Source organism: Glandiceps talaboti, chromosome 7 (assembly GCF_964340395.1).
Source record: "Glandiceps talaboti chromosome 7, keGlaTala1.1, whole genome shotgun sequence".
In the NCBI taxonomy this organism is placed as follows: Eukaryota; Metazoa; Hemichordata; class Enteropneusta; family Spengelidae; genus Glandiceps; species Glandiceps talaboti.
Window position 1 is genome coordinate 10,771,677 of NC_135555.1, and position 113,212 is coordinate 10,884,888.

General features: G+C 36.2%; 10 protein-coding genes and 1 long non-coding RNA gene across 11 annotated transcripts; 7 read left to right on the plus strand and 4 right to left on the minus strand.

Annotated features, from left to right (window-relative positions):
* Positions 1-335: 335 nt before the first annotated feature.
* Positions 336-8,093, minus strand: LOC144437564 (uncharacterized). Its single transcript, XM_078126526.1, has 5 exons — positions 7,480-8,093; positions 6,381-6,505; positions 4,781-4,946; positions 3,618-4,200; positions 336-1,909 (listed from the first exon to the last, which is right to left on the minus strand). The coding sequence occupies exons 1-5, from the start codon at positions 7,682-7,684 to the stop codon at positions 1,576-1,578; spliced, it is 1,413 nt and encodes a 470-aa protein (XP_077982652.1). The 5' UTR covers positions 7,685-8,093; the 3' UTR covers positions 336-1,575.
* Positions 8,094-8,371: 278 nt separating this feature from the next.
* LOC144437627 (NADH dehydrogenase [ubiquinone] flavoprotein 2, mitochondrial-like) lies at positions 8,372-13,347 on the plus strand. The gene is made up of 7 exons (XM_078126610.1): positions 8,372-8,467; positions 9,192-9,251; positions 9,921-9,983; positions 10,717-10,907; positions 11,678-11,775; positions 12,079-12,268; positions 12,925-13,347. Exons 1-7 carry the CDS (start codon positions 8,429-8,431, stop codon positions 13,016-13,018), a joined length of 735 nt encoding a protein of 244 aa, XP_077982736.1. The 5' UTR covers positions 8,372-8,428; the 3' UTR covers positions 13,019-13,347.
* A 639-nt stretch (positions 13,348-13,986) lies between these two features.
* LOC144437910 (beta-alanyl-dopamine/carcinine hydrolase-like) lies at positions 13,987-18,366 on the minus strand. Its single transcript, XM_078126942.1, has 8 exons — positions 18,229-18,366; positions 17,454-17,651; positions 16,845-16,973; positions 16,038-16,257; positions 15,706-15,805; positions 15,270-15,422; positions 14,535-14,722; positions 13,987-14,108 (listed from the first exon to the last, which is right to left on the minus strand). The coding sequence occupies exons 1-8, from the start codon at positions 18,364-18,366 to the stop codon at positions 13,987-13,989; spliced, it is 1,248 nt and encodes a 415-aa protein (XP_077983068.1).
* A 2,280-nt stretch (positions 18,367-20,646) lies between these two features.
* Positions 20,647-26,791, plus strand: LOC144437911 (tudor domain-containing protein 5-like). The gene is made up of 6 exons (XM_078126943.1): positions 20,647-21,343; positions 22,620-22,822; positions 23,366-23,422; positions 25,282-25,438; positions 26,103-26,242; positions 26,780-26,791. The coding sequence occupies exons 1-6, from the start codon at positions 20,647-20,649 to the stop codon at positions 26,789-26,791; spliced, it is 1,266 nt and encodes a 421-aa protein (XP_077983069.1).
* Positions 26,792-26,846: 55 nt separating this feature from the next.
* Positions 26,847-38,645, plus strand: LOC144437624 (uncharacterized). Its single transcript, XM_078126604.1, has 15 exons — positions 26,847-26,947; positions 27,647-27,723; positions 28,362-28,561; positions 29,135-29,282; positions 29,484-29,545; positions 30,377-30,446; positions 30,821-30,901; positions 31,488-31,616; positions 31,993-32,330; positions 32,497-32,611; positions 33,116-33,198; positions 34,078-34,146; positions 34,870-34,972; positions 35,674-35,810; positions 36,292-38,645. Exons 1-15 carry the CDS (start codon positions 26,854-26,856, stop codon positions 37,241-37,243), a joined length of 2,658 nt encoding a protein of 885 aa, XP_077982730.1. The 5' UTR covers positions 26,847-26,853; the 3' UTR covers positions 37,244-38,645.
* A 1,102-nt stretch (positions 38,646-39,747) lies between these two features.
* LOC144437621 (secretagogin-like) lies at positions 39,748-71,923 on the minus strand. Its single transcript, XM_078126602.1, has 11 exons — positions 71,685-71,923; positions 56,320-56,393; positions 45,531-45,620; positions 44,621-44,707; positions 44,211-44,267; positions 43,204-43,281; positions 42,597-42,652; positions 42,194-42,251; positions 41,436-41,495; positions 40,937-41,005; positions 39,748-40,820 (listed from the first exon to the last, which is right to left on the minus strand). Exons 1-11 carry the CDS (start codon positions 71,809-71,811, stop codon positions 40,686-40,688), a joined length of 891 nt encoding a protein of 296 aa, XP_077982728.1. The 5' UTR covers positions 71,812-71,923; the 3' UTR covers positions 39,748-40,685.
* A 13,479-nt stretch (positions 71,924-85,402) lies between these two features.
* LOC144437510 (uncharacterized) lies at positions 85,403-91,040 on the minus strand. Its single transcript, XR_013481017.1, has 3 exons — positions 90,390-91,040; positions 87,961-88,022; positions 85,403-85,777 (listed from the first exon to the last, which is right to left on the minus strand). It is a non-coding gene; the product is annotated as an uncharacterized LOC144437510 (long non-coding RNA).
* Positions 91,041-96,822: 5,782 nt separating this feature from the next.
* On the plus strand, positions 96,823-97,644 carry LOC144437913 (uncharacterized). Its single transcript, XM_078126945.1, has one exon. The coding sequence runs from the start codon at positions 96,823-96,825 to the stop codon at positions 97,642-97,644; it is 822 nt and encodes a 273-aa protein (XP_077983071.1).
* A 3,961-nt stretch (positions 97,645-101,605) lies between these two features.
* Positions 101,606-102,445, plus strand: LOC144437914 (uncharacterized). Its single transcript, XM_078126946.1, has one exon. It carries the CDS (start codon positions 101,606-101,608, stop codon positions 102,443-102,445), a length of 840 nt encoding a protein of 279 aa, XP_077983072.1.
* Positions 102,446-105,251: 2,806 nt separating this feature from the next.
* On the plus strand, positions 105,252-106,091 carry LOC144437915 (uncharacterized). Its single transcript, XM_078126947.1, has one exon. It carries the CDS (start codon positions 105,252-105,254, stop codon positions 106,089-106,091), a length of 840 nt encoding a protein of 279 aa, XP_077983073.1.
* A 3,347-nt stretch (positions 106,092-109,438) lies between these two features.
* Positions 109,439-110,254, plus strand: LOC144437916 (uncharacterized). The gene has a single exon (XM_078126949.1). The coding sequence runs from the start codon at positions 109,439-109,441 to the stop codon at positions 110,252-110,254; it is 816 nt and encodes a 271-aa protein (XP_077983075.1).
* Positions 110,255-113,212: the final 2,958 nt, after the last annotated feature.

Sequence of the window (113,212 nt, forward strand, 5' to 3'; positions counted from 1 at the left end):
AAATTAGACAAAATATATTCACATGAATTTGATCAAGACATACATTTCTGTAAATAGCTGTTCAGTAAAGCATGTGTCATTTAAGACCCAAAATAACTGAGAATAGAGTAAAGTGGGACTCCTTCACTGTCAACTCTTTCACCATCATTTATGAACACCTCCTTCAATCAATTCTAAAATTGACCAATTAATACTATACATGTACATATAGTAAATTTGGGATATAAGCCCCCTCCCCCTTCACACACAAACACACACACACACAGATAATGTTCACAATTTTCTTGTAGTTTATTTAAAAACCGTCATTTCATTGAAACTGTATAAATTGTATGTACAGTGTACTGACAAAATCTAATCAATTATATACATACTACAGTGAAAAAAAGGTCCTATACACTATGGAATACTAAATTTTCACAGATTTAGGTCTCATTCAAAAGTCTACACCATAGCTTTAATAATTTTGACCCTCAAAAATGTCTATCTTTCATTAAGAGATAAACTGGTGGCAATAAAGTAATATGTACAAATGACTTGCTGTCATGTATGAAAACATTTCAGAAATTTCAGAAAATATGAACACAGAATGCCATGGACTGATTTATTTTACAATTTGTAACTTTTACATACTATTTATAATACACAAAAAATTGGACGGAAAGTAACCAGAATGGTTCAGCAGAAAGTATGGTTGAAATAACTTCTATCGATTACTTCTGTAATACAATTTATTTAAAAAATTCATTTCCCTGAAATGCTTTTCTTGGCAATTCAAATTTTTTTCACTCAAACTGAACACAGATATTTGGCTAGATATTAAATAAATCGCCATGCCAAATCTCATCTTTCAAATCGTGATGTATATCAATTTGGTTTGGCATTGTGTGTTTTTGTGCTGTTTGCCAAAATAAAATGAAATGATTTCAAGTTGATAAAAAAAAAAAAATATGCCAAGTACTCTGCTGGAAAATCTAAAAATACATTACTGGTAGATGTATGAAAATTGGTTTCTTACAACCACTCAAAGTTGAACATTTAAACTATAAAGAACTACCGTGTATGCATATGTAGAGAGGAACAATTCTGTGAAGGCCTTGTAAAGTATCTCTGTAAGCCGTAGCTGTACCTGAAATTACTTCAACTCATCTTTGACTATAATTGTCATCAGTGTGGCACATAAGTTTTAATTTTTGGTCATGTATGTGCTTTTGTGATAGCTTTGTCAAATGGTAGATATCAACTTTTCTGCAATCATGGTATAATAAAATATTTCAAAACTTGTCGAGTTGTTGTAATAATTACTGCTAAAAAGTTATCAATATTTAAATGGTAAAATCAAACATTACAGTAACAATCCTGTAATGCTCTGAACATCATTTGGAAAGCCACGACTGCAAAACTATTAGACTGAAATATTTGACGTTGTTTCTGCTTTCTGTAACTACTCATAACCTCCAAAGTGGGTGTAGAAAGTGGTTACATACACGGAAAGAACACAAATCAGTCTACAAATCCACCAGCTTCGAATAGATCAAAACAGTAACTACCACAAAGAAATGATAAAATACTAAGTTATGTCACTGGAACAGTGTTAAATATGTCCATTTCTTTGCGCAACCGCAGGAGATCAAATGTTTTGTCATCTGGACTAGCAGGTCCTGGAGAGCGCCCTCTATGGACACCAAACTGAGGTCTACTTGGATGTGCTTTGCCTTGCTTCTGATCTTTCAACCATGAATCATATGACTTCTCTCTTTCAACCACAGCTCGTTTCTCATCAGCTGCCTTTATTTTTTTCATCTGTTGTTGTTCTCTCCTCTGATCTCTGATCTTCTTTTCCTTTGCCTGTTTTTGGGCCAACCAGGCATCGTAAGATTTCTTCTTCTTTTCTGCCTCAGTAAGTTGTCTGAAATAAGATAATGTTAGTCAACACATTAAATATAATATATTTGTGAGAAATGTTGATCTTGGTTTGAATAATGAAATATGTCATCAATGAAAAGAGAATTTATCTTCAGACAGATGACATGTGAATTGTTAAGTGTATTGGTACAAATTGAAAAGGCATGAAATTTCACAATAACTTTGACAAAAAACCCCCAAAAGTATGAAGTTTTCCTCTTTCCCCAGTCCCTAAATCCACAGTCTATGCTCTCCTTACACCCTTACACAAACACTAATAGTTCCCTAGCTTGAATACACTAAGTATTATACCATACACAAGCCAACTTATTGTCCTTAAACAGAAAATATGGATTGTATACCCTGGTTGTTCTACGTCATGACAACCCATGTTAAAATGTTCAACTTCTCATTTTCCCCCATAAATTATGATTGATGAGGGATAATTATATTATTCCCCAATATCTTTCTTCATTCAGTCAAAAAATACTCGTAACTAAAGACTTTGTCACTACTCATCATCCCACCTGACGCCCCTGCCCCCTTCATTCACTTGTATTTTCCTTGGCTGAACTAAAACATATTGGGGAATAATATGTGTTACCTAGAGTCAGTCCACTGTCTACTCCTCTTGCCAAGATTTCATTATCCTACTACATAATACACTGTAGTGTACCTATGATATATGGAGGCTATCACTCATCTAATCCTTGTCTTTCTCTAACACACAGAAACAGCCCTTTTGTAATTGATACTTCACTTTCCTGAACTTGATAAATGTTTCTTGTATATAAGTCTACATTGTTACACTCTAACATAGAATATCAGCCTTTCAAGGGTTAAACAATAATGTGCATATGTAAACAACTCTTTATGGTCTGGTTGCATACTACACATCAATCTTCTGCTAGAACCAGGTGGTCTAATACAAAGAGGCCTCCTAACTACACGCAAGTTAATGTCTAATAAGTAAAGACAGTCTATACATGGATGTCTCCCCTAATACATCAATGGTTTATATTACACCTGGTGATACAAAATAAGATTCATCCTGCAATGCCCCATGCTGTAAAGGTTTTGATTTTGGTGCATGAAAAATTTGTTGGAATGGCAATTTCGGATATGTCGGGCATACTTAATTTGGAAGACAGTGCAAATTGTGGAAAGTAGACACTAGTACTTGTAAATAACTTATCTAGTCAACTTTTTTCAATGCAACTGTTGTTCAGAGTCTGAGCCCTTTGACAACAGCTGAATACAGTAATATGACAATTTGTTAGTGGGACTTATTCATGCAGATAAATCTTTTTGCATGTATTCAGCTAAAATCAAGAGCCAAAATACATAAAGTAGAGTATCAAAACACCTAGTGTAAAAGTACCATGCACAGACAGGGTTTATCTTGTAAGCCTCATAGAGTAGACAATAAATGTACTCATTTGAATGTGAAAAGACAATGTAAACAATGATGATACTAAAACAACAATAGTTAGTACAAGGAGAGAGCAGGAACAGTGGCCATTCATAACTAACAATACAGATAAATTCTATGTTAGGGGGTCTAACCTAATCCCTAAACTAACTTTAACTCCCTAGCTGTGATACAATTGTATGTCTTTTGTACAGTCAGTCAGATCAGTCCATTCTTGCTGGAAAAAAATGAGATTTATCACAGACATTAGTAAATCTTTGGAAACATGAACATCCCATACCTGGTTTGTCTTTTCCCATCTCCACCAGCACTCATATGAGATGTAGCACTACTTTCTCTACTCAGATAATAATCCTTTTCTGGTTTAACAATGCCTTCTTCCAACTGAAAAGTTAGCTCCCTTGAAATTTGTTTCTGATCTGTTTCTCCTTCCTCCTCCTCCAGTCCAGGCAGTGGTAAACCATTTTCTTCTGGTGCCGTCGGAGGTCTCTTAGGAGAGCTAAGATGAGTACCTGAGAACTCACCAGGTGGTAATATCTGAGCAGAGTACATTTGTCCTTTGTTTCCCTTGATGTAAGTGGGTGTAGCCGAATCAAAGATTTGATGGGCCATTCTTTTTCCATCATCCTCAATGGGTTTCTGTTTAGCTGCTCTCTGTTGCCATTGATACAGGAATATCTGTCTTTCACAAGATTTGTGTCCCCATTCTGCAGCTATTGTTAATGGTGTCTTACCATTCTCGTCAGGGTCATCAATCTTAGCTCCTCTGTTTAACAAGACTTCAACACAGTTGTTTTTACCCTGAGCAGCAGCAATATGTAATGATGTACGTCCATTTGGTGTTTTGGCTAGTACATCAGCACCTGTGTAGAGAAATTGAAAGTAAAACAAATATGTTCTACAGTACTTGTGAATGCTGGAACCTTATGCAGGGTTCTTCCTAGTCTCGTAGTAAGACCTCAGTTCTGCACTCGGAAGGTTGTTGATCAAAAGCGGAAGATGACAGTACTTTTTGGGCAAACCTTCAACAAAGCCTTTGGTGCTAAGTTACATGTGGTGATTTATGGACAAACCAAAGTCAAATATGAGTTGTAAGGAAACATTTAACCATGTATGAACACTGTTTTTAAAGGTGCACAGACAGATGGTACATATACACTTATGCTTTCAAATATGCATCATATATGTTGGAGAGAGTAAGAGACATTTGCCAAGCCTCCAGCCTGGATCCATGGATTGTTTGAAAACAAACTTGAAGACTTATTTGTTATTAAACCAAAGCCTACAGTGTGCATTACACATTCAGTGCTACTGAACAGAACATTGCTCTGGAAATCAATGCTATAGCAATTTGACTGATTGATTGACTGATCTCTCATCAACATCTATGGAATTATGCTGGATGACTTTGAATATTACAACTGAAGTTATTTGTACATGTACCTGCATCAATTAGCCTTGACACTAGGTGGGTATTTCCTCTATGTGCAGCTATACACAAAGCAACGAATGCCCTCTCTTTAATCCAAGCAACTCTTTGTCTTTGGTGCATTCTCTCTGAATTGGGTGTGGTGTACTTTGTGTCTTGGGTAACTCCTAATGAAAACACCTAGAAGACGTAACATACAGTAAGAGAATGTTAAGAGTGATAAACACATAATATAATTTTTTTAAATATAAATTTAAGTGTGAATCTCTGTGTAAGATTGGGGTAACCCCAAATGAAAATACCCAGAAGACATAACACATAACAAGAGAATAAAAGTAATAAACATAAAAAATTCCTTCAACCCTTCAAATATTAGTCCAAGCCTACATCTGTGTAAGATTGGGGTAACTCCTGATGACGATACCCAGAAGACATAACAACTAACAATAGACCGATAAGAGCAATAAACACCTACAATTCCTTCAAATACTAATCCAAGACTTAATTTCTCTGTGTACGATTAGGTAATCCTTTATCATGGATAATCAAGCATTGTTGAATCACAAGCAACCAACTGTTGTTCGAGTCTATTTGTTTCAAGGGAATTCTGTAGGTGACAATGCAACACATTACCTTACAACTGGTTTACAAGATGTATCATAAATTAAAAAGAAACTCAAACCTTTTGACGTTTGTACCATGGTGTATACAACAACTTTGAGGTTGCCCCTCCCCCAGCCCACTCATGCAAAACAAAGCAAGGATTAACCATACCCCCTAGTGCCAATTGTGAAAATCTCAATTACTTGATACTTCAATAACGGATAGACCCTAGGGCCTGCGTGACACTGACTACATTTACTTTGTTGATGAGCCAAGAAGAGGGATTGGTACATTGAGCTCCAGGGGTAAAGAACATAGTTTACAACACAGTCTTTGTGTTTCTAGTATTGTTTACATCACATGTTTTCTGAAAATTATGACTCAGAGCCTGTAAGGCTTTCCTGGTGGTTAAACTCTTTAAAAGAATGTTAGCCAATTCATTTGACAACAAGTTTTGATATAAGAAATGGCTACCAAAGCCAGGGTGTGTAAGTGCTTCCAGGGCCGGCTAAAAGTTAATTTGTTTTGTCTATGATCAAAAATTGCTTTCCATCCTTTATTTGCAGAAAAATAGTGTTAAGATGACTACCATGTTTAATGTTTACAGGGAATAAAAGCAAAGCTGGTTTTTCCCTAGCCATATTTCAAAATCAAAAGCTCAGTCAAACTTTGACCAAACCACATCCATGCAGATTACGAGCTATAGATACTCTAATAATTTAACCATCCCACGACTTGAATTTTACTTTGACACTTGCATGCCAGTAAGATTTTAAGCCAAGTGATCTATTTCAGCTATAATTTTCTGTGATTTCAATTGGTCTAACAGACTTTCACCTTATAGATTTGGTAGTCCAGATAAACATACAATGTTTAGTAGTCTGTGCCCTGAGCTGCTGCTAAGTTTGAGCCCTGCATTAACCAGACAATTTGCGGAAATGCCAGTGAATCACTCATGTCTGACAGCATCAACTCAAACCCTGCCTTCAAAGTTTGTCTGTGACTACATACCTTTTCCACATCTCCCTCTGCTACAGCTTCTACCAAAGTCTTCCACATGTTCCAGACATGAAGATTTATCGTAGCACCTGGTACAATGTCATGATATTTGATATCTGTGTCATCTATCATATCAGCTGTTGATGAAAGCAAATAGCAGAAAATTAAAAAACTCAGTCTGGTTTTTACTCTTTTAAATGCCTACTATTCTCCTGTAATTTCATTAGTTAAATCATAGACCCTCCATGAGGGTCTATGGTTAAATTGTATTTTTACTGGTTGATTTTTCAAACTTTTGTGGGAATTAAAAAACATTCTATAGTATTGGATAAGTGTAATGTACATTATGTATCCATTACTCAATTTAAATACCAGTATTCAAGCACTGTAGTGTATTCAAAATGCCAAGTCATTGATTTTTTTGAAAGCTTTCTGCTGTTCTTGAAATATTCAGGAGGAATTTCCTGATGAAAAATACATTAACTTTATACTTTGTGTATTGGAATTTTAAATGTCATTTTAATTAGAATTTGGGGTCAGAAAACACAGTTGTCTCACAGAACTATAAAAACTGTTTGTCCCAAACGAATAAATGATCTCACCTAATGCTTCCACTGATAAGATGGCACTAATACAAGCACTTGGCATTAACACATGGGTCTTTAACAGGACAATAAATGAATGTATATGTGTGTGCTTGAACCTCAGACCACTATTGAAAATGTCAATAGTGTCTGAGCTTGAACTGAGTCTGAAGTATGTCTAATGATTGTAGTTTTTCAACAGTTACACAATGTAATAACTTTTATGAGTTAAAATTTTAAACCCTGTCTTAAACATTTCATTGCTTCTTTTAATAAATTATGTACATGTAGTTGCATAAATGTTTCATGTGAGTCGTCCATTAAACTTTCCACAACTTCTTACTTTATACAGATATTTGGTACCTACAAAAGTAAAGGCCTGCCACTATTACTGAATAATTCACAAGTTTACTGAATTGCACGTGACTACAACATAACCTAACATCATTTGTATTTCAATGGCTGGGACAATGCGGATATTACTTTTCAAAAAACACAAATAAATATATATTTTTTTTAAATCCTACCTTCATCTAGATATGTTATTCTTTGTAAGTGACTTGGTAGTCCACCAACGAATTCGACCAGAGCCTTTAGTTCTCCAATTTTCATATCATTGTAGATGTTTGCTAAAGGAAAGTTTTCGTTTGTGAATGTCCTGACTGTTAAATTAAACTTGCGTTCTTTGGCAGCTTGTTGGTTCTTCCCCTTTCGTCCTGTTTTGCTCGCCATGTTGGTCTCGGTGTAAATTTGGCGGTTTGACACAACCCCCTACTTGAAAGAAATACTGAGGGTTGATACTTGAGATAGAATCGTACCAAAGTACAACGGTTCTCACAGAAAGGCCATTCCAGCTTTCTTTCACTTGTCACACATAATGGATCACGTAATCGTAACAGGATACACTTGTAGTATCGTAAGATGGGAGTGCATGTACTGTATTCAACGCGTCGACTTCACTATGGAAACAGTGGCCTTTAGATTGTTTAGGTAATTCCTCTTGACCTTATTCTAAAGCCCTCGATTTTGGATCGGCGAAGACGAAGCTCATAGGACTGCCACTTCTAACACGTTTCCGACGAAGTACAGTACGAACGTCTACCTCCGTTGCCTTCTCAAGACTGAACTGACTGTCTTCTGTTTACAGCAGCGCAGCAACAAAAAATTGGTCGGAGTCTGCGCAGTTGAGTTTATTGTAACCAATATTATTGTCATTGAAAAAAAATCTGTCATTTATGTATAGTTCTTTGAAAATGTGAGTGACTTGATTATGGACAATAATAAGCACTGTATGGGGACGTGATCTGGTCACTCTTTCCCCAAAATTTGGAAAGAATATTGTGACTTTGTGTTAGGTCACGCTCGGCCAATCAAATTTTTTGTAACTTTTTGCAGGCGACCTAGGGTAGCTCGGGTCAACGCGTTCCCGGATGTTACATAAACCTTCTGCTTTAGCACTGAAATATCAACGACAAAATGCTTTCGTGTGCATTCAGATCTGCACGAAATGTAGTCGTAAGTATCACTTTCTCACTCTGTAATACTTATGCATCATATTTAAGATGTACTTTTTTCGACTGTGTAGAAATCATGTTTCTAAAGACCCAGGAATTGTGCACGTACTAGGTGAACTTCATGAAGTCCATCAGTGGCATCACCTCGATCGAGCCAACAAACATATGTATATTGCACGTATTTAGTAGTGAACAGTATTACATCCATACACCGTGTATGACGTGTTCATTTTAGTTCTGACACTTTTGTCACAAGAACTTCGTAATCAGATCTATGTTTTGATCTGAACAGGTTATGAATTTTGGTACTCAGATTCGTTTAGTTTCCCCAGTACAAATGTACTCATTTTGGTTAGCAGAGGTTGACATTTTCTGAATTTTAGATTTGATAGATGTCAGCATGAAAGTTTTCATTTTAATAACAATTGGATATATTGAGTAGATATTAATGCAAATGTATTACAGTAATTTGGATAAATAGGTAGTGCATTTGTTCAGTATTGTCAATTATTTTGATCATAATTAGTCAATAATGTATCACTAGCAGAGTCACTCACGTACATTTACCCATGAAAGTGTACTTTGCCTCTATTCAGTTGAGGTAAAACATACACTGTAGTTTGTATGGCAAAGCATACTCCTAGAAGATGGTTAGGTAAATTCTAGTTTTGCACATTAAGTGAAAACAAACAATCACCTAATTCTCTTGTATTTTTTTTTGACAGAGAAGCCATGTTAGGGCTTTCCATAGGACATCCCCAGCATGCTCTGGTCAGCTTTTTGTGGTAAGTTTTCACTTGTTCTGACATGGCTGGCCATCTTAGGCTTCTATGATTAAAGTGATACAAACTGAATACAAATCTTTCTCCTTTAGTATATTTCCTATTACACCAGACCAAAGATGACACTAGCTTCCCATTGGTTCTGCAGCAGCGCACTACCTCCAAAATAGGTGAAAAAAAGAACCATACCAAATATGTATTTTGATATTGTTACCAAATTTCAGATCCACCTTTGGTTGTTAAAGTGCAAGCATATAATATCACAGTGACTATGTAATATGAAAGTGTTTCCATGGTAACCAGTCTAGATACACACAGGGAGGATTCATTCATATTCTACTAGTCATATGACAAGTCTACTTCATTGAACTGTATACATCAACAACAACAACAACAACAACAACAACAACAACAACAACAACAGCAGCAGCAGTAGCTGAAGAAGGCCAAGTGAATTACCTGAAGCATACTACTTGCTAGATAAATTATTATCCAATGTGTCATGAATCATCCATCATGCATGCAATGAGAAAAAGAATTCCAGTTGCATTGAGTGCATCATTTTCACATGCAATAATAAATGAACTTTGTGACACAAGGTACAAGTTTTATGTGTGTTTTGGTTTAGTTGATGTAGTGTTATAAACAATGTGTCTCATTTACATCTTTCAGCATAGAGACACACCAGACAATAACCCAGACACACCTTTTGAATTTACAGCAGATAACATGAAGGTAAGTTGTAATTATTAGATAGAGGTACAAGGTGTAGACTGTAAGATATATCATGGCATTCTTCCCACGTTCGCTATTTGTGGCTGATAGGCCATGACATGTTGTATGATAATGTTATAGACTACACTAGCTTCCAGAAACATTTACAACTAGTGACTTATGACCTTCTCAGAATGGTAAACTAGAAACCTGAAACCATGGCAATGTAGATACTGAATTGTCTTGTCTCATTATTATGGTGTCATTATTATGGCAGTAGAGGGCACAGCTCCTCCACCATTTAATTGTCAGATTTCAGATTTGTACATATATATATACGTATATCACTGCAAGGAAAGACCTGGATGGTTACCATAATGTTACAATGTATGAAAAGAATGGTTATGAAGAAATGTTATGACAATATTGAAATATTTTGCAAATTGTTAACACAGTGTAGGCTTTGAATTTTATGCTGTTAAATGTAGTAGCTGGATAGATATAAGATTCTCAGCAGGCATTATGAATTTTAGTTTCAGCGTATAGCCATCACTGAGGTGTAACACTTTCTGTTTAAACTATTGTATAGTATGCCTTTCAATTTCACAATTCTTGGAATTGTGTTGGTATTTGAAGATATTAATTGAAGTGTAAACTTTGCCAGTGGTAATGATATTATCTGTTTTGTATTGCTTTATGATATTTACACTTATCTTTTTTTTAACATTCGTTTCTGGATTTGCTTTACTTGTAGAGAGTGAATGATATCATCAGTAACTATCCTGAGGGTCACACAGCAGCAGCTGTCATACCAGTCTTAGATCTTGCTCAAAGACAAAATGATAACTGGTTACCTATCTCAGCTATGCATAAAGTTGCTGACATTCTAGGAATGTCCAAAATGAGAGTTTATGAAGTAGCCACTTTCTATACTATGTTTAACAGGTAAGGAAGTATGCTAAGACACAATGTACTAACTAGGTTCTATGTATGGTTTCAAATCTCACTAGAAACAGGATTTTTGTGACTCAGGATGAGTGTTCTACAGACTTGATGGGTAGGCTGTATCACTTGGCCATGTCTCACTCACAAGACAAGTACGAATGGGGGGGGGGGGGGAGACTCCTGGAGTAATGACTTGAACAGTCAGAGATGATTACTGACACTGAGCCTGCAGTTGCTATTTTGCCAGGCCTGGGTGACTTTGGGATAGCCTGTGTACTGACTGGGTAAGCCTTGACAGTTCCACAGCAATGTGATATAGAGCATGCAACATAACCCTGTCCCAAGCCTGACTAGTTTTCTGTCAAAATGTGTGTGTTTATGTGTATATTTGTCTGCTCAAAAAGAAGATCCTTTAGAGCAATTCCCGGCACAAAATTATTTTTTTCTAAAATTAAAAAAAAAAAATTCCAGGCTTAGGTGTAGTTGTTATAAGTACTTCTCCAAACTGTGGTTGTGCTATGTCACAACTTAACACCACACATGCGTATACATAACCTGATTACATGGACATGAGAAAAACTTCAGGAGGTTTGATGGTCATGTAAAGGCTAAGGCATTCAGAAGCCCTTCTGAAACTAAAGATATTTAGGACACCAACTGGAAAGAGGTCTTCTCAAATCACCCTGGATAAGCTGTTATCCAAGTATCAAAGTAAGAAATGCAAGCTACATGTAGAGTTATGTATTTTCTGTACTGTGATTGTTTTACAGGAAACCAGTCGGAAAACATTTCATACAGATATGTACAACTACCCCCTGCATGCTACGTGACTCAGATTCTATTGTTGATGCCATCAAAAGAAAAACAGGTATGTATTATAAAAAGACTACCGACTTTGCATTCATTGTTACATGCCATATATAGATTGACAATGATATCCTTAATATTCTTTTCATCCAAAATTGAATCATACACTCTGTCACTGTGTGTGTCTGAGTGTGTGTGTGTGTGTGTGTGTGTGTGTGTGTGTGTGTGTGTGTGTGTGCATGCGTGCATGATGCATGCATGCATGTGAGTGTGTGTGTCAATATGTGTATAAGTTTTCAATGTAAGGCACACTTTAAACAAAGGAATGTCTTTCAGTTATTGAGAACTCATTAACTTTTTTCAGGCATCACAAAGATGGGTGAGACCAGCAAAGATGGTCTGTTTACTCTGATAGAGGTAGAATGTCTAGGTGCTTGTGTTAATGCTCCAATGGTTCAAATTAATGATGACTATTATGAAGATCTATCTGTCAACGACATGGAAGAAATTATTGATGATTTGAAAGCAGATAGGAAACCCAAAGCAGGACCAAGGTATGTTTTTATTATCCAATTGAAAGGAGGTAAAAATATAGTAGTAGTGCAGTTTAGTGTGAAGCACATGTACAACATTTCAAAACAAAATTGAAGGGAAATTATTGTGGGCTTTGAAAATCTTAATATGAAACTTGTGCTAAACAATTGTACATAGGAATGAAATTATGCGTAAAGAAAGTTTATAATATGAGAGGGAGGGAGGGAGGGACAGATGAGGAAGGGAGAGAGGGCTCATTGTTAGTCACCAGAATGATGCCAGTGTGTAAGGGTTGAGATGTCGATATTTGTACTCAACATCATACTTTGGAAAAGTTTTAAATGCATGCATAGATTTATTTTCACTAATACAATTTAAGTTTTATTTATTCCTCTGTAACCTAATATTGTACTTAGCAGTGTGCCCTCTAGTGATAGCCAAATTTTGTTGTTGTGAGTCTAAAATGATAAAAACTTGTGAGTCACCACAATTTTCGCTGCGTCACTAGAAATTGTGTGTGTTAGTGGCGCATCAAATTGGCTTAAAGGCATACTGGCACTCAGACTAAGTAAACGTATATATACATAAATTGTACTTAAATTGTGCTAACAAACGTTGTGTCATATTGCTATCATACGATAACTCTTACTATATTAAAAATGTTCTCTTCCAACAGAAGTGGCAGGTTTGCAGCAGAGCCACATGGTGGTCTTACATCACTAAGTACCCCTCCCACTGGACCAGGATTTGGTGTCAGAAGTGATTTGTGAACAACTTTATTTGATGTGCTTACTGTGTATGTAATTTTATTGGAATGACATCGCTTCCAGATACTGTAAAAAGAAAAGATTGATATCTGTTCGCTTTGTTCCAGTGATGGTAAAAGTACTTTTTTGTGTAATCAAATGGCACGGAATGAAGATGCTTGTAGACCACTGACTGGGTTTCAAGTTTGAAAACTTTTATTTAACGTTTTGTTTGACGTTGTAATATGGACGTAGAAAGCTGTTCACAAACCAAATTATGCTCCTTTGTAGATATCACCCGAAAGAAAGTTTTGATAAGATGTATTCATCGAGAGTAGACATTAAAAGTTTGAGAAAGAATATTTAGAATATTGTCATGTGTTTCCTTGTATGTATGTATGTATGTATGTATGTATGTATGTATGTATGTATGTATGTATGTATGAATGTATGTATGTATGTATGTATGTATGTATCTAAGTATGTAAATATGTATGTGTATGTATGTATGTATGTATGTATGTATGCATGTATGTATGTATGTATGTATGTATGTATCTATGTAAATATGTATCTGTGTATGTATGTATGTATGCATGTATGCATGTATGCATGTATGTATGTATGTAAGTAAGTATGTAAATATGTATCTGTATGTATGTATGTATGTATGTATGTATGTATGTATGTATGTATGTATCTATGTATCTATCTATCTATGTATCTGTGTATGTATTTATTTTATGTATGTATCTATGTATCTATGTAATGTGCAGAGATTTCAGAGAATGGTAACATGAACAAAGGAGTCAGTACAAAGTACACCTTAGTCTAATAATTAGAAAGATGAGAGATTGAACAGCTTGGCCACTAGGGGCGCTACTTAGATCCAGCTGGAATAGTTGAATACTGGAGTGTACTTTGATATTGTCTTTTCCCATCATTTTCATGCAAAAGTCCATAGCATTCTTTGGCATTTCAAACTGTTCAGATCAGCTTTCTCTACTGCTGTTCAGCTGTGGTTTTGGTAGATTCATAATCAAGACTGGTTTACGACTAGTCTTTGGGTTCTCATTGTATAAAGACCATGTCCTTTTAACTAAATCAAACACTCCTGCAAACAATCATAGTTGTTAGAATGAATGAACCAAATATACAGAAGGAGAAGTTGATAAATTGACAGATTACCATCCAAACCAACCATATTGGGTAGTAATATACAATGAGAGATATACAAAAGTTGATCCGACTTTGGTTTGGTTATGAACAGCATCTTGTCATTCTTAGTGTTATTCTAAAACCCAAACTTACAACATTTCACTTTGATAGTATGTTCATCTTGTCTTACAGACCAAACAATATAGATGATATCACTGAGAATGAGTAAAATGCTGAGGTGCAGCCATTATCAAGAAAAGTTCTTAGTATTTATATATTCTTGCATACCAAAGTATTTATCTCCTCCAATAGTTAAAAATTGGGGTTTTCACAATGATGAACAACGTATGATGCAAATCAGAATGGCCTATAGGCTGTTTACCTGTAACCACAGTAGCATCAGTGTCTTTGGTAGAACCAGTTCTATACAGTGGATAGTCTTTGTCTTTGGTGTCTCCAAGAATGTTTAATATTCCAGTCAGATTGGCAGGGACTGGTAGTTGATTGGCCCTGGTTTGGCGGTGATCAGAGCTTGGATCATCATACTGGGCAACTTGTGAATGTTTGTACCTACAAGAAATATTCAGTTAGGAACAAGAGACATTGCACAAGTTTCAAATCACATGTCACCAATTACATCTATGGCAGAGTACTGTAGACACAACACCACAATTAAATACTTCCCCCATTATTTTATGTTGTTCAGCCTAGAAAAAGTCAAGTGACTTAAGGGGTCTTGTTACTCTGAGTCAAAGTTTCTATTTGAAATCATCAGTTATTGCGGAAATTATACCATTTTGACTGGTATCTCAAGGACCACAGTACCATCTTGACACTCTGTATTTGTCAAGACAAATAGGATAGGGTAACTGATGTTATCACCAGTGGTTTTGACATTATATATAACTCTTGCAAAAAATCTCCCAATATGGCTGAATATATGTCAAGTGCAGTAAAACTTCTTTACAAGATTTCAAAGTTGAATAAGTTACCAAGGAGTTATTTTATCACAATAATTGTACTTAGTTCATAGCTGTATAAGGGCAGAAATAATCCTGATATGATGTGACGTCTGTTGACATCAACAGAATAAAAATTTTGTTTGACATTGACTTACATGTTGAAATGATAGTAATGTCCATCATTGCTATTGTTCATTACAGGTAGGGTGATGTTATTCCAGGAAGTTTTACCTTTCATATGATCTGGTGCCACCTCAATGTTCATTAAAGTAGGCTCTCCACTCTCTGATGTAAATCCTATATTTACACTGAAAATAAAACACTGAATTGAGTTTTGTTATTTTGTACAAAATCATAGAGAATGGCAAGCATTCATGTTGTGATTAATTTGAGATTTTAAACTTTTGTAAAATGCAAACCTTGCAAATGCCTGTGTACTATATTGTCTAGTTGTTTTCATTGAGATATTCCAGCATCATCTATTAATATTGATTTTATTTGATTCTGCTCTGTTCCATTCTGATCAAGGACTACTTGTTTTCTTGTAAACTTTTGTCAGAAAATGATGATTCAATTGTGTTTTGCTATCACCTGAAGCCGGTAGCTGCACCGTATTTATCATGAAGACAGACGGATAGTGCCTCATCAAGATTTTTGGCTGCAAACGCTGCCCTGCTCATGAAGAGAATTGCTGTTTATCAATGAAATACACACGTGTTAGTACAAGGGGGCTATTTACATTGGTATAAAACCAAAACGATGCATGTGACAACTTAAATTGGTTGAAGCATATGTATATCGGCCAGAATATTAATTTCTTTTAAGTGTGTAGTGGAAGTTGAATATCAGTTTGTAATATTAATAATACTAAAAAAAAAAAGAGCCACCCAGTTTGACTTTTCTATACAGAAAGTGTGTCTTACGTGTTTTATTCCTCTGGGTACCCTTGGGAAATAAACTGTTTGCTGAGAATGACAATCCATGAATGTTGAATCCCAAGAACACACCAAAGATTTGTCCAGCATAAGAAAGAACCGTAAAATTCTCCTTCTCTTCTCCACTGTCGTCAATAATCACTACATTCAGTATAAACACTTGGCCCTTGTTGATGGTGTCTGTGTCTTCGTTATGTGCATGAAGACTCTGAAAGTTCATAAAGTTGGCAAATAGAGATGACACATCGTAAAATGTAATACTTAATAATGGTATAAAATACTTGAACTTTATTCAGTTTTATCATACCATACCATACCAGGAAATATATGAGTCAGTATTAAATCATTCACTAATATCTCTTACTGTGAGAAAATTTACAGTGCTTTTAAAAATGATGATGGTGGTGGTGGATGTAATGAAATGATGTTAACAACGGCAATGCAGTAGCCGTTGTTGTTGTTGTTGTTGTTGTTGTTGTTGTTGTTGTTGTTGTTGTTGCTGCTGCTGCTGCCGCTGCTGTTGTTGATGGTGGTGGTGATGGTGGTGGTGGTGGTGGTGGTGGTGGTGGTGGTGGTGGTGGTGGTGGTGGTGATGGTGATGGTGATGGTGATGATGATGATGATGATGATGATGATGATGATGATGATGATGATGATGATGATGATGATGATGATGATGATGATGATGATAACGACGACGATGATGACGACAACGACAATAAAAGTCAAACTTTTATCGCACCATTTAAGTTTTCCGACACCAAATAGAATCCAGTGAGAAAATAAATTGCTTACGTATTGTTGACCTGACACCAAATCCTTGTAGTTGAGCATGACGTCACTGCATGATGACGTCATCTTAGATATTTTACCTTGTTCTTGTAGTAATAACTCGATTTCAGGCCTGATATGCATCAAGAATATCTGTCGATTTTAAAACAAAGATTTGTCTATGATCTATGTGGTTTTTTTTAATTTCTTACTACTAATTATATAAAACAATCATCACTTTTTTTCCAACACTTTCAAGTCACATCCTACAAAGCCAATATTACAATCTTAAAGTTTGTACATGAGATTTAAAGACATATGAGGGTCTTGCATTACGCATTGTTCTGCGCATGACGTCGTACCTAATAGATATCGTCAGACTTCTCAGGTCAGTTCTTTGGTTTGGCTAGTAATGATGTAGTTTGGATTATATTTCCTATAATTTAGTGAAGACCGTGCATCTTTCAGTTTCAGCCTTCAGAAATGGTGTGGATCTTGAAGCTTGAAATCAAGAGAGACGTGGAACATAATTGTTTGCTCTATTAAGCAGCAACTTAATTTTACATGTAAAAAGTGTTTTGAGACATTTAGTTGGAAGAATTTGGGTGAGAATACATTTGACTAAAATCTTACCCTATCGAACGGAATAAAGGCTCCCTCTGACAAACCGTATAACTCATCCAGATAGCCAGGATATGTTTCATTTACAATCACCAAATATTCAGTGAATACTTTATAACCTTCATCAGTATCAAAATATGGTAATAGTTCACCAAACAACACCTCAAAGTTGAAATAAAGGTTCTGTATTTCTTTCTTTAATTGTTGTCCCTGTGTTCACAGACAAAGACAGTTTATGCATGACGAGGAAGAACAGAGAGAGAGAGAGAGAGAGAGAGAGAGAGAGAGAGAGAGAGAGAGAGAGAGAGAGAGAGAGAGAGAGAGAGAGAGAGAGAGAGAGAGAGAGAGAGAGAGAGAGAGAGGAGAGAGAGAGAGAGAGAGAGAGAGAGAGAGAGAGAGAGAGAGAGATAGGGGTGAGAGGGAGAGGGGGTGAGAGAGAGAGAGAGAGAGAGAGAGAGAGAGAGAGAGAGAGAGAGAGAGAGAGAGAGAGAGAGAGAGAGAGAGAGAGAGAGAGAGAGAGAGAGAGAGAGAGAGAGAGAGAGTGGGGAGGGAGGGAGGATAATATTTAACACCTTCCATACTATGTCTTTAATTTTGCACGTGAGGATGAATCATGAATAGACAATACAAGCACACTGTTGTATTCGATTGCATCGATATCACCAACAACCCCCGTCGCGGTATACGAAGAAATCGGCACTACTGAGTTTGAGGGTATGGTGTGGATCAGTATAATTCAAAGTACTATAATACATGGGTAAACATCGACATATAAATAGACACGTACAATCTTGTATCCTACGTCATAATGTTGACCTTGTACTTTAAATACAGGTATCGAGTCATCGCTGCAGCAGCTCGAAGATATCACAAGAACCACCAAGATAATACCGATAAAGTTGATCGTTTTGTTGCCAGTCGTCATCCTTTGAGAGAAAATATACAATGTATACCAATAAATGGAACATAAGCTTATACATACATGATTTGATTTATTTAGTAAATCCATTCATACACAGTCTCTGTTTGAATGTAGCGTGGATAAATTAATTGATCTAGTTTAAGTAAATCATTTGTCTATTATTTACATTGTATTAGTTAATTCATAAACACTGTCTACAGCTTTGGTTAATTCATGGTAGGGAAAATAATGACATGCGTATGTGGTTTTTGAAAAAGCTGACTGGGCATTTGCGCTATTATCCCAGTCTTTACTTTAATATGTACTGAGATTAGTTACTTATACCATGGAGATAACCTCCTTGCTTTAATATACAAACTATGTATGAAAAACGATATATTAGTACACCGGACGGTCGGATTACATGAAACGGGTCCATATTGACCTTTGACCCAAGGTGAGTAATCTGTGGTCACTGCACTGTCACTCAGTTTTCCATATATCACTAGATATTTTTGCTAGGTAACTCCGGACAGATTTTACTATTTTTTAAGGCAATTCTTTGGAGTTGCACTTACATATTTGACTCCTCATATATAACCTCAATGACGATTCCATATCGCCAGGGGATATAGAATCCGGGGTCTATGGTCATGAGCAGTTAAATTCTACCAAATAATATATATATGGTTGTGATCGGTTAAATTTGCCGTCTAGGCTTAGAAAAACACCTGAGCTAGCTATGACGTCATTGGTATATGCTTACTATGTAGGTCAAACTATAGCAAAACATTGACTGGACGTCGACATTGGTAATATACAGATCTGGTGTAATGGGATGGCACAGTAATATTGCCGTGGTTGATCTCTAAGATTAGCAGATTAAAGTAAGTTTATTATAAAGATCTATAAACCGTCACATCTAAATCCGACTAATAATGCCGGGGAGATACTAGTACGTAAAGGTAAACAGTCTTACGTTTTATCCGTTGATTCCGTGTCACCCTTATGTAACTGAGGCCTAGATGGAAGCTATTGCGAGGTGAAGAGTCCAATGTTCACGACGGCGTCAATATGAACCAGTAAATGATCACTGAATATGTACGGGGTCAGGTGACCTCCAGGTCATATTCCCAAAATCGCAGGACGAATAATTTGATGATTAAATATCTGTATACATAGTCAATTTGATTGATAAAAAGAAGAGATTCAATAAATGTCTGAGTATAAACTAGTTATAGCCTGGTGTTATTACTTTTCAATATGCACAGTCTCATCTCCTAAGCGCGAGTCTTGGTTGCTTGCTCTTAGCCTCCTTTATACTTAAACAAAAGTTTTAGCATGGAATTTTGTAGCTGACGAATCAAATTTGTTTTCATTGCAAGGAGAGACGTCAAAATATAGAATAGTAAACAAAATAAAACGTAATTCATGTAAATTTTCAGCCGCCAAATTTTACATTTATATATACTTGGTTTTTGTGTTTATTTTACACATATGTGAATTGGGTAAATGTTGTTTTCAAGTTTTCAATAAACAAAGGGTAAATAAAAGGGTATTGTAAAGTTCCCTTTACAAATATCAGCTTTTCACCCAAGTAGAGTTTTCATCAGGGGTAAGCTAGTACAATAATCTTGAAGGTGAAATATATCAATAATGATAATATTAAAGTTTTTATCCAAGTTATTTAAGTCATGGACAAAGCATCTTTTAGTTCATTCCACGGTAAGAAGTTTGTTAACAGTTTTCCTTATTCAATTAACTCCTCCGTTCGATTCCTTCTTTCGAAATCTGTCACAGTGGCTAAATAAAAGTTACTTATTTCGGCATATATATTAATTTCCACGGATCACTTTAGTTTAGTTCCTGCGACCGTAAGCCGCCCTTATTCCGATTTTGCACTACATTATCTTCACAGATTACGTAATGTGTGAAGATATGTAGTGTAAAATCGGAATACGGTCGTCAGGAACTAGACTATGATCACTTGTATGGCTTGTTTTTTTTGTATCTATTTCAAGGAAAGGGTAAATCTTAGTGACGTCGGCCTTCTCACCTTGCTTCTCACTGGTGTGGTCAAATTGATTACACTGAGTATAAAGAGATATTGAGCGCCCTCCTCGTTGCTCTAAAATTACTAATAATTAACAGTAACCTAGAGGGTCGATAATCGCAATTTTTCCGAAGGGTGTTCGTGTTTGTGTTCGTATATTCGCCTCGGACGCACGTGTTTCGAAGTTAGTGTCTCCATTTTGTACTGATCTTAGTGTAATATATCGAGGTTGATATTGGTGATATGTGAAGATGTCGGACTTAGCCAAGCTTCGTGAGGAAGTGAAAAAGAATGTGCGAGCACTTTTGATATCTGCACCTACAGGTTTGACCCCAAACCAGCTTCAAAATGACTACCAGGGATTGTTAGGTCACCAACTGCCATACAGAGATCTTGGATACAATTCATCGCTTGATTTACTTAGAGCTTTGCCAGACTGTGTGCAGTTCACCTACGATCGTGGTCATATGATCTTGAAAGGGGTAGCTGATGACACAACTAAACACATCGCCAGCTTAGTTGCAAGGCAAAGAGTCAGCAAACGACGTGGGCGGGGTCGTGGGTCAGGTCGGAGTGGACGTGTGTCTTTCGTGCGCAGAATTCCACCCCCTCCACCACGAGGACCAGCAAAACCGGTGATCGCCCAGGAACCATCTGTACCTGCACATGTCAGAAATAAAATTAAAGAGCTGTTGACACTGTACCCGAACGGTTTGCTTGGATCAAGTTTCAATATTGCATTTGCGAGGCGTTTTGGCCACCATATTGACTTCAACGCGATGGGGTTCAAATCTTTAGGACCACTGTTAAATTCTTTGACTGGTTTAGTACGCGTTGAGCAGTTGAGTAGTGGGGGCTTCAAAATATTTGGTAAGGATATACAAGCCTGTGGTGAAACAAGGCCTGCAGTTAAACAATGTAAAGAAAGTAAAAGTCTCCATAGACGGGGTTAGTATTAATTGTTTTGTTTTGTTTTGTTTTGTTTTGTTTTGTTTTGTTTTGTTTTGTTTTGTGTTGTGTTGTGTTGTGTTGTGTTGTGTTGTGTTGTGTTGTGTTGTGTTGTGTTGTGTTGTGTTGTGTTGTGTTGTGTTGTGTTGTGTTGCGTTGTGTTGTGTTGTGTTGTGTGCCATTGTGTTGTGTTGTGTTGTGTTGTGTTGTGTTGTGTTGTGTTGTGTTGTGTTGTGTTGTGTTGTGTTGTGTTGTGTGCCATTGTGTTCTGTTGCGTTCTGTTGAGGTGTGTTGTTTTTCTTGGAAATGATGGGATGTTTTGTTTAAAAATATTTTATTTTATTGTAGTTAATTAACCAAGCATGCACCTAGATGCAATATTACACATTCTAAAAAAATAAATAAAGGCAAATTGACAATTCTTTTATTGTTTATGATGTCAGTACATTAACTTTAAATAGTTTTGGTGCAAACCAAACCAGAGATGTATCTACACATTATGAAATATATGTATGGGTGGGGGTGGGGGTGGAGGGTGGGGATTGTTGTTGTTATTACCTTGGTATATACCCGATGAACTGATATGACATACACATACTTCATATCCCACTAGCATAAAGTAAACCCTTCCTCATATCTCAACAGCACATAACAAAAATAACACACTCCTTTCCAACCAACACATATACATTTGACATCCCATTCCCGATAAAAGTATGAACTATTCACTCCCCTTTCCAAAATCATTTGATCTGTGTATAGCAACAGACACTTCAATAAGTATTCATCCAAGAAGAGCTTCACCAGCATGTTTCATTTGTTGGCGGGGGTGGGAGGAAGTAGTCTGCGAGCATTTTCTAAGAAATGACAGGTGGTTGATGAATAATGGAAACCTGCAGGTAGTATAGTATATGAGTAATTACTAAGTTCACTTTTTCCATATCTTCTCATCATCTTTTTATAGGGAGATGGAAATTTTGGTTAGTACTTTTGAAAAACAAAAATAATGGAAATTTTAAACTGTAAAAAATGTTTACACTATTAAACTCCTTCCACACAGGACCACAAAAAAGAGACCCATTTGACAACGTCCCTCACAATTAACATTCAAAGTCTGTTTAAAAAGTATAGTCATAAAAATGTCAATTTTCAGTTTAAAATGAATGAAGGCATATTAGTACAATGAAAATACAGTATTTTCTACACTAGCATTGCTTTACAAACTGAAATAAAGAAAATATTTCATCTTTGACCTAAAAATTGTTTACAATGACAGATGATGAATTTAGAAGTGATGGATACTTCAGGGAGAAGACTAAGAAAGAGGAAATCAGAAAGAAACCTGTCATTCAGCCATTGATGCAACTAAAGGTTGAAGAACCGTTAGATGAAGAAATACCAACGGAACCAACAAATTATGAGAGTGAAAACAGGACAGAAGAAACTATAGACCCAGAAATAAAGGAAGAAATTAGAGCGGTAAATGTAACTTGTTTTATTTTATAGGTTTTCAGAAAACCAGTAACCAGCAGATTTAAATTTGTGAAGCTTGCAGTTGTCCAAGTTTCATGACCCAATGCAGTGTTCTGTGTGAAATACAATGGAAACCATGAGAGTAGAGACAACATTGTCTGGCTCAACAAACTTTGTGCTAACATGGCTTCTTCTGATAAAAATATGACAATATTCAGGACAATATTGTTGAAATTTTTATGTGAGCTACCATTACCTCAGCAGATAGTTGGCCAAATCATATACAACGCATGCAAGAGTAAGTCAAAACTCCCCCCCCCCCCCCCCCAGCTCCTCTACTTCTTAGGTACTTTGTTTCTGTCAATGTACACATATGATATTACTAATAGTAATACCGTATGGTGAAAGAAGATTGGCCTGAAGGTATATAGGTAACAGGTGTAGTCTCCTTAGGGATATCACAGAAAAACTGAACAATGATAGTAAATAAACTGTGCTAAAGATCCTGAGTAACCATTTCTGTACATTCATGTTTTTTTATTTTGTTAGTTGCTTATCAAGAGACCAGCTGGTATGTGGGCTGCCAGACTGCCCCACGAATACAAGGTAAATTGTCAACTAATACATAGTAATTTATTTACAATACTCAGTCTCTTTGAACACATTATGTCATCATTACTCCAGAGTCTTGTCATCATCTTACTATCTCTTGCTTTCCAAAACACTAGAGAAAGGTAAGACTACAACAAGTCTGTGTGTCCCTAGTAAGATGATGTTGGGTATCTATGTGTCAGGATGTTTGTTTCACAGCTTTGCTGATATCAGTGATAGTGTGGGTTCAACACATCTATCTTTACTACAGACTCAGTCTCTTGGTATATGTAATCAACAGCGTTAGAATCATCACATAATGTGACATTCTCAATTAAAAAAGGATTCAGTTTTCACTGATAACAAATTTCATCTCTGGTGTATTTTACTGTGACTTAGAATACAAAAATTAGAAGTCTTGGCAAGGAAAATGGTTTCTAATGAGATGTAACAGAGGGAAAGAAAAAACCATGAAAGGGCAGTGAAAATGAAGCACATCCTCTTTTTGACTGACTAGAGTTGCTAAGTGTTGATGGAAGCCAAATTTAATCTGATTTAAGAAAGGCTTAGTTTTAATACCAAATGTTGTCAGATCATCAGCCATATACCTTGTATTGTTTATATTTGTATTGTTCTGTTATCTAGGCTTTAATTAGTATACTCTTTGCATTTCTCATGTAACCAGTGTACTTTATTTAAAGATAAGATAAAAAAGATAATATATACAGGCTGTTGACCACAGAAGTAGCGTTTTTTTAAGGGCTCAAAATTAGCACTAGTATACAATAGACACCCAGTGGAAAGATAAACAACAAGGCGGAGCCGCGTTGTTTATCTTTCCACTGGTGTCTATTGTTCTTATGCCTGACAACTTCACAGGATGGTAGGATTAGTCCATCTCACCCTTGCTAGACTAGATTAAGATAAAGTACACACTGTCTCACCCCTTGCCAGGCTAGATGATGATAATACTGAGATAAAAGTGTACACATTCGGATGGGGACACACACAAAATAAGCCATACAACATTCACAAGCCCTGATAGGGCTGAACAACGAGACGTGTCTTATATTATAGTGTAGCTCATATGAAGATATGTGTAAAATTCGTTTTTTAAATGTTACCGTTTCTTTTGAATGGTAATGTGCCCTTCATCCCCCTTACTGTGCAGTCACTACTCCATTCATGGTACAGTAGTATGACTTATTTTTAATACTACTCGCCACAACTATTTTTCTCCGTAATTAAGTTCTCCTCGTAATTTTGGCAAACTATTTTGGTCCGGGCCTTACATTTCATTCTTGAGACCATGGACGCTTCCCCTATACTTCCATGTGCAGGCATATGGTTTCTGACTTTGCTGGACTGGTTTTACTTGAACTACAAAGGTCAACCCAATTCACACCTTCTAAATCCCCCTTTGTCTTACACTCTCCAATACTGATAAGACTTCAGCAGCAACTCAGACAAGGAGCTGATTATAACCCCTACACAAACTTTAATATTAGCTCTGGTAGAGGACTGCTAATCCCGTACATGTCAAACAATGTGTCAACATTATGACAGATAAAGGGCATAAGTAGCAATATAGACTTTGTATCTAGACTACCAAATATATGGAGTGGTAATCTGATTGACTAATGGAAATCAGTGGAAATTTGAAGCTGAAATAGTTTACTTAGCTCAGAGACTTGGCTACATACTGGCGTGACAGTTCTGTCTCAACATACTGGCTTGACAGTTCTGGTAAACGGCATTTCCAATCCAGATAGCCAAGTCTCTGTGCTAGGGTTCACTTGTCTAAATCTGAATACCAAGTGTAGAAGGCAACTGCTTTTGAAAATAGTTTATGATGTTGTTCTTTGCCCTCACAGCGTTCAACAGACAAGGACCTACCTTTAAAACAGTTAGGGTTCTATAGTGTTATAGAACTTGTCTCCTTGATGCCAGATGTGGTGTCCATTGAAAGACCAACTCCTAAAGGTGATTGGCTATTGTACGACGCCAAGACACATCACAAGAAACCACCAGGTCAGGTTAAAATTATAAAGTATAGTCTGCCTAATTGTACATATTCAAACAGAAAATACTCAATTTATACCCTGGTTGTTCTATGTAACAACACATGTCTACATCATTGATTCTGCCGGGCTCAAAATTTCTATCAAAATTTTACAAATCACCGTTAGTTTTCATGATTTTTTTTCAATAAGTATGTTATATAAAGAAGTGGAATGCAGTGTCGGTAGTTTTGCCAAGATTTAGAACCCTGGTATGAGGGAAGGGTAAATCTGGTAAAACGTGCCTAGATTTACATATCTTATATGGTAATTTTGGTCCTACTGGGTACACGGGTACATGGTAAATAACCAGGTGAACTCAGGTAAATCAACAAAAATCCTCAGTAGGGAATCCTTGTAAATGACCAGGAGAACTCAGATGGATGTTTACCTGACACACCCCCTTTAACAAAAACACTGACTACTAACATTGAACAGAAAGATTTGTTCTCTCACACTTTTGACATGCTCTCAGCTATCCTCACTGTGTCCGAAACATGTTTATGTGTTCAGTTATCAATTTCATAGACTGTGTATTTAGTTTTGATAAAGTAAACATTTCATAATAGAATTGCAGAGCAAGTCAAGATTATCATTTCTATAACAAAACATTTTGTTGATGTTTTTCCTTGTAGCAGAGGAGACAAACACCATTGAAGTGTCGCCCAAACTGAGGGAAAAATTGACAGATGAGAGTTTACTCTATAATATTTGGTTTACTCTGTCTCGCCATCCAAATGGCGTTTTCCTACCCAACTTTCAAACTCTCTATTTGGTGAGTTTAAGAACCTGTTGATTTACCACCACATGAATTGTGTGTGTGTGTGTGGTGTGTGTGTGTGTGTGTGTGTGTGTGTGTGTGTGTGTGTGTGTGTGTGTGTGTGTGTGTGTGTGTGTGTGTGTGTGTGTGTGTGTGTGTGTGTGTGTGTGCGTGCGTGCGTGCGTGCGTGCGTGCGTGCGTGCGTGCATACGTGCGTGCGTGCGTGCGCGTGCGTGCGTGCGTGCATGCGTGCATTCATGCATGCATGTGTGTGTTGTAATGATCGGGTGTATGTATGTGCGGTGTGGGTGTGTCTCTGTGAGTATGTCTGTCTTGGGATGGGGATGTTCTATTTGCACTGAAAAACACAAGTGGAAACTGAAAATTGAGTACCGTTCACTTTCTGGAAGGTGAAATATCACCTTGTGACAATTTTTCAGCAGAGACTTGCCCACTATCTAGAGAAATGTTTGTAAATTTTACGTACATACATCTGAAGTGCATGTGAAGTTTTTTATTAAACTTTTTCCTTTCTGCTAAATGTATCATCAGCTGTTGAAATAGAGCACTTTTCAAAGAATTTGTCTAATTAATTTTATGTGCTTTCTTTGTAGGAATATACCAGGATGAAACTCTACCCCCAAGACTATGGGTTCAAGGATTTGGTGTCCTTCCTCAAGGCCATGCCAGATGTTGTCAAAGTAGAAGAACGACTGACTGGTAGGTTTGATGTCACAGTCACCTATCCTGGATGATTTAATATGCACTCAAAAGATTACTGCAGTTGACTTCATCATGATGTAACAGTGCCTCCCATTGGTCAATTGTGTTGCATCATTAATATGCAAATGACCATATTTGGGCGACATGAAGGTTTTAGAACCCATGTTCCAGAAAGGATGAAATTTAGTGAGGCTTCAAGACGTGTTGACATGTTTGAAGAAAATTGTTCACTGACATAGGTTTTATCCCTTGTGGAAGAAATGGCACACCATGTTTTAACAATGTTTGAAAAGAATGATTCATGCACAATGTTTTTTGCCATGGTTTTGAACTACTGTAGCAGAAAGGACAAAATTTGTTTTCATCGAGCCCTCCAGTAGCAGTGTTTTAGCAACTCAAATGAATGTTACTTACTGAGCTGAAATTATACAAAGTTTAGATAGATGTCACTTTGATATTAGCTTTTAACCTTCATTGGGTTGATCTTGACACAGTGGCCAGTCAACATGCACGTATGGAAAACAAATTCAATATTACACTTTGAAGTGTTGGCCAGAAAATGGAACCAAAATCTTACTGTATTTAAATCTACCCACTGAGTCAGATGACATCATAAGTAGTGTCTGTAAGCGATGAGAATATTTAATGATTCAGTGTTGGTACATTGATAATGAGGACACTATCTCTCCTTATTAGGTCATATAGTTCTCCATGCTCATCCTGACTACCAGCCTCCAAGTTCAATGTTTGAAGACCATGAGGAACCTGAGAAGGTAGGGCAAATAGAGATCCTAGTCCTTGTAACAAAATAACTAATAGTTTGACTGAGAAATTCTATTCTATTTGACAAAGAAATGAAGCTGTGCAGATTCGACTGTCAGAGTGGATGTAATTGTTGCTTGTGTCTGTCTTTCTGCAGAGGGTGATTTTTTATTTTTACATTGTAATACAACTTGTGCTTGTGTCTGTCTTTTGCTGTCAAGATCAACTCAACTCAAGCATAGTACATCCCCACACATAGTGAACAATCATGATATAGTGAATAATTTTATTTGTCTTTCAAAATTATTACAAGGATACACGGTGTCTTTCATGTTACCCTTGTTTATTACATCCTCTGCAAGAGATAGACACATGCATCAATATGTATCCATTCAGACTGTTGATTCTGCACAGCTTAGTTTCCTAGGCTGCAATATGTGTTGACATTGTGCTTGTTATAACAACTTGAATCATGCATTTGAAGAAACAAACTGCAGTCTTAGTTACAAAGCCCCTTTTGTACATTCTCTATCAGCTGTGTTGACCTGTAGTACTTCTAAATGAAGATCTAACTATGGACACTTCATACATTGACTTGAACCTAAAAATGGGGCTTATGTTCACATTGTGCCATTTGTTCTTCTTTCAGATTCCACTATCATGGAAGCGTTTTGGTGTTCCACCGGATGCTGTCGGTGGAGGCGTCTCGTACAGTAACCTGGTCGTACCTACAGACGTAGAAATGCTTGAAGTATACCTAGCCAGTGTTGTTAGTCCAAGTAACTTCTGTATTCAAATTAAGAGTGATGAAACGTCTGTTTATCTTGATATACTCATGGATGGTTTGGAGTAAGTATTTCTTTTCTTCTAATTTTTGGTGGGATTTTTCAAGTTTAATGTAAATTTTTCAGATTCTGAAAAGTCCAGTTTTGAAAGTTATCAGGTCCAAAGGTCAGGAATTCAATAATTCAATGCCAGGTTCTTGTCTCACATTAGCGTTATCTTATCAGTGGAGTCCTATGGATTCCATAAGATCATTCAATTGTTCTGTACCAACTTTTTCTACAGCTCTGCCAGACAACTGTTTTTCACACCTAGATATTAATCCTTATCCAAAGCAAGTCTGTGAAGGAGATATTTACAAAGCGTTGTGGCTGCAGCAAAGCCAGCATGCTCCCATTGCAGTTTAGACTCTGTACATGGTTTAATTAACATCTGTAAAATGGGAATTTTTACACAACTTATACTGAAATTTGGACTTGTGTATCCTCGAAGCCTCCTTAGTATACAATAAATATAAACAGATTTCATCAAGATCTGCTTTGAAAGGGTCACAGTGTTTTCATCAAATTGCCCTGATCTACAAAATATTTTTATTATCAATATTTTTATGCTGTGTGATTTTGGTTTGTACTTTGTTAGGAAAATTTACTGTTACCCTGAGGGAGACCAGTACATGATGCCAGACTCCATGTTGACTGTTGGACAAGTATGTGTGTCTCTCTACCAACATGATAATAACTGGCATAGGGCTGTTATCACTGGTATCAGGGATTCTGAATTTGTTGAGGTAGGGTATACAGCTTTCTGTGTCCAGTTGTACATGCTTTCTGCCCAGGCTTTCTGTATTACTTAGTTACACTTTTTACTAAAATCAAGAATATTTTTGGTTTAAACTATGATCATTACATTCTGATTGGTGAACATTGAAGAAAATTGTCAGTGTTCAGTGACCAGATTGATTTATTTTTCTAATATGTGTTGTTTGTAGATAATGTATGTAGATTATGGAAACACTGCAACTGTTCCTAAAAGTTGTCTCAGACTACTGAAGTAAGTAGATTTATATTTTTAGATGTACAATAGACTAAGGATAGCATTTACAACTTGTGATCATCGTTTGATTTTAGTTGTCCAGTCAGATCAATGTATTACTCCCCCCCCCCCACCCCTTGCTATTTTTCCAGCTTAGGCCTGGACTCTACCATTATGTAAAAGAGGGGTGGCTGACTACAGTTAGGGACACAATGAGAATCATTATCATTGAAGGTGGTAATTGCTGAAAACAATACATATTGTATTAACAGTACAACTTGTATAATATTATGTGACCTGTGATTGTTATTTTGTCCTTGGAGGTGTCAAGGTGTGGTTGGCCACCCCTTTCGATAATGGCACAGTCAGGTCCAAGCTTGAGGACAGCTCAATGCACTTGATTCATGTGTGGCATTTGTGTACTGCTGGGTAATATGTCAACAATGGCAATATCACAATTTGCTTGGTACTTTTGACTAAAATTTTGTTGACACCCAAGCTGAGACAAAATTTGTTTGCTCCGTAATGTATTCAGTGTACATATTTTTTTTAAAGTCGACAGTAAGTACAGTCATTGGATTGTGGATGGTGCTTCAATATCTCCTCTATGCATACACTAGATATCTAAGCACCGACCATCATTAGTGATATTTGTCAATTTTGTGCCAAATGTCCTTCAGTAATTACAATATGTCTGTTAATATACAGGGTAGTGCATTCTGATTCAAACTACCAAATTCTAGTAGAGTGTGATTAATAACATTCATATTTGTCATGTTCAAATTTATAGTAATATGAAGTGTGCCACCAAGTGGTAGTTGGTAAAATACCTTTGTTTTCACACTGCAGGTCCATTTTTCTTCACCTTCCTGCTCAGGCTGTCCAAGCTAGACTGGTCAATATTAAACCTGTCAAAGAGGTAAGTTGTACCAACAGTTTTATGTCGACAATGAAAAGTAACGAAGGTTGACACCATGTAAGAGAGATTGTTAATATTATAGCTTCATTTTTTGTGTGCTCAGTAGCTGGGATGTTGCCTAAGAATAATAATAATAATAATATATTAATATAACTTGATTGCCATGTACATAAAATGCATTGGATATTGGCTTTCCACGTGCACTCGTGAAAAGAAGAAGATAAACTAAGTGTTCCAGAAATACTAACATGCGCAGAGATTTTTACTCAACATTGCAAAGCATTTTGTAAGAGTGTTTTTTCTTTCATTTTTCTGATGGTATCTTATGATTGAAATTTTGTATACTGATAATGATGTGTTGTGTTGTGTTGTAGGTATGGACCAGAGCTACACGGGATCGTATACTGGAATTATGTAGAGACAAACCACTCATAGCCTGGGTGGTCAAAGTTGAGGTAGATATAACATAACAGGCCCCCTAAGTCAGCAATAGAATTACAAATGCAAGTTATGTCACTGTACCCGTCAATTAATTTTCTTTGTGGAATTTTCTCAGTTTAAAAAAATCACTAAAAGCAAAAATCCAGTCAGGCATATTTCTCAGAGTTTTTGTTGAGGGTGGTAAGAAGAGAAAAAATCTATCTGAGTTCCCTTGTATTTTACTGAGGTTTCCCACCTATATTCTGGGAAACTATGCTGTTTTACCAGATTTACCCATTTATGTTACCAGGGTTACCCACCCTTAGCAAAAACACTTTCTGCCTTTAGTACACTTGCATTGATTATTGCTGTCAACTTACATATGATTATAGGTGATAATATAATAGCACCATGATAACTTATTCAACTTTGCAATAATGTAAAGAAGCCCCACTGCACTTGACATGTGTTCTCCAATTTTGAGGATTTCCAGCAAAGGATTGTTGGAAAACTTGCAGGAAATGACATCATAGCTACAACAATCTCTGTCAAGACAAATATAGAAAAGTTTATAGCATAAATAACATATATGAAGTGTTTGTGTTCTGTTTTGATATACAGGACAATGAAATGTCACTGTGTTTGTGTGACACCAGCTCAGATGTGGATATTCATTTAAATGATCTGCTGGTAGCCGAGGGTCACGCTCTTTTTGTTCCAGAGAAACCAACTATAAGCAGTGAACCACAGGTTAGTTAGTTGTCAAACAGTGTTGAAGGGGAAGAAAGATGAATTTATCGTAGGCATTATGGGGAACAAACAACGTTAATTAGTGCCTTGCCTTGAGTGTACAGGAGACCTCTTCTCAGCCAGATTTGCCAGTTTTCCTAGTTCCCATTTTAGAGAGGTCATAATGGTGCAGAATTGGTGAAAATGACTCCACTATGTCTGTTTTTATTCAGAATTGCCCCTTCTAATGCAATCAGAAAGACATTTCCTGATCATATTAAATATTAATATGAGGAAATTTACTGCTGCACATCACTTGTGATAGTTTACTGAAATTGTTACTAGGAACTATCGATATGGATGTATGTGATAAAATGAGTTCTGTGTCTTCTAATAGTCAAGTACGAGTCCCACATCACCCAATCTGTCAAATGTACCACCCCAGTCATCATCACCACCCCAACCAGTACCACTACCACCTGAGGCAGGAGATGCTCCAGTAATACCAGCCCCTAAAGCAAAACAAGCTATCAGCAATTCTGAAGCACATGACAGGTCTGTGTGGAGTATGGGTGATGGTGATGATGATGTGTCCTACAAATTGAGTCCAGAAGATATGGAGTTGGTGGAACAAATGAATAGAGAGATAGAGAGTGGTCTACAACTGTTTGATGAAGGGGAAGTGAACGATGTCAGCGAGGAAGTCACTGAACTAAAACCAAGATATGTTAAAAGGTAAGTGTGTGGAGTCTTTGGTGATTGAACGGTTAGTGGCATTAGCTTGTAATCTGTACATTACTGGATCAATCGTTGTCGCAAGACTTTATATGCTGTTGTGCCGTGGTCAACCCAAGAATCAATTTTTTTTTTCCTAAACATTTTGTAATGTAATTTTTTTCAGGGTACAGTTAGGTGAAAGGGCTGTAGCTCACATCGTAAACCATGAAGGCAATCCATATCTATTGAGTGGAGAAGTGTCATTGTACTTGTGGGAAATTGATATGTTAAGAGCTATGGTAAGCTTACAAGTTTCCTTTGTAAGTCGTTTAGATACAAGTCTAACTTTTCCTAAAAAGATTTTATGATAATCTTTCAGACAAAAAACATTTCTGAAACTCCCCACTATTTGTGACATTTGTTGAGTCAGTCACATCCATTTTAGTGTTAGTTACTAAGTTAGGCCATTCTTGTGACGACCAGGATGGTCAAATAGTTACAGTGGAAAGCTCGTCGGTTTGACTGCCATTGTTTCCTGAATTGTCATCAACATAATGATGGCTGAGAGTGCACAAACAAGGTTGATAATCAAGACAAGGTATTTTTAGAATATTTTGGTAACTAGAATATTATGTCACTATGCCATTTTAGATCATTTCTTAATACCCAGTAAGAGTTCTACCAATAGGGAACTTGCAAGCCCACCATCTTCAATATCCTGAATGTTGCATCATGGGAAATGTGATGATAAATATGAATCAATCGGTATTGTAAACAATTGTGTTTATATTTCAATTTTATAGTTACGGAAAGCTAATGTCCAGAATGTGAAGAGGATTATCCTGGCACAGAAAGACCATCAGGAACTCTTTGAAGATGTCAAAAGGTGGGATTACAAAAAAGGATTATTTTATTCAGATTTGTTTGCTCAGTGTGCAGTTTTTGGTGTATGGAAAGTTGACATGTTTATAATGCATTGTTATTAGTATGATATAGACACAGCAAGAGAACCCATCAATCATCATGTACATGTACCCAATTTGATTTTAGTAAAACTGAAATTTTGAAAGCAAGATGTTTCTGTATGCGTAAAATTTAATGAATTGTTTTTCAAAGCATGCTGACATAGACGCAAGATAAAAATATACAGATATCCAATTTACTAAATTTTTACATTATTTCAAACTTTGATCCTTACTTGATTTTTTCCTTTGGCCTGTTATAGATAGAGCTGATCAAGGAACTATTAGCTGTTGACTACTTATACAGATTAGCAATGTTGACATTTATTGTGCATGTAAGGCTTGCTTAGCTGTATTAGCTGCAATTAGTTTTTTGAAACTGTTTTTGTTAGATATAATGGTATTGTACGCCGCGCCCTGCACAATATTGAAAAACTCGTGGGTAGATGTATTTGTGTAGCAGTATACACGATATGGGGGCAATAATCCAATCAAATTGATGTTTGGCTCTGCACCCAAATGCAATCACGATTTCAATCTGTTACTGTACTATTTATGGATACAACCAACATCTAGTTAACATGTACAATGTGTAATTATTGTTATTTTAACAATTTTCAGTGAATAAATTGATTGCCTGATTAACAAAATAATACTCCAGTTTACAGCTAGTGCAGCTTTAAATTTCATCCTGTTTTCAAACCATACCTGTTTTTGTACAGATCTAAGTTGTGTAGTTAGTTATATACTGTCTTTATCCCTTTGTCTTATTAACTTTATTTACTCTGTTATATTTGATACAGTCATAACATACCAGGTTGTATCCATGGTGATGATGTCAAACCATACCTTACCTTTTATCATCTCTCAAGGTAAGTCTGTCATTGTAGACTGAGGATAGACAGGCTCTATCAATATCTGAAGAGCTGATCTACATATTAATATATGTAGATAATACTACAATTAGTGTAGAATCTTATTACAACTCTGTAACATTTAAGTAACACATTTACATGATTTGCCACCATCGTTCATAATATCCATATAAAGTGTCAATGTATACTGTTTCAATTGGTTTAAAATCAGCCCAGTGTGTGGTGTCTCTCAAAGTAATCAATCTGTAAACAATGTTAGCAGTGCAAAGCAAGTGAAATTGTCAATGACTAGAGTGTATAAACATAGATGCCATAAAATATTGCCTAGATCTCATTGAGCATCTAAATGTAATCACACTATCATTTACTGTAATCAGTGTGCTGTTCAGTAACAGAAAACACTCCTTACAAATTGACTACTGTATGTTAGAAAGACCACATTCTAGGCTTATACTTAAGCAATTGAAAGAGTACATACTTTTACACTTGATATGAATGCTATAAATGAGTGTGACATATAGAGAAAGTGTTTTACTTCTGTGTTAAGGTTTGTATACGATGTAGCACCTAAGGTTGGATGTCTGTAGGAAAGATTTGTGTGTAAAAATGTACTCATGTGTTAGAGTTGTCTTCTGTCACTATGTTTTATGCTCCGGTGGCAAAAGTTTCAGTCTTCAGCTGCCATCATATATTGAAGTCATCTTGTCTCAATTTTGACAGCATTCCTGAAATTCTGAGGATTTTTGAGTGCAAGAAGGAAGAACTTGCCAACTATGTCCAAGAAGAATTGAATGCATTTAACAAAGAAGATGGATATTGGAAGGTATATACAGTTATAGTTATTACAATAAATGGTATTTTGTCAGGCAGGGTTGATCAGTGTTAATGCTTTGCTCATAGCTGCTTGTAAGTTCGGCTAAACCACTGCAATGAATTGTAATTGGTTCTAGAGGCCAAACACTACAGTGGGTTATGATGTGTTTTAGGGTCACTACAGCGGGTTATAACTCTCTTCAGTAGGCTATAATTATTCCCCAATGGGCACAGCGTGGAGAGGGCCATAGGACTAGGAGTGACCCATTTCCATTTGTCCATTCTTGGACAGCCATATAGCAGAAACCCAGAACTCAATTTCAACCAAACCTGGCACAAATGTCAGACACTATAGGGTACATATGCACATCACTTTAACTTTACAACCTGGACCTTTATTAATATTACGTAATGTTGGCCATGTTGTGCTAATTGCGCATTTTACCTCTTACCTTGAAAAATTCAACACAATTTGTACATCTACCGTCACATTATCAATGGTCGGCTTTTGAAAGAGGCCTTGACTAAAGACCTTGAACATCATCCTCAAAGTTAAGTACCCAAAACTTGCCTTTCTACTGTAACGCCAAGTTTTACCTTTCTACCATAATGCCAAGTTTGCCTTTCTAGTACAGTAATGGCAATAATTGTCACATGTGGCAATTTATCTAATGGATACATCTTGATGTCTGATTATTCATGATAAACCAGGGTGAAGATGATAAGATTAATGAAGCAGCAGATGAAGAAGAAGAAAAAGCATTGGTTGATGATGAGATAGATGTAACGGACTTTGAATATGATCTAGAAGATCTGAAATTATTGTTGCAAGCCATGCAGTTTAGAAGGTATGTTGTTAATAGCCACAGCATTTTAGTCCTGTTAGCAGTGGTAGCGTTCAACCCCATATATTCACATACAGATACACTCAATTTGAAATTAAAAATTGTACGAGGGATAGAAAAGATTATTTCTAAAGCACAGTCAAAGTGAAATCTTGTTCTTTCTGTGTTGAAACATACCTGTAATTGTGAAGTGGTAAGAAATATCATGAGAGGGAGGGAGGGAGATATGAAGGTGTTTGTGGGTAAGGTCACATGCTCTCAAGGTGTTTATAGGTACAGTCACATGTTCTTAAGATGTTTGTGGGTACAGTTCTCAATATTTCTCATTAGTGGGTCAGTCTGTTGATAAAGACGAGTGTGCAGTAAAAAAATTCAGGTAACAATTTTGAATTTTGTGAACAAAAGTTTCCTTTGATCAAGTAAGCTGTTTTTTTTGACATCATGGTCTTCTGTTTTTACTAACTTTAGCCGATTTTAATTTCAGAATGAGAACCCTTCAATCTATGATAAGTGATCCTGATACCTATCTCGTTGATGAACTCCAGTACATAGAGGTTCAAATGACAGACATCAGAAACAAGATCAAACAGCACGAACAAGGAATAGTCGGCGCTGAGTCTACCAAAGTGACCCACGACAAAGAAGAGCAAATTACGAAAGTGCCTTCCAAGAGTCCAACAGATAAGGCATCTGGTGACCATCCTAGTAGGAGTGAAAAGGTCAAAGATGAAGGGGCAAAGAGTAGTACAAAGAGGTCAAAGGTTAAAGGTAAAGAAATGGGTCAGAAGTCCCCAGTTCATGATGATGGGAAGGAAAAAGATCAGCAGGGAAATGTCGAGGATCTGCATGAGGGGAAGGGTCAAAGGTCATCTGGAGATGGAATAGGAAAGGGTCAGAGGTCGACTGGTAATGATTACGTTAAGAAAAGTGATGCTTCCCAGTCAGGATTGGAAAGGAGGGAAAAAATAACAAGTCCTAAAGCTAGGATTGAACCAATGCGTAAAAATAAAGCTGCCCTATCAGCAACTTCTTTATCTTTCACTCCCCAGTTTCAGTCAGTGCCAGAACGAGCTGAGAATAATGGCCGATCAAGTCAGAATTCACCACCTCTGTTTGGTTATCCATCGTCCTTCCAGCAACAAACTGTCCAAGTGCCAACCTCTGTCTTCGTCGTCCCACCCTCCACCATGGCAACACCCACATACATGCCGACGCAACTCATGCAAGGACCCTTTGTTGGGCAGTTTCAGTATGGGACAGGGTTATTTGGGCAGCCTCCAGTGTTTCCCCAGCACCAAATCCAAACATACAACCCAGTGCAAGGATACATGTACAACCAGGCTCCTGTACTAACAGGACAAGGTCGAGGAAAGGCTCACGTGTTAGGCTTTTCTTCCGGCAATACTGTAACTTCTGGACATCAAAACTACTTCTAAATCTTCAACTCACCCAAAGTCAGGCTCCGATCTCTGACAAAGTTTTGGTGAAGAAAATTTAGATGTTTAGGCAATGATTTAACTTTTCTTTTGTTTCTCAGGGAATTTCATAATTTAGTTTTATGTTAGAAGTGGATAGAGTAGGGATTAACATGCAAAGATGACAAAATTGTCAGAGTCAAATCACAAACTTTGAAATTACTACTACTGTGTGTTCATGTGATGTCACAAGATGCAGAAAAGGTTTGTCAAAGGTGAAATGTTGATAATGATTATGTATTGAAAATTGGAGATGAGAAGCCAGAAGGCATAAAGCATAGTTATAAGGATAAAGTTACTGTTGAGGCAAAATTGAATAACCAAGACATTGACCTCTGACATCAAGTATTGTAGTTGTGTGACATCGCAAACCTGACCTTTGACATTAGTCATGTGACAGCAAAATTGATGTGACATCTAATGTTTAGTCATGTGATGGCAAAGTTGACCTTTGACATAAAATGTTAGTCATATAGCAAAACCGACCTTTGACATCAAATATTTTAGTCACATGATATAAACTTGACCTTTGACATCAAATATTTTAGTCATTTCACAAAATAATTTAAGGTGTTGTTAAGTTTAAGAATTGTTTTAGTGCCAAGTGTTGGTTTTTTGAAGAAGTGAAAAAGATCTTTTCAGGAGAATGAGTTTGTTCTATTATAAATTTTCATTGAGTTTTACTGGTGTAGGAAAAAATGAGAAGAGACACTTAAACCAGCATGTCCTGTACATCATCTCCCTTTACTATGCCAACCTGTTAGTGCCAGTCACTCAGCCCATTCCCCCCCCCCCTTCTGTACATCTTGTATATCTCTCCCTCCTTTTTTTCATTTCCACCTTCCTTCCTCCCCATCTGCTCAATTCCAGTGTCTCTCTGTAGCTTCTCAATTCACATACTTAGTTGACAAGAATTCATATAACAGTCTTGCCGGTTGCTTAGTTGTAACACTGGCCAGTTAACAATAGTCCTATTTCTTGTTCAGCCAGTAAAACGGACATTCCATAGAAAGTACAACTCACTCCAACTTTCGTATAATCAAAGTCAGTGAGTGGTTGATATTACCAACCAAGCTAGGGAGTGATTGATATAACCAACTAAGCTAGGGAGTGATTGATATAACAAACAAAGCTAGGGAGTACTTGATAACCAACAAAGCTAGGGAGTGATTGATATAACCAACAATGTATATTGTGACATTAGTATAGATCTGTGTTTTAACGAGTTGATTAATTTCATTTCGTTTTCATAGTATATTACTGTAGTAGAAATTTAAATATTCATATTTTGTATATCTTTTTGTCAAAGTATTTATTTTTATATACACAAGTGATGTGTTACTTAGTAGTTGAACAAGTTAAATTACAGTGTTTTAAGATGCTATTTTGGAAAGATAGCATGTGTATTTTTCATTTCCCCAGAAAAATAAAACTTTATGTTGGTTTAATCTTCCTAGTTTGTTTTGTATTTTATTGTGAATAATACAACTCGCAAAATAATACCGGTGCATTTGCCTTCTCATGGTAATCAGGAATGAAACGAGGTGTACGTAAATTACTAAAGTATAAACACCATGGATCCCAGATTCCATGACCCTATTTCCTGAATAGAATGTACATGTTGTAACAATTGAGTGCAATGAGTACTGTTTAAAGTCATCAACTGAAAGTTTTATTTTAGAAAATGACTAGCTTCCGTAGATATAGTAAACTAAAAGCATCTGCGTCAACCTACATCTGAGGCGCACCTACTAGGCTACTGTTGTTTTTGTATCAGACGTATCTTGTTGTCTTTACGTACTTTATATTTGCTTGTTATCTTAGATCACTTCATTCAAGCAAATGCACAGGTATATTTTCACAAGTTATATTACCAGGCAGTGGGTTCATCCTTGTCAAGTACACAGTTCATACTTTTTGAAAAGCCGTAACTTTCCAATCTGTCTCGTAATTTTTGTTTATTTGAAAGTACACCAAAACTGTAGGATACTGGAAACTGTTCAATATACATATAAATGTATGGTAACTGTCTACCTGATGATGGTACAGTGTACACTTGATTGATGTCTGTGTGTAAACATGAATAGGCTGCCCAGACTATTAAGTTGTTTGTCAACAAATTCAAAATTGAGGGATCATTGCTGAAACTTTGGTTTGCTTGGCAGTCAAACATGCTCCATGAAGCACGTCAACATGATCAAGTCGTTTTGATTTCAGATACAACCGCTGAGGATGTGAAAGAGGGGTGTTGAAAAATGTGAAAAAATAAATTCACCATATGAGAGTGAGCGAGGGTAACGACCGCAAGGATGCGCCGCACAGGGAGAGTGACGTATATGCTTCTTTGTTGCATGAGGAGAAAAGTATCCGGATGTGGCTTCCGAGAAAGGAGCATAAAGGGGGAATTCAAATAAATGTAGTCCAGATGTAGGATTCAAATATCCAGTTTAATTTTGTAAAGCCAACAAAGATGAATCTGGTGGTACAAGACGATGAGTATCATTGGTGAAAATATTTTCACAAAAAAATATGAATGTCATGAAAAGTTAAAATCACAATATAACGTTTAGACAAAAGCTGACACGTTCATAATTAGTATGTGCTCTATGTTTATCATAAAATTCAAAATGTTTTGTAACTATTCTAAATAAGTACATTGCTTATTGGATGTGATATTCATAAATAGAAAAAAAAACTGTTGAAAAGACGTGCAGTGACAAAATTGTACACGAAGTTGTTGAAAGTTAATGAGATTACAAGGCCACTTGTAGAATGAAACAACAAAGTTCATCGCACTTTCAGTAGAACTTCCAGTGATTCTGTACTTCTCTAAACAACAAGCTGAATATAGAAGTATTTCGTGCAATTGTTTGCAGTCCAAACTTCAAACTTTCCAAATCCTCGTACATGTAAACTGAACATCAAACTTTTCTTTGGTTAACAACAAATAAATTTGTTTTGTTAAACCTTGCGCTGTATTATTTCGAGTTATTATTCTATGTACCGTGCTAAAATTTTAGTCTGACGTGACGTGAAGTAAGAACAAATCTAGACTGTGAGATACTAGTACAACGAGTCTGCCGTGTAATTTGCCACTACTCACGCGTGCGCGTCACGTAAAGAAAAGGCCAATGAAGGCGGGATGACACTACGTATCTTTCAGTCTAGAACCGTGACAACTCCGACGAGATATAAGATTAGTGGACACAACGCCCATTGTCTCAATCCAAACAAAGGAATTGGAATATATTTACTTTGAATTACAACCTTATTACAGAATGTTGTTCAGTTAATGTAGTCATGTACAAGAATCTCTGCTCATTGCAACCGATGAAATAGGGAAGAATCAGAACTTTCTCTTGTTACTGGTTGATGGCGCTGTGATATGTTTCATTCACACTTCTTACATGTCCATATCCAAGTACAAGCCAAGACACATACGGAGTTCATCTTTCTGAATCTTACCATCCTTATTCTTGTCACAGTTGGCGAGGATTCCTTTCTTGAATAGATCAATTTGGGTTGTACTTATGTCGTCCTGCGAAACAAAAACAGGCGAGATGTTTTCGTAAAAAAAGTTCTCAAGTCGTTGCAGAGGCGTGATAAAAACAAAAGTAGACCAACACATATGAAAAGAGGGCACTCGTTTCTTACCATGTCAGGTTCCATCAGGTCCTTCACAAAAGCATCAAGTTCATCACCTTCTATTGCACCAGTTTTACTCTGAAAATTAAATAATAGGTTGTGGGTTTATTTAATTCAGCGCAGGGGGTCAAGGAGTAGAACAGTAGATGAGACACTGCATAATTTGTGTATTGCAATAACGATACATTGCATTGTTCCCCAGCTTGAAGAGAAAGTATGTAATTCAAAATAGTTAACAGTGAATATTTTACTTGTACCCCACCTATAGGGACAACAAACTCGGTGCTTCCGAAAGTTGCCGAACAAAGCCGAACTGTGTAACAGTGTAGCCAAAGGGTCTATTAGCAACTAGACAAACAAAGAATTGAACAGAATGCTGTAAATACAGTGTACATTTAAGTGTACCAAGACCTGTTCAATTCTTCCAGTCCCTCGAGCTACAGTGCCACACAACTCGGCTCTGTTCGGTAATCTTCGGAAGCTACAGAAGAATGACGTCACACCCTACCTTGTCATAGTAATCAAACACTTTATGGAAATGTCTCTGTTTCTCCTTGTAGCTCATACTCTGTAGGAAGATCAAATTTACATGAACTTTAATTTCATGCAGTGCTGTTTTCAAGTTTTCACACAGACCAGGAATATTTGCCTTTGGGATGAAAACGAAAACAGGAAATTGCATTTATTGCATTCATTGTACTTTACACGAATGTAAGTTATTAATTCACATGGTGACCTTTCTGGGTGCTTTGTACTAGTACTACTACTAGTAGTTTTTGCACTATCGACGAGATGCTGTTCTATCATCTATCGTTACACGTACTGTCGACGAGATGCTGTTCTATCATCTATCGTTATATTCATACGTACTATCGACGAGATGCTGTTCTATCATCTATCGTTACACGTAGCGTTGTGAATATTTTTCACACTTGTGATTTTCAGACAAAGGCTACATTTAACAAATTCACTGTCTCATCAATCAGAAAATTGGTCTATACAATTTTAGTTTAGAACAGTATGAAATTGAAAAATCACGCGGTATGTACTAAAGCAACATTCTCACCTTACGTGGTTTTCACAGCATTGCCCCCAAAGTGCTTGTGTTGTGAGTGTTAATGCTCTCTGACAAGTCAGGCGAGTCATGATTTAGTGATAGATTGTCACCATCAAAGATATGCATATCAAAGTAAATGTATATTATGTAGAAGTAAAGTAGAATGGGGGCGAATTGACAAACACATTCCAACTGCGCATGTCTCTTACCTTGCTCTTGAGTTCAAACTGGGTCAGGAAATTATCTTGTGGTTGAATGGATAGAATTCTGGAAGGAAAGATTTTATGACGTATGCAATTAGACAATATATCGTTTATCCTGCGTTGTTTTGGATATCAGACTATTGTAATAGTCGACAGGAAGTTTTGTACTGGCTTCGTCTTTAGATCCCTGTATTTTGACGGCAGATGTTACAATAGGAGAATGTACTAATTGTACATAAGAACGTCAATATGAAATGTGCGTGTCTTTGTATCCCAATGGTCATCCACAGCCCCTTCTATGTTTCGTCATACTTTAGACAGTTAACATCATTTTATATAAAGTTAAACGTTGTTAATGTCCTTGTACTAAAATGCTACTTTCTATCGCAACACTCATTATGTTACTAACCTGGCCATTTCTTTGAGTCCAAACCTTCCATCGCCATTTTTGTCAAAGATTGTTAACTGTATTTTAAAAATGGAAGAAAAGGTTTATTTTAATAAAATCCCGAAGTCTTTGAGAATACTTACTCACATGTAAATTACGGCAATGTATTAGAGTTCGTTAACCTTGGTTTGTATCAGCGGTCAATGACCTTGATATGTGTCTGTAATCATCACATAGCGTTTCGTCAGTCAGAGAAATTGATGGTTATTCAGTCTCTTTCTTGACTTTCTTCCAGGAAAATCCAGCAAAATACCATTTGAAAATATCTTGGTTGCACGTGAAAGCTTGGACGAATATTGAACAATCAATCAATCAATCAATCAATCAATCAATCAATCAATCAATCAATCAATCAATCAATCAATCAATCAATCAATCAATCAATCAATCAATCAATCAATCAATCAATCAATCAATCAATCAATCAATCAATCAAATCAACGAACCAACCAACCAATCAACCAACCAGTCAATCAATCAGTGAATCGTTTGATCTATTGATTGATTGCTTGATCGATCAACAGGCTAACTAAATGGTTGACTGTCTTCAAGTCACACTATTACTCACCAAGCCCGCTGTGTACTCTTCCAATTTCTCATCATCTACTTCTTTGCCTTTCTTTTTAAGTAAATCACGAATAAAAAACTGAAATAAATCAACAGATAATAATGACATCGTTTATTACAATTATGAAGATAATAACTCTCTGGTATGTACAGTGCGTATACATTGATATCCAGTAGTTACAGGCCTTACTAAATTGCATATCAGCAATATTGTTGCCAGTAGTGACGCATGCGCGCAGTGGTTGCAGGCGGACAATTTTTGAAACTATTTTGTTAGATATAACGACTTGACTAAATTTGATTTTTGGGTCCGCACCTTAAAATCGACGCTCCAAACGCGATCAGAAGTTCAACCTGTTACAGCCTTACGAAAGGATGAAATCGGCCTCTAAATAAAATGTACTGTGGCTAATTATTGATATTTCACCAGTCTATATATGGTTGGCTGTCTGATTTAAAAAAAAAGGAATGCCCCAGTTAGATCTAGTGCAGGTTTCAAAAGAGATAGCAAAAACCCCAATGCCCCACGTCAACGAAGTGACTTACCACTTTATTGATTCATCCTTAAGGAAATTAAAAAATCTCACGTGTTTGAAATAATGTAATAAGGAAACCCTATCTTGTCGGTTATCCGCAAATCTCAAGGCAGGTGTAAAATTAATTTCCCGTGTGCTTATACCTAGAATCTGATTCAATACTGCAGTATTACATTTCTTTCGATTTTCTTTGTAAATTGTATTTGTCACAAATCTATAACAATCTATGCAATCCCAAAAGATCTGTATCGAATCATATTCCTTATTACATCAATTTGTATAAGTGTTTACTTATTACATCAATTTGTATCAGTGTTTACGAACATATTAATATATTACTAAGGTAGATAGATGTATTGAATGTGTCGGGATATCCGTTGTCAGTTGGCTTGATTTACATGAAAACGTACAACAATAAATGAATTTGTCAAATGAGAAACTGAATGGATTAAAGACGCCTACATGTACTCACCTTCAGTTCGTCAGAGTTGATGTAACCGCTCCTGTCTCTATCGTATTTGCGCCATAACTAAAGAAAAAGTATTCAATATATTTATTTACATATCTATATTGCAAAGAAGGTGCATAGTCTTGTCTTGAAGTAGCGATAAAGTCGAGGGATTTGCATTTTGCATCTTTAATTAATGAAACGAATTTACTTTGTTTCTCTAATTGAAAAAAAAACCCTATATAAAACAACATAGAACAAATCCGTGTTCAGAAGCAAATCCACTTGTGTAAAAGTTTTTTTTGTGGTGACGAACATCTATAAATATTATTCACAACAGTTATTACAATTCATGTTTATCAACAGAAGGCTGCATTGTTTCCCACAATGCACCATTCAAGATGGTGGACTTGTTTTTCCCATAACTTATTTACCTCCATCATATCGACACTGGATTCCAATTGTTCTTCTCGGCGAAAGAGAAGAATAAATGTCTCGTCTGTCGGCATAATATTGGACATCTGAAATCGAAAGTCAAAAAATAAATAAAAAGAGAGTGAGTTTAATATGCAGTAGAAGTCGTCAGTTTTGCTGACAAACTACTTCTAAACAAGCCTTCGATTGAACACATAGTCTCCAACTTGTATGTTTAATGGCAAACTACTGTGCATATCTGAATGGTGTCTGGAGATACAACAAATATGACCGCCATTCGGTCATATTTGATTCAGTCGTAAAACAAAATGGCGTGCATATGTCTCACTTAGTATGTTATCTTTGTGCCAGGTTTGATTGAAATCAGTTGGTGCATGCCAGGGATATGAGGGTGAACGCACGCACGCACGGACGGACGGATAGACCGAACCCAACGTATAAGTTCCCTCCGGTCTCAGCCCGTTGGGGACTAAGAACAGGACTAGTGTATATTCTGTCTGATTGTCACATTGATATTAATATGATTCATAGCCGAATGACAACAATCAGGAAGCGAAATGAAATTAGTTTGTCAACGTTGCAGGTGAGATCGATCATGTAATATTTGCAGATCACAACTAAAACATAATTAATAGGAAATTGAATGGCCTAAAGCATCATAATTTGTGCTACATGAAGTGAATTCAATTGAATTGTCGGTCCTATAACTGTTACATTAGATATGAAAGACTTTATTTGAGTTCATCGCTCCGTGATGGATACAGGTTATTTTCGGTCATTAAGAAATGATGCATTTATATAATCTCGTTATCACTTTCTTCTCTTGAGTTTTCAACCCCCAGCGACATAATTAAGCAAAAAGAAATCGAAAATGAAATAAAACAATAAAAGTATGCAGTCCCCGCCTACCTCAGTAATGGCAATCCTTCCGTCACCAGCATCGTCGTAGGCAGACATGAAACAATCCTTCATATCCTGGACTGTCTGCTCCGTTATGTTCTAATGACAAAAAAGGATGCATCAGTTTTACAACTAATGTAGCTCTTTTTACGGTTCTCTCTCTCTCTCTCTCTCTCTCTCTCTCTCTCTCTCTCTCTCTCTCTCTCTCTCTCTCTCTCTCTCTCTCTCTCTCTCTCTCTCTCTCTCTCTCTCTCTCTCTCTCTCTCTCTCTCTGACTTACAGTTTTCCATTAGAAAGGCCTTTGATGATGTCGACAAGACAAACTATAGTTCTAATATTTAATACCAAGCATTACGCTTACTCTGGTAGTGAGTGCCAACTGTAATGTAATTTCATGTCAGAAGGAATTTTTTTTCATCAACTGATAAGTTGCCAACATCAAAGAATATAGAGGCCATCCAGTGGTAAACTGTTGTCCAGGTGAATCAAGAGTTGCTATGGTTTCATCTTATTCTAGACTCATGCATATCAATTACTACACGTGCATTGTAATTTTAGGAAATCCATGCTATCATACACTGTTTAAAAATTCATATGTACATGGATATTATATAAATAAGTTAAATATACAACGTCAGTGACTTGTTAACGCTACTCAAAAGTATCATCTGGTGTATGGCTAAATTTGATGAAGTATTATTTTCATATTTGTAAAATGTATGCGACGCCGATTCTATGGTGACTTATCTCCAAACTAAAATTCTGGCGCCAATGGTCTGCAGGGATTAAAATATTTTGAAAAACATACGATTAGCTAAACAGCTTAGTGAACTTGAGGGGAGTTTAAAGCTTCAATGACCGGAAAGGGTTGGGGGGGGGGGGGGGGGGGTAGTTTGTGATATGCCCCAATCAGATCGCGATTTACATTATGATGTATGGGTGAATCCTCTAAATACTGAATTAATGATATGAAAACCGGTTCGTTTAGCTGTACACATTATACAACCGTCGGGAAAAGATAATTGTTAGAGTGGATCCAGTATCATTTTCATCAAGTTTATACCGTTATAATGATAATGTACACATACATTCACAAGTATACACTTTCACTTTGGCGAATCAATACATTTTCAGAATGTGGTAGAACACAGAACAAGTTAGTATATGTTACAAACTGTCACCAAAATAATCCAGTTTATGAGTAGCTTTAAACATCGATGCAGATTGGAAATTACGATCGTTCACGCGATCCATTAAGGGGGGGGGGGGTGTAGTATTTCATAGATTGTTGTTTCCCTTGTCTACGGGGTAAATATAACAACGTTTGACTTGAATATATTTCCCCTACATTTATGGAAAGAACGTTTCTATATAGATATAGAGAGCGTATATTGAAACATTTGCAGTAGCAGGATTCGTGTGATATTTTCCTTGGGAAAACAACAATCTAATCAATAATGTGTGTCCGTGTGCTCTAGCCATACTTTGTGAGTTCAGAAACGACAAAGCTTCGAGCAGGCAACCTTTAATCTGCTATCGTTCAAAATGACTAATGACTAATGCTTAAATATCCAATAACGAATGTATATGCATTTCAGCAATTTTCGCGAAAAGAGGATTTATAGACTCCCAACACCGCAGTGGTAATGTATTATTGAGAACCCGAGTGCTGTAAAGGTTAAAAGGTACTACATAAGGGTGATGAATTACGCCCCCTTGAGACCAATCGACAGGTAATGGTAAAGTATTCATAAATCATAGCTTGAGTCTAGTCTGTCCGCGGCATATAATAGACAAACGAAACATTCAATAAAAGGTCTGACTATATGAGTCAGGTCATGTGAATATTTCAGAAATGCTGACATTGTAGAAACATAGGATTAGAACTATGGTAGTCGAGTTCGTGACGACCGTATTCCGATTTTACACTACGTTATCTTCACACATTACTGTAATCTGTGAAGATAACGCCTACGGTACTGTAAAATCGGAACACGATCGTCAGGAACTAGACAAGACTAGACACACCGTTTCTTTGTCACTGGTTTGACTAAGCACTGAGCAAAGAGTAGTCAAAAAAGAATGTAATCACAAACAAGCTGTTTATCATTTCTATGAACGTACATAGACATTCGAGGAGAAACGAGCTACTGCGCATGCAGTACCAACACAAGGACAGATATATAGCGGTAACTATTCAAAGGTTAAAGGTTAGGGGTCATGATTGAGAAAGTATGACAGGAAAGCTTTTTATTAAGGCACTAACTGTTTACAAACACGTGAGCCATAATATAGGCTGTTAGGATTTACATTGACAGGTGATATAAAGACATGTACAAGGGCAACAACGAAGTGTTGTTTAACGGGTAAATGTTTAAAACTAGCTACTCTAGGAAAATGCTATGACGACAACGACGACGACGACGACAACAACAACAACAACAACAACAACAACAACAACAACAACAACAACAACAACAACAACAGCAACTACTACTACTACTACTACAGCTGTTACAACAACTGTTCTAAATGGTGGTAACTAAGCTACGAGATGCCAAACCCATCCAGAATTTTCTACAGCTAAAAAGTACGGTAGCACTGACATCATGCAGAGAAGCGCATAGAGCAAAAAGTTCTTTGAAAAGAGATATTACCTCAGGCTTTACAAAGATTGAACAAGAAAGACAAAAATTGAAGAAAGAGAAGAAGAAAAAAGAGATTTGAAAAAAGCACCGTGCTCTGCAATTGTGTTACTTCAAGCAGCGATATATATGCGTTCTGAAAAAAATGAGGCTGAAAACGTATAGTATCTTCATAATGAATTGCACTGTAAGACAAAAAAAAGCGATGCGGCGTATGATGTTCTAACGAGGACACCTTTCCTTTGGAGAATTTCAGCGTGCACACATATACACAGGAAGAAATTCACAGGAAGATCCTGGAAAGCACATGCGCATAAACGCACGTATTGGTGTGACATATTGGTGTCGGATGATCAACATTTACTCTCCCTTTTAATATTTTCGATGAATCGAAAGCAAAGACTATGTCATATCAAGGTTAAAGGTCAATAACGTTGGCCAGACAACCATCTCATAAACCCTTTAATTATGTTTCCTAAAAAAATTACAAAAAAATTCATCCTGCACCCTTCGGAAGTTCATAAGAGTCTAGCTCCCGATTCTGTTGCGAGGTGGCCGAAGGAAGTGTACACGCGATCGCTACCTCGTGACTGATAATATCGTAATGCCATTCACCATTAATGATAGTATTGACTAGATCAGCAATGCATTATTTAAGAGCATATAGATACAAAAGTACACTTTACAATGCAAGAAGAAAAAACACCAAGTATTTTGAATAAATTATCAGACATTATTGGCGTGGATTATTGATAGATTGATGTTAAGAGTGAGAACAGTGTGTCTAAACTTATGTGTTTTCTTGGACGATCCTAGACATTCATTTTTCACGGTGACAAGAAATTCAGAGAAATAATTCTGCTCTTAGATTTGAGTGCATCGTTGCTATGGATATGGTTAGTAGTCACATCCTAACACTTATTGAATTCCTGTCTTAAATGGATTTTGAAATCCGTTTAGTTTGTTCTACAATCGAGATCAAATAATTATCGACTATTCGGCAGTGTGAAATGAAAAGGTTCAACAAACTAGATCGGCTGTACTAATGTTAACTATGACCAGGCCACTTTGTACTGACCGAGGATGCTTTGTAACTGTCAATAGGGGTGTTTTAATTTAGATAAGAGGAGAAGAATGGACAAGGTGTCTTTATTTAGTCAGAATTATATACAGCTGAAAGAGAGAAAAGTAGCAGGGAGAGAAGTAATTCGGATTCTGATTCCGAATATTAATATCTAGAATTTCATTTCATTTGTTAATAAAACTATTTAATAAAAAGAATTAGAGGGTAAAGTCAATCAAATGATTAACTGCTTTGTGCATGTATGCTATGCTATGGGCAGGGTATCGTAGAGTGTGTGGTGGCGTTATTAATTTGACAGCACGACTACATGTAACACCATCTGTACATGATATTGACTTCCGAGTCAAAAAACCGATGTGTTTTATGATGCGAGAAAGGAGAATACATTTTATTCATGAAGTATAGTGGACGAGGAGAGTTCATTCATTAATATGGCGACTACATACTATAGACACAGTAGACGAATTGAATCTACAGATTTTTGTGTCATATGCTATGGGTTTCTGTTTCCTCGAGGGAGTTGTAATTTAGATAATGTAAATCCGAAAACAACACCCAAAAGGCAGCAAGTCGTCATCATTTTAAGATCTAGAGAAAGGAAGTCTCCAACGAAAGACTGTGTTAATCTACTTAATCACGGTGATTGTCTACCCAGGGTGTTATTAATTGATAAATATGTCATCCTAATTACACGTCTAGTGAACTCTATGACCAACGCTCTGCTGATTACAATCAATATTGCTGATTGCTGATTGGTATTGATTGAAGAGTGAACATTCATGCGGGGACCTACACATAATGATGTTCTAAACAGGTTTTTGTAGTTTATCATCAAAACCCTACATTTGCACATGACTGTCAGTCAGCGCCATCATTTTTATTAATGATTTCTATGGCCATTCCTTCACCATCATTAACAAACAATCAGACATGGAAGGCCATGGACAAAGATGGACACATGTTACGCAACATTTTCTCAGAGTTTTTCCGTGTCTGTCTGTCTGTCTGTCTATCTGTCTGTCTGTCTGTCTGTCTGTCTGTCTGTCTGTCTGTCTGTCTGTGTCTGTCTGTCTGTCTGTATGTCTGTCTGTCTGTCTGTCTGTCTGTCTGTCTGTCTGTCTGTCTGTCTGTCTGTCTGTCTGTCTGTCTGTCTGTCCGTCCGTCCGTCCGTCCGTCCGTCCGTCCGTCCGTCCGTCCGTCCGTCCGTCCGTCCGTCCGTCTGTCTGTCTGTCTGTCTGTCTGTCTGTCTGTCTGTCTGTCTGTCTGTCTGTCTGCCTGTCTGTCTGTCTGCCAGGCCTCATATAACCCACAATTGCTTATTCGAGTCTTTATTTGGGAATTATAAGCAGGTATAAAGTAAAACGTTTGTTAAATATTAATCAAGAAATCAAATTTACAGTCTGTACAGTATTTACAATGTTGACATGTTCCTGTTTCAGTGAGGGCAATACTACTCACCATAAAAAATATGTTCGTCTGAAGGTGTCTGTGCCGTACGCCCATGCATAGTATTTTATTGAAAATTATTCAGAATGTCCTTTTACCTAACGCTAATTAATTCGTCTAGCTTTTATGTAAATGAACTACATCTTATGTAAATGAGCTTACACAAGCAATACCACTAATAAGTCTAGGATTGTCTTGTGTATGATACCTAATCCCAAATCAGGAAATTATCTTCACTTCGCAATGCTTTTTCGATTTAACCCCAACAAAACTGACGTCAACAGCTGTAATGACCAAAAAAATTGATAGCAAGCACTGAAAACCAAAAACAGACTTGTTGCTATGGAAATACTGAATGCTGCCTTACAGAGGCTTATCCAATTAGTGACCCCGATGAGTACACCACTATTAAAATACAGGAGAATGGATCAGACTGTATGCTAGCTATTCATCCTCTAGAAAGTGTAGTAGTAATTAATAGCATTAATCAATAGAGTAAATGATGTAAACTAACGAAATGGAATCCAAGGCTTTAGATTGCAATATAAATTATAATAGAACTGTCTCCAGCAACTGTGGCAAACTTTCAGACATATGTATCTGGACAATGGAGCCTTTTTTTGCAACAAATCTCCATAAGGGAGCCTCATCAGTTATTACGAGTTGGAAGGCTGGGGGGGGGGGGGTCAAGCTCGGTCTGTGTCATACAATGTGACCCTTCCCTAGTCTGTTGTGCTAAAAAGTGACCCCCTCCTTGTCCTTTCCCTAAAATATTACCCTATACCTGTTCAAATATTTCAATGACAACAGCAACATTTTTCAACAACACCACCACATACATACATACATACATACATACATACATGTATGTATGTATGTATGTATGTATGTATGTATGTATGTATGTATGTATGTATGTATGTATGTATGTATGCATGCATGCATGCATGCATGCATATATATATATATATATATATATATATAAGAAATCTAATAAAAACTTGAAATCTCGCATAGTCGTGCGAAAGCTCACGTGATTACATAAATGCATGGTGTTTGTCTAAACATCTAATCCCGACATGGTGAGTTTGCAACTGTAGATAGATTACAAGTGGTGAAATGCCACCGGTAGCAATGCTAATTAAAGTGTTAACAATTTATCACTTTTATCACGAATGATGAATATCAGTCAGACTACATGATATGCAGTCTAGTCAGGATTTGGGTTAAGTAATCAGGCAATAATTTCCGGTCACGCGAGATTTCAGTCATCCTCCGCGTCGGTTTACTCTTTCTTCTTCAGTTACCCCTTGTTATGGAGTACGAGTCTGGCTATTCATGAAGTAAATTATCATATCTGTGACCTCTACCTATAGCGTCTACTCGAGAGGAATGAGATACATCATGTTTTGTAAAATTTATTCTCAAAATCAAAAGATACGCATTTCAGTGAAGGGCTTTCTATATATTTCATTATGATATTCAGGGCAGTACACGTGTTAATTACAAGGTAGATAATAATTACCAGTGGCTATTTTCTGCACGTCTACTAAAATGAAAATTATAGTCTGCATTTCCTCGCGTTATTTATCAAATTGTTTGAATTGCCCATAAATCTTGATGTGACGATTTCCATCTGTTTAAGTGTTCATTGATTTCATTAAGGATACACCATTACAAAGATTTGAGCCAATGTGATCGAAATTCAATGGCGAGATCAAATTCAATATAGATGATAAAATACTGAATTTAATCAGACGTGATATGGCTAATTCAATCAATAATCCCCCCTAGACTATTAATTCAATATTAATAATAGTGGAGTAGATAACAGAAATAAAATTGGCTGGAACGTTAAAATGGTGATACAAGTACAAATGGAACAAAAACATGGCGGCGATTTTCTAAAATGGCCGCCATAATCAATCGCGAAATTTCATATAACATGTAAGTCCAAATCTATCTATCTATATGTTGATTACACGTACACTTCCCAACGATTGAGGTCATAATATCACTAGTGTGCCGATTTCACGATAATGTACAAAACGTGTGGAAGGCGATGGAGAGCTCACAGCTGTATATATATTTATACATTGCTGCTCACAAAATGGTCACCATGGTTACAGATGTTGGTTAGACAGTCATAGAGCTATCAGCATAAAGGCCATATTGCCTTCCACGTTCCGTAAACTCGCTATGTATGTACATTGTAATTAAGTTTGGTAAGGGGTAAACATTTGATTTCGGGGGAGGGGGGGGGGGGGGGGGGCTGCACGATTTGGACCAAACAAGAGTTACTTTTCAGCCACCACAGCTGCAATTTTCTTCCAAGAGAAACTGGAATAAAAATTTCATGGTTTTGTAGATCTAGAGGTATAGTAATTAACAACTGTCCTTGAGTAAAGTCTCGTCGCATCGCGTCATGTACGATATTAATGACAACTCTAGTCAAGTGTCTATCCATCACCATTTTAAAAATTTCTTTGATGGTTGCAATACAAACATACAAACACACATGCATACATACATACATACATACATACATACATACATACATACATACATACATACATAAATGCGAGGGAGCCAGGTAGGGCTGGGTATTGGAGGGTACCTCAGAAATCAAATAATGTACCCCTAATGTCTGACGATTTCATTTAATTAAATTTCAATGGTATATTAGGCTGAAATGACATTCAAAGTAAAATATTTGCAAACCCACAGGTTTATATGCGTCAGACATTGATAGATGGAAAGCCATGTATTTGTATTACTAAAGTAGATCCACCATTGTGACTAGTGTAGGGCGTGGCCTTACTACTGTCTGCTTACTGTGTGAAAAAAATCATGGCTTAAAATTGTGAACGTATCAAGAGACTTTTGGCGAGAATGTGTGTGTGTGTGTGTGTGTGTGTGTGTGTGTGTGTGTGTGTGTGTGTGTGTGTGTCTGTCTGTCTGTCTGTCTGTCTGTCTGCCTGCCTGCCTGCCTGCCTGCCTGCCTGCCTGCCTGCCTGTCTGTCTGTCTGTCTGTCTGTCTGTCTGTCTGTCTGTCTGTCTGTCTGTCTGTCTGTCTGTCTGTCTGCAGCAGCTGCGCGTAAGTGTATATGTCTGAAACAGATACTGAATAACTGAATAAGTCAAAAGTCGCTCAGTTAAAACACCCGGAGGTGCCACAAAAGAGCAAGCTCGAAGGAACGCAGATAACAAACGCTGCGCATTTAAGAAATACCTCCAGTTAAACGCGGTGTTCCTTATTCAAATCAATGGTGATGAACATTGACATCAGATATATGAGATAACTAGAGAGACTTGTGTAAATATAGGCAGCATGCACGTCGTCTTACTCCGGCGTCTTAAATCACGTGCTAGCTGTTCATCCTGTATCAATTCGTTCTTTGTGTCATCATTTATATAGCTCGACTCTGTTCCGTTCCCTCAACTTTACGAAAGCTAACCCCTAACTACGACTTTAATTCACAATTGAAATCGGCAGACTGCATCCTTTCCGTAGTAATACACCTAAAAAACACGGTTTGTGCAGTCACTTAGCAACGCCTACACCATACAAGTTTTTTATTGAAAGTATATTACGTTATTACGTGTCTGTCTCTTCCGAAATTACTCGTAAAAACAGTCCTAAACAATATTCTTATGCTTGCTTTGGATCATTACCCGCTATGCATGGTAGACCCTGAATACACATTGTTGCTAAGTGTTTTCAAAGTAGGAAATAGAAAACGATATATGCAGTGCCACTTTGTTTAAAACGTGTCTCAGATCGATAGAAGGGAGAATAGTGTTTTCAAAGCCCTACGACACTTTCACGCGACATCGGCAACTGTAATTTACTACTGCTATTAAGGAAAAATCGAGGAAATACAACACTCTGGTAAACCTGAACATGAATACCAATTATTTGGTTCGACAATTTCCCTATTACGAGACACAGATTTTATTGGCAAGTGTTGCATTTTTTTATACGATAACGATGATGGTAAATAGCGAAATAGCGAGAGTAAAATACTATAAACATAAGACACCAGAGTGTCTAAATGCATGCCCACAGTCAACGTTTGTTATAACATTATGTATTATATGATTCATTGGTTTTCGCACAGCATTTATTACGTTCCTGCTGAATCAAAAATCGACTTCGCTTTGTGTGATAATTTCAGCTCTGCACGCCATCTGATGTTGACGCTGTCCACCTTATGAACCTCGCGTTTTATGGCTGACTGATTCTCTATGTTATCCATGGCAATATCTTGCTTCAATACTTCTAAAACGATCGATCATTTTGAGTTATTATTTTCTCTGTTGTGGTGGATACAAAGTGTGGCTTTTCCTGGCAACCATTGAATGCACTAAAGCTATTAAAGTTCACATGATGAGCGAACAATGTGAACGTGGGGGATCTGTTCTTATAAAACATATGATAGAATATATAAAAAAAACAGTATTATGCTTTTGATGCACTTGTTATAACAGCAAACCACATATGTATATGACGCCCCGCTAATTTTCCATTGGTGAAATAAATCATAGAGTGAAACGGAGGCAAGCGAAATAAAATGCAGAGAGCGAGATTTACAAGTATCGACGGGGAAAACTGTTATTTGCTGAAAATTGACAATTTATGCACGAATTGGAAGAATTCTCGTAAGTACCGATACTTGAAGGCACATGCGTCATCCTAAGTATATTTCAAGTTACAAAGCAAACATTCTCTCTCCCTCAATCACCATTAACGAAACGATGAAAGTAAGGAAAACACTGACTATGTTTGCTCGAGGAAAAAGTATAAAATACGATATGTTCTCGTCACGTCAAAACGTCTGATTTTGAACCAGTATTACAAACATTTAGTTAGTTGCTCAAATTTAGATAATGCAAATATGGTCATAATTAATATTAGGCCTAATAAAATTGCGTAGTTCCGATTACGCTCAACTTTAGAATAGGTGGGGTAGGTAGATTTTTTAAATTTAATTTAATTTTTTCTTTTCTTAGTGAGTGTCTAGTTCTTGGTTTCCATTGTTTTCCGTATGGTCTCTGTGTTATTGGTTTCTATTCTTCTCATCATATGTATAACCATTACAGATTAGAAAAACAGTTTTATATTGTCTTTTTTAAGTTGATGTCAGTTTAAGCATCCAATATTTCTTGCGAGACTTCACAATTTTTGCGAGTTTAGTATTTTCTTCTCAAATACGCAAAAAAGGGTCTAGGGTCGGCAGTGAAAAGCTATGAGGTCGGGTAATTACCAAACAATTATTTTTTTAGGCCTTACGCGAAATCTTCAAGTAGAGTGAAGGGTCTTATTACTTTCACTCAGATTAAACGAGAAAACAACTAATTTAATGTAATTTTGTTGTTGACTCGGTGCTTGCATTTAGCTAACATAAAAAATGGCCACTCTACAATGAAAATTTGAAGTGTATTCAGCACCAGAGAATATATTTCTAATCTTAGATGTCTTTTCTCACTAATAGTCTAAACCAAACCATAACACGTTTTGAACTGAGATAAATAATGACCAATACGATCACTTTTTTCAGGAAGGTTTGTGCACTTTCTATCATCAATTTATTACCTCTTCAAGGTCTGCAAAAGGACCTACCTTATCCCCTGTCATCGTCTGCAGTAGATCACGAAAGAATTCATCCAGGCCATCTTCGTCGATGTAACCACTGTCTGTTAAGAAACAAAAGAATAATACGAGTGGGTTAAACACGGATCAATGTTTAAACCGAAGGGAATTTTACAATTAAAGTAAAAGAAACTTGACAATTTCTATCAAGATGCCAATATATTCAAGATAGAAATATAATCTAAGTAAAAGTACACTAAGACTTATAAGAGACTCGAGGCGCAGTGCATTCGAACAACATACTAATGGTCTTCTTGGAGTGTTTTGTGAAGAATTGCACGTAGGCAAAATTGAGTTGTGTTTCCGAGGCTTTGTACTTTACATGCGTAACACCTAAAATATTTGTTAATGTACTGGAAACTGTACATTTGTTGTAATCACACTATCTCTAATACCTAGGTTCTTACTTCTGTTAACGACCCAAGTTACTAAATCAATGACTCCAATCGCGTGAAAGACATGAAATACTCGGCACTCGCTTTAATTAAAGATAGTACATGTAGTAATCCAAGTGGTATACGTTAAGCATACATACATTTCTTATCAATTTTATACCCTTATGGATTTAATTAGGTAGTTAAACAAATGAAACTGTATGATTCCATGCGAACGTCACAATGTCAATGCAGCAATTCATATTCAATGTTGACTTAAAATCGTACATCATAGAGTTTGGCCCTCGTAAAACAACAATGTTTACTTATTAGCTAGACAACACGGGAATTCAAAAGGTGTTGGGGGAAAGTTGGCAACGCGAAGTTAAGGAGTTAAGCAAGTATGTACCTTGTGAATCGTAAATAAACACATATGTTCATTTAAAAATCATACACCACACAGCTTGATTCAATTGTAAAACACCATTGGAGTAAACATTTAAAATTTACAAGACAACAAGGGAATTCAAAAGACGTACACAAAAGTTAGAAACACGAAGATCGATACGCAGGGAGTTAAGTAAGTATGTACCTTGTGAGTAGTACATGCACACATATCTTGATTTAAAAATCATACTCGTAAAACATTATTGCTGTAAACATTCTAGGTCTACTAGACAACAAGGGAATTGAAAAGGCATTGACAAAAGTTAGAAACGTGAAGATCGATGCGCAGGGAGCTAAGTATGTACCTAGTACACACACATATATATTGACTTAACATTCGTACAGCATAGAGCTTGATTCAATCGTAAAACAGCTTTGGAGTAAACATTCCAGGTTTACTAGACAACAAGGGAATTCAACTGTATAAAACTGGGTATATACTAATATATACTAATATATATATATATATATATATATATATATATATATATATATATATATATATATATATATATATATATATATATATATATATATATATATATATAATTTTCAGTCAATGTATTCTTGTTCGATATGTGTATTGTTTAAGAGTTGCAGCCAAGTATTAAAACCACTTAGATGTTCGGTCTACATAAGTGAACTCTAGAACATGTTTAGCCGGCCGAGCTCAACAACTTGGCAAACAGCCAAAAGGCGATAACCCGAGTATTTCACTCAAGAAGTAATTTTGCGTTAAAAACTGAAGAGGTTGTAAAATGGTAAGCATGAAATTGTAACTCGTGAAACGAACAGATTGGTTGATGTGATTAGTTGATTGATTGATTGATTGATCTAATCATCACCGTGAAGGGTATGTAGTCTGTCCCAGGCGTATCCATAAAACACCTATTAGCATGTCATGTAATTTACTTGCGTTTTACCACGATAGCTGTAAAAGACTTATACAGCATTCTGCAGGATGAAGAATACAGGTTTATAGTTTAAGGTATAAACTTTAGCAGCCAATTTTTCAAAGTAGTTCGGAGGGTTCAAAATGTTGCCACGAAAGCTTGTTCTTGGCCCTTTCGAAAACACTTAGAATATTTGTTGTTTACCATCTTGGTTTCGAAGAAACCATCGATTATTATTTTGCCTTAGACTGATTAAAATGCAGTGTTTGGGGGCCATTTTGAAGTATAACATTGATAAATCGATCAGTCGACCGACCGAATAAGTCTATTCACAAAATGTGTTTATGTTATTTATTTATTTTCCAACAGGGGTTCGAACCCCGACGCAGTTGTAAGAGGCTACTGGTTTAACCACTCGGCCACCGACAACCCACCGACAAAATGCAATAATGTTTAGATATTGCAAATTCCAGAATTGATATAGTGCAAACATGAAAACATGAATCTTACATGAAAACTGATGCAGATACAGATTGCTACGATTTTAATATGATGTTAAGAATTGTTAGTTTTAGTTATATAATCAATGCAAATTATTAGAATGTGTGTACTAATTTCCAAGTAATATAGCAATTTTGTAATTCTATAGCCAGAAAATGTACCAGTATGATAATAAACAACACTTACATTTCAGTCAATTCTTGTAGTACCGCTCTTCTAAAAAACATTATACGGCATGTTAAACTAAGGCTTGTACTCAAATGTTGAATATTTCAAATCATGTTAAAAAAAGTCAATCATAACCACATAATTTTTTATTAAGCTTGTCCATTAGGGAAATTGCTATGTAGAGTACAATGACATCGTATAGGAAACACTTGATAGATTGCGATTCGTTTCATATTTCATGTTGAATGTAATCTATATTTCATACCTGCAGTCTAGTAATATGATACGATAAAGTGACAGCGACTGCATGCAACTTTGATAAACCAAATTCCTTCTACATGCAGGAAATAATTCCATCAGAACAAAGTCAACAATTATACTTTTGTTCACCAAAGCGTGGTTCTAGTTCTCTTAGTCTAGAGGCTATCCGTTGGTTTTGAATCTGAAGATCTCGCCTCTCACAATTGGATATCTTCAAATTCAAATCCAACGGGTAGCCTCTAGACTATGTTATCTTAATGTAGTTGAAGTTCATTTACATGTAGAAGCCCTGTGTCACATATCAACCATATCTCAACTATGGTTTTCGAAGATTTGTTTCAAAAACTTTTAGATTTTTAAATATCTTTTCGTCATTTGTGTGCAAAAAGTATGGTGCTAAAAATACGACAAAAGCGAACAGCCTCAAAAGCCCCCACATTTACTTAAACACGCAATTTCCTGTTTGTTCGTTTGCTTCCCCAATTTCACAAATAACGCACTGGTCATCACCATATCAAAGCAGGTCACTCATTGAATCATGTCAAACTAACCCAAATACATACTGACAATAAAACACGAGTTTTATGAAGTACATGATGGAGTGAGCTAAATCGATTTAGACAAAAATTAAAATCCTCCATTTTAATCTATTTGCCAGAATAGCATATAATAATTGTCATTAAATTGATATTGCGTTATTCAGGTACCAAGCAATGAAGCTGATCTTTCTGGGAAATAAAACCAGGTATTTATCACCACACCTTTGTGAATACCTCCTTCTTTACACTATTGTGTAGTAGTATCGTGATAAAGTAATAACCTTACTAGTTTATTACAATTTAAATCCCTTGCCAGGCATAAATAAACTGTGATGTGACGAACACACAATGTATATCCACACTTCACGTGGTTATTAGAATACAGACATAAGGGTGGCGATAGACGACCAGGAAATATGTATAATGATCATATCAATTTATACTGGCATCATATCACAAAAAGCACCAATTTTAGAGAGCCGGGCTAGTATATAAGTATATATCCTTTCATTTGTAATTTGCATACTCAATTAACCTAACAATTTTATAAACATCTGTCATGGTTATGAAATCTTCAGAAAATGGAACGGATCAGATGTTTTGTATGACTGGCGCAATTGTCAGTTGAATATAACGTAGATGCAATTAAAAATACCATATGGTCCCTTTACACGTATCCTAGCTATGTTACTTTGCATTCCTGGATATATGATATGATGGTCGATAGTCACGAAACAAAAATGACGACCATTTATGTTAACTTTAATTTAAATCGTTAAATGTTACGATGTGGAATTCATGGTAACCATGACAACCATAAATACCAGATATGCAGACCGTAAATGAAATTGTTAATAACTGATGGATGTAAACTGATTTCACCATATTGATATAATTCGCCTTCAAACAATATCCGATGTTTTCAAGAGACGGTACTGTAGGAGGTATATGTGTATTTTAAACGACAAATAGCTGATTATTGAAACTATTCATATATTCCCTATAAAATATCTTAGTGGGCATCAATGGTGACAGTTATTAAAATGACCAGAACATTACTCCGCACTGTGTTACTTAGGCAATAGAATTTCACACATCACTCTATTTCCTCCCTGAGTGGTTTCAAAACTGTTATAGCCTTCAGACTGGCAACGCAATGTTGGTAATTCATTAACTAAATTATTTCAATATTCAGTTAACAGTATGCCACACATCAATAAAGATTAGACTCAGAGAACCCATTCACGTAAAAGACTTTAGTTGTCAGAAACAGAGGGCAGTAGCTGTAGGAAAAATGAAAGTGTTTTCGACATCTCTTCTTATATTTATCAATCCATGCATACAACTCAAATTTCTCTAAATGAGTCACTCAGTTATTACTTGACACATCAACCGTAAATATGAGATATTTTAATCTCAGGAGTAAAGTTGATATATTTCGGTGGAACCTTTGAGACTACTTTGGCCGAATGATATTTATTGCTTCAATCTATCTGCTAGAGTATAGTTATAAAAGTTCGTTATGAATGTCCATCAGTCCTTAAAGTTCTTATCCTATTTGAAGATATATTTTTTCTCATATGGAAAAGCTATATAAGGACCAAAGTTTGAAAGACAAAAGTTAATTCTGTTTCAATTACGTTTCAGAGAAGAATTTTGAAGTGAAAATCTCTGGTCCCTATTTAATTCCAGGTCAAATTCTATTGAAATAGGTTTAGCCTATTTTTGAGTGATTTTAATTGAGGGATTTTCGTTTATTGGGTGTTTCATCTGAGACTGATAACTTGTCAATTAGTCACTGTCACAAGTTTGTAGACACATCCAATTTTATCCTACACTGACGGAACTCTTCCCCTTGGGCTTCTAACAGTTTTTTTGGCGGCATGAATCCTCTATCCAATGAAAGTTGTCAAATTGGTCACTGTTGCACGCCATAGACATTTACAATTTTATCCTACATGACGGAACTCTTTCCCTTGAGCTACTCTCAGTTTTTTGACGGCATGAATCTTCTATCCATCTAAAGTGGTCAAATTGGTCACTGTCACAAGTTTGTAGATGTGTCAAAATTTATACCACATTGACGGAATTATTCCCCTCGGGTCCCTGTTTTTTGGCGCTGTGAATCTTCTATCTATCGAAAGTGGTCAAATTTGTCACTGTTACACCTTTGTAGATGAATAAAATTTTGGCGGCACGATGCTCTGCATATGTATATTGTGCTGATATATAAAGTTAATGTGTACAAATTAATGGCCCACCTGGGCTGTAATTTTAAGAGAAGTAAAACATACGTATTTCCTTGGAAACACAATATAGAGCAGCAGTGCTCAAGGCATAAATTTGTCCAAAACTCAATGTGAAGACACTTTAATTTGCTGCTAAGTAGAGTCATACCTTACGAGTCGCATCTAGTCAATTTGAAAGTTTCTAACCGACCACCTTTGCTCATTAATTTAACTTTCAGAAATTAGTCTTTTCTTTCAACATGATCAGAAGACGGTGAAACAAGGAGTCTCATTGAGACACTTTTCATCTAGTCATAGAGATCAATACTTGATACGCCTGACTTAACTCTCATCGAAAAGGATTTAGAACTGATTAACAAAATCTTCACACATGTGATCGTGACATTTTCGTCTCGCAGTCAAACCTCTCCAACTTGTTGACTCGTCGCTCTCATCTCCTCTCGAACGTCTCATGCTTCAATTTCACTAGTACTGTCCTTCATAAGCGATCAGATCGGAAAAACAATCATGATCCCTTCTGCCAACTGTCTTATTTAATAGACATATCTGATCCTATCCTACTTCAGTCATTTCGTGTCTCCAGGGCTTTGTCCAATCCCAGGTGACAAGAAAACTAAAGCCAATATTGCACCAGGATGTGTAGAAGGCTTGGTTACTTCTTCATCATTTATTCATGGATTTTGCATTCAATATATAATTCCAATTAAAGCTAAATACTAATCTGGCAATTCGCTGTGATATGGGTAATTTATATTTGGTGGACAGGATCGCCAACATTAAACATTACAATTGCACAGCTGACTTGAAAGTGTTGCTATTAGTAAATTTTGTAAATGTGCTTTACGAATTCACCTTCAGTAATTAGGAAAAGCTTTTCCATCTGCTAAAAGATAACGATTATTAACTGTTCCCAATCTTTAGACTGTTACAGTTTTCCAATGAAGTTGTCAGTTGTCGTGATGGAATGCATTAACTGTCTAATTCTTAAAGTGATCATTTAGAACGACAATTTGACGGAAACATTAAAATTGATGGTAATTACACCTATATTTTAGCTATATGAAGACTATTACTTGAAAACCATGGACACTTTTAGAGGTAATTTGCAGCAACGTTTGTAACATTTGGTAGATTGTATATTCAAGACACGATCTTAAGCTTGTTACAGCCTGGCTTCTCAAACCTACTGACAGTTAGGTTATTACTGAAAACGTTTAAAGATTTTAAGCATGACATACGAAATAACCAGTTCGTGTGATTGGGAATATGTCATTAATGTAACTCATGGAATGGTAGGGATAAGTCAGTGCATCATAAATATTATTAAAAACCCTCAATATATAACTTCAATTTTACGGATGAAAATTACGATTTGTTTGTATTACACAGGAGATTAATGGACTATTGGGAAAATCTATAAATGTCCGGACGTCAGCGTAATCTTTGAAGACATTTCCAAACAAGAGACGGGCAGTAACATTTACTAGTAAAACATATTCACACACCATTCGTTGTTTTTTGTATTCAACAAGAACAGATGTGACTCAAATAGAGGTCATTACACTTCACCCATTGCCATCGTTATCATCTCCATAGGGACATATGAACTGTCAGATTCATGTAAATTCAAATGTAGTATTAACTCATCCAATTCATCATTGATGAATGATTTTGAACTTTTGGACCTGTTCTTTACATGTCGCATGCACCTATAACTATCAACATCTCAGATTTGTACTTAGCATGCATCACAGTGAAACACTATTATCGTCTCGTACGTAAAATGTCAAGCTCTTCCAAAAAACACCATGGTGAACGTAAGCAACAATTATAGAGAGCACAGGGGTATACATTTTACTGTAATTACACAAATTTAAATCACAAATTTGGTACTTTGACATGAATATTTTGAAATGTAAACATTGTAAAATTAATACCAAATTTTCTCCTTTAGATACTCGTGCCACACTTTGCATAATATTAGTATTCGAAGGTCATTGCTAACTATTCATAGGTCATTCTATGACTGAACTCATTACATAGTTGATCAAACTCTTTTATCTTTGCTTTTTGAAAAGCCTTCAATGTATATATAATCTTACCTATTAAACGCCATTACCCAATCCTCAGAAGATTTACAATCCCTTAAGCTAAATTCAACAAGTAAACCTTACAACCATTTCATATGCAGCCTGTGTCGTATAGCACAGTCATGACCTTTTCAAAGTTATGCTTAGTTTAATTTGCCTATTGTGTATTCTTTCCCATACCCACAAGAACTTATACCAAAACAATATATACTGACTACTGAGTTGTGAAGTACGGGTGGAGATAAAGAAGGACTAAATTGAAGTGCCTCACATTAATGCAATTCGTAGAGTATTTGGTAGTTTGTTCGTACTTTGCCCCAGGATACGTCAATAAACAAGATAGTTGTACATTTATCATAGTCAGCAATTATTTACAGGGTGAGACACAGACATCATCACGGTACTAAGTGCTCTTTATCTTTGAAATTATATGATCATAACAACTTTCCTTTAGTTTGAATACAAATGTATCTTGGTCTAAACTCGTAATGAGCATGTTACCATGTTCGTTCTCAAATAGCATTGACTGAATCAGAATGGTGTTTTATTGATGTTGGACAATTAAATCTGGCTTTGAAGGTGTAAAGTATTTCTCCCAGACTTCACTGTCACAGTGGTAAGGACAATATTTTCATGATCACAGACAATGTTATTTTACAACGAAAATAGTAACAGTTGTACCTAATTGTGTAATAGACAATTGGAAACATATTGAATATTTCTAATTGTCGAGTAATGTGGCGATAAATACAAACGTTGTCAATTGAAGTATCATAAAGTTACGGGATGTATACCACTTTTATATTTGGTTAAAGTTACTTCAAACAATTACTTTTACATGTCGCTACTGTTATATCTGAAATGATAACAGTTCGTCATAAGAAAGGTTAGGCCCGAGGTTATTGCAAGTCCTGTGTGCTACGATATAGATATCGCGTCTTATCACCAGAATTTCACATCGTACCTTCAAGACGTGAATGGGAAGAGATAAAAAAGGAATAGAACTAAAAGGGAGAGAGAGAGAGAGAGAGAGAGAGAGAGAGAGAGAGAGAGAGAGAGAGAGAGAGAGAGAGAGAGAGAGAGAGCATGCAGCAACAGCAGCAGCAGCAGCATTGTTTCATATTTTAATGTTTCAGCCTTAACTCTCGCGTCAAGTGCTGCGTTTGAGTCATGTTGCTATCCCACGAGTTCTGAAATCTATACACGTACGGCAATACAAAGAAAAGTTAATTGTCAGCTATTTGAATGTATGGGCAATATCAAATGGTTATCAAAGTTTACACTGAAGATCCATGTCTATTAGAAGATAAAGTGGTCAATTGAGTCTATCTTGTCTCGCTCTACAGCCAACTTCTACCTGATGAATTGGATTAACATGCCAGGTTTATGACTATTTAATGGTTCTAATTTATGGATTGTCCTGGTAATGCACATTGATTAGTGTTGGAAAATGTTGTATATCTTCTTTTTTAGGTGAACGCTTGAATCAAATTAAAACTATCAATGGGCATGTTCACTTAGAGTAAATTAAACTAGCTTCAACTCGCTGTCTGTTTGAGTTTTCTTGTGTAGTCCAGTCAGGCAAAGAAAAGAAGAATCTCCTTATCATTAATGTTATGGTAGATGAGATAACTAGACGTTAGGTAGTACAATGAGACAACTTAAAAGAACATGTTAAACATACCAATAGGTAATATCTTTAGAGATTTAGTCATTCATTAGGCGTGTATACAACATACTGCTGACATTTACAGATATACATAGAACGTTTGTCTTGTATAGGAACCTTAGCAAGAGCAGAGAAATTACAGTTGTGTAAATTACAGTGGGTAATACGTTTTTCATAGTACAATGTATTCAATACCTGAATACTTCTTGGCGACATTCAGATGAAAGATTCGACAACTAAAGTACATATATTTCCTAAACCCATGCCCATGGGAAGACTTCTTTTATATACTAGAGTTATCTTAATTTCTATCTCAGACGTGATGTGAACAGTAAAGATATGTAAATGTGCAACAGTTGCCGATGTCTTATCTCCAGGCATAACCGAACTATAATTGCATCGGCGTCTACATTTGCATCAATTTTCCTATACACAAACTTTGGTAAAAACAATCGTTTTCAGACTTGCCAAGTCCATGGAAAGATTGACAAATACACCATCTTTCGAAATTTCATCACCGAAACCAATCTTATAATGATGATAAATCTAATGGACAACTCGGCGTGTATATACCTAGGGATTAATATCACATGGGAAATTAATAACAAAATGCAACCAGGGAAAACATTGTCTTGAAAATAGTCGAACTCTTGTATGACCCGAGGTCACGTATTCAGCTGAAATTGATAAGATTCGATAGGTAATACCTCAGTTCTTTGAATAGTAATTCATATAGATGTATAGGATTTGTTACAACATAGACGTTGGCGTTCTCAAATGTCTATGGTTACAACTAGTTGACATGAATGTAGAACATCGGAAACACACGACTCAACAACTCTGCTTGACAAAAACACAAACTGTAATCAATCTGCATAGCTGCATCATATACATAGTGGTAGCTCGGTATAATTCTATTTTCTTATCACTTAAATCATAGTCATTTTAATCGATTATACGAGGAAAAGTGGGCTGATAATGAACTCTTCCTTCAGTACTATCTTGATTTAATCACAGCGTACTTAGTTCAATGGTCACAGGAGACCAGAACAATGTTTAGTGGGCGCGATGTCATGTTTGATGGTTGAGATGAGTATGCACCGTCAATGACTAATAGACAACGCTTTATGAGATTAGGGTCAGTAATTATCAAAAGCGAGATATTGGCAGAGATACGAAAATTTGATATCAAAACTTGAGGTCAAAACAGTCATTGTAAGTGCAAACAGAAGCTCATTAGTATAGGATTTGACATCAAGGTATATCCAATCTGAATACAATTTCAATGCTAGGGATAACCGGGACTTAATACTCTTTATGCTGAATTGAACCATTTTAGGGCTCAGACCAATTATATTTTCAATTAAGCAAACTTAAATTATCCAATTATTTTAATGTGCTGAGGTCAGATTCTGGAGACGTGCCACTGACCAAGGACAGTTGATATTAATCATGATGAACACAATTAATTTCTTATTTTTCTCAATGTACTTCTTTAAGGTCAAGCAATGGCAAGCTTATTTGGAATTCTTTACATGTCAGTTGTCGCTTTACCTAGTTGATTGTTAACATGATAATTACATAAACTTATGGTTCAAATAGTGGTTGTTAGAGGACATATAAAAGAAGACATGATTCCTGAGAAATCTAGAGCACCATGTTGAGGTTTCTGTCGCTGTTCGTATTGCAAATGAGTCTCCCTTTGCTTTTGTAAGGAAGAGTTTGGGTTTCAGCATGAGGCAATATTATCTTTTTTTTTTATTTGTATGGAATTAGAGTTACAGTATTAATCATAATAAGTTACTTACCGGACTTAAATTTCGCAAAATTAGAAGTTTTCATTGACAAAATAATCTAGAATACAATTACATGCATCATCGTATAATTATGGAAATTCTACATCTAAATTTGACCTCTACATTTTGCTTTTGCATTTTGAAATAAATACTGTATATCACAGAAAATATGATTTTAACTGTTGACGGATTTGATCACATGACTTCGCAATCATTTCTATGCTTTCAGCGAACTAAGTAATAGTGAGCAAACGCAGGAGGTCTGCTTCATATCTATACACGCACACATTTCACGTGACAGCTATACAAATATGCATTGTGGACATATCTCTTCTGCAATATGTACTATGTCACTTTTAAACGAGATCGATAGCTCTCCCCTGTTGCACATAATGGATTGTTATACTCGCAGCTCGGTTGTGTAACAAAGGTAAAATAAACCATACTATAAAGCCAATAAAAATATATCTTGTGTCGATGTGTCACATAATATATTCTCACTGTTTTCCTGTAGCCGTTTATAAAGAAATATACATATAAATGCAAAATGAACTTTAATGTAGAGATTAAGTTGTAGTTAAGACAACCTATTTAATGACATTAAAGTCTGTTTATATCTCCAACTGTTGGTTTTATTTAGGATGTATCTTACTTCTGACTTTAATCCACACCCAAGGCGATATGCCTTACCTAATTTTTTGATACATTTCCAAGTCTTCTACTAATGGGCTTAGTGTAAAGCTGTTACGTATCCTACCTTTGAGCAGTGTACTCGCTACCAAGCTGCTTTTAATAGTGATTGTCACACCTAAGAGAATCGTGTAATACAGGCTGACAAACTCACACAAAACAGTTTATTGTTGGACGGGATAAGGTCCCTTTACAGTTATGAAAACTTACTGAGGTGTGCTAATTTAATACTGGTATATTCAAACGAAGTAGTTACTTTTATGATTTAGATGCATGACGTACACATAGGTTATCCATCTGATTTGGTCAGTAATATATATACAGACAGAACCTAAAGTTATATATATTATATATATACACTAATGTTCACGACAATATTTCATATCTCTTAAAAATTTACAAGCAGAAGCTATAAATTTATTCATATTCTATATGCTAATTATGCAACGTGGAAGAATTTCAAGTATTATGCCAGTTTCTGTCGCTACGATTCCTGCCTACAACATTGGCATGTATCCTGTCATATATCGCATTTATGTATTTCTTAAGTATATTATGGAAATATTTTGTATGATTTTATCTTATTAACCTTGCAACATTTCATTATATGGTTAACATGCAGCATCCATCACTACTCAAGAAGAGTATCTAAAGTTGGATGAAATGCACGCTTAATGTATGACACAGGCTAGATCAATATGCAAGTTCATTTTATTGATTGATAATGCAAACATGAAGTGAATAATTCTGTATTGACCGGGGTATGGTCAAAACAAATACGTACAACGGATATCCAGATTGTATTACACTTTTATGATTTTTGTATCACCAAAATGGTTGTACACGTGGTGAGATCAAAATGCAAACTATATTTTAGTCATTTGCAAATGTCAGTTAAATGGTTTATTTATATTCAAAAATCAATAATATAGGAAGATTATTGTTATTCAGGAAAAATAACGCTGTAAAGGTGTCGGCAATGGGTGGTGTACTGAGGATGTCTTTAGAATTATTACTACATACAAACAGCTGCCGCAGTTGCATTTTAATCTGTTTTTATTCATAGACTCAATAGCAAAGCCTGCAGGGTTTATGTTGGTAGCAACACAACTGCATTCACATGTAATATATATTGACTTAAGTACATGTCATTATTTTACAAATATTTCGTGTACTTCGAAATAGAACACCATCTTATTCTTTTCTTCGTCTCCTAAAGTTTTGATGTCGCTGCATATAACGGAAATCTCTGCTCAAAATCAGATAATTATGAAACTGTGATATCTAGACGAGGATTATCAGTATCCTCTCCTAACATCTAGGCTTACTGACACAACCTATCCTGAGCGCATTTTCTTTCCAGGTGGATACGTTGCATAACTTTCCTAGACACGCGTTACTTATCACTGATATCAGCTTCACATTTTTAATGGGCTGCTGTTGACATTTGCATCGTCGTCATAATTCTCATCTGTGTGGCGTGGATGGATATTATATATTTAGCACAGCTATTTTCCCACCTAAAACACTTCTCCTTTTTTGGCGTTTATTTGAACTGTTTGCAAAATCTTAAATTCATTTTAGAATGGAAGGCTTAGCGTAGACGTCACCGTTGTAATATACCAAATATGAGATTTTAACTCGGTCGAAAAAATACAGTCGAGTCGCTGTGTCGCACATTGTAGAGAAGGAATATCTTTACAATCAGAATAAAGGAAAATCCGAAAATGGCTAAACAAGAAATCAATATACGATTTAAATTACCATAAAATGGAATCAAACCTCTGAACTGACTAATCAAAGGGCTGTTTATATTTAGCTAGTGGATTCATAAATGTATTAAGGATTTTTAAAGCTAGTGAAGTAATGTGTTATTTTGCGTTTATGTGACACACATGCATTTTGAAAAGAAGAGTGAAAATGGCTTGTTGGCAGACGACATCCACTGAACGTTTGGAGATTTGTAAGAGTTTTACAAACATGTGTCACAACTATACCAAGGTCTTGAAACTACCGTTACAACATCTGTAATTGCAATTTCTCTTTAAGATTTTAAAACATTACCATAAACAAATATTGTCATTCCTGACCTAAAACCAACACCTTACAGAAATTTAACCGGAATATTTCAAAATGCTCTGTTTTGTTTACTTTCTTACCCAAATAAGTAAATGTGCGTTGTTGAAATTAACCCAATGTTTTTGTGAAACAAAATCAATATCTCTATATATATGCATGTTACTAAGAAATAATCCTGATATTAAAAGCGAAAATAAAGATAATGTAATGAATATGACAAAGGCAATTAGGTAGAAAATCGATTTTCTAGAGTGTTAATGATTTTTTGGTTCGTCTAAAAGCTAATTTCCTTTGTTTGATAAAGGAGGAGTACCGCGTTTACATTCCCGGAAGACATAGTTGTTTGGCTCAGAAATAGATTGAAAAAGTAATTTCTCAACACTACAGTAGTTCGCTGCTCTCCATCATTTTGTGTAAACAAGGTCTGTTTGAAAATGAGATTAAATATAGCTTTATTCACCTTCGTTATCGCATGATTGAAATAAATGAGGGTTAAAGTCACTTCATCACGTTCTATAAAGGTAAATTTATCGAGAGAGGAAGTTGATGACAAGTATAGTTATGTGATTTTTGAGCGGTTATGATATTATGAAGACGATGCATATTTTAGTGATTGTAAGATAGCGATCAGCCACCTGCCCTTAAATCCCATCTACGCATGCGTTAAGTTCTAGTTCAGTGCCAACAGCATAATACGGAGACACTTTAATAGCTTTGCTCCAATTCATCAAGTCAGACTTCATAGCTTTTTGTAGAGTCTGAATCTTTTATTCAATGATATTGCATTGTATTGCAAATGCAAAAAGATTATCTCGCTGGTGAGTAATGTTATCTTATTTATTAAAAAAAAATTGAATAGTTATATAATACCAATTATTAAATACTAGATTTCACTTGTAAATAGCGATACAGATCAATAATTAAGTTACAGAAAATACTATGTCGTAGTGTTTTAACTATGAAACGAGTCACGCAGCCTACATCCGATCTCCGAACAGGCTGATACCAAAACGTATATATATATATGCTTTACTTTGCGTCTGTGCCTAGATTCATGGACTTTAATGACATATTGCCTGTTTACATTGTCACTTCAATTTAGTTGTCTGATTACCATGGCGACAATAATAAATCCGTCGTTTTGAAGTTATGCGCAAAAGGTTACATCAAACATCATTTCTCAGTATTGAATAACTTAGGAATAATAACGCCCGTTGTTAATAATTTCACAAGTCGGTAATCATTTTGAATCAATAGCCGGTTTTTGTTGTATATCCAGCCCCGTTTATAGTAAATCCTTTTTGAAAGAGAACAACATTAAAAAGCGGGCTGGGATAATGGTATTTAAATCTTCCTTCGTAGCAGACGATATTTACGCCATGCAATTACTAGTATGTTGTACACGAAATTATTAAAATAATTGACAATTAGTCATTTTTTTCGAGTGAATATTAGTACTCTAAAAAATTACCACGGAAATTGAAAAGGATGATTTTGTGGGAAATATAAACGTTAAATCAAGGACTCGTTTGTGATTTAAGTTTGTACACAATACAACATAGAAGCATATCTAGCTTACCATTCGAATCGTAGTGCTGCCATATCTGAGCAAATCTATCCGCCGTCAGCCTCCCTGTATTTGGGAATTTCGAGAGAAAATTCTCAAATTTCTCGTGCTTCTTGGTGATTTTCTTCATGTGAGCCATTTTAGTACAGTTTGCCTCCCAATTTGAGTAAAAAGTATGCTTTTGTGTTCGTCAAATATCCAACCACTGCGAATGATACGGAGCTGCAGCAAACACGATCGTATGGCAAGGCGTTCGGTGTACACAATGAAAACACGACTAAAATCTCGACAACGCATGCGCTCTACGGCAGTAATGCGTCATCTTGTTATATGCAAATCTATGGGCGTTGTTCATATTTATACCTGCGTACTCATCCGTACAGGCTGATTATATTTCAAAAGATGCTTGCAATCTGTCCCCATAGAGCGAATGATCGTTATAAGCCACTGTGTTTCGCATTGTACAGATATAATTTCGAAAATATATCACAGGTTTTTAATATAGCAAACGATACCACCGTGCGGTTCTTCCACTGAAATGTTTACAAATAATCTCTAACTGGATTTTCAACCCGTTCTCCATATGGGGCATCTAGACAAATTTGTTATGCCCCCTGGGTGTATAGCGTATGCTGTTCGCATCAAATTCATATTTATTTTATGAATCCAGCCTCTCGGAACTTTGAGGATGCCATATTTGTATAAAAAATATCCACATGTGATGAACATCATTTTCTATGTAACAGTGACCGTTTGCCAATGTCCGTAATTGTAATTAATAGTGTAAAATAAGACAATCAACACTCAGAAAACTGGTAAATACTGTATAAATTTAAAATTACATCAATCAAATTATCAGAGACAAGAATTCATTAACAATATGTTCTTCTCGTTCAAATAACTGTCAAATGATTGAAAATGGCATGTCGTTTCCAGCTTTGCCATGCGATTTTCCTAGTCGTCAATATCCCTTTGCCCGGAAACCATCTATCAATCCCTAAACTCAACGTTGATAATATCACTTCCTAACGGAATTTTACTCTGGAATCTCAAGAGACTCCAGGCGATGCCAAGGCATCTTGTCCATGATATTTTTTTTTTCAATTTATTGTTGAGTTCGTTTTCTTTTGTTTTCGGTATAAAGTTGCTCTATCATTCCGTTCATAATTATTACTCCGTTGTCAAGGATCCGAGATAATTGCAATTGTAATTAAAGCTACACGAAACTGTCCTTGGCTATGATTCTCGACATTCGTTTTAATATTTATATCCAGTTGCATGACAAACCCTTTTATTTTTGTGTATCTTGTACCCAGTAATCTTTCTTTGTGTACAAACAACAGGCATACCGACTGAATTTACTAAATAAGGGCCTGAATCCCAATCTGAGCACAGAAATTCGTGAAAACTAAAAACACAAAGGAGCTAGCGTAGGGGCATTTCAGTATCTATTTTATCGCTTTAATGGGACAACAGATTCTGAAGATTTATGGATATATAAAACATTATTGCTGGGAAAATTTAGGTTGGGTTTTTCATAATCTGGAAAAGCTTACAATAGTCACAGCTGTTAGAGCTTTAAATATCTGGTCGGGTTATTGAAATTAATTTTTCAATTATTCGTTTATTCATGTACTTGTCTATTTATTTATTTATTTATTTATTTATTTACTTGTATGTATGTATGTATGTATGTATGTATGTATGTATGTATGTATGTATGTATGTATGTATGTATGTATGTATGTATGTATGTATGTATGTATGTATGTATGCGTTTGTAAGTATATATATATATATATATATATATATATGTGTGTGTGTGTGTGTGTGTGTGTGTGTGTGTGTGTGTGTGGATGGTTGGATGGATGGATGGATGGATGGATGGATATCTGTATGCATGAATTACTCGGGTAGACAACGCAGGTGTTTAAAGTTGAAGTTGTCATCACTGTACAATCGAAAAAAGTAAATCTGAAATAGAGCGTTGTTATCAACATTGTCACAGTTACATAGCTCACATTACCACATACTGTGACTTTAATAGCATTATCACTAATGAATAATATAAACAATTTAATGAATATTCTGATATTATAAACAACACTGCTCTCATCAGTACAAATCATTTATATTACAGAGTAACAATGGTATCACCCGCCCGCCGCGATATTACCACAAGTCATGACATATATGCGCCAATATATGTAAAACAATTGTACTGCCAGACGATGGAATAGCAATGTATATAATTCATCGAGCCAGACGATAAAATATAGCAATATTAGTAACATTCTTGTGTATAAAACTTGAGACATTGTTCTGTTTCAAGATACTTGTCTTCAATGCTATAGAAGTATTACTACACAAACTCTATTATCTGTAGTCATAATGTTTCTCTTCCTCGAGGAAAACTATCTGCGATTGAAAACGGCGAATGTCTGTAAATGTCAAAAACAGTGAATATATTAGGGCTTGTCTGTTGAGTAGAATCTCAGTGATCTGAAGTAGAATGTATCGGCATGGTGAAAATGGCAATGTGATGTGAAGAGTTCTGACAAAGTCTATTATTTGTCATTACCCTGTTATCTCGGCGTACATAACAAAACAGGTAACATTTCCCAGTAGGAGGGAGATTGAATTACGTGCCGGAAGACGCCACTTTTTGGGCATGCATGCAAACGAGCGTTCTAATTTTAGCTTTAATGGTAATACAGCTCACTAATATAAGCTCATTATTTCCTTCCATTTGAATCGAAACTCACAAATTTATACATGGAATTATCACAGCGATGCAAACGCTCATGGCAATAAACAAGGGAAAATACGATATCTTGACTTTACCTCCATGAAAGGATGACAGCTTAACGTAGAGAGCTAGCTGTTGTCGACTAAATAATGTCGTTATATCTTCACTATATTTTTGCCACGTTTAAACGACTTAACGATTTGATGTCGATGGAACGTTAAGCTCTAAATTCGACAGCAATTAGCAAGATTAGTTTGGCCATAGACGTTCGTTGGAAGTTTGGCAACGGGGTTTGCGCAACTTAAAGCCCAAGGCGTCAGTTAATTGACAAGTATTTGCAAACACAGTAGAGTGAGAAAAGTTAATTTACATAATATACTACAAAACTGCTCGTATATGTTTGAGTTCTTTCTCATGATATTATCTTAGTTCTACAGTTGGAATTCATATCAAGATAGCAGGCATTCCACCTCCTCCTCCTCCTCCTCCTCCTCCTCCTCCTCCTCCTCATCATCATCATCATCATCATCATCATCATCATCATCATCATCATCATCACCACCACCACCACCACCACCACCACCACCACCATCACCACCACCACCACCACCACCACCACCACCACCATCATCATCATCATCATCATCAAACTTCGACTTCGACAAACATTGATTCTGAGAACATTATAATTTGCGATACCATACAACAAAAATCCATGCGATAAACCTTACTGCCGATTTTCCCCTTAAAAGTTCAAAAGTGTTCGTGTGTAATTAGAGTAATGGACAAATAACAGACAGCTGGAAGACCGCTGATGTCTGGAGTTGTATATTTCCGACTCTAAATAAATTATCTAACTCGACTCAAAAGAAGCCGATCTTGTAGAGAAATACACGTCACTGTAGCACAGTCGCGACTCTGTATATCACCCTTCCTTTCAAATAAAGTACCGTTAGGCTTTACACATTCACTTAATTGAGAAAGCAGACTTCATCAACCCTTCTTTAGCATTTCATTTCACCCCATACAGCTAAAAGACATCGGAAAGTCAAACAGAAGGAAACCTTTTGAATGTCAATTTACTGCAATACTGCCTTCATTGATCCACCAATAAACCGGATTATGTGAAGTTAATATAAGGAGAAGAAGGGTATGACTGTGTGCAACATTTGAGGAAAGGCCATCAAATTAGTCTGTTCAGTTTCTGGAAAGAATATATTGATTGTCACTTTCCGATTAACCCCTTTGATTGAATAGACAACTGTTTAGTTCAAAGTGTATGTTTTTTGAAGTAATATAAATTTAATATTTATTTCTGACTTTACAATAAAAGTGCAATAGTAATTTCATACATTGGCTAAGAGATCGATATCGCAGTCTGTTTTTTTCACTAGTGGAACGACACTCGTACGTGTTTGTGTTACCAAGTACTCAAACAATTCTTTTTACATCGATCTCAGTTTTCGTGCCAGTTTTTACACCAATTATCATCACTGTAGGCATATTTATCGATTTTCATTTAAACAAAAAATCCCATTATGAAGAAGTATCCACACGTAAGTGCAGTGTTCACTATGTGTAGTTACTGTTGATTACAAAATAATCCACATTGACTTTAAGTTTATGATCAGGACTATATATGAAAAAGAACAAGTGCCAAGACACTTTCAAACTTTCAATTCCGCCATCTTGAATATCTCGAATGATGCATTGTGGGAATTCGATGATACCCATGTCAGTAAATGTTGTAAACTATCTTGTCATATCGTTTGTAATCGCAAATAATCTAACCCTTGTTACCCTGGCACCTGCTAGAGGGGCCCTGCCGATTGCTCAGAATAGGTTTCACGGTAACTGCAAATGACCCACAGTCCTTTGCGTCTGCGAAAACCCCAATTTGGATTTCACGTTCCCCTGTGGATGAAAGCATGTGATTCGACCTGTATTACTATTATCCACTGAACTAAAACCTCCCACGATTGTGGCACTTGGCGCATAACTGTGTTACGAATAAACAGTCAACTTTGAAGTCTATTGAACCTACAGGCTTCTCAGAGTCTTATTTAAATCAGAATTTTTGGTCCGGATGTCAATCGTAGCTGGATAGAAATGAATCAAAGAAAGCAAGTCATGCTTGTGTAATCTGTATGCCTAACTGGTAGACTTCAAGAATGAATAAGAACAGATTACTCCGTTTTGTTTTGTATTATATCCCCCTCTCTATGTATAAACTGTAATCCAATCATACTGAAATAGCCATCAGTTATACTACACGTCTAAAGACACAGTAATGCGATACAAGGCAAGTCAAGGATTATATTGCAAACTTTACTTATATATATTAGCTTTGTATTGTTAAACCTTAGATGATTAAACTGCGTTATTTGCAGGTAGCTTTACACTGAAATATATAATTAGTGTGTTATTCAGTTTGTCACCGTTCGATTCAGATAAGTACCACGAGCGGTTTCATTATATATATATATATATATATATATATATATATATATATATATATATATATATATATATATATATATATATATATATATATATATATATATATATATATATATATATATATAGGTCATATACATAGACATGTCTACAGTTACAAATAATTAAGGTATTAAGGTATATGGTATCAAAGACTGATTGGACAGACTAGGTAGTCTCTAATTTGTCATTCTACACGTGTCAGCCTTTAGTAATATATATATATATATATATATATATATATATATATATATATATATATATATATATATATATATATATATATATATTACTAAAGGCTGACACGATCTGTCTGTCTGTCTCCGTGTCTGTATGTTTACATCTATCGATCTATCGATCTATCTATCTATCTATCTATCTATCTATCTATCTATCTATCTATCTATCTATCTATCTATCTATCTATCTATCTATCTATCCATCCATCCATCGACCTACCTACCTACTTATCTATCTATCTATCTATCTATCTATCTATCTATCTATCTATCTATCTATCTATCTATCTATCTATCTATCTATCTATCTATCTATCTATCTATCTATCTATCTATCTATCTATCTATCTATCTATCTATCTATCTATCTATCTATCTATCGAGAAAAAACTGAATTGCAGAGAAAATCATTTTACTAGAAGCCTTAATAAAACCATTACTATCGGTCAGACTTTCAAGTAGCTCAAACAAGTCGGTGAAATTACGTGACGAGATTGCACAACTACACATCCCTTGATTAGCTTCCTTTCAATATATTGCTGTATCTTACACGGTATCATTTTGCCCTTAAAAGCGTATCAATAATTGGTCCCTGTGTGTTGTGTCAGGACGTCGTTGAGTAACGTACGTTTATTATACTGAAATAAAGTTGTTAGACAGACAGCCTATCTCGGCTTATATTAAGTCAGGAGGAAGAAATGGATACAGCATTGACAGTAAATAATTCATCGTGAGATTTTAAAACTGATATGGATTTAGCGCAGATCGATTTTGTCAGAGATTTTGTGATTTCATCTTATCTTTGTATGTACTATGAGATTTTTTATCTGATTATACCGTTCTAATATTTATTTGGTCATAGGTCATATACATAGACCTGTCTACAGTTATAAATAATTAAGGTATATGGTATCAAAGACTGATTGGACAGATTAGGTAGTCTCTAATTTGGCATTCTACACGTATCAGCCTTTAGTAATTTACACGGACATAAGGACTAAATACAGGTGGTTGACTGCCTCGCTGATGAACAGCCGGTTATATTGCTTAACAGACTAAATGGCTGTCGTCATAAATGTATGAATGAATTAGTGAATGAATGTACGTACGTACGTGTAGCTGAGTGATTGACTGACTGACAGACAGACTGACTGACTGACTGACTGACTGACTGACTGACTGACTGATTTAATGAATGAGTGAAACCTCACTGACTCATCACCCACTGGCCCGCCGCCCGGCTGACTAATTAACTGACAGACAGACAGACTGACTGATTGACTGATTGAGTGACTCACTTGGAAACTCCCAAACTGACTGACTTTATGTATGTATGTATGTATGTATGTATGTATGTATGTATGTATGTATGTATGTATGTATGTATGTATGTATGTATGTATGTATGTATGTACACGTATAACCGTTTATATAATTATATCACGCGCGGTTTTGTTCCATTATATTTAGAAATGTTCGGGTTTTGACCTGGCATTTCTGTGTCTCACCAATTTTTTCCTTTAAAAAAGAATATTTATTCGAAACGTCGGATTTAACAGCTATATATACGGACTGGTTTATTAGTTCCTTATGCATTTCTATGTATGTATGTATGTATGTATGTATGTATGTATGTATGTATGTATGTATGTATGTATGTATGTATGTATGTATGTATGTATGTTGAATATCTGACTGACAGACTAGCTGACAAACCAACTGACTGACTGACTGACTGACTGACTGACTAACTAACTAACTATTTCGCTAACTGACAGATTGACTGGCTGGCTGACCGACTGACTGACTGACTGATTGACTGACTGACTGACTGACTTGCTCCATCAGTCGTCCACTTACTCCCTAATCAGCCGACCCACACTATTCGATAGTTATCAAAACAGTTAGTAGCACTAATGTTGTTTTTGATTTTAAGTTTATCAAAATCTCTAAATATAAACCCCTCGCAGTTGTTGTATCTATCACATTTCTTTAAGTTAATCCAATGGATCAGAAAGGATCTCCAAGTTCTTGTTCATGTTGAATGAAAGGGGTGACATGAATACAAATGTCAATGTCAATGTCACTGTCACAGTCTCGCAGTAAATACCGGATTTGCTGTCCACCTGCACATGTTGTAGGTACACATGCGTTCATTCTAAGCTTGTAATTTTAATGACCTTTGGTATTGCAATGTGTTAAACTATCTCTAGTTTGTGAGTGTGTTTGGGGTAGATGGGGGGGGGGGTGTTGGTGGCCTGTATAACATATTTAAATAAAAGTAAAAGGAAGGAATTGTCGCAGGCAGGATCTTCTATGAAATACGAAGTCTGTGATGCAGCGTATCCCATTTGTTACTTGATTTATTTCCACCCATCAAAATGTGGTGTTACACCATAACTTACGTTTGATATAATCCTCTCTCTATACTGGCCGAGGTATACTTTCTAAGTCAGTCGAGAAATGCAGGTATTTTCATAAAGTTTGGGTTCTGATTTCATGATTTCACATCACGTCACATCACGTCACATCACATCACATCACATCACATCACATCACATTCATTTCGCTCGATTGCCAAGAAAGACCAATTTGAAAGTGAAAACTCGGGTTCACCTCTATTGTTCTTTGAATTGTACCACTGTTGCCTTATGGGTCTTAGCAGATATTAGATGTACATTGACTCTTCATGGCTTCTAACTGCTCATTTCTTTCTGATAAATAGTCATGTATATACATTGTTCATCTAATAAATATTCATGTATGCATGTACTCATTCACTAAGACCCATTTGGCAACAGACATTGAAAAATAAAAAATTGCAATTGTGTGTCTATGCACTCACAGGACAAATACATACACCAACATGGCAAATGAATGTACCATCATGGCAAATATATGCACTATATTGCAAACATGTGCATCCATATGACAAAAATATGCATGCACATGGCAAATAGATGCACCTATATAGCAAATATATGCATCCCGATAACACAAATAGGCACCATATGGCAAATATATGCATACACATGGCAGATATATGCATCCATATCATGGCAAATATATGCACTCGTACTTTCAAATCACTTTGCCGTATCGATCGAGAATATGCAAATTGATTTTTAATGGATAACGAAATAAGAATAGAAACCATATGACTTGAATATTGCAATGCCATTGGAATCCATTTTCATAATGTGCATAACATTTACTGTTTTCGTTTTGGTGTAAAATAACAGTAGGCGTTCTCTTTTTTATTGCGTTCTACACAAAGTCATTTCTTTGAAAGGACGTCGTCTCAAAAGGAGTATAGCACGTCATTGCATGGAAATTGTCGAGGATTTGTGGTTCAATCTGAAGATGAAATATCCTTGAGGTAACGACAAATTGGAAAGATGTCCTAAAGACTCTTTCTGTAATTGAGCCGTAATACGGTCGTATTTTAAATCTACTACAGTCAATAGGTCAGGTTTAGAATACCCTAAAGTACATTGGTATTGGTCTGTAAATCCTCTTATTTTCTTGTGTGTGAATCTTTGCAATCAAAGACATCTATCTATATTATATTACTATTCTGCAAATTACCCCGGAGTGTTTTGAGTTTGATGTGTAGAGACAAAATGTCATTTGAAGAGTAAACGAAAATAAATCTACATACCATTGCAGCTCCCACTTCTAAGTATTTTATCTGGTCAAAAAATTTTACCAGTGGCAGGATTTTAGCATTTTCCTTGTTGGACCGACAATTTATCAGTCAGTGTGAGTATACTCCCCTTGGCACAAACTGATAGAAACGCCAAGGGCGATCTATTATGTTTATTCAAAGACAGTGGTTGTCTATCAGAACATGGACTGACAAAGTCACACCCTTGTCAGCACTGTCAACAGATATTTCAAAGTCCGGCTACTAGCAAACCTTTGTCCACATATGATAAAAGCAAACAGGAATTAAATAAAGAGCTGCACTGGTTGAAGTAAATCAGTGGTTCCTACATAGAACGTCAAATTTAGAATTGACGAAAGGAGTCAATTAAAAAACTGACTACGTGTGCTGTTTTGGCAAAGTTTAGTCGTCTGGAATATTTGTATGGGCAAAGCGATAGAGTAATATAGTGATATGATATAGTGAGTGTTTACAACATTGCGACATGTAAATCATTTGGCCTTGTCAGTCTCAAATGAAATATTAAAGGTGATATACACTTATTGATAAGGAGTCTCCGAGTCTGCCACCTTTGTCGACACTTCATAAAACTCCTTGATGCAGAATATTAACTTATTTATAATGTCTTCGGGAAGTCTGTACTCTTGATATTTGCGCCGGAAAAATCTATCAAAAACCGTCAATATTTTTTTCCCTAAATGCTGGAAATCAATATTTATATTAAACACACATTAACGCATTGTTATGGTGACAGATTTTGGGTTGAACGAACTCTGATCAAACTGTGTCGATGTTGAGGTAACTTTCCCGAAAGAAGGAAACAGGTTATAAATCTTCAAAAACAACAAGTTGATTTTAGTTGAAAATGTCAGTATAAATGCAAGACAGGAAGACGAATACCAACATTCGCAAGTTTTATGGATTCATCACGCATAACTAGGTGTATAGCCAAACCTAACGCTCTATAGTAAGTAACGTTTCCCATCTCTGCATTGCCAGGAATGTAGAAAGCACGGAGACTGCATACTTTCAGAACAATTGACTCAACGTCACGAATACGATGATCAGAGGGAGACCCAGGTGCAGTGGAAAATACGAGGTTGCGTGTTCTTCTTAATTGTCTCAGTTCACATTGTATTTAGAGACTACGTCCATATATGTTTATATACTAAGTATCTTAAAGGGGTACAAGCTGGGTTTATACATTTCTGGGCATAAGGTTTTTGGTGCACATACTCGCAGTATTCTACCTACCTACTGAAGCAGACGACACTTTCAATTTACTGAACTCAAGCCTGTTATTAATAAGCTATAACTTACAAACGATCAACTTTTTCGAACAATGACAGAAAACAATTGTAATGTCATGCATTGACAATAATATTATACTGCAATGATAGTGCAATCTAGGTTTTTTATGTAAGTATCAAGTTAAAAAGTCAGCTTGTGTGACTTTAATCAGATGCGTGGTATGGTTTGATAGATGTTGTCGAGCCAAACGTTGATGCAATTACAAATGAGATTAAGATGTCACTCACTTAAAAAAACTGCTTACGGATAAAAGAAACTCGGTATGAATTTTAAAGATTTTGACCTCTATATATCTAGCGGCGTTAACATTTTACTCCACACTTTATCAATTTAAAAATATTTGATTTTGATTTATTTTCTTTCCTTCTGCCATTTGAATCGACAACCATCACACGCAAATTCCCCCCTCGACGTACTGCTGGAGGTGAGTTACGCTAGTGTAACAACGGCTTCTCTGCTGGTGGTACAACAGTGAAGAACTACACTGATGGTCTGCTGCATGCCTCTTCTGCAGGTACATCGCTTGACCTCGATGATGTAACGCTAGTGTACATACACCGATGTAACACTAGGGGAGACGTAACACTGATTTCTCATCTAGTGGTACTGCGGTGTAGATCTCCACTGACGTTCAGCTGCATGTCTCTTCTGCAGGTACAGCGTATGCATGCTCGTCAGTGTAACGCGAGTGTACACACTCCGATGTAACACCGTTGTGAGTTACGCTAACGTAACAGTAATATTGTACATCGATGTACTGCTGTAGGTGAAGTACTTCGAAAGTTACACCGCTCCAATGTTAGATGTACTCCGGTGTACATCACCGAGAGTACTTTCGATGTTACACGGGCAAGTTGACTGCCGACGTACCACCCTCCCTGACGTCACGTACTGACAACAAGTCGCGCGACCGTCCAGACGTCAGGCGACAACCATTTTGTCACATGTCAGACGACGGCAAATACTCTTGTAATTTTCACCGCGTTGTCTACAAAATACGGGACAAACTACTTATTTTTGGCTTACATAAAGAGAGAAAGTTTAGCGGCATACAAGAGTGGTAACGTTATGTGAAACACCCTCCGAAATTATAGTGAGATGCATGTCCGAATGCCTGAAGACAGAAAAGGTGAAAGTGAAGATTTTATTAACAATGTACGCCACTCTGATGTCAGATATTATCACAAAATGACTACAAAGTTATACAATGTCAAGAGTCAAGACAGCGAAATGTTACATGTATTTCAAAGGTTAGTTTATTGTTTATTTCGTATGTCATGAACTGGTAAAAAGGGCAAACATTACACTTGGTGTTTGAACAGTAATGGGTAGCTCGAGTGAATCTTTGGTTCACTCTTGTCGACCGTCTGTTGTGTTAAAGTGGAGACAATTCACATTTACTATGATATATATAGGCAAGAGAACATGATATATCCAAGAAATGAGTACCCTTTATTGATATTCAACCATAGACATAGATGTAGCATGATTCCCAAACACCCTAAATGGGAAGGGGTTTGTTGCTTCATTTTTTAAACTCTCCCTTCCACACACACTCAATACTTTTATTAACATGCCTTTTGGTCTGGCCTTACTAATCACTGTTGGTTGAAATATAATGCCAAGTGTAGTTGAATGTATAAACCAGGATATATTATATAGAATAGAATAGAATCTTTATTGCATCTTAAAACTACATTCATCTGTGACAGTGTTTGGTGCCAGAACTAATACATGCATAAACTAGAGTAATATCAATATGGTTTATACTCTTTAGTGAAGCTGCTAAACATATTAATAATTACAGAAACTTGACAGAAGAACAACAATTTAAAGAAATAATGAGCAACAAAACTCTAATTATCGCACTTGGAAAATATATCAAACTTAGTAATATAAAAAGGGAGCACCACCTACAAAATACTCATAATATATAATTTGAAATGTCTAATTACCCTTCATTATTATTTTTTCATTAATATTATGTTTCAACTCGTTGAATAGTTATTGTTGTTGTTTTGTTTTGTTTTGTAGTCTTTATTATGATATGTAATGTTACTTTTGAAAAGCCTATAAGTGTTATTATTATGATTTTTTTTCCCCCCAATTTTATTTTATTTGTACCTTTAACAAATCCCCAGGGTTTTGTTACGTGTAATCAATCAATAAATAAATATACAATGAACGTTAGGTTAGATAAATGTTATGTATTATTGTATATGTTTCCTTATATATTTATTAGATGTTTATGTTTCTCAACAGGAAAGAATTGCCTTGCTTATTTAGATAATCACATTAAATGTTGTTTAAAAAAACAAAATAACAAAAAACATACAATACATTTTTACTGAGAATACTAGCATTAATATTGCCACACACCTACACATCCATGACATTCAGGTATTTGTCCAATCTCTGAGGTCAAATGAAAGTAATTTCTCTTTAACAACACACTTATCTGTGATGATTAGGAATCCATTCTAACTAAGAGTTTTTAATCACTGCCTCTAACTTAATTACCATGTTATTATGCACAGTGGAGTCATGATGGGTGAATGGTTAGTGTGACCGCCTTGGAATCTACAGGTTGCAGGTTTGAGCCCTGTCGCTGCCTGCTGTTTGTTTCTGAGTGGCTAAAGTCCTTGGGCAAGATTTGAACCACAACTGTGCCTCAGTCAACCCAACTGTATAATTGGGGACCTGGTAGGATGTAGGTTGCAATGTGAAGGCTTTAATCCTATGCGCTTAAATGTGGAAAAGCGCTATATAAGAACCCAACATTATTATTACTATTATTATGTAAGCATAATATTTGAATATGGGACAAGCTCACAAGATTTAAATTTAAATATAAATTTCTTCCTCACAGAAAACTTGATGATCCAGCTATATGATGTGAGAACAACAAACAAATAAAGAAAACTAGGTGAGAATAATTTTATCTTGATGCATTTCTGTAATGCTGGGGAATCAGAAAATTCATGTTCACCAATCATGCATAGCACTCTAAAACAGAGTTCTAGGTTGGAAGAGGCTTGTTGTATACTGGGGCTGAGCATTACTAGATTTCCAGGTTGTAATCAGGTATCATATCTGAAATATTCACCACTAGAGAAGTATCTAAGAAGTATGTTATTTTATACTTACCAATAAAAAGTATAAAATCACATTATTAACAACAGAATTCACACTGTTAATACAGAGAGGTAACCATTTCAAGAATCTGCCCAAGCAATCAAGTATTTTTTTTGTTTTATTACTGTTTATTTTTCTCTCATAGAACAAAAAACATTTATAAGTACCAGGTATTACATTCGCATCAACCACTTTCATAATTTTTAATATAGTACATAAATAATGTGTATGAATCTTATTTGAGTAAAATGATATTCTGGTGCAATGATTTAGTCAGAAACTTGAAAAAATCTTGACAGATGTTGTCATGCACTGTCTGGTAAATACATATCTCATTCTGACATATATGAGTACAAATGTCCACTGTTCTGCCATGTTTGTTCCAGTTCAATATTATTAGGTTTAAATTAATGTCCTTGTCTTCTTCTACATTTTGTCATCTTTTCTATTTGAAACAAGATGTAGCTGCTGCCATAGCTGTAGCTTTGAAAGTTTTTCCAGTCACTAACTGCAACAAAAGAGTTTTAATTTATCATTACATTTTACAAAAAATTCCTTGAATAGACTGTGTTAGTAGAAGGTTTCACATGAAGGCACAGTTTTAAAAAGTCTCACCAATACACAGTCTCTCATAAAGTTAGTGTTTATTGGGGCAGTTATTTGTAAATGTAATGTCCAAATATGGTATATTCATCCACAGACAAGTGACTTATCATCGCAGGAAGCTACTTATACTCTGTTTACATCTCTATAACAGTTGGGGTTCACTGATTGGATGAACAACTTTTTGTGCTTATTAAAGGAATTTGACCAGATATGGTTTAGTTAAACACCACATTGGCATCTAGACTGCTGCCAGGTATCATGAACTGACAGACTAACACTTGGCAATGACCATAAAAGGTGTGTGCCATTTAAAATGATAATGTCTTTATATTGATCAATATGTAAAGATGTTCCTATAAAAACAAAGTTGAACACAATCACAATAGCATAGTGTAGTGTAGTCATTAGTCAATCATAGCACAGTATAGAACAGTTCAGTAGGGTATGGTACAGTACTGTACAGTGCAATACAATACAGTATAGCATAGCTATAGTATAGTATAGTATAGTATGGTATGGTATGGTATAGTATGGTATAGTATAGTATAGTATAGTATGGTATGGTATGGTATGGTATAGTATGGTATGGTATGGTATAGTATAGTATAGTATAGTATAGTATAGTATGGTATGGTATGGTATAGTATAGTATAGTATAGTATAGTATAGTATAGTATAGTATGGTATAGTATATTATGGTACAGTACAGTACAGTACAGTACAGTACAGTACAGTATAGTATAGTATAGTATAGTATAGAATAGTATAGTATGATATAGTACAGTATGGTACAGTACATTACAGTACAGTATAGTATAGTATAGTATAGTATAGTATAGTGTAGTATGGTATAGTACAGTACAGTATAGTATAGTATATATATAGTATATAGTATAGTGTAGTATAGTACCGGTATAAGTATAGTATAGTATAAGTATGGTATAGTATAGAACAGTATAGTACAGTACAGTACAGTACAGTACAGTACAGTATAGTATAGTATAGTATAGTATAGTATAGTATAGTATAGTATAGTACAGTACAGTACAGTATAGTATAGTATAGTATTGTATTGTATAGAATATTATGGTACAGCGCAATGCAGTAGAGAAATCTGTGATCGTGGGGATGTAGATGTAAGGACAGTTTGCAAACATTTAGGTGTAAGGAAACATCATGGTGAATATTTTGGTGTATGAACACATTGCGGCAAGCATTTAGCTGTAGTGAAAGTGAGCAAATGTAATACCGTGGAGCTATTGTACTTCTTGTCGCAGTGTAGTCAAACATGTATTAAAGAACTGCTATAACAATTAATGCTCATTGTGTTGTGATCCACATATTTTTTCAACATTAGTTCTTAATGTTTATCCATTAATTTTATAAATTATTTATTTTATGCCATTCACAGGTATCAAGTGAAACTTGAGATAGGGGAGCTGAGGAAAAAACAATTGATACTGTTTAGAATGGGAGAAATAAATCAAACAAGGTAAATATATGACAAGTCTAGTTGTAAATTGGTCACGTAAGAGAATTTCATACTACATTTTGGGAAATAGTTTCTGCATTTGTGAACAACATCATTGTGTGGACAAATTTTAGGAAAATAACACCCTAGAAAATTCAGACATTTTTGTAGACTTTGCTTTCGGGAGAGTCAGTCATATCATACTTTCACATCACAAAAGTTTCACATTTTTGCAAAGAAACACCAATTTGAATCTTACTTCACATGTTCATTGTTCTGTGATGCCTCATGGGAGTCAACAAACATGCACATACATTTGATGAACAAGTAAATATTCATGACACCTTCGTACTTATTACTTTAAAAAAGTCATGAGTATTTATTGTTTATCTAATATTGTTTGTTAACTCTGATGAGGCAATACAATAATTGTGAAACAAGTTAGTTTGGCATTTCTTGGCAATCTTGTGAAACCCAAACCCAAAGTTTTATGAAAATGGCCTTATTACCTGGAGTGGTTATTCCCTTTTAAAGAATTTCCTGTGATTAAAAAACTGTCAAATGATATTTTTATAAGAATGTGGAGGTGTCATAACAACTATGAAGCATATTACCTGGAATACACATTTAGTTCAGTATCAACAAAGTTGGCATTTAATCAGGAGTGTTTATCAATCTACAGGAACAAACAAGAAGAAATGACACTGAAATGAGAAACTAGTAGTAAACAATGTGGATATACAAACAGTCAGATACACAAACTAAATGTAGACAAAAAACACTCAAACTATTTCTTAGAACAGAAAGATTTGGGAACCATGTACAACAAAAAGGAAAATATATGGTATGACCATCAAGTGTCCAACACATTAATAAATGTTCAACACATAATTTTGGTGGGGAACTACAAATAAAATTCACTTTAGATAAAACTCAGATAGATTTACCTGCTTGCTGTCATTAAGAAAAGCATTGATGTATAGGAAATGTCTTGACTTACTTAATGTTAAGTGTGACTGTCTAGAGGTACATATTTTAATCCTTATTCAATATGATATTATGTTTTATGTCATCAATATCATAATAATAGAAGAATCTATAACACTTGATACTATCTTGATTGATAATTCATTGTCAGTAAAGTTGGAATGTTCTTTCTTTTAACAGATCAGGTATGTCAAATTGGTTGGTGCTTTTGGATTTTACGAAGATAAACAAACAGGCCTTAGACTACCTCTTACAGATTGGCTAGGTGTGAGAGAGTCAAACTGATGAAGACAATCACCTCAAAAGAGCCTGTCACTGTCAACCGTACATATTTCAAACCCCTAAGACTCTAATACCTGTTGCAGTCATAAATAATTTTGTTAACTGACTACAGTTTATGAATGTACACATGTAGACAGTGATACTTTATTTGTTTGTGACTGGCATGAAATGTATGTCTGTGCATAGGTTATCATTCCCACAAATCTTTGTCACAATATATATGTGTATCAAATTTGTGTTGTTACACATACATGTCAAAAACAGTGGAAAAATCTCGTTAGTCTTCATTAGTCAAGAAGTTTGAAAACTTCAAGTTATTGTTACTGATTAAAGTGTATGACATCAATAAGCAATACTTCATAAATATAAATTATGGTACACAGTTTAGCCTAGAGACTTATCATCTCCACAATATAATGTTGAAAGTTTTTTGATATACATGTAATACACCAAATCAAGTCCCCACATTATGTAGTTCGATGTATCACTACTGATTATAGCTTAATGTATTTGGGTTCATACTCTCCTGAGTTTATATGTACATAGACAAAGAGTATTATGAAAGAAAGGCTTGAAATTAAAAAAATACTGTTTACAGTACTATTGTTGTGAAAGAATCTGTGAAACATTTCTTGAATGATGGATTATGATCATCACAACTTGTCACTGAACAAAGTGAACTTTTCAAAATGTAACTACATGTATGGTACAATGTGCTGTCGTCTGTTAATGGTACATTGTATAGCCAGAGAACTTTTTTATTTTATTTTACTACACCTATACAATTAGTCATATTAACGTATTGTGATATCTTCAGAAAATAATTTTGAAAGCAAAGTATTTTTTAAAAACGAAAATTTAGTGCAGACTTTTACAACTTTGTATGAATCTCAAAGGGGCACAGACAGAGTTTAGACAGTTTTTACTTTGGTTAGTAATAAAAAATACTTGACATAAAACCATGGCTAAACTTATCAAGTATAGTGTTTACAACTATTCATGTAGCCATGATATGTCACTTTTTGCCAACCATCCAACTCATGTGTTGTTCATGTAATGACAGGGATTTCCTCAGATTTGTTTTTGATATGTACCAACAATTATATCATCAAATCTTTTTTATATTATACATTTAAATACCAGGATTGAGTTATATCAGTATCAAGTAATGAATGAGTGTGCTTCAGTAGGTTGAATACAACATGTAACACTTCGTAGGCAACAAAAAACTGCATCCAAAAACCGTCTTAACTCAGCCTGTGCCCCTTTAAGCCTACCTTGGGTAGATTTTAGTAAAAAATAATTAGCATACAAGCGTAATATGACAATATCACATTATCAAATCCGTTTTTTGTTGCATATATGTTGATGTATATATACATTTACAGTTTACACAGTCAAACTTGCTACATGTTCAAAACTGTAATTTGAAGAGAAAGAATGAACATGCGAGATTGTGAAATAAAATAGTTCAATGTGAGATAAAAAAAAAAACGACAACACATTGGTGACTATGGTGATTTATGAGAACACTTGATTTTGTGCATGTAATGATATTTATCAGATGTATTGTTATTAAAATATCAAAAAATTGGTAACTTTTCAAATCAAATTTAGAAATATGAAGTGTCTTTACTAATTGGTAGACAAAGTTTTATGATGTAACATTCAGTGACTTTTGTGAAAATGCTATCTATATAAATTGCATCTACTGATCTAGAATAAATATTGTCACTTTGAGTTTGATTGACATGTGTAAGTTTGTGTGTCTTACCTTTGAGCGTTTACACTTATATATATGCCATGGCCCCAGGTACAAACACATATACTTGAGTTTTGTGTTGCTTTTATCCAAGATCAAAACTAGGTATACGTGTAAAACAATGTTTGTAGCACATTTTCTGAGACCATGATGTAGAAACGATCGAGTATGGCAGAACAGCTGATGAACGTTGACCTGTACGGTATACGTGTAGCAGACGTCGACTCACATGAAGATCGTACTTGGATCCGGAGATAAGCCACAGCCAGAGTGATGTATAATTCTGACCTACTAAACAAAAAATAATCGTCCCTGCCCCCAAAATATGAGGTTTTGAACCCCCAAAACCGGCCAAAACCCCCCGTATAACCCCTTCTCAAACTGAGGAATTGTGGGTAATTTTCGAGGTCAGGGGTCCACAGTAACACTCGCGGTACGGCGAAGGTACACTAGTGGTACGCCACGCGCAGTAACAGAGCAGAGAGTTACGCTACGTAACTCCAACTCTCAGTTACGGAACGGAGTGTACTGCCGATGTAACTCTCTACACTGAGTAACTCGGCGGAGTGTACTTCTGAAAGATCTAGGTATACCCTTGTACCAGAGAAGCGAGTAACAGCGAAGGTACACGGGAGTACATCTAGAGTTACGCTTGTGGGGAATTTGCGTGTGCAGTGTCAACTGAAGACAGCAGAATGGTCTCCCTCGGGGGCGTCACGCCTATGTCTGAAGAAATCCTAAGTAACACACGTGCACAACAGTGGGAAAATATATTGACACAAAAGTTGTACTGATCAGCACAATAAGCTATACATGAATGTATACATTCTTTTATTTGATTTAATAAACCAAGTTTTAAAATCGACATGTACATATATGTGTGCCCATTTTATTTCCTTTCAGATTACATGCAGATTACATCTTTGAACAATGACAGTTGCAACCGAGAGCGAACGAGAGTGACATCGTGAACATCAGTTTGAAAATATACATTTGGGCAAATCTACAAGGAAAGCGTTCATATTATGAGAGTTTGCTTTCATTTCTCGACAGTCGAATTTATTCGACACAAGATCTATTGTCTGATTCCTGATATCGTACACAGCGGTGTAATCTGTTGCTACTCTGTAGAGGGCGCTATTCACAAACAGATATCGTGTTCCTGCAGTTGTCATTCTGTCAAATTTATCATTACGAATAACGTCCATCCACTTGACCTGACCAAGGTCACCGTCGTACCTCAAAATATTCAAGGAAAGTCCTTCCCCTGTTAAATTCTCGATGCTAGTAATTTTCTTGTATTCTGGTATCAGTACATGCGCTGTGTCACTGTCGCTGACTATAGCGCACCACAAGGGATTTCGAACGGCAGGCAGGGGAATTGGAGTCGACCATTTATCAAGGTGGGGGTCATATTCTACCACTGACATATCATCGAAAGGGGACTCAAAAAGAACCAGCAATTTATCCCGGCAAGCCGTGACCAAGTAGTCCGAATATTGCAGTGATAATTCATCAACGGGAAAATCTGGAACTGGCGCTGTCTCTTCCCACTGATCTTTCTTCGGATCATACCGATGATGAATACCTAACCCGAACACGAAAACGAATCCAGCCGCAGCAGTAAAACGAATGTACGCCAAATCTTCAATTTCAATATTGAATGTGTACGGTTTAAATGTTGACCATTCACCTATTTTGCAGTTATACCGCAATGCTTTGTCGTAAACTACGCGTTTTGTAGATGTACTTGCATCGTTATAAACTGAACCACCTATCACGTAAATGAAATGTTCCAGGCATGTGAGCAAAATTTTCGAGTTTGGTCGGCTGAAAATGGCGGGAAGTTTGGTCAGTTCTTTCCATTTCTTCTCGTTGCTGCAAAGGTAGCGGATGTGTGGATCGTACGCGTCTACTGTAACAGTTTCAGTTTCATTACCAGTGCTTGTCTGACTTCCGTCGATGCAAACTGCAACTATCGCTTTTGTCTTCGCAAAAGGTAATTGTCGGATTGCCGTACGTTCTTCCTCCGTTAATTGCTGCTCAAAGTCGGCTGTCTCCTTCACCTGTAGGTAATGGCTACTAATAAACTGTAGAACCAAGCTTCTTAATGGATCACAATTGTACTTGTGTGCGATTTGGGCAAAAGTGGTCCAATTACTTAGTGTAATATTTCCCCAAAGTGCTGTAAACACACCTCGCATTTGTAGGAAATCTGCCGCAGCGACTGTTTCTTCCAACAAACTTTCATTAAATTCGAGTTTTCCATTCTCGATGTAGCTAAACAAAATACTTGCAGCGTTGACTGTTGGAATCGACCCCTTCAGCTGAATTGTGTCGTCAAAATCTTCCCGCCAATTTCCAGACAGCATCAATCGAAAGTAGTCACTTGCAGACACAAGAGGGCGCCAAGAGACGTGGAATAGTTCGTCTTTCACCCGAATATGGATTTTCGTGTTTTCACAAAAAATGGCATCTTCAGTGTTAGTATTCACCTTCATTTTTTACAGAGACGGAAAAAAGCGTTGTTTTAACCAGCTCTGCCCTAGCTGTATCAAAGTAACAATGCTTGTGAGGAAATATATATGAACACTTCTCGTGTGTACGTACGGCCTTATTCCCTTATCATTTGTAACACACGAACTGACTTCCTGTTGTGAAAAAATAATAAAAAGAGACAGGTCAGATGTAGGACATTAAGTAGTGATATAATGCGTTTTCTCTAACACTGAATGTATTTAGTCAAATCAATTAGTTTACTCTCCAATCTGGTTAAGTTCCGTAAAATCGCCGTAATAATAATAATAGTAATGTTAGTTTTTATAGCGCTTTCCCACCCTGTGCTCAAAATTCTCCCTAATCTGCGGACCTATAATATCATCAACTCCATTGGGAGCATACAATTCAAGCATTCACAATGCAACCTCTATCCTACCTGATCCCCAAATATACAGCTGGGTTGACAGCGGCACAATCATGGTTCAAATCTTACCCCAAGAACTTTTAGTCATTCAGAAACAAACGGAATTGGCGAGGCTCAAACCCACAGTCCTACTGTTTCCAAGCCGACCACTCTAAATATATATCAATCATCATGATTCCATTAATATAAATACTGTAGCGTTGATTAAGAGCTTGCGATGGTCGGTATTCGTGGTGCCCTTTTAACCACAGACAATGAAATATTTCTTGTTTGTGTTCAAACATAAAGAAAACGAGCCTCGTTGGGGCTACCACTTCCTAATATAAATGAATGGAATGGAATCGTCCCTTCCGGTATTTCCCAAACCTAATTTAATAAATATTATACCCGGTATATTATTTTCTAATTTAACCCAACATGCAGTCTAATTTTAGACCTGGCAGACTACATGTATGTAATTAATGATTACAACCGACCCCGTGCAATATAAACTAAAAACAGGTCGTTGTAGCATGCATAAAAGTCAATGAATATTGATATGGCGTTCATTTGAAAAGACCATTAATTACTAGCTGCACTACGTAATTTCTGCCGCTTTTATTACAGTGTCTATACATTGAGAGTTACTGTAGCCGACCTAATTATAGTACCGGCCCTTTGTTCAGCGTCAGTGTTGATACGAACCGATAAAACACACAGAGAATATCAATCTGGTACTCTATCTGTCTCACTTAAAAATGACTAATTGCGATAAATAACAAATTTTGTCACGGTCTGTAAACGTAACATTAAACAGGAAACACACAAATTTCGAGAAAATGACCGTAATGATGATTTTATATACGGACAAATGCAATTTTATTATATTTCACTGACTATAATGGTATCTATTGTTATGCAAATGATGTATTGATTGTGGGTAATGTTACACTACTGCACAATGTACATGTGTTACACAGTATATAACGAGAAATGAGGGCCGTTTTGAGTGAAATTCGATAAATTAGTGTCATCATTTCTACAAAGTAAGAGTCAACTCACCGTATCAGCAGGCCTATTCTTGTAAATGACTCTGTTGGAAATATTGATTATTCCAGGCAAACATTATCGCGTTGAAATATAATTGGAAAGAGTAATACTGTATTGCACTGAATGATAATGGTGGATGCATTTTATGTCAAATTATGATAACATGACGTCACAACTGGGTTGTCGTTAGAGGGCGCTTGAACTTTCGTTTGCCTTATATGCCTTTGCACACCGTACCAACAAGGACAAGACACCATGGCAGTGGGGAGTGGTGGGATGTGGCATCGGTAGCAACGGTGGGATGTCAAACTCACAAAGTAATGCAAAGTCAGATAACACAATCATATGAGTCAAAGTAAAATTGTACTTTCCCCTAACTACATTTTTGTTAAATGTGGCCCTCTCTGAGTTCGGATTTGTGAAACGTTGCCCCTCCGGCCCCTAAGTTTCCCAGCCCCTCTTATAATTAGTGAAGGCTCCCTAACTGATTAAATTTGATGAACCCAGACTGTTGCTTATCTGTACAATGTAGTCACCTTTACCAAACACACCCCGATGAAATTCTAAACAAATTTAGGGTTTTCTGCTGACAAGTCTCTATCAATATTTACACCTTTCCTATACGAAGACGAGTTCAGGTTTGAGAGCGCCCCCATGCTGTAAGGTTGTTCATAAGTCACATGATCCAAAAGTCTTGCACACTGTACTGAGGCTGGAGTCCAATACATTTACAATTACGTACAGGTTCCGGAATACAGGTAGGTAGAAGTGAGTGAATATCCCCGTATCATGCTCATTTTAAATGAAATAATAATCGACATGAAATTTAAAAAAAAATGCAATATCAGAGTGAATGTGAAAAAGTACGTATTGTAAAGTTAAAAGCGTTTTTGTTTGTCTTCGCCCTGTCCTATGTGTCGACGTGTTTGTGTTTCTGAGGCATAGCAAGGGCATACCAGGGCATGACCCCGTGTACCAGGTAGCGTTGCATGAATAAGCACCTTTCTCAGTAGGTACAGTAAGTCACATCGTATTGACATTATCACAAGAATCCTATTTTTTAGAGTAGCTAACTGAATATTTACATATTGGCCAAAGTAATATATGTGATGTATCATGCTGTAAGTATATGAAACAGTCCTACACCCGAGTTAAATTGTAACCCATGGACTATCTGATATTTTAGCATCCACCCAAGTTGATTGACACTGCAATTGACCTTTCAGCAACCAGTAACAAAATAAGTGTGTAAGTAAACACAGGAAAATTTGGGCGTCTAAATCTCAAAGTTCCATTTTACCATACCCCCGAACTTTTCCTGTGTTGATGTACATGCTTATTTTGTTACTGATTACTGATAGGTCAATGGCAGTGTTAATCAACTTGGGTGGGTGCTAAAATAAAATTTAACTCCTCCCCACCCTCGATAAACTGTTTGATATACTTTTAAAAACCTGTAGATCTCGATATACAATCTGTAACTTGACCCAATTTTCAGCAACAGTAACTGTACGTGAGAAACATACATAAAACACAGACAAACACACTACGTATGTGCAAAAACAGAGTCACCACGTCCTGAAAGATTAAAGAGGGGGGCGTGTGTATAGGACTGAGGCATCATGTGAATATTTGTAAACTTGAAAAATTGTATCTTAATAACATGGGAGACAGGAGCAATACTAGTACGCACGAAGATTTACACATGTTTTTGACTGTTTTCGTTTTCAATGAATATTGCAATACATTTGAGTGTATTTTACTCCCAATAATTGTCTTTTGCTATTTCCGGTTGGGGTACACGACTCGTAAAGTGTTGTAATTAATTACTTTGCTACGCATCTATCTCTTTTGTAACCCTTGTCGTCTATCTTATGGAAGAAGGTCAGAAGGGTCCTACATAAAAATAAAACATGTGTAATCCCATATTTTCCTTTCAATCATTGTGATTTTGTTACCTGGTAAACCTGGGAGGGGGGGGGGAATACTCGGATACGTTTTAGACAAGGATGTGCAGCCCAGGTTCTAAACATTGACCCATTTCTGAGGACATTTTTTTCTGTGGGCATGGGTGAGGGGCGAAATGCTAGACACATGCTAGACACTCGTCGGACGCGATTTTTGTTTACTTTTTGAAAGCGGTTGTACCTTTTATCCAGGAAATTGAGAAAATTCTTAAGCATGGAATATGTATACTTACCTATTGAACCCGTGAGTATGGAATATTCAGATGAAAAGTTGACCCATGTACTCGAAAAGTGACCCATTCGGGTGGCACTTACCAGTGTACCTTTCTATAACCGTGAGGATATGAATATAAAAACACTTTATGCTGATTGATATATTATAATGTTAAAAACACTTTATTTTTTTCAGATAAAAACATCATTGAAACATCATACCTCTTTATCTTCCTGACTGAGGACATCAATTAATCCTACACAACCACATTATTGTACACAGTCGGTCGACCAAATGATCGACACCTCAGCCATGACCACTGAAGATGTGTTGCCTACAACGAGGGTAATTTTATGGTCGCATGCAAGAGCAAGATCAACGGCTTTTGAGTTAGCAATTGCATCTGATGAAAGTATCAAGATCTTCCATGAAGAGTTTGTCACAGCGCATTACCATGGAGAGGAACGACAGAGTGACATGTTGATAAAGAATTCTGAAATGGGCCAGGTTTTGAAGGACTACAAGTACGGAGATGTCAGAACACGCCTCGAAAAGTCATATTCTGGAAAGACAGCGGTGTTTGTTAAGGATGCAGCTAGAGCACTAGGAGGCAGGGATCATTACAAGTATATTCCAAGAGGTTATATTAACACGTTTCTTGTCCGAAATCCCCGTGCTGCTATCCTGTCAACTTACAGATCAGCAAAAGCATTACAAGCTGACACAGATAAAGATACTTGGATTGACCTCATCAAAGGTGCTGGGAGCTTGAAACCCATTTATCAGCTTTACAAGTACATTACAGAGGAATGCCAACAACAACCTATCATTATAGATTCAGAAGATCTGGCCAATTCACCAAAGGAAACACTGCAGAAATACTGCCAGGCGACCGGGATCACATTCAAGGAATCCTTCCTTAACTGGAAACCAAGGAATTTCGGACATTTCCCTGAACATCAAAGGGAAGACACTAAGATCATGGCAGCTTTTCATGAAAACGCAGTACATAGTTCATGCTTTCAACCTTCATCGGATCAACACATCGACCTGTCAGAATTACCTGAGGAGCTGCAAAAATGGAGTGAAACAAATGTGCCTCTTTATGAGGAAATGATTCGTCAAAAACTATAAAAAAAAAATAACGTTGAATTTGAGCCTGTTGAATAAGTCACCGAACGTGTAGAAAGTTCCACGTATAGCTCAGCTTTTCTCAGATTCATTTTTAACTGTTGATTGAAGAAACAAGGAAAGGCTGTTTCAAAACTGTCAACAGCACATATATGATCTTATGCTCCGTTTACCATATCACTGTATTTTGTATTTGGTGCATATCTTGAGACAAAGTCGACCATTGAAATCAAGTGTGAGTTGTCTATATCGAAACTAACTTAAACAAAATCATTTCTAACTACTGATTAATATTTTAATCTGAAAGGATTATGGGTCTCCTAAATTTGGTCCATTTTTTGAGCTTATGCGTAAGTCTAGAGCACAGTTCAAGAGGCAATTTGCACTATGTGAAAAGGCGGAAAAAGAAATGCGAGCAAACGCCTTAGCCGAAAAGTTAAAGAGTGACCCCCAAAGGCTTAATACTGGAAAGAGATAGCTAAGCGTAACGGTAAAACACCAGCTCCATCATCTGCGGGTGGTCATTCTGGTGATGCTGAGGTGGTAAATATGTGGAAAAGCCATTATGAGACTAGTCTGACAAAAACTGGTATAGATTTTACACCTATTATTTCTGATATTAAACTCTGCGATGACATGTTTGTGCATCAAGAAGAAATTAGTGACCTAATTAAGAACCTTAAAACAGGTGCATCATCGGGTATTGATGGCATTACACCCGAGCATCTGAAGTACGCCCCTTCCAGAGTCTGTGTTCTTTTGTCCCTTTGTTTCTCGGTTATTTTAATTCATGGTGTTGTTCCTAAACAATTAATGACTACGGTTTTAGTTTCAATTCCAAAAAGTCCAGGTGGAGATATTTGTGACAAATCTAATTATCGCCCTGTTGCTGTTGCATCAACAGCCTCTAAACTGCTTGAGAGAGTTTGGCTAAATCGCTGTTCACCAGTTCGGGTTTAAACCAGGGCATGGTACTGATATGTCAATCTTTGTTCTGAGAGAAATTTTAAATCATTATAAACATCGTAATACTCCCGTTTTCATCACTTTCATGGATGCATCTAAAGCGTTTAATTATGTTCGTCATGATATTCTTTTCAATAAATTATTAGACAGAGGGGCCAAACCTTACTTAATTAAGAATTTGGAGTAAGCGTCCATTTTTATGTATTTTGCCTGTTGTTTGTTTTGCTATGGATTATTTTCTATAATCTGAAATAAAGTGACAATACTACTAATAATAATAATATTTGGCATAGGCTGAAATTTAATAAATGGTCTCTTCCTAACAGTGTCCATCTAAAGGTATACAATGTAGTTCAAGACGCGTGAACAACACTTTTCCCAGCAAGAATGACCACACCTATGTATACATACATGTATGACACGGCCCATGACAAAGAAAACAACAGTGATGGGCAGAACAAGCATTCAAAGAATGATAATGGTGGATACACTTTATGTCAAATTATGATAACATGACGTCACAACTGGGTTGTCGTTAGAGGGCGCTTGAACTTTCGTTTGCTTTTATTATCTAGCATGTACACCGTACCAACAAGGACAAGACACCATGGCAGTGGGGAGTGGTGGGATGTAGCATCGGTGGCCTGGGATGTCAAAATCACAAAATAATGCAAAGTCATATAAAAAATCATATGAGTCAAAGTAAAATGGTACTTTGCCCAATTACATTTTTTTCTGAAATGTGATCCTCTCTGATCTGAGTTCGGATTTGTGAAATGTTGTCCCCCTCCCCTAATTTCCCAACCCCTCTTATAATTAGTCAATTGCAAGGTTCCCTAACTGAATAAGTTTGAAGAACCCCAACTCTTCCTTCGATGTACAATGTAGTCACCTTTACCAAACACACCTCGATGAAATTCCAAACACATTTAGGGGATTCTGCTGACAAGTCTCTAGCAATATTTACACTTTTCCTATTAATCCTATTAAGACAAGTTCAGGTTTGAAAGCGCCCTCATGCTCTAAGGTTGTTCATAAGTCACATGATCCATGGCCTTGCACATCGGATGGAGGCTGGAGTCCAATACAGGTTCCGGAATACAGGTACGTAGAAGCGAGTGTATATCTCAGTACCATGCTTACTTTAAATGAAATAATAATCCAAATGAAATAGAAATACAATATCAGAGTGGATGTGATAATGTACCTACGCAAAAAGCGTTTTTGTTTGACTTCGCTCTGTCCTATATGCATGTTTATGTTTCTGAGGCATGACAAGGTCATGATCAGGGCATGTCCCCCATGTACTACGTAGCGTTGCATGAATAAGCATCTTTCACAGTAGGTAGAGTAAGTTACATCGTATTGACATTATCACAAGAATCCCAATTTTTTACAGTAGCTAACTGGATATTTACATATTGGCCAAAGTAATACGTGATGTATCATATCATGCTGTAAGTATATGAAACAGTCCTACGCCCGAGTTAAATTGTAACCCATGAACTACAGTACAGTTTTCGTTTAAGATGTCGCATTTTTCGCGTTCGCTTCGCTTCGCCTTCGCAATCGCAGCGCCTCATTATTGCTTCAATCAATTCGCTTCGTAACTTGGAATCACTTCATGACGGCTTTCGCATCGCAGTCATTTCGCTTCGCGCGTTCGCTTCTTGTTCGCATTGCATCAAAAAACAATGAAGGTCGCTTCACGTCAAACAACAATGAAGGTGAATCGATACAGTGAAAGGTGTGGCAGTATTTGCATATCTGTTTTCAGATAAATACGTTCAATGTATCCAAAGTCGCATCTCGCTTGATGCCGTTCTGATCGTGGTATAGCTAAAATTTGATCACCCCCTCTCATGATTAGTAATCAGAATCGAAACTTTCAGTGTGCTACAAATTTATGCTTTCAGTACAGGTGTCAACTAATAAACATCACCACCATCTATATCCACAGAGTTTGTTGTTCCACGTTTAATTTCGCCGCCATATAACACTTCATTAATAAAAGTAATCGGCGGTAATTAATAATGTCTAACATTTATGTTGTGTGTGTGTGTGTGTGTGTGTGTGTGTGTGTGTGTGTGTGTGTGTGTGTGTGTGTGTGTGTGTGTGAGTGTGTGTGTGTGTGGGTGTGTGTGTGTAGCAGTGTTGAACTGATAAGAATGTCGGATTTGCAGATGTGTGTGGAAATTACACATTATGGCAGAGATTTTGCGAATATACATGTTTATTGTAACATACCGTATACCGTATGTATTGTTAACGGTATGAAAGTTTGATAAAAGAATGATATAATCCCTGCAAAGTTTAAACGTGTCTGGGTGTTGGAAAACATGTTTGTCTTCGTATATGTACGTGTGGTGACAAGAATGTCGGTATGCTTTAAGCCATGAACTTGAAACGTGGTTAGAAATAAGAACATCTTTGAATGATAATGACATTACCTACCGGGTGGGGGGGGGGGGGGGGCATACTCCGATAAAGTTTAGACAAGGATGTTGCGGCCCAGATTCTATACACTGACCAAATTCTAAGGACTGCGAAATGATGAAATTTGGGACAAAATATGTGTGTACATTAAACATCGGATGCGATTTCGTTTTACCTTTTGAAGGCGATTTTACCTTTCACTTGGGAAATTGAGAGAATTCTTATGCATGGAATATGTACGCGTATTTATCGACGCCATGATTTTGAAAGTTTCTGATTAAAAGTCGACCCATGTACCCTTTTCTTGAAAAGTGACCCATTCGGGCAACACTTACCAGTGTGCCTTTCTTTAACCGTGAGGAATTTCTGACATGATAGGAATATGATGAATATGAAAAACACTTTATTCTGATTGATATATGGTAATGAAACGCACTTTATTTTTACAGATAAACATCATCACATTTAATGTTGATTGCAACACCATATCACTTTATCTTCCTGGCTGAGGACATCAATTAATCCTACAAAACCACATTATTGTACACAGTCGGTCGACAAAATGACCAACCTTTCAGCCATGACCCCTGAAGATGTGTTGCCTACAACGAGGGTAATTCTGTGGTACCATGCAAGGTCAAGATCAACGGTTTTTGAGCTGGCAATTGCATCTGATGAAAGTATCAAGATCTTCCATGAAGAGTTTGTCACAGCATATTACCATGGAGAGGAACGACAGAGTGACATGTTGATAAAGAATTCTGAAATGGGCCAGGTTTTGAAGGACTACAAGTACGGAGATGTCAGAACACGCCTCGAAAAGTCATATCCAGGAAAGACAGTGGTGTTTGTTAAGGATGCGGCCAGAGAACTAGGAGGCAGGGATCATTACAAGTATATTCCAAGAGGTTATATTAACACGTTTATTGTCCGAAATCCACGTGCTGCTATCCTGTCAAATTATAGATCAGTAAAAGCATTACATGCTGACATAGATAAAGAAACTTGGATTAACTTGACCAAAGACAATGGTAGCTTGATACCCATTTATCAGCTTTACAAGTACGTGACCGAAGATCGCCGCCAACGACCCGTCATTATAGATTCAGAAGATTTGGCCAATTCACCCAAGGAAACACTGCAGAAATACTGCCAGGCGACCGGTATCACATTCAAGGAATCCTTCCTCAACTGGACGCCAGGGAACTTGGAAAATTTCCCTGAACCACAAAGGGAAAACCCAAAACTCATGGCAGCTTATCACGAAAACGCAGTGCGCAGTTCATGTTTTCAACCTTCATCGGATCAACACATCGACCTGTCAGAATTACCCGAAGAGTTGCAAAAATGGAGTGAAACAAATATGCCTCTTTATGAGGAAATGATTCGTCAAAAACTATGAAAAAAATTTAATTGGTTTTTAGCCTGTTGAATAAGTCACTGAACGTGTTGAAAGTTCCACGTACAGCTCAGTTTTTCTCTGATTAATTTTTTAAAATGTTAATTGAAGGAAAAATGTTGAACACGCAAAGGCTGTTTCAAAACTGTCAACAGCACATATACGATCTTATGCTCCGTTTACCATCACTGTATTTTGTATTTGGTGCATATCTTGAGACAAAGTCGACCATTGAAATCAAGTGTGAGTTGTCTATATCGAAACTAACAAAATAATTCCTAACAACTGATTAATATTTGGTATAGGCTGAAATTTAATAAATGGTCTCTTACTAACAGTGTCTATCTAAAGGTATACAAGATGCGTGAACAATACTTTTCCCAGCAAGAATGACCACACCTATGTATACATACATGTATGGCACGGCCCATGACAAAGAAAACAACAGTGATGGGCAGATCAAGCATTTAAAGAATGATAATGGTGGATACACTTTATGTCAAATTATGATAACATGACGTCACAACTGGTTTGTTGTTAGAGGGCGCTTGAACTTTCGTTTGCCTTATATGCCTTTGCACACCGCACTAACAAGGATAAGACGCCATGACAGTGGGGAGTGGTGGTGTGTGGCAACGGCGGGATGTCAAAATCACAAAATAATGCAAAGTCAGATAATACAATCATATGAGTCAAAGTAAATTGGCCCTTTCCCCAATTACATTTTTTCTGAAATGTGATCGTCTCCGAGTTCGGATTTGTGAAATGTTGTCCCCCTCCTCTAATTTCCCAGCCCCTCTTATAATTAATTAAGGTTCCTTAACTGAATAAGTTTGAAGAACTCCAACTCTTCCTTAGATGTACAGTGTAGTCACCTTTACCATACACACCCCGATGAAATTCTAAACATATTTAGGGGTTTCTGCTGACAAGTCTCTAGCAATATTTACACTTTTCCTATTAAGACAAGTTCAGGTTTGAAAGCGCCCTCACGCTGTAAGGTTGTTCATAACTCACATGATCAATGGCCTTGTACATTGTATTGAGGCTTTAAGTCCAATACAGGTTCCAGAATACAGGTACGTAGAAGCGAGTGTATATCCCAGTATCATGCTTACTTTAAATGAAATAATAATCCAAATGAAATAGAAATACAATATAAGAGTGGATGTGATAATGTACGTATCGTAAAAAGCGTTTTTGTTTACTTCAGCCTGTCCTATATATATGTCGACATGTTTATGTTTCTGAGGCATAACAAGGTCATGAGCAGGGGTATTGCATAACGTTGCATGAATAAGCACATTTCACAGTAGGGGCAGTAAGTCACATCGTATTGACATTATCATTTTTTACTGTAGCTAACTGGATATTTACATATGCTGTAAGTATATGAATCAGTCTACGCCCGAGTTAAATTGTAAACCATGGACTATTTGATATTTTAGCATCCACCCAAGTTGATTAACACTGCAACTGACTTATCGGTAAAAGTCTGTAAGTCAACACAGGAAAATTTGGGGGTCTAAATCTCAAAGTTCCATCCCCGAACTTTTCCTGTGTTGACGTACGTACAGGATTATTTCGTTACTGATTACAGATAGGTCAATGGCAGTGTCAATCAACTTTGTGGATGTTAAAATAAAATTTAACTCGTCCCCCACCCGCGATAAAGTTTAACTCCTCGACTGTTTGATATACTTTAAAAGACCCTTTTATCTCGATATACAATCTCTAACTTGACCCAATGTTCAGCAACAGTCAATGTATATGAAAATATACATGACACACAGACAAACAGACAACACTTACGTGCCAAAACAGAGTCACCACGTCCTGAAAGATTAAAGAGGGGGGGGGGGGTACAGAAAAAGGATGATCGATAATGAATACTGAGGCACCATTTGAATACTTGTAAACTAAAAAATTGTTTCTTAACATGGGAGACAAGAGGAATATGTGCGAAGATTTACACGTTTTTGACTTTCAGTGAATATTACAATAATTGTTGAGTGTAATTTATTCTCAATAATTGTCTTTAGCTGTTATCAACTATTTTATCCGGTTGGGGTATACGACTCGTAAAGGGTTGTAATTAATTGCTTTGCTATGCATCCATTTCTTCAAATTGTAACTATTGCCGTCTATCTTGTTGAAGAAGGTCATGTGGATCCTAAATAAAAAAGTATTTGTAATCCCATATATTGCTTCTGCCCCTGTACATGTGGTCATAATATTAGTTTGACATATTGTTACCTGGTTAGCCCCCCTAACCCCCCTCCCGGGGGGCATACTCGGATAAATTCCAGACAAGGATGTTACGTCCCAGATTCTAAACACTGACCAATTTCTAAGGACTGCGAAATGATGAAATTTGGGACAAAATATGTGTGTACATTAAACATCGGATGCGATTTCGTTTTACCTTTTGAAGGCGATTTTACCTTTCACTTGGGAAATTGAGAGAATTCTTATGCATGGAATATGTACGCGTATTTATCGACCCCATGATTTTGAAAGTTTCTGATTAAAAGTCAACCCATGTACCCTTTTCTTGAAAAGTGACCCATTCGGGCAACACTTACCAGTGTGCCTTTCTTTAACCGTGAGGAATTTCTGACATGATAGGAATATGATGAATATGAAAAACACTTTATTCTGATTGATATATGGTAATGAAACGCACTTTATTTTTTCAGATAAACATCATCACATTTGTTGATTGCAACACCATATCACTTTATCTTCCTGGCTGAGGACATCAATTAATCCTACAAAACCACATTATTGTACACAGTCGGTCGACAAAATGACCAACCTCTCAGCCATGACCCCTGAAGATGTGTTGCCTACAACGAGGGTAATTCTGTGGTACCATGCAAGGTCAAGATCAACGGTTTTTGAGCTGGCAATTGCATCTGATGAAAGTATCAAGATCTTCCATGAAGAGTTTGTCACAGCATATTATCATGGAGAGGAACGACAGAGTGACAAGTGGATAAAGAATTCTGAAATGGACCAGGTTTTGAAGGACTACAAGTACGGAGATGTCAGAACACGCCTTGAAAAGTCATATCCAGGAAAGACAGCGGTGTTTGTTAAGGATGCGGTCAGAGAGCTAGGAGGCAGGGATCATTACAAGTATATTCCAAGAGGTTATATTAACACGTTTATTGTCCGAAATCCCCGTGCTTCTATCCTGTCAAATTATAGATCAGTAAAAGCTTCCAAAGATGACATCGATAAAGAAACTTGGATTAACTTCACCAAAGACAATAGTAGCTTGATACCCATTTATCAGCTTTACAAGTACGTGACCGAAGAGCGCCGCCAACGACCCATCATTATAGATTCAGAAGATTTGGCCAATTCACCCAAGGAAACACTGCAGAAATACTGCCAGGCGACCGGTATCACATTCAAGGAATCCTTCCTCAACTGGACGCCAGGGAACTTGGAAAATTTCCCTGAACCACAAAGAAACAACCCAAAACGCATGTCAGCTTATCACGAAAACGCAGTGCGCAGTTCATGTTTTCAACCGTCATCGGATCAACACATCGACCTATCAGAATTACCAGAGGAGCTGCAAAAATGGAATGAAACAAATATGCCTCTTTATGAGGAAATGATTCGTCAAAAACTATAAAAAAAAAAAATAACGTTGAATTTGAGCCTGTTGAATAAGTCACTGAACGTGTTGAAAGTTCCATGTATAGCTCAGCTTTTCTCTGATTTGTTTTAACTGTTTGTTGAAGAAAAAATGTTAAAATCGCAAAGGCTGTTTCAAAACTGTCAACAGCACATATATGATCTTATGCTCCGTTTACCATATCACTGTATTTTGTATTTGGTGCATATCTTGAGACAAAGTCGACCATTGAAATCAAGTGGGAGTTGTCTATATCGAAACTAACTTAAACAAAATCATTCCTAACAACTGATTAATATTTGGCATAGGCTGAAATTTAATAATGGTCTCTTCCTAACAGTGTCCATCTAAAGGTATACAATGTAGTTCAAGATGCGTGAACAACACTTTTCCCAGCAAGAATGCCCACACCTACATATACACATGTTTTAGAGCAACTGACCCGGCTCATGAAAAAAACAAACCTACAGTGATGGGTAGATCAAGCATTCAAAGAATGGATACAGATATGCCTAGCAACCAAGATCACGCCAATATCAAAAATGACTTACAACAACAACAATAACAACAATGATAGGTAGTCAGGTGATGTAACTTTCAAATGATTAATATAAATGTGTCTAGTAAGAAACAAAAGATCACACCCATAACATCATTAGAATGGCACCATTTATTACAAAATTAGCAACATTGTTGTTGTGAAAGGGGGGGGGGTGAACAATAAACACAGGTGTAAATAAAACCACACCCAAAGCAACAATCAAACAACTATGGTTTGTGCCAAAATAAAATATTGCATAGTTCCAACCAACCAACCAACCAACCAACCAACCAACCAGTAGGGGCGAGGTCAATAAGTTCAATGTTTTAGCACGGTTAGACCTCTCTCTAATTAAATTGGCCAAAAATTGAAAATTGTTTCAAACCGTACTATCAATTTCAAATCAGTGTGTTGTGGTATGTAGCACTATGATTAATACAAAGCCTTCTTTTGTTGACACTTTACTTTATTTTGGTGCCATTCATTTACAATTGCGAAAATTCTTTCATTTCTGAATTTGACATTTCATTTCTATAAATATGTATAGTTAAGGGCACAACAAGATTCATTAAAAGTAATATCGTTTTTGTAGGATGAGCACTACAATGGCTCAACCCCCACATCCCCTAATTATATAGACTTTAGTTGTTTATCCTACACTGAAATATTGATCTCGCCCCTTATATGGTATGGATGTGAGCACCTGTGACAAGTTCGATTAATAAAATGAAAATATCATTGAAATATCAAAATAGCTATATTGTCGATTTATTAAAACTAAATGGAAATTCATATTTTGGTTATTCTGGACATGTAAACTTACACGCATACATATATAACATTACTAACAGTATTAAAAAAGATATTTACAGATATATGAAGGCTGTCATTACACACACATTAAAAGGATGGTCACTCATTGAAAGAATAAGCTCAACGTCTGGAGTTAAAGTTTAAAACTGTAATTGAACGATGAGTTGTCTATTTTGAGACTATTCTGAATTTGAATTATAGTGGATTTATCTTCAAGTAATTGTATAGTAATGAACAGTGTGAACGAGATGTCAAGATTGACATTCTGTCTGAACTTGAAAGGATGGCATCTTATATGATATACAAGCAAGGAAGTTTGAATGATATATCAAACCACTTTTTATTGTGATCTGAAGTGACATTTCAAAACTGAAATATTCTTTTACAACTTGATCAATCTGAATACGTATTCAAATTGCGTGACCTTTGACCCAAATTTAAATAATTTTTTTCAAGTAAATATTTTACCGGCCAGTACCGTAAATCTATTAATATCGGATTATGAATTTCTTTTTTTACATCCTCTTGATAAGTCTGCAACATTGTGGATGAATTGTATTTCTCCCGATTTGCAAGTTTGACTTCGATAATTTTTGTCTTTTCTTTTAAACTACACAGCCATGTACTAGTCTCGCTGCCTGACTTCGTGACTTGCATCTTTTTAAGGTAAGACGCATGAAGTGCGCCCCGAGCGACAAAGCCACGGGAGGTGATGAGTGACAAAACAACTAAACAGTCATATATAATTTAGTCTATCAATACGCACGCTCGCACGCACATACGTTTGGATTTCCTACTGACAAGTTTTAAAATCTCGTCAAATCTCCTCAATGACGAGTGCAATAAAGCGCCCTCATCATTTTATAAGGTTGTTCACAAGTCACATGATCGAAAGACTTGGACGTTGACACTGGTTGGTGTCCAGTACAGGTAGGTAGAAGCCAATATGATATCATTATTGTGAGTGAATATCGAATATACTCCTCGATGGAAGGAAGGAGCATTACGTTTTAAACATTTTAGAATGAAATAGTTGACAAAAAATGAAAACTACACAACATTAAAGTGAATTAGAAAACGTAGCAAAAAGTGTTCAAGCCGTTCGTGTCTTTGGAGCAAACCACGTAACCATTGTTCTGTTTTTTGTTTAACATGTTTATGATAAGAGGTCAGGGCATGGACATTATTTCTGACACCCTCGTTCGGTAGGTAGGTCATATGATAGCAAATGTCACACGAATTCTGAGTAAGTGAAGATTTACTTAAAACGTTGGTCGAAGTATTACGTGATATACTATGCTCGTGCAGTCAAACATACTTTAGGAATGTCTTAGCATTATAATCATTTTTGGAAGAAATATTCTATATGTGTTTGTTTTCATTGACATGTTTACATAGCTCACCGCCATTGGAGTAAATTTAAGGTTATGATTTAGGGGACGTTTTCCATCGATTAGTTCATATAGCCTTGATATATTTACATTCAAATAGCACAGTCTATACCTGGTGCCATATTCTCGGCAACAGTCAATGTACAAAATAGACATACTGTACAAAGTTGTTAACACAAACACAAACACAAACACATGACAATACTGACTAAAAGGAATGACGGCGTCACTGCAGTATAACTGAGGTCGAGTATGCAAAGCGCTGTTAACCAAGAGTAAGAAGTTTTGGAATAATATTGTTATTAACACACATTTCATAGGCCTGTTTTCTGAATGTGAAACACGAATACTAACAAGGAACATAAAGTCACAAACCGTGTATCGACAACCTTTTTGTTGAATTTCCAATTAGTTATATCAATGTACGTGCTTAATATATTCATGGATTATTTTTCAGGAAAAGTTGTTGGCACATTGATACCGGTAGAGGCATCGGATTTTTTCATGTACCAGTATAAGTAAGTACACAACCAAATTGTCACATTTAATCAACACTTTCATATACGTTGTATACATCTAGATAAAAAGACGCCTTCACCATGACCTCTGAAGATGTATCTCCGTCGACGAGAGTGATTTTGTGGGTTAATGCAAGGTCGAGATCAACTGCTCTTGAGTTGGCAATCGCATCCGACGAAAATATTAAGGTCTTCCATGAAGAGTTTGCCATGGCGTACTTTCAAGGGGAGGAACGACAATGCAGTAAGAAACATGTTAAAATTGAGCCGCCTCTACAGAACTACAAGTATGGTGATGTCACAGCACGACTTGAAAAGTCATATCTTGGAAAGACAGCAGTGTTTGCAAAGGAAGGAGCTGTAACACTAGGAGGCAGGGATCATTACAAGTATATTCCCAGAGGTTATCTGAATACGTTTCTGGTTCGAAATCCTCGTGCGTCTATCCTGTCAACTTATAGATCAGTAAAGGCAAATGTACCCGACGCCGACAACGAAACGTTGATTGAGTTAACTAAGGATGTTGGGGACATTTTACCAAGTTTTGAACTGTACAAATACTTGACAGAAGAATGTCAACAACGACCAATTTTGATACACTCAGAAGACTTAGCCAACGAACCTAAGGAAACACTGCAGAAATACTGTCAAGCAACTGGGATCACATTCAAGGAATCATTCCTCAACTGGACACCAGGGAATTTCGAACATTTCCACGAAGGACAAAAGGATGACACTAACTTTATGACAACCTTTCATGCAAAAGCTGTGGCTTCTTCAAGGTTTCATCCTTCATCGGATCAACACGTCGATGTATCTGAATTACCCAAGGAAATACAGAAATGGTGTGAGACATTGATGCCCCTTTATGAAGAAATGATTGAACAAAAACTATAGAAAGACATTTGTCCTTTTAAAAGAAGAAGAAATTAACTAGGATTTATATGTCTAAGTAAATTTTTGAAATAAACGATACGTGCAAACTGAGAGTGAAAATTCAATACCTTGAAAGGAAGTCATGTTATATGAATATATAAAAACAACAAAGTTTTCTTCATGAGTGACACATCAAATCAGTATGGAAAATTTGCCATTTTTTCAAACTTAAAATAGATAGCTTACAATAAGAAAATGAATAGAATATTCTAACAACATGACCTTTGACCCGAAGCAAGAATAATGTGTAAGCTATCCATAATATAGTTTGGTATGTTCATCTGCCGGACATGCAACATTGATAACTCTATCAATATTGGGTTATGAATTTCATCGTACAAGAACTCAGTACATCCAGACATCTCTCTCCAACGTCTATGGTATATGTACAAAAATATCTGCGGGTCGCATTTTTCTAAATTTGGAAAGTGGAATTCTTAAAGTATAGAATCATTCGTTAAGTAGATATACTAGCTTGCAAAAAAGACTATTGATCGTATTTCTAATCTCAGTTGGCAATCAATACCTGATGTAAACTGGTTGAATTCCTTCCGTGGGAATATTGTTGTTCCAATATCCTTCGTTATCTTCACCGTATATACCACATCATTAAGTTTTGCATAACTACCATAACCAAACACCATTAGTTACACAAATAAATTAAGGAAATTGATAAAGCCTGATTGCCGAAAATATTTAATTATGCAAATTATACATCAATATTCAATGAATGTTCACCAAACCTTTTGAGTTCTTGCTACGACCATGATACAGATATGTGGCAAGTTTCATTAAAATCGATGCAGTAGTTTCGCAGATGGGCAGACAGACGGACAGACATATAGACAGACAGACAGACAGACAGACAGACAGACAGAGACAGAAAAATAGACAACCAGACAGAAAAAGCATAACATAAACCCATATTTCAAACAAATATTTGTCATGTAGTGGTCATAGTTCAACCTAAGAAACATTGTTATTTTTTCAATTTATTAGAAGAATTATTGAATGTACACAGCCAGCAGTATGTAGTCTATATCAAGTAAGTTCATATTTTATTCAATCGATGCTTTCTTATTCATAAGAACAAAGTGTTAATACTGAATAACCAATTCTAGATCTATCTTAGACTTTCCATTCTACTATAATTAAATCCTCTTTAAAATCGTAATCCGAAATAAAATCTCAATTGGTGAGTTTGAAAATATCACAGGCTATGTTTATGCACTTTATGTTTCGTTTTTTAGCAAATAGCTCATGATTTCAAGTTATTTTACTCCACTATTGTATCGCGCAGCCTATGTGAATTTACTCTCGATTACCCAGACGCTGTCAATTGCACTAGGACATTGCATATGCATGGTTCTATTGCAAGTGATTTTTGTAAGGAGGAACATGGCCGCTGATGGTAACTGTGACTGCCTCTGATTTGACGAAAAATGTTACCGAAATTTCGTTTTCCTCAACTCTAAATGTATTTAGTAGAAATAATTTTATAAATTTGACTTGATTTCTAATACAATGTGTGTGTGCGTGTGTGTTTGTGTGACAGAGACTAGACAGTGTGAGACAGAGTTAGAGAGACAAGACAGAGAGACAGAGAATAAGAGAAAGACAGACAGGGACACACAGAGACTGAATGAGAGACAGAAAGGGAACCAAAGATAAAGAGATGGGGAGGGTCAGACAAAGCATGAATGTGTATTGAGCGGATACATGCACACATGCACACACACACACACACACACACACACACACACATACATACATACATACATACGTACATACGTACATACACGTACATACATACATACATACATACATACATACATACATACATACATACATACACATACATACGTACGTACATACACACGCACAAATACATATACAAGCACGCGTGTATGTATGCGCATACATACATACATACATACATACATACATACATACATACATACCGTACATACATAGATACATACATACATACATACATACATACATGTACATACATACATACATGCAAATACTCACACAAACACACACATGCATTTCATGTGAAACATTATCAAAACTTACCATCCATCGTATTCAAAATGTCAAACTTACATGTTTGTGTACGTAATTCTACAAGTGGTCTTTGAACGGAGGTTGTATTTGTCAGTCTTCAAGTATGTAGGACAAATACCGACGATTTAAAGGTAGTACATAAGGAAGCAGTGACATTCATTTTGCTTTTTTCATATGATGAAAATAATCAAACTTGTCACATACAGGTACACATATACACGTACGCACAAGCACACAAGTCAGATGTGTCAGGCTATAAACATTTGGTAAACAACAGCATCAACATTACATGTAACGTATAAGACTGAGTAGGGCTTCCGACACCTCGAAAACATTCAGTCAAATCTCTTCAATGACGAGTGCAATAAAGCGCCCTCGTCATTTTATAAGGTTGTTCACAAGTCACATGATCTAAAGACCTGGACGTTGACGCTGGTTGGTGTCCAGTACAGGTAGGTAGAAGCCAATATAATATCATTATTGTGAGTGAATATCGAATATACTCCTTGATGGAAGGAAGGAGCATTACGTTTTAAACATTTTAGAGTGAAATAGTTGACAAAAAATGAAAACTACACAACATCAAATTAAAGTGAATTAGAAAACGTAGCAAAAAGTGTTCAATCCGTACGTGTCTTTGGAGCAAGCCACGTAACCTTTGTTCTGTTTATGTTTAACATGTTTGAGGTCAGGGCATGGACATTACTTCTGCCAGCCTCTTTCGGTAGGTAGGTCACATGATAGGCAATGTCACAGAATTCTGACCAAGTGCAGATTTACTTAAAACGTTGGTCGACATGATACGTGATATACTATGCTCGTGCAGTCAAACACACTTTCGGAAAGTTT

Excerpts from the sequence above, each read along its gene's own strand:
- LOC144437564 (XM_078126526.1), bottom strand. The coding sequence starts at position 7,684 with ATGGCGAGCAAAACAGGACGAAAGGGGAAGAACCAACAAGCTGCCAAA. Across the intron at positions 6,506-7,479 it reads AATAACATATCTAGATGAAG|CTGATATGATAGATGACACA; the intron begins GTAGGATTTAAA and ends TTTCATCAACAG. Across the intron at positions 4,201-4,780 it reads GTCAAGGCTAATTGATGCAG|GTGCTGATGTACTAGCCAAA; the intron begins GTACATGTACAA and ends TTCTCTACACAG.
- LOC144437627 (XM_078126610.1), top strand. The coding sequence starts at position 8,429 with ATGCTTTCGTGTGCATTCAGATCTGCACGAAATGTAGTC. Across the intron at positions 8,468-9,191 it reads GATCTGCACGAAATGTAGTC|AGAAGCCATGTTAGGGCTTT; the intron begins GTAAGTATCACT and ends TTTTTTTGACAG. Across the intron at positions 12,269-12,924 it reads AAACCCAAAGCAGGACCAAG|AAGTGGCAGGTTTGCAGCAG; the intron begins GTATGTTTTTAT and ends CTCTTCCAACAG.
- LOC144437910 (XM_078126942.1), bottom strand. The coding sequence starts at position 18,366 with ATGACGACTGGCAACAAAACGATCAACTTTATCGGTATTATCTTGGTG. Across the intron at positions 17,652-18,228 it reads ATGACGTAGGATACAAGATT|GGACAACAATTAAAGAAAGA; the intron begins GTACGTGTCTAT and ends CTGTGAACACAG. Across the intron at positions 16,974-17,453 it reads CCTTTATTCCGTTCGATAGG|ATATTCTTGATGCATATCAG; the intron begins GTAAGATTTTAG and ends TAAAATCGACAG.
- LOC144437911 (XM_078126943.1), top strand. The coding sequence starts at position 20,647 with ATGTCGGACTTAGCCAAGCTTCGTGAGGAAGTGAAAAAGAATGTGCGA. Across the intron at positions 21,344-22,619 it reads TAAAAGTCTCCATAGACGGG|ATGATGAATTTAGAAGTGAT; the intron begins GTTAGTATTAAT and ends TTACAATGACAG. Across the intron at positions 25,439-26,102 it reads ACATCACAAGAAACCACCAG|CAGAGGAGACAAACACCATT; the intron begins GTCAGGTTAAAA and ends TTTTCCTTGTAG.
- LOC144437624 (XM_078126604.1), top strand. The coding sequence starts at position 26,854 with ATGAAACTCTACCCCCAAGACTATGGGTTCAAGGATTTGGTGTCCTTC. Across the intron at positions 28,562-29,134 it reads ATACTCATGGATGGTTTGGA|GAAAATTTACTGTTACCCTG; the intron begins GTAAGTATTTCT and ends GTACTTTGTTAG. Across the intron at positions 31,617-31,992 it reads CTATAAGCAGTGAACCACAG|TCAAGTACGAGTCCCACATC; the intron begins GTTAGTTAGTTG and ends GTCTTCTAATAG.
- LOC144437621 (XM_078126602.1), bottom strand. The coding sequence starts at position 71,811 with ATGGCTCACATGAAGAAAATCACCAAGAAGCACGAGAAATTTGAGAAT. Across the intron at positions 41,496-42,193 it reads AGTTTGAACTCAAGAGCAAG|AGTATGAGCTACAAGGAGAA; the intron begins GTAAGAGACATG and ends ATCTTCCTACAG. Across the intron at positions 40,821-40,936 it reads ACCTGATGGAACCTGACATG|GACGACATAAGTACAACCCA; the intron begins GTAAGAAACGAG and ends TTTGTTTCGCAG.
- LOC144437913 (XM_078126945.1), top strand. The coding sequence starts at position 96,823 with ATGACCACTGAAGATGTGTTGCCTACAACGAGGGTAATTTTATGGTCG.
- LOC144437914 (XM_078126946.1), top strand. The coding sequence starts at position 101,606 with ATGACCAACCTTTCAGCCATGACCCCTGAAGATGTGTTGCCTACAACG.
- LOC144437915 (XM_078126947.1), top strand. The coding sequence starts at position 105,252 with ATGACCAACCTCTCAGCCATGACCCCTGAAGATGTGTTGCCTACAACG.
- LOC144437916 (XM_078126949.1), top strand. The coding sequence starts at position 109,439 with ATGACCTCTGAAGATGTATCTCCGTCGACGAGAGTGATTTTGTGGGTT.